This window comes from Eumetopias jubatus, unplaced genomic scaffold (assembly GCF_037043125.1).
Source record: "Eumetopias jubatus isolate StellerSeaLion01/CBP00866 unplaced genomic scaffold, mEumJub1_p1.0 scaffold_4, whole genome shotgun sequence".
Classification (NCBI taxonomy): domain Eukaryota; kingdom Metazoa; phylum Chordata; class Mammalia; order Carnivora; family Otariidae; genus Eumetopias; species Eumetopias jubatus.
Window position 1 is genome coordinate 15118791 of NW_028274810.1, and position 140828 is coordinate 15259618.

The 140828-nt window shown below is 48.3% G+C and overlaps 6 protein-coding genes across 13 annotated transcripts; 2 read left to right on the plus strand and 4 right to left on the minus strand.

The window, feature by feature from the left end:
- Positions 1-3350: 3350 nt before the first annotated feature.
- On the minus strand, positions 3351-14745 carry AMPD2 (adenosine monophosphate deaminase 2). 5 transcript variants are annotated; one of them, XM_028101988.2, is made up of 18 exons: positions 14661-14745; positions 9575-9705; positions 9238-9368; positions 8701-8769; positions 8496-8607; positions 8050-8236; positions 7672-7813; positions 7470-7559; positions 7118-7247; positions 6828-7022; positions 6617-6748; positions 6307-6470; positions 5923-6049; positions 5669-5832; positions 5326-5446; positions 4864-5037; positions 4542-4652; positions 3351-4388 (listed from the first exon to the last, which is right to left on the minus strand). In XM_028101988.2, the coding sequence occupies exons 1-18, from the start codon at positions 14668-14670 to the stop codon at positions 4179-4181; spliced, it is 2400 nt and encodes a 799-aa protein (XP_027957789.1). In that variant the 5' UTR covers positions 14671-14745; the 3' UTR covers positions 3351-4178. The 5 variants fall into 5 exon arrangements, with proteins under 5 accessions (XP_027957789.1, XP_027957790.1, XP_087878462.1 ...); XM_028101989.2 differs by lacking the exon at positions 14661-14745 and adding an exon at positions 13655-13933; XM_088022336.1 differs by lacking the exon at positions 14661-14745 and adding an exon at positions 10987-12435 and having other exon boundaries at positions 9575-9713.
- A 6804-nt stretch (positions 14746-21549) lies between these two features.
- On the plus strand, positions 21550-29626 carry GNAT2 (G protein subunit alpha transducin 2). Its single transcript, XM_028102119.2, has 8 exons — positions 21550-21667; positions 23356-23398; positions 23688-23829; positions 24540-24697; positions 26626-26754; positions 26965-27094; positions 28740-28893; positions 29436-29626. The coding sequence occupies exons 1-8, from the start codon at positions 21550-21552 to the stop codon at positions 29624-29626; spliced, it is 1065 nt and encodes a 354-aa protein (XP_027957920.1).
- Positions 29627-30523: 897 nt separating this feature from the next.
- GNAI3 (G protein subunit alpha i3) lies at positions 30524-77668 on the minus strand. Its single transcript, XM_028101949.2, has 9 exons — positions 77413-77668; positions 55438-55480; positions 55184-55325; positions 50509-50666; positions 48453-48581; positions 45198-45327; positions 44629-44782; positions 38959-39172; positions 30524-38868 (listed from the first exon to the last, which is right to left on the minus strand). The coding sequence occupies exons 1-8, from the start codon at positions 77528-77530 to the stop codon at positions 38982-38984; spliced, it is 1065 nt and encodes a 354-aa protein (XP_027957750.1). The 5' UTR covers positions 77531-77668; the 3' UTR covers positions 30524-38868; positions 38959-38981.
- Positions 77669-81855: 4187 nt separating this feature from the next.
- On the minus strand, positions 81856-83622 carry GPR61 (G protein-coupled receptor 61). Its single transcript, XM_028102189.2, has 2 exons — positions 83418-83622; positions 81856-83358 (listed from the first exon to the last, which is right to left on the minus strand). Exon 2 carries the CDS (start codon positions 83209-83211, stop codon positions 81856-81858), a length of 1356 nt encoding a protein of 451 aa, XP_027957990.2. The 5' UTR covers positions 83212-83358; positions 83418-83622.
- A 30112-nt stretch (positions 83623-113734) lies between these two features.
- On the plus strand, positions 113735-116030 carry AMIGO1 (adhesion molecule with Ig like domain 1). Its single transcript, XM_028101974.2, has one exon. The coding sequence runs from the start codon at positions 113816-113818 to the stop codon at positions 115295-115297; it is 1482 nt and encodes a 493-aa protein (XP_027957775.1). The 5' UTR covers positions 113735-113815; the 3' UTR covers positions 115298-116030.
- Positions 116031-125365: 9335 nt separating this feature from the next.
- Positions 125366-137701, minus strand: ATXN7L2 (ataxin 7 like 2). 4 transcript variants are annotated; one of them, XM_088022337.1, is made up of 11 exons: positions 137556-137701; positions 135580-135645; positions 135116-135220; positions 134500-134710; positions 133912-134198; positions 133214-133296; positions 132613-132863; positions 131605-131803; positions 131358-131479; positions 130074-130869; positions 125366-126200 (listed from the first exon to the last, which is right to left on the minus strand). In XM_088022337.1, exons 1-11 carry the CDS (start codon positions 137680-137682, stop codon positions 125697-125699), a joined length of 2751 nt encoding a protein of 916 aa, XP_087878463.1. In that variant the 5' UTR covers positions 137683-137701; the 3' UTR covers positions 125366-125696. The 4 variants fall into 4 exon arrangements, with proteins under 4 accessions (XP_087878463.1, XP_027957779.1, XP_027957778.1 ...); XM_028102174.2 differs by lacking the exon at positions 125366-126200 and adding an exon at positions 128950-129097; XM_028101978.2 differs by lacking the exons at positions 130074-130869; positions 131358-131479; positions 131605-131803; ... (5 more) ...; positions 135580-135645; positions 137556-137701 and adding exons at positions 126834-126871; positions 127401-127586.
- Positions 137702-140828: the final 3127 nt, after the last annotated feature.

A 140828-nucleotide genomic window follows, 5' to 3' on the forward strand; every position in this document is an offset into this window, starting at 1 on the left:
CCTGCTGCTCAGAAAAAAAAAAAAAAATTCCTTTCATAATATGACTGCTCACCGGCAATGCACCTGCTCACCCAGGAGCTCTGACGGAGATGTGCAATGAGATTCATGTGGTCTTCGTGCCTGTTGACACAGCATCTATTCGGCAGCCCGTGGACCAAGCAGTCATTTCCACATTGCCAAATCGTATTATTTAAGAATTGCATCTTGTAGGGCTGTAGCTGCTGTAGCTAGTAATTCCTCTGATGGACCTGAGCAAAGTACACAGAAAAGCTTCTGGAAAGGATTCACTCTTCTAGATGCCATTAAGACTATTTGTGATTCACGGGAAGAGGTCACAGTAGCAACATGAACAGGAGTTTGGAAGAAGTTGAATCCAGCCCTCACGGAGGACTCTGGGGGGTTCCAGACTTCAGTGGAGGAAGGAACTGCAGATACGGTGGAGACAGCAAGACAGATGGAATGAGAAGTGGAGCCTGAAGATGAGAATGGATTGCTGCAATCTCATGATCAAACAGGAATAGATGAGGAACTGCTTCTTATGAATGAGTAAAGAAAGTGGTTTCCTGAGATGGAATCTATGCCTGGTGAAGATTATGTGAAGATTGTTGAACTGACAACAAAGGATTTAGAATAGCACAAAAACTTAGTTGATAGAGCAGCAGCAGGGGAGGGGTGCCTGGGTGGCTCAGTTAGGCGACTTTTGATCTCGGCTCAGGTCATGATCTCAGGGTCGTGAGATCAAGCCCTGCATCGGGCATGGGACTCCACCATATGGGGTCTGCTTGAGATTCCCTCCCTGTCTGCCCCTCCCCCTGCTTGCACTCTCTCTCTCTCTCTCAATAAATAAATAAAATCTTTAGGAAAAAAAAAAGCAGGTTTTGAGAGGATTGACTCCCAATTTTGAAAGAAGTTCAACTGTGGGTAAAATGCTATCAAACAGCACTGCTTGCTACAGAAAAATGGGAGAAACTGTTTGTGAAAGGAAGAGTCAATTGATGTGGCAAACTTCACTGTTGTCTTAGTTGAAGAAGTTGCCACAGCCACCCGAGCCTTCAGCAGCTACCACCCTCATCAGTCAGCAGCCATCAATATCCAGGCAAGACCCTCCACCAGCAAAAAGATTACAACTTGCTGAGAAGTTCAGGTGATGGTAAGCATTTTTTAGCAATAGTTTTTTTTTTAATTAAGGTATGTGTTTATATATATATGCCGTTTTATTTTTTACATACTTTATACATATGCTAGATCTTAGAATGCTATTGCACACTTAATAGACGGTAGTAGAGTGTAATCATAAGTTTTCTACACACTGGGAAACCAAAAATTAATTCAACTCACTTTATTGTGATATTCGCTTCCTTGAGGTGGTCTGGAACCCAACCTGCAATCTCCCTGAGGTATGCCTGTATTTATAAAGGATATTTTAATGAAATGTGGAAGGACTTACGTTCAAGTATCTTAGGAACACAAAATGATACATATATGATCTCAACTCAAAAATGCCTTCTTAGAAAAGAGCTGAAAGGAATATATACGTATGTATTTAAGATCTATAAAGGGGTGCCTGGATGGCCCAGTTAGGCGTCTGGCTCTTGATTTCAGTTCAGGTCATGATCTTGGGGCCATGGGATCGAGCCCGTCAGGCTCCGCACCAGGTGTGGAGCCTGCTTAAGATTTTCTCCCTCTCCTTCTGCCCCTACCTACGGTCTTTCTCTAAAATATATATATATATAAATAAAAATAAAATAAAATACATAAACATATCTGACATGCAGATGATCAGCAAATACTTGTTGAAACTGGTGGACTGTGAGTGGGCTTTTTTCTTCTTCCCATTTTTCTAGTTTCCAAATTTCTCTAAATGAAAATTATTTTCTTTTCAGACAAGAAAAACTATTATGGCCTTACCATTGTCAAATTATTTGCTCTCAGTAAATGCTTAAAAGAGAAATTTCTGAGAAACTAAAAAACCAGAAGCAAGTTGTTTTTTTGAAAGAGGGAGAGGTTGCTAAGAAACTCTTTAAATTGGTCATCTCCTGAGGGCTAGGCCTCAGCACACACTGAGAACATTACAAAGGATGAGAACATGGAATGAATCCTGTTGTATGGAAAAGCCGAGTTCCTTGGGCAGACTAGGCTCGGGGTAGGGGTGGGGAGCCCTGCGTCGTGAGCCCCCGGCCTTCCAATCCCCACCTGCTCCTCCTGGGGCTGTTTCCCGAGCCAGAAACCGGCCAGCATGGTACAATCTCTTGCTCAGCATTCTGCTCTCACATGTGGTTTTAGCATCTGTAAATGGCTAGAATGTATTTGTGAGTGATGCCTTTTGGAGAAGGATGGAGCCCTGGTCTTGGCCAGGCACGAGCCTGGTGGCTAGCGGCCCTCAGGAGGGCTTCCGCCCAGGGGTGCCTGGTGAGGTGCCCATGTGCGGTCTGCCAGGGAGAGGCGGGGCTGGGGCAGAGCAGGCTGACAGGAGGGGAGGAAGCCAGCCTCCGGGTCCCTCACCAGGCCCTCAATTACTCACGCTCCTGCTGTCCCAGGGCTAATTGTTTCTGAAGCGCCAGCCCATCCATCGCCCTACTCAGCAGCTGCAGGCTTCTCTGTCACCAACCCAAGACCCTGCACAGCATAGGTCACATTCCACTTTTGTCCTTTACTCAGGCAGCACACTCCAGCAACCTCTTTGTCCAAGGAGGTGGTCCAGAGATTATGCATGAAACATGGACCAGAGCCAAGTCACTTAGGCGCCTGGGGGGCTCAGTCCTTAAGTGTCTGCCTTCAGCTCAGGTCATGACCCCAGGGTCCTGGGATCAAGCCCGACATCATCGGGCTCCCTGCTCAGCGGGAAGCCTGCTTCTCCCTCTCCCACTCCCCCCGCTTGTGCTCTCTTTCTCTCTCGCTCTCTCTCTCTCTCGCATGTGTGCGCAAAAATAAATAAAATCTCAAAACCCTGATGTCCCAAGTTTGAGAACCACTGGACTCAGGTCAGCTTGCTTGTAAGTGCGGATTCCCACATTTACCCAGCTGTCCCGAGAGGCTGGAAGTGAGGCAGTAGGAGACGCAAGGGATGCTAGTCCTCAAACTGGTATGACAGGAATGTGCCCCAGACCTGGGGCCAAGTGCCCACTTCAGCGGGGGCAGACTGGACAAGGGCCTGGGGCAGCAGATGCATCCCTGGTGGGCCTCTCCTCTCACCCAGCTTCCACAGTCCATTTCTGCATTCACAAACACCCATCAGCCAAGCCCAGTCACTCCCCTTAGGATCTGCTGCACCTCTAGCCACGGTGCTTCTGGATCCACCCTCCGCTACCACCCCCATGGCTCGCCCCCTCCGAACAGAGATCCCACCTGCCTCATTACTTAAATAATCTTTATTTCTCATGCACTAGGAAAGATGGGATTGTATGAAACACTGCATTTCACAGCAAAGGCCTCAGTCCAAAACACAACACAGGGGACCAGGTGGATTCAGGTCTGGCCAAAACTCTGGGGACCATCGTGGGGCTGCCACCCGCAGGGCTAGTGACAGATTCAGGACCCTCCAACTGTAGTGGCCCCAGACACAACACAGGGTAGCTACCCCCTCCCACAGAGGCCCAGGAAGCTGACACCAGAAGAGCATGTGGACCAGAGAAAGGACGGAGGAGGCTGCTAGGCAGTGACATGGTGGATGCAGTGGTCCAGCGCCGCCGAGGCCTGAGTCCAGGCCGCCAGGGCTCTGACTGAGCTCTCCGCCCAACTGTGCTCACTGGAACTGCTGGAGTGCCACAGACCCCCGGCAGATACACACGGGCCCCACCTGCCTGCTCCTCAGCCGCACACACAAGACGACATCTGCCCAGATGGGACCCCAAAGGCTAGAGGGGCCAGCCCCCTTCAACCATCCCTAGCCCCTGTGGACACTTAAGATGCCCACCGGACAGCCAGGCTTCAGAGGTCCCTGGGACAGGGCCGTGGGCAGGGCAGCCAGCAAACCTGGGCCACCAGGTACCATCCGAGCCAAGACAAGAGCAAAGCAGATTCTGGGCACCACTTTCCGGGAGGTGGCACCGGGACAGATACAGGTTGGAGACATGCAGGACAAAACAAAGAACGGACACATGCAGACGTGACAGGGCAGGAGGGGTCTGAGGATAAAACGTGGTCAAGGTGCTGAGCTGTGGGGGCAAGGTGGGCCGGGCTCACTGAGGCCCCGGGCTTGTCATGACCCCGCTCTCCTCAGGGATGGTCTCCAGCATCTCACTCTGGACAGCCTGTGTGATGAGAGCCAGCTCCTGGCACAGAGTCTCATAGCGGTAGCCCACACGGATGTCCGGCACGTTCGTACGGCGGATATCATTGCCCTCAGGGCCCTCCTTTGTATAGTTGGGTCCCAGCCAGTGGCTCTTCACCTACAGTGGGCAGGGGTATCAGACAGGGCCGCAGCTAGCTTTGAGGGGCCACTCCCCAGGCCTGAACCATCCCAGGGCCAGCACCCCTGGCACCTCCCCAAACGCAGAGGAGGAGAGGGTGGATACCAGGCTGCAGGCGGGTGGGGGTGGTACCTTGTGGGAGAAGCCGCTCATGAGCACGCTGTTGCGGGCCAGCTCACACATGTCGCAGGAGCTGAGCTTCCACACCTGCGTGGCGATGCTGTACTCCTCCATTAGTGGCTCCTGCACAGGCCAGGTGCCCTCAGACGGGAGCACGCGGGCCTGCCACCCAGTCCCCGTGCCCCTGTCCTTGCGCCACCCCCCCGCACCCCTCCCCCTTCTCGGCAGGATGGCAGGAATTGCCCCAGGATGTGCTGCACTCCACCAGCAGGGGGCAGCACCAGCGCCGAGCCCCAGGGTCCTGTCCCAGGACCACCTGCGGCCCGGTTCTGACCTTGGTGAAGTGGAACTGCAGGGGATCATCAGTGGACAGCGAGACCATGAGCCCACGGGACAGGTACTCGGGGAGCGGGTTCCGGTGGTAGCTGAGGAACAGGCTGTTGTTGCTGAGCGGAGACATGGCGATGCCAATCTGGGCCAGGTAATACAGGTACTGCAGGACTGGGGCCTGCGTGGGCAGCGGGGAGGGGCCTGTCAGGCGGCCTCAAGGCTGGGGAGGACACCTGGCTCTGGGGTTGCAGGCCACAGTGGAGGGGGCGGGAAGCCCAGCCTCGGCCTCACGTACATAGGGTCATTTACAGCCAAGATCCAAGCAAGGGCCGCAGTGTGGGGGCTGGGCCATGCAGGGGTCCAAACTGGGGGTTTGGTGAGGAGAGAGATCAGTTGCTGAAGAGGCTCGAAGGGTTGAAAGGGAGGTGAGCGATCGGGAGGGGAGGCTGGGGGTGCAGGCCCTGACCTTGCGCAGAAGCAGCCCGTGAGAAATGTTCTCGGCCAGCATGAAGGCCGACACCAGGTGGTGGATGGGCCCCGCTTCCCCACAGTGTGGCCTCAGCACAAACGTGTGGAAGCCCCTCTGCCTGGGGGCAGAAAGACAGTGTCAGCTCCCCAGCCCGGGCTCCCGAGCCCCCCACCCGGTGACCGCCTAGACCTGGGACAAAGTGCCAGGGGCAGATTCTTGGCTGTGAGGGCTGAGCCCAGAAAGAACTCCCTGGGTCCAGGAGTGGGAGCAAGGGGTGGGTCGGGGCTCCGGTGGCCCCAGGGCAGGGGGAGCAGAGACACCACACTGGAGGAACAGGCACCTGCGCAGGTGGTTCAGCATGGCCATGTTGGCAAAGGTGTAATACAGGTAGTAGGCATAGGGTGGGTTGTCCTCCTCCACCCAAGCCTTGGGGAGAGGGCTCTCCAGGTTGAAGACGTGGTTCTCGGGCTTAGACTCATCATCCACGCTGTCGAAGCCATCCACCTGGCCCAGAATCCTGGGGTCAGGCCTGGAGCTGCAGCGAACCCTGAGGCAGGCCACCCTCCCCCTCCCCTGCCCCATGCAGCCCCTCACGTGCTCCAAGAAGAGGTGCAGCTCCGGGTGGCTGGCAGGGTGCACAGTGGCTTCAAACAGTGGCAGGAAGATGTTCTCCAGCATCTCCTGGAAGTTGGCTAGCTGGCCCTTTGTACGGTACACGTCGCTGCAGGCAAGACACGCACACACACAGGACGTGCGGTCACCAAGCATCAGAGCCCGGCCCGCACGCACCAGAGCACTTCTGCACGACCCTGGATGGGCCAGGCTGGGCAGACCACAAGCGGAACCAGGGGGTAGCCCTCCCACTCAGAGGGCTCAGCTGGGGCGGGGGAGGACCCGCCACCCCGGGCAGGCAGGAGGCAAGTGCTGTCCCCTTGAACCCTGCCACCCACGTTCCCTCCCGCTCTGAGGGACACTCACAAGAGGCGGGGCACTTGCACGAGCCAGCGCACATTGGGAGAGTGTACTCGGTGCTTCACGGCCCAGAACGCCAGCTTGTCCCACTCATCCCTCGAGCGCCCATAGATGGAGAGCCGCAGCTCTGCGTTCTGGTATTTGCTCTCCTCCAGGTCAGACATCACTTCCTGAAAGACACGCAGGGGTGGGGGCGGAGGGGGGCAACCGTCACACCCACCTACCCATGACACCCGGCTCCCATGCGGTCGGGGGTAGGGCTGCTCAAGGCTCTTGCTACCCCTGCCCATGGGCCTGGGCAGTCCCTTCTCCTCACCTTGATAATGTGGGCAAAGTACTTTCCAGAAACCCTATTGTCGGTCTTGATGAAGATCTCTCGGAGGACAGACTCCCCAATGGGGTTGTACTTGGCATTGAACTTGTCAAAGCGATGGAAGGTGTTCCTGTCCTGGGGAAGATGGGCAGGCCCAGGTCACCCCTGTCTCTGGGCCACACACTGACCCAGCCCCTCAGCCAGTGGGACAGACCGCGTGCATGTCCAGCGTGTCCACACTCAGGTCGTAAGCAGTGAGATTCATGCTCTCAAAGACCTCCCGCAGCGTCTGCTCGCGGCCCTGCTCCACGTGCACGATCTCCTCCAGATGTCGCTTCATCGCGCGTTTGATGAAGCGCAGCAGATGCTTCTGGTTCATGCAGGACGAGGCATGGATGTGTGTGTCCACCTGGGGTGCAATGGGGGGCCGCTGGGTTCCCTGGAGGCCAGTCCACAAGGGAGGCCAGGCAGGGGCGCAGGGCCGGACATGTGGGGAGGGCCCACCTTCCGGATGTTGTAGAAATCTCGGTGTGGCACCTTCTTCTGGGCGGCCAGCTCCTTCATCTCGTTGAGCAGCACGTGCATCTGGAACTTGGAGCTCAGGTACTGTAGGCGGCGGTAGCAGAAAGACTTTCTGGACAGGGAGAGAACAAGGCAGGGGCACTGAGCCACAAGCAGAGAGGGGAGGGGACAGGACTGAGGCTGCGGGGGGGGGGAGGGGAGACAGATGGAGGGAAAGGCTAGGTCTCGGTGACTGTGAAGGGGTGAGAGGTGGTGGCAGGTGTTTGCGGCAGGGCTGCAGCTGGGCAGTCTGGGCTGGAAGGAAGCCAAGTGTCTGGGCCAGGCAGGGACTCACATGGGGCCGTTGATTATCAGGGCCATCAGCACATTGACATCCGCCACAAATTCCTGCAGGTCAGGGTAAGGCAGCTCCACTTCTGGACAACTGGCAGATAAGGGGAGCTCAGGTGAGGGAAGCAAATCATGCCCCGTGGGCCCTCCCAAGCTGGGGCAGCCCCCACACAGCTCTCCCCCCAGCACTGCCCACACCCGCTTACTGCTCATCGGGTTCCCTGCGGGTGTAGACATGCACCACGCCCTGCACCATGCGCAGACCCAAGCCCAGGTCCCCAGGCATGGTGCTTGGCTCACAGTACTCATAGGGGTGCTGCTCCAGCGCAGGGGGGTGCACCGGGGCATCTGCAGGGTGGGGAGGGTGGAGTCAGGGCTAGGGCTCTTCCAGGCCACCTGCTGCCCAGCCCAGAGGCCCCACAGAGAGGGAGAGCTCCTGCCCCTACCTCCACCCACCATGGGCCAAGGGGCTGGCATGAGCCTGGGTGGGGGAAAGCAGGCAGGGTGGAGGTTCCCGGGCACCAAAGCTCAGGGAGTCGGGGACACCAGGGCTCTTGGAGCAGGGCAGGGATGGGGAGTCCCACCAGCGGACACGGGGGTGTCGGGGCCCTGCTCGTAGGTCCGTGTCTCCAGAGGCTTCTCAGCCAGCTGCTGCAGGTACCGGCGGGTGGTGGGGCAGAAACTCTGCAGCGACAGGGCCATGTACTTTTCCCGGATGAAGAGTGCCCGCACCACGCTCTTGGCTGCATCCAGCAGGTCTGTAAATGGCACCTGGAGCCAAGACATGGGGTCACTCTCCTTGCTCTCAGACCCAGACCAGGCTCACCCGCATCCCTTCCCCGAAGCCTTGACCCCGGAAACAGCGCATCAACTAGCTCCCAGCCACAGACCCTTTGCCCGCCCCTCCCCCCCACAGGTTTTGGAAAGAGAAATGCCCTCTCTAGGCCGCACCCAGCTCCCAAGCAGGGGGAGCCCACGGGGACTCCTGGAGTCAAGAGGGGTAGAGACCCAAGGCCCTGCCCACACTGACCCCACACTTCTCCTCGCCGGTGATGGTGACCCGCTGAAATTCCCGCTCTAGCACCACGTCTCGCTCCCGCAGGCCCCGGTCACCTTGCCCCTCGCCCTGCTCTTTGTAGAGCCTACGAGTGGAGAGCACAAGGGAGGGGGCTAGAGCCAGCAGCAGGACAGGCCCCACAGCCCCACAGCCCTCCGCGCCCCTCTGCCCTCCTCACTGGAGGTCCGAGGCACTGTCTGTCTTCAGGAAATCTTGCTTGGCCCGAAGCAGGATGTCCGGCTCCAGCCTAGAAGGGAGAGGGGCAAGAGGTCAGGCCGATGACAAGGGATGGCCCTGGTGGTCAGGTCCCTGCCCCGTGCCGGCTGCTGTGCCCCTGTTGTTCCTCATGGCCCCGTGGGGCCGTGGAACCCTGCACTGTGGCTGCTGTCTGGCCCCCACGTTACAGATGAGAAAGCCCACCCAGAAGCTGAGCGACACATTCTAGGCCACACGGGTGGGTGCAAGACAGAGCCAGAACCCAAGAGCCTGCCTCCAAAGCCTGCACTTCATATCACTGGTCTACGCTCCCTCCCCAGCCGGTCCAAGGGAGCACAGGATGGGAGAGGGACAGGGACAGGACTCTGAGAGTGTCCCAGTAGAGAGAGAGGGACACTGGGCAGACCACCCCCGTGTCCCCTTGCCCCGACCCCACAGCAGCCTGGCCGTGCCCCCTCCACCCATGGCTGCCTGCTGGACTCTGGGCCTGGGGCCTTACTTGACATCCTGGCTGATCTGCCTCTCCAGGCGCTGCCTCCGCTCCTCCAGCTGCTCGATGGGGCTCTCCTCAGGGAACTCGTATGGAGCGCTGCGGAGCTCGCTCTCAGCCAGGGAGCGGCTGAACAGCTCCTGGTGGGAGGGAAGGCAGTGTCAGTGCGCCAGGCCCTCCCTTGCAGAGTCTCAGGATGGGGAGCTGCAGGTACCTGGGAGAGGCTAGGGATTGGGGCACAGCCAAGCGTGGAGTAAGGGGACGGCTGAGATGGAGGGGTGTGGGGAGCAGAGACAGGGCACGGGGACAGCAGTGGAGGGACACAGGGTGCGGTGCCAGGCGATACCTCGGCGATCTCCTTGCATTTGCCATCCATGGACGTGCGTAGGTCGAGTGGGAAGTGCTTGAGGCAGGGGGCAGGGCCTGGCAGGGATCGGGCAGACTGCAGCGGAGGGGCCCCCAGCCCACCCCGAGCCTCTGTGGAGACAGCGATGCCAGGGTCAAAGGGTGGAGGGCAGGGCCTGTGTGCACTAGAAGCCCTGGGCCCCTGCACACCCCAGGCCTGTCCCAAAGAGAGGCCAGGGTCCTGGAAAGTGGGCAGTCTCTCCTCAGAGGCTGAGGATCAGGCCTGCATGTGGCTCCCAAAGGACCTCACCCTCACAGTCTAGCACGGTGCCCCTCAGCCATTCCAGGCTCAGGAGTGGGGGGCTCCCGAGGCTGCCTCTAGAGTGACCCGCTGCCTCAGGGAGCAGGAGACCTCCTACAGGCAGGCACACATGTACACACACATGTACACACACACGTACACACACACACACACACCTCCCGGGTGCTCATTAAGGACCTGGTGGCCAGGCCCACATCTTCCAGGGCACACATGTACACACACATGTACACACACACACACACCTCCCGGGTGCTCATTAAGGACCTGGTGGCCAGGCCCACATCTTCCAGGGCAGGCAGGCCAGCCCGGATCAGACCTGCTTCTGGACCCAGCAAGCCTCCTCTCGGAACCCCAGGGCCTGCACCCGACATCCCAGACCTACACAGCACGAGCGAGTCGCATCTGCCACTCAGCTCTGACCTGGGGACCAGACCCCAAGGGAAGAGGAGGAGGGGAAGTGGAGGGCCTAGTTGGCAGCAGGAACCCTACCTCCTCCCCAGTGGCGTGCCCTCTCCCCCGGACCCCAGGGCGGCCAAAATGTGGCCCGGCCCCCGGCTGCCCCTCCCACTGCTGGCTGCCCCTCCAAAGGGGACTGCCACAAACAGTCTGCGCCACTCAGAGGCCCCAGGATCTGTGCCGGAGGCCCCAGGGAGGGCCTGGGGAAGGGATTAGCAGAAGCCAGGGCCTCTCCACATGGAGGGCAGAACTCCTCAGCCGCACCACCAGGAGGCTGGCACTAAAGGCCTCGAAGCTGCTAGTCTAGAGGGGCTGCCTGAGCTCCCAGCCAAGTGAGACCCTCCCTGGGCTACCAGCCCCACCCTCCCCACCAGGAAGCTCTCCACACCAAACTGGGCTCTCCCAGCCTGCTCTGAATGGTGCTCCCTTCCAGCACGCTCCTTTCCCCTCAGCGCCGGGTCTTAGGGATGGATTGGAGGCTCTGCCCAGGTAGCGTGCCTTAAAGTCTGTGGGCTCACTTCACGATCCCCCAGAGTTGGGTCCCAAGGCTGGACAAAGGGAAGAGGAGGTGCCTGCCCTAGATCCAGGACCCAGCCCCCGCTCTCCCTGGTGCCGGCCTGGATCCTACCTAGAGTTCAGGCAGCTCCAGCCAGCAGCCCTGTGCCCCTCGCCCGCCGGTTTGCTGAGTGGGGCTGTAGCCAGTCCCCCAGGACAGCTCAGGGGCCGGCACGGGCTGTACCAAGTGCAGCTGCATGCAGGGGAGACCCTAGGATGACAGCAAGCAGGGGGCTAGGGAGGCCCAGGGGAACCAGAAATCAAGGGAAGGAGCATCAGAGTTGGGAGATCAGAGAAACCTCAGAAGGGAACAGTTTTAACCTCTACAGTACCAGCGCCCAACCTAAAGTGGAGCCCCCAAGGGGGTGGAGCAGGGTAGGCTGACCCGGGCAGGGCAGTCTGGCTGGGAGGGGCCGGGCCTCCTTAAAACGCACTACTCTGGGGAATAGTGAGTGGGTAGGGCCAGGGTGGCCAAAGGGGTGGGGGGAGAAGAGGGGACAAGCAGCCTGAGCAGCCCTCCCTTCCGTACACAACAGCCCCAGGCCAGCTTCCCCTGCCCTGTGGCCTTGTTTTGCTCACCACTGTCCCCTGGGTCCCTGGGGACAGACAAAGCCTCTTCCAGGGACAGAAGTTGGCTGGCAGTGAGGGAAGTGACTCAGTCCCGGTAGGGACCAGGTACTGAGCTTCTCTGCTGCCCATGGGGCCTGATTCATGGCTCCCCAGACCTCCAGCCTCCTCTTGAAGCCTATCGTCGGGAACAAACCGTCCAGGAGAAGTGTGGGAGATAAGGGACTAGAATTTGGAGGACTTGAGTCTGACTCTATTCCCACTTACTAGCATGTCTCTGCCTCCCACAGGCTTCAAGTCCTGTCTATAATGGGGTGATAAGCGGGTCCTGCCCTGTCTACCCACCCACTGCCGTACGGCTCATAGAGACAGAGCTCTGCAACTGTTGTGTTAAACACCATTCTCTACGATTATGAACTCCCGGGACGCTCCAAGCACTTACCACGCACAGTCCAACCTTCTAGAGAGGGTGGGAGGTTCTCGGGCCCAGGGCAGGCCGGCACAACCAAGTAGTGAAGGGTAGCAAAGAGACCGGAATTTGACAGGGGTAGAGATGGGGGTTGACACTATCTCATACTCGCAAGAGGGCAGAGCAGGAAGAGAAAAGAAAGATGGGCACCTGCTCCACACCCAGGGTGTAAGATGGAGCCCGCTGTCCTTTCCTGCCCAAGAGCCCCGGTCTTACACAACTCCTGCCTTCCAGACCCCGGCAGGGGAGGCCGCCCACAGACCTCCAGGGCTGGTCTCTATCAGGTCAGCAGGAGCTGAACTGAAGGTCCTAATCTCAACCTCCCGCCTTAGCAGGGTGGCCCAGGACCTCCACAGAAGCACTGTGGTGACCAGGACAGGCTCCAGCAGCCAGAGCCATTCCTCCAGGCCTGCAGGCCCCTGCCCGGGGTTCCAGGGCTTCATTAGAGGTGACAGGCAGTAGCCTCCACACTCCCTGAGGCCAGGCCTAGAAGACCCAAGCTTCCTGCCTGCTGGTCCCTTCCCCAGAGTCTGTGCACTGCACCACACACACGAGTAGTCCACCAAAAGCCAGAGGGGCCTGCTCCCACCAACAAACCTCATCTACCCTCTGACCAGGCGCCCCCTCACTCACTGCCAGGACTGCCTCAGTCGAGAGGCAGAGACGTGCCCAAGACTTCGACCCCTAAGTCTCAGATGTTCCCACCGAGTGACCACCCAAAGATGTACAGATCTAGCCCCAGGGGACACACTCTCTGGAGGGCCCAGACCTGAGCACAGAAAACACAGACCCTCAGGCCAGCACTGACCTCTGGGCAGTATTTTCAATGGCATAAGAAAATACTGGAGATGGAATGGTCAGGCTACAGGTACAGATAGCTGCTGAGGGAAGGGGGAGAAGACACTGGCTTGACCCGGTCACCAAAATAGGGGGCGGGGGTCCTTCCTTAGCCACAAGGCCTGGGGCAGCAGACAGCAGGTAGATATCCCTCAGCAAGCAGACTCAGGCAGCCTAGCCCTCAGGAACACAGCCACACCATGCTGCCTGCTCCAAATGGTGCAGAGATGCCTACCAGAGTGGGAGGCAAACCAAAGGGTGCAGGCGCACACAAGTAGGCAGCAGCCCCAGCCCGAGCCCCAAAAACAGGCCTGGCCCAAGGACACCCCACACTTCCAAGGAAGCCCACAAGAAAAACCAGGAATGGACAAACAGCAAATGATGGCCACCGTTGAGCCCCCAGCCCCTGGGATGCCTGGTGGCAACGAGTGTGCCCTAACGTCAGACCCCACCCCGCCCCCCAGGAAAGGGATTCGAGATCTGGGGTCCTAGAAATAAGAACTAAGCACAGGAGGACGCCTGAGCCTGCCCGGTAAAGACACAGCCACCAGCAAGTGTGGCCAGCCCACAAACCAGCCAGTCCCACACATCTCCCTCTCCATTCACACACACGCTCCGCATGCACACAGTCTTAGCACATCCGCACGCTGACACGTGTGCAAACACACCTCTTGCTGCACCCACACCTGCTCCCACTCCTCGTCACAGAGGGCAGCACCCCCAACACAGAACCTGTCACCTTCCACCCCACCTCCCAAGCCAGCTGTCCCTGGGACCGAGGACAAGGAGGGGCATCACCCCAGAGGAGGTGCAGTGGCCTGGGCCAGCGGTGGTGGGGCAGAGCCAGCGCCTGAGGCCAGGAAGCACACACTCACCTGGTACTGCAGAGGAGGCCTGCAAGCTGACCCGCTTCTTAAAGGGATATTTGGCCTTGGGGTTGCTGGGGCCAGATGGGTTGGATGCCATGGCTCGAGCGGCGGAGATGGCGGGGGGAGTCTGAGCCGCACCAGCTGGGCCTCGCTCTGCCACATCCAACCCCTTCCTCCGCCCCGCCCCCAGCGGGAGTGACTGATGCAGGAAGCAGAAGCCCCGCAGGCGGAAGAGGCCCTGGCCACGATTTCTGATGTTGTCTAGGCAACCTCGGGCAGGGGGGCCTCCATCCCCGCCTCTTATTCCCTCCCTTCCCTCTTCAGACCCTGGAGTGACGCGACTGCTGCTAGCTGGGACTAGGGGGCGGGGGGCGGGGGTGGGGGGTGGAGGGGGAGGTGAGCAGACAAGATGGGGAAGGGCCAGCTCCCAGCACTCCACTGACCCCTTCAGGAGCCCTTGCCCCTTGCCAAGGCTCTGGGGCACAGGAGTCAAAGTCCGGGCTAGCTGGTCCAGCCAGCATGGGGGAAAAAATAATAATAAACAGGAATCCAGCGCGAGGTCCCCCAAGCTCAGAACACATTGTCTCAGAGCAGGCGTACTGCGTGAAAACCCAGACCCTATGGGGCACAGTCCCCTTTTCTCTTCTCTGTCAGGCTCCCAGCCCCAGGCGTAGTCCAGCTCTGTGAGGATGGGGGTAGAACTGAGAATCCCGGCCCAGTAGGGAGGAGCCTGTCTTGGGAAAATTCCACTGGCCGGCAGAAGCTACCTTCTGGGAAGGCAGGAGGCAGGGGCTTCTCTGGGGGGCTAGGAAAGAGCCCCCAGCAACTTCTGACTTTTCTGTCTTTTCGCACTCAGGCTCTGCTCTCCCAGGCCCGCCCCAGGAGGAGACGGCCAACTTCCCTAGGTCTGCAGGCTGTGCTGAGACCCCCACCCTTTTGTCACCCTGCCCATGCACTTCTCTGTCCCAGAGACCCCACCCCCCACCCCCAACAGGCGCGCACATACACTCACCTGAGGCCATGCTGCCCGAGCCCGCAGGGGTATCAGGGAGGCTGCCCGCCAGGGTCTGCCCAGCCAGGAAGCGGGGGTGGCAAAGGAGGGGAGGAGGGCCGGGACCCCGACCCTGGCCCAGTCGCTCCGAGGACCCCTGCCCTGGCACTGCGATGGAAGAAGTAAGGCAGTCTTTCAAAATTGCCCGGAGGCGGGAGGTGGACCCCGGCAGACCTCGGCTGCTGCACTGGCCTCGAAGACCCCGAGTCCCGACCCCCAGCTCTCTGCCCAAGAGGCGAGCAGGCCACGTGCTTCCCAGAGAGCAGGACCCGGAACTCGTCTGATCTTCTCTCCACACTCTCTGGGTGTTCGGGATCGGACTACCGTAGCCGGACTGTGGGGCAGTCACGCAACAGGTGCGACCCCATCAAAGCCTCGCCAGCTCCACCGAGCTTCTCGGCCGCCCAAGGCCCCGCCAGATCCGAGGCCCCGCCCCCGCCGGGCAGGCCCCGCCCCCGCCGTGTTCCGCTTCCCCGCGCCACGTGGGCAGCCGCCACTCCGCAGTTGGCCGGCCGGGTCTTGGGCAAGTTCTGTGCGTCAGCTTCCTCATCCATGAAATGGGTGGTGTAATCGCACTCAAGAGAGTTACTGTGAGCATTAAATCTTAAGCACTTTTTCACGGTGCTGGCACTAAGTCCGTGGCCAATAAAAGATAACTAGTAGTGTCTCAAGATTAATTCACTTTTATAAGTCCTACCTCGGCATTCTCACTCTGGGTCGTCCGTTTTCTTCTGGCAGGCGTAGATAAACAGGGTGTGCCCTGCAATTCTGGCTCCCCTTCCCGCATTTACTTCTATATTTATTGGTTAAAAGCTTAGGCCCTATAGCCAGAATGCGTGGGTTCAATTCCATACTCCTCCATCTACTTAGTGATTGACGTTGTTGGGAAAGTTACTGGACTCAGTGCTCTATTTCGTTAAGAGACCCTGCTTTGTGTGGTGGTTAAGATAATTGAGTTAATATAAGTCAAGTGTAGACTAATGTAAAACACTGCCTGGCATGTAGTTACTACTCAGTGTCTGTCTTATCCTTCCTATGTCCTTGGCCTTGGTTCCCTGTTGACAACCTCACACGGTAATGATTCTCCTCACAGCCTATAAGGAGTGGAGTTGGGCTCTTTGGGGGGACAGCAGACACCCCACCCAACCGGCACCCCCACTGCCAAGTGACAGAATCCTACCTAAAGGGAACTTGGGAGGTGGGGTGCCTAAGAACTGAACATACATAAGTGTATTAGCAGCAAATAATCTTTTTCCTATTTCTCCACCTTGTGGGGCCCTTTGTGCCCTACACCCAGTTGTACTAATGCTGTTTGTCCAGCTCCTCCTAGTTCTCACCACCCCCACAGCCAGATTCCTTCCCAAACCCTGCCTCCCCCACCTCTCCCCAAGCTGGATTCTGGACCCTGAACCCTATTATCCCTGTGTATCTGGTGTCACCTCTATCGATCTCTTCCTGCTGCTCCTCACCGTGGGCAAACTCAAAAAAACATGGCCTCCATTGACATGGTAAAACAAGGGAAATGCCATGTTTACCCACCAAATTAGCCAAGATTAAGGGAAAAAAAATCCTAGTGCAGGCAAGGGGGTAATGAGATGGGACACACACATATACTACTGGTGGACACCAACAGCGACATAATCTGTCTGAAGGCCATTTGGTAATACATAAAGTGTCTTTAAAAAGTTATTACTTGACCCTGTAATTCCGCTTTCAGGAAATTGTTCTGCTGGAAAGAGCTTCCAGAAAAATATGCACGAATTTGTTCACCACTGCAATGTTTATCACATAGAAAGGCTGAAACATTAAGGTCCAACAATAGGGGGATGTTTAAATTTTGTCAGATGCATGCAATGAAATACAACCATTAAAAATTGTTCTTGGAGAACTTCTTAATGAGGTGGAAATGTTTACAGTGTAAAGTCTGGTTTAAAAAAAAATGAATGTAAAATCTACATACAGTATGGCCCTAAATATTTGACATATATACATAGAAAACAAACACACCAAAAAGTTTACAAATGGTTATCCGTGGGCAGAAGAATTGGAAATTATATTTCCTTCTTTATACTCATCTGCATTTAAAAAATTGTCTACAATGCATAGCCATTACTTTTATAATCAAGGGAATAGAAAACAACAAATCTGTAATAGCCTCCACACCCCACCCCCAACAGACTCTCCTGGGTCTTAACCCCAGACTAAATTGCTCTTGGGATCTTTAGGAATTTTGAAGCCGTTGGGCTCTCAACGAGTAACAAAATAAATCTTGAAATTAAAAATCAACCAGCAGGTAACCATGTAGAATGTCATCTAAATTCTGACAAAATGCAAATTTTGACAGAGTTTTAAGGGGTGGTATCTTGCATTGGGCTAGGTCTCATTAGGACTTCCCCCTTGATTCAGACCTACCTACCTATTACCTACCTAATCAGCCCATAGGTGGCAATCCCTGCCCTCCACCTTACCCAGGCAAACCAGTTCACTAGTCCCTTCATGCTCCTCCCTAGTCCCATCAGCAACACACCCTTCACCTGGTAACCCTCCCCTATTTCCAGACCATTTGGTACGCCATCCCTGCTAGGAAGTGCGTACTGATTGCAGCTAAGCATAGATCTCCCCACCTACACAACACCAGCAAAAATCTCAGCGGGGTTCACTGTCTACATAGAATAGAGTTTGGGAAATGAAGGAGTGAGTCATCCCCCTTGGCCTCCAGCTTCTTAATGTTGTCTTTGAGCCTCTGGGATCTTCCCTAACTCTAAACACAGCTTCCTCCCCTCCTACCCTATTCACCAGATGGCTCCTTAAATGGCCCTCCCTGAACCCTAGGCCCCCACTCAAGTGTGCTCCTTAATTCTCTGAAGAACGCTTCTCTTAGCCTCTGGCCCGTAGCCCACTGTGAGGTCAGCCTCCCCCCGAGATCAGACCACTCTCTGCCGACACTGGACTTGGGAGGGAACGCCTGCAGCTTCACACAGATCCTTGGCCAGAACAGTTTCCCAAAGCATCACCTATGCTTAGATCCTTCTCGAACCAAGCTGCTCACAGCTCTTGTTTCTCAGCTTGTCCAGCCAGCCCTGTCACCCCTGACCCCACTGCCCCAACACTGTTTACAGCACCATGCAGCTGTACCCAGCTGTACTTAGGTCTTCAAATGGTTTTAGCCACGCCCTGCCCTGTCACTCAAGGCCCTCGCTGGCTAGCCCCAATGCCCCCACTTTGCTGTCCTCAACTGGCTGGAAATATCCCATTTCCCAGTCTTCCCTGAGCAGTTTGCACCTCAGGCCTCCACACCTTCTCTCATGCTTTCCTCTCCCCAAAAGACTTACTCCCCTTTCTATTGTTGTTCTGCTTCTCTGATCAAAGTCTGTTCATTTAGTCGCTCCCTCCTTTCTTCTACAGAATTTTTCAGTTAAATATGCTTAGAATTGTTTTTCCTACCAGGGGTGGAGGTTAGGTTTTAAACAGCCCTGAATTCTCCAGCAGTGTTCCTTTAATTAAACTATTTCTCTGTGAATTTACCCCTCCTCTTCCTTTGGACTGGAAGGTCCTGAAGGCAATTCCTCATTATGTGCCCCCAACTCCAGCCGGGACAAGGCTTTACCCACAGTCCCCGCCACTGAGGGTAAGACAGATCTTGAGATCTCCCCTTAGCTCAGGAAACAGGACCAAACTTGTTGGGAAAGGGTGAGTCTTTTTTCACTCAAAATGATTTGGTTATCAGGCTGTGAACTAGGACTCCTGAGCTCTGCTGATTCTGATACTAGTTTATTAAGGTAAGGATCATCTTTCTGTGCTTCTAAATGGGAATTGCACCTACGTGCTTTACCTGCTCCACCAGGACACTGAATTCAAACGTGGTAATAAAGTAGAACAGCCACAGGAAAGGCACAGGAGCTGACGACGGGAGGCAGAAGGTCATTGGCGCCAGAATGGGTCAGCATAATTAGAGGCCAGGCGAGGGTCAGGAGCTTCCTTACTCAGCTTAGTAGTGGGAATGGGAACCCAGCAAACTAGGAAACAAGTAGAAGCAGCACAGAAGTTTGCAGAGGTGGTAGCTGAAAAAGGAACGCTCGAACATTTTCCCCGTGCGTGAAACAAGTTCGTGGTTCCTTTCACAATACAAGCGCTACTGTTAGCAAGCTCATGCATTTGCCTTTTTTGTCCAAGTTTTCTTTCACTGGCTGCTTATGTGGGGGTAGTAGAAAGATCCCCTGATTTATGTTTATTAAGCTTACATGACCTTAAACAAGTTACTTAACCCTCAAGCCTCAGTTATCTGGTCTATAAACTGGGGACAGAACACTTACCTTGAAGTTAGTGTGAGAATGAATTGATAGGAGCCCCATAACTTGTCTAGCACAGTTCCTGGTAGTCCCCTGCTCTGAACAGAGAAGGTTTCGGTACAGCTCTGGCCTGGGTGTAGGTTACCAATATTGTGAGTAGGCTAGGGCAGCGCTAGGGAGGTATAATTACTGAAACTTTATAGCCAAGATTCCAAGACAGTCACAATTTCAAAGACACTCTCCTGTTCTCTTAAGTCAAGAAGCATTTGCCAAGTTTTGACTGGGAAAACATGATCACTATGGAAGGCACCTTGGCGGCTACCTATTTCTCCATCAGCCCTGAGAGTCTGGGCTCCAGGCCCAAAGCTTCTCAGCCAGACACTCAAATATGCAGCTGAAAGGCGGAAGGAGGAAGATGCTCAGCAGTGGCTCAGGGCACCTAGTAGGTAGGAGACCCAGGTGCTACCTCCCACCTTCTCCGGCCCAGTGGACTGCAGCACATTTCCACACTACAAGGAAAGAGCATGTTAAACCCTTCGAACTCAAGTTAAATCCTCAGGTCCTTGGCTGCACATTAGAATCACCTGGGGAAATTTGGAAATCTTCATGCTTGGACTGTATTCCAGACCAATTAGATCAGGTATTTTCAAACTTGCCACAGGATGATAATCACCTATATTAGCTTAAAATAGTTTCTCAGGTTCTGGAATTAGCACCATTACCGGAACGTAATGATTCTAAAACACACCCCTTTAAAAACATAGAGGATATAAAAAAACAAAACAAAAAACATACAGGATATGTTAACATCTTTGAAATCTGAGTGATCTTCCAATCGGTGGTATCTAAGATTTTTTTTTTTAAGATTTTATTTATTTATTTGAGAGACAGCGAGAGAGGGAACACAAGCAGGGGGAGTAGGAGAGGGGGAAGCAGGCTTCCTGCTGAGCAGGGAGCCCAATGCAGGGCTCATGACCTGAGCCCGAAGGCAGACGCTTAACAACTGAGCCACCCAGGCGCCCTGGTGATATCTTAAGATTTGATGACACACAGAAACCAGCATCTCAGGTGATCCTCATAATTAGGCAGGTCTGAGGAAAAAACAGTTCCCTAATACTTTCTAGGGAAGCACTTCCCAAATTCTAACATCCTTAGAGTCATCTGCAATTCTGTTACAACGTAGGTTCTGGATCAGAAGGTCTAGGTTAGGGCCTGAGATCCTACATTTCTAAGAAGCTCCCAGGTGAACGGTGCTAGGCCTTGTGCCACATTTTGGGTCGCAAAATGCTGAAGTATCTCCTCCTGGGGAGGCTCCACCAGCAACTCATTTAATTAAACTGAAATAACTGGCATAAGGAAATATGACCAATGGAGAGAGTCTTTGATAGGTCTGAGAGGCAACTACTGGACTGCACCCCAGCATTTCTCCCCAGGAAGGGGCAGCAGGGATGAAGGCCAGAGGGAGGGCCATCCCAACCTTTGCAAAGCTGGAGGCTAGAGTCCAATAATTTCCCAAGGAAGCAGTTTGCTATATGAAGCAGCAGACCCCCACTCTAAATACCAGCAGAAGTTCACTCACCAAGTGAAGTTGGGCCTCAGGTGGCTTTAGTGGGTTGAGGGGAAGCAGCCCCCTTCTGTCTACACATACCCTTTCTCCTTCCTTCATTTAGTCACCAAACCTTTACTGAGGGTCCACTGATAAACCACAAGGTCTGAAGGATTCAAAGATGAATCACATTTGGTCCCTGAGCTCCAGGGGAAGGAATTCAGCCTGGGGGAAACCACATGTAACGTGAAGTACAATATGAAGTGATAAGTGCTATTAACAGAAGCACACACATGACGAGATGAGCCAACATAAAGGAATGACGCTGAGAGCTTCCCGGTGCAGCAGCCACTGGAGGAGCTGAAGGAAACATTTCTAATCTTTCCAGGAAGGGCACCACCCTAAACAAAAACTCCTTGCCAGGAGCAGCCTGCTATGATGGAGAGGGTGCTTTGATGCCTTGAAGCCCTTAAAACCAAAACTGTACAATCTGGAGCCTCAGGATGGGCAGAGCTTCCTGCATTTATGCCTCTAATCTCTAGCACTAAGATGCAAGTGAATCCAGGGAAGGAAGAGACTTTTAGGGGATCAGCCCCTCAAAAGGATGGGGGCAGCCATGATCTCATTCCAGAGAGCTTCAGTACCTGCATCCTATCCTCCTGTGTCAGAATCCCGCAGAGCATTTTCCTAGTTACAGAAACACAAGTCTTTGCCCTTTGTCATATTGAGCTCTTAATTGGCTTTGACCCAACACATTGCTGGATATAAAGGCTACAATCCCTAGACTAAGTAGATCTCCAGCTGGGTAGGGAGTCTCAGCCAAGACAGGCAGGGTACAAGAATCTAGAACTTGCTCCCTCACCGAGCCCCCTATAGACCAGCTTTTGAGGAGGACTACAACGAAACGGATCCTCAATCCCAATTTACTTTTTCCTTATTTTCCATCTCACATAGGAAACTCTGGAGAAGAAGCTTAAGGGCCGGAAGAAGCAGCTGAGGAGGAGACAGCAGAAAGATGGGGAGTGGAGCCAGTGCTGAGGACAAAGAACTGGCCAAGAGGTCCAAGGAGCTAGAAAAGAAGCTGCAGGAGGATGCTGACAAGGAAGCCAAGACAGTCAAGCTGCTATTGCTGGGTGAGCAAGATGGGAAGATGAGCCAGAGAAGGTACTGCTCCTTCCTGCTAATCCTGGATGGTAGGTGGGTTCTAGCCCACCCCACGGGAAAGAGGGACGGCAGGTCATTTTTCTTCTCCCCAGCCGGTCTCAGGCTAGGGGATCAGGGCTCTAGGGCTGAGCGCAGCCACCCCAAGGAGATGCAGAATGCCAAAGCTACCCTAGAATTGTTCTGCTCTTCCTTGAACCAGGATTGTGCAAGGGCCGGGACGGAGCCATCCATCTCCCAATCTAACCAAACCTAATACCTCACAGCTTGGCAAACAGGGTGAACCCCGGACTTGCAGACAGTTACCCAATCTGCAGTCAGAGAGCTCTGAGTCAAGGACTCGGGAGAGGACAGTGGACTCCAAAGTCCTACCATATAATCAGTGCCATGTAGTCCTGGGGACAGACCCACTGGTGCTTGCCAAGTAAACCGGTTCCTTCTCCTTGCTTCCAGTACACAATTTGTACACATTTTAGAACTAGGGAGCCCTGAGGGAGGAGGAATAGAGTCTTTATCTATGGCAGTCCTTTCCTGGCTTTCTGTTCAGTAGCTGCCTTGACAGCCCCTGCCAGATGGGAGGTTTATCACCTTGATGAGCTCCTAAGCAGATCACAGGTCTGTGCTGAAAAAAGAAAAGCACTTCTGTTGGTCAGTCAGAGAAACTGGTCACAGCTGGAAACAGGACCAAGACAATAAAGAGTTTGGGACACCTGGCTGAGGGGAAAAACCTCCAAAAGTACGGAGGTAAGCTAGTTGAGGTAGGCGGCGTCCATGCAGCAGCACGTTGGCTGGCTGAGTTGTTTTGAAGCCCAGGCAAAGCCTGGGACCTGCAGCCCCAGGCGATAGCACCTCCTCTTCCCCAGCTGATCTGTGAGCATACTGCAGGAAGCAAGGAGCCCAAGAAGCTACAGAAGGGGGAAAGAGATGGCAAGGCCACTGAGAGCTCTTTTAAGCCTAAGAGGCTTTCTTCCACATTCAGGATAAGCAGCTTAGAGGGAACAGGCCCAGCTTTAAGTGGGAGGGGGGTTAATATATAAGGGCCATGCAGACTGGGGGGGAGGGTTGAAGGGGATATGGAGGGGGAACTGAGTGCCAATGAGAGGATAGTAGGACATTTTAGCCAATAAAGGAAAAAGCAAGATGATGAAAAAACAGTATTTCAGTGAAGTTATCCAGCTCTCTGCAATCCTGCCCCTAGAGCACTCTCCTGAGTAAAAACAGGCAGAGGAGAAATGTATTAAAGGAATTCCCCTGAATCTACCAGTGGTGCTCAATGAGATTTTGCCACCACTCCCTCCACCTTCCCCGGACACTGGGAAATGTCTAGAGACATTTTTAGTTGTCACAGTGCAAGAGAAGAGTGCTATTGGCCTCCAGTGGGTAGAGGCCAGGAATGCTGCTAAACACCTTACCATTGACAGGACAGCCCCCCCACAAAAAAAGAATCCTCCAGCCCAAAACGTCAGCAGTGCAGAGGATGAAAAATTCTGCTCTAAATCCAGACTGAATGGCTGGCAGAAATTGAGGGCAGCAATCATCCCTATGTGTTCCCCCCAACAAGGCTCCCAAGCAAGTCCTAGCTTGGACTTCTCACAGGCCATCTACCGGAGGGTTGGGGAAAACTGGTGGAAATCTGAAGCATAAGCATTTCTCCCTGCAGGTGCTGGAGAGTCAGGAAAGAGCACTATCGTCAAACAGATGAAGTGAGTAGGAATAAAACCCCAGACGACTGAGGTAGGGTGAAGAAGTCAGCAGAGCCAATAGAGGCATGGAGGATGAAGGGCTCCTTGGGCCCAAGGAACCCAGATGTAAAGGATATAAAGAACCTGATTCCCACCCAATGCCCCTCATTTGCATGCCCTTTCCCCCTTACTCTCCACTTTGGGACAGCAACAGGCATAGAGACTGAGTTCTTTAAATCCTTCCAGATTCCCAATCCCTTAGGTCTGGTTACTCAGGTCCAACTGAGGACTGGATGTCTACTCCTCGCAGGATCATCCATCAGGATGGCTATACACCAGAGGAATGCCTGGAGTATAAGTCCATCATCTATGGGAATGTGCTGCAGTCCATCCTGGCTATCATCCGGGCCATGTCCACACTAGGTATTGACTATGCCGAACCAAGCTGTGTGGTAAGTGGTTAACAGTATGTGGTTATGGGTGGGAGGAAAGGCTAATGGGAAGAAACAGCAGCCAACAAGCTATGAAGAAACACGAGTCAAGAGTTTCGTGTAACTATAATCCCACCTACTGAGCTTCCAGTTTTTTTACTTCAGTCCTGGAGAAGTATGCAATCCCTACCTTTAAAATAAATTACAAAAATCTGCTCCCAGCTTCCTCTGCCTTTTTGTCTTATTTTACCATTTAAATTGTTCTCCTTGGGGTCCTTGCCCTGACCATGGACCTTTTATAAGCTAAACCCCTCATTCCAGTATTGGCCTTTTCCAAGATTTGAATCACTGAAAGAACAAAGGTGATGGTTTACTGTCTTCCGTGTTGTCAACTTCATGGTCAGTCTGGTCTTTAAACTTCCAACTTCCCTGTGGCAGACGACCCACATTTTGTGGCAGTACCCTCTTGGATGAAGGCTGGAAGATAGAACCACCACAGAGGATGCCCCCTAGAACCTGTTTTCCCCTAGGCACCCCAGGAAGTGGATAAATTGCCACCCTCCGAAGCACACTCAAAATTAATTGGTGTTTTCTTAGCATCTTCACTGGACGCTGTCTCCATCTTGGGCTTTAGTAGCAATGCAAAATGGTTTCCTTCCAGCAGTATTCCCAGGAGCCTCCTGGAAAGCCATTACTCCTGTGCAGTTCTCAGCCAGGTCTCTGCCTTACAGGATACTGGGCGACAGCTCAACAACTTGGCTGATTCCACTGAGGAGGGCACCATGCCTCCCGAGCTGGTGGAGGTCATCAGGAAGTTGTGGAAGGATGGTGGGGTGCAAGCCTGCTTCGACCGAGCTGCAGAGTACCAGCTCAATGATTCGGCATCTTAGTAAGACTCTGACTGGGGAAGGGATGGGATGAGGCGTAAGCAACCAGGATTTCCAGGAGAAATCACACCTAGCCTAAAATTTCAAGCACTGAAAGCCAGAGTCCCAAGGACTGAATTCAGCATGGATACTTGTTTCATTCAGGCTTGAGCAGTGCTCATACTATGCTTTGGATGTGATGCCCTTAGATACAGTGCTGCCGTAGTGGTCACCACTCTCTCTTGCTTTACACCTGCTCACTGCAGCCTAGAGAGCTGAAGACCCCCCAAATTCAAAACAAAGGTGCTCTGTTTAGTAGCCCTCAGACCGCTGTCCTCTTCATCAATTCATACACATAGCCTCTCCTTTCAGAACCATGAACATAAAGACACACCTGCAGTTCTGCCACATGCTCTCCCAGGTGGAACTTTATTCACGATGGCCTTTCTAGGGTGGAATTTTCTAGTGGGTAACATTAATGTCACCTAGGCTCTACTTAGGCCACTAACCTGAAGTGAACACCTCCTTCACCCATAAATAGCATCTTATGTCGGAGTGCCAGGCATGGGACACAGAAACTTCCAGGGCAAACCAAAGGAAGTTGGTCAGGGATTAAAAAGAACCAACTTTCAAAGCTGGTTCCAAAATGATAAGGTACACATCAATTATACCTCTAATGGCATGCAATCTATCATGGATGGGCATGAACTTTGCAGTCAGACACAGCTGGATTTAATCCCTGTTCTGTCACCTAGTTCTGTAACATAGTTCTCATTTACCCTCCGCGAGCACTGACTCACCAAGGCCCAGGCACTGCCGGGTGCATGACGTATACCGTCACATTTGATCTGCACAGTAAGCCTTTGGGTACAGAGTACTTTGTATTAGTCCCATATATAGATGAAAAACTGAGGTTCAGAGAAGTTAATTAACTTACCCAAAGTCATATAGATAAATGGCAAAGGCTGGATTTGAATCCAGGTCTATTTGACCACAAAGTTGAAGGCTTTTTTACAGTATACCACAATGTCTCTTGACCTTGGACCCAGTCATTTAACTCTTCTCAATTTTTCCTTCATCTGTAAAATGGGATATGAAACTTGGAAGGTGTATGAGGTTAAATGAGAATTTCAATGTGCAAATGCCCGGTAGACAGTAAGCACTTGTTAATTTTCCTTCCCTTCTTCTGTCATCTCACTTCATATCTGCCTTCCTCCTGTCTTTTTAAATTTTTTTATAATAACTGTCAAACATATACAAAAGCAGAATAATACCTCGCTTCAACTGTTAACTCACGGCCACTCTTGTTTCATTGTACCTCCATCTCCTACTGGATTATTTTAAAGGGAGTTCCACATAGTCTATCATTACAGCTCAAAAAAAAAAAAAAAGAAAAAGAAAAAGGCTTTTTTTAAAAAAGGAATAATCTAATTGTCACACCTAAATATTTAATAATTCCTTAATGTCATCAAATTTCCAAGCCAGTGCTCATTTAAGTTTCCCCAGTTATCTCAAATGTTTGCTCCCCAACTTGATTCAGAATATAAATAAGGTCCCATGCAATGCACCGATTCACATCTCTGAATGTCTCTTTAGTCTCTTATAGTCTACTCCTGCATCTTGATGGAACTTTTGGCACCCATTTAAACCACCAAATCTCACTGAAAGGTCTAGAAAACCTTGCAGTCAGGCAAACCTTAAAGAAAAGTTATCTGACTTGATTTAAACGGCACGGAACCCCTGCCTCAACTGGGCATGCCTCTCAACCCATCCCACACTCCCTTTTGTAGGGGCACATGAGGGTTTGAAGGAAAGAACCCTAGGTTTAACAATATGGATTCTAGTCCTGGTTCTATCACTAAGTTAGTTGTAGAACTTTGGGTAAGACCCTTTACCTTTCTTGGCCTTGGCTATGGAAAGTTTAATGTCAATTCCAAGCTTTTTTCTCTAGCTACCTGAACCAATTAGACCGGATTACAGCCCCTGACTACCTCCCTAATGAGCAAGATGTGCTTCGATCCAGAGTCAAAACCACAGGCATCATTGAGACCAAGTTTTCAGTCAAAGACTTGAACTTCAGGTGAGTATACAGTTCCCTGGGGCACCACAGATACACACATGGTTCCGAGTACACCTCAGATACCAAAAAAGGGCAAGGGCATGCTTGACTAAAGTCCCATCTGAATGACTACCCTTCTTCTCCCCCTTACCCATCTCCCTGCCAACTGGGCCCAAAGTAGCCACCTCTCTGAGGTAAACACCAAGTGCATGTGCTGTTTTTTTCCCTCAGGATGTTTGATGTGGGAGGGCAAAGATCGGAGAGAAAGAAGTGGATCCACTGCTTTGAGGGAGTCACCTGCATCATTTTCTGTGCGGCCCTCAGTGCCTATGACATGGTGCTAGTGGAGGATGACGAAGTGGTAAGTGGCCTTTGCACCAAGAGCTTTGATAGTTGCCCTGTGACCCTTCCTCTAAGCTGTGTCACCAATTCTTCAATTTGGGTGATTTCAAGACAGCCTAGCAGTCCTCTAACAGCCAAATCAATGTCTCTGGCAAATAATTCTAGAAAAACCTCCTCTTTTACAAGCTCCAGGTTAGCACTTTAGAGCTCCAGATTTACTGGGAGTGAGCTTGGTCTCAGATCAGAAATCCAAGAAGCACTTGGACATCACATAGCTCACAAGAGGAATTGAGTATTAAAGAGACAAGGGATCACAATTGGGTTTGTAAAGCACAGGAGTTACACTTTGGACTTTTCCAGGCTGCCTATGGAAATAAAGGATAGGAGGTAAAAATGATAGAGCAGAAAAACAACGTATGATGTGTATCTTTGTGCAACATGATAGAGGGGTTGGACTACTAACCTCACTTGGAAGCCTAAATATGTACCGTCAACAGGACTAAGGAGAGACTGGCAAACGAGGTTTCTCAAATGCCACTGAAATTGGCAGGTGGAAGACTACCTGAGGGTGAATCTCTTGAGCCTGCAGAGTTTAACAGGAGCTCTGCAGGCCCAGGGTTGGCCCAGCCAGTTACCTTTGGAGTTTGAGACACAGGATATCACCGCATGGAAAATGCTAATGGAGGCCCAAAGCTTACTGGTATCAGACAAAGCTCCTACATTCCCATCCCTTGCTCCAGTTCTTCTCCCTTCTCCTTAGTAGTTTAAGTTCACATGAGAGCTCTGTATCTTCTATGCAAATTCATTTTCAAGATCTCTTCCATCTTTAACCCTGAAGTCTATGAGGTTTTAAGGGGTTCTGCAGGAGTATTAGCAATGACAAAGGGCCACAAAAAGTAGATTTGTTTTCTTTCTTCATTAGATGAAGATTCAGCCCAAGTCAGCTAACAGCATACTTCAAATCCTAAAGGCCCACTCCCTGAAAACAGGCTGGTCTGGGGAATTGGTGACATCTAGATTCCGCAGATACATAGCACCACTTCTCACTCAAAGTGGCCATCAGAGGAGGAAATAAAGCAGAAGTGCTTGTGGTGTGGCACTGAGAAATTCTCTAGCCCTCACCATTTGACACCAAGGCAATAATCCCTATTATGTTCCCACCCAAACTGAGATCCAGGACTCTGTAACAGAAACCTAGCAAAATCATCCTGGGGAAAAAAAAAACCATCATCCTGGAGACACAAAGGGGCACATGATAACTCAGGCTTAGTTTCAACCGTGTATCAGCAGCACTTACAGGCATCGAAGTCCCTCGCAGTGCCCTGGCAGCCCAAGATCGGCATAACATTTATTGTACACCTATACGCCAGCCACTCTCATGGACCCTACATACATGATCCCATCGAACTTCCATAATGACCCTATGAGATAGGGAAAAGGAAACTCAGAAAACCTCAGTAATCTGCCCCAAGTCACACAGCTATGGCAGAACGAAGATTAGAAGGGCAGCTGTATCTCTTGGGCTCTATCCCACCACACCAAGTGGAGATATGCTGTTCCTCTTACATTCGGAGCACTAGTCTCTCCAAGGGGAACAAGAACAGGAAGTAGACAATACCCCATCAGCTCAATCTGAAATCTCTGATGGTGTTTCCTCCTCCTAGAATCGTATGCATGAGTCATTGCACCTCTTCAACAGCATATGTAACCACAAGTTCTTTGCGGCTACTTCCATTGTCCTCTTTCTCAACAAGAAGGACCTCTTTGAGGAAAAAATCAAGAAAGTCCATCTCAGCATTTGTTTTCCAGAGTATGATGGTAAGTGTCAAGGGCTGGAGACAATGGTAATGATTTCTTGGTAATGACTGGTGATTGCCTCATTTCCTATACCAAGGAGACATGAAGGAACCTGTCTTTAAGGAGTACTAAGTGTAACGCCTTTGCTTTGCTGGGTTTGATGATCCCTTACCCCTTTAATACTCAGTTACTCTTATGAGCTTTGTGATGTCCAACTGATACTTGGATGTCTAATCTGAGAAACTTGGGTATTCAGTCATAGGTTTAAATTCAGATGTCCCTGGAACAGAACAGATGTTAGATGCAGGAGAGCCACAGAATGTTCAAATTATACCTACCAGAAATCAAGGGTGGAGACACAGAGATCCCTCTCCTCACTTTCCTTGTTCAACTAAAGTGATAAACACTGGAGTACAATAGAGAGGACCCTCCCTCTAAAAACAGGCCCCCAACTGCAGCTGTCCAACACATTTTGAGGACCAAATTGGTCACGTAAAAAGTAAGTGAGCAGCTAAGAAGGGTTCATTTATGCCACTTCTTCACTATTTTTTCTGGGAAACCAGGAAACAACTCTTATGAAGATGCAGGGAATTACATCAAGAGTCAATTCCTTGACCTCAACATGCGAAAAGATGTCAAAGAAATCTACAGTCACATGACCTGTGCTACAGACACGCAGAATGTCAAATTTGTATTTGATGCAGTTACAGATATTATCATCAAAGAAAATCTCAAGGACTGTGGGCTCTTTTAATTCTCATCACTCTTCATGTACACATCCCATAACCAGGCTTGGAATCCGGCTAATTTCAAGCAGAAAAGCATAGATCAATATACCATGGCATGAAGAGTGAATCCATTCTCTTTAGAGATGGACTTATACATGATTGCAACTGTGTCCCGTATGTTCTTTTCAAAGTGGGATAGCTAGTGCAGTTTAAAGAGCATAAGGCCAGGAGTCAGAAGACCTAGGTGCCAGCACTGGTTCTTTAACTTACTACAAGGTGTTAAGTATTTCATTCCTCTGAGCCTTGAGTCACTCATCTATAAAGTAAAGATAACTTCCCTACTACTTCACAGGGTTATTCTAATGATCACAAACATAAACTGAAGGGAAGGAGCATAAAAGCTGTGTGGTTAGAGTCACAGAAAGAAATCCTATATAAAAGCAGCCACTAAGGAAATTCAAGACAAAATATTTAGACGAACTATCCGAGGAAAGCAGCAAACCTTCCCTACGTTCTGCAAAATAAACAATTAAAAACAAGACCTCAATAAACCTACCACCATTTTTTACAAACAGACTCTCTGTACCTTAGCTCAGAGATCTGAATCACTGGATTGGAGATGTAAGTTTCTAAGGTACATGTCCAAAACCGATCATCTTTATTAAACAGACTATCCCTCTGCAAGCTGCCCAACTGCCATCTCTCTGTAAGTAACTGTCTCAGGTATAAAAGACACTTTTTTTTTTTTAAGTAGGCTCCATGCCCAGCGTGGAGCCCAATGTGGGGCTTGAACTCACAACTCTGAGATCGAAACCTGAGCTGAGATCAAGAGTCAGACGCTTAACCGACTGAGCCTCCCAGGTGCCGCTCAGGTATACAAGACACTTTCTGAATAAACTTGGAAGAATTCAACACACTCCCACTTAGAGTATTAATGATTTTATTGCTACCACTTCTTAATCACAGAATTTTTTTTTTTGTAAGTGTATTTATTTAAGCAATCTCTACACCCAACGTGGGGCTCGAACTCACAGCCCCGAGATCAAGAGCTGCACGCTCTGTCGACTGAGCCAGCCAGGCGTCCCTCAATCACAGAATTTAGAGTAGGTAAGCAAGGCTAAAATTCCCATTTCAACTGCTACGTTTCAGAGCAAAAAAAGGCAGCTGATCTTGCTTTAGGCACTGAAAATCTCTGCAGTTGAATCCATGTGATGCCTGGCTGAAAACAGTATCTCCCCATACAGGACAACAAGTAAATTATTTCTTTGAACTCCTCTGAGGGGAAACGAAGCTTGCATTTATCTTGACAGGAGGTGGTGAAGTCAAGTACAGATTTAGCATTTACAACTACCAGTGAGGAAAGCTCTTGGCATCCAAGATTTAGTATATAAAAGAAAGTGTCAATTAAAATGAAAATCTGCTCCTTGCCAGAAACACATATTCACACTTAGGCTGCTACTAGCAATATTGATACTAGAGAGCCATATGAGCTTGAAATACATTGAAGAATAAATTTGCAGCTGTTAAAATTGGATTCATTTAATAGTCTTTCTGATTCCATGAAAAGAAATCAACTTGAGACAATTACCAGAGAAATAAGGGAAAGTACTCTATTGCTGATTAAAAAACTTCACCAAAGGAAAAACCTGGGCAAGACTTCATGCATGCAAGAGCTGTTCAGGGACTACATTCTAAATGGCATATTCCAACTATCACTAACCTATTTGTTTTAACTCAATATACAGGGATTATGATTTTTTTTTTGGTATCACGGATCCCTCCAACAGTTTGATGAAACCTCTGGACCTCTTCTCAGAATATTTAAAAATGCATAAAATAAAATTCAGAGAATTACAAGGGAAACCAACATACTAGGAATACAGTTCTATCTTTGGAGCCCTGAAGCCCCAGGTTAAGAATCCTCACTTTGCCTAAGATCTTGTCTATTCAGGTCCCAAATCTAATGTATCTCACTTATTCGATCTTCAATTAGGGTAGCCCAACCTCCCCACAAATTGTACCAGATTGTTTGCTTCTATTATTATCTTTTCCTTGATCTTTGACTCCAGGCAGGACTTGGTTATAGGCCAAACTATAAGAGCCCACCCCAGGCTTCTTGGTTATAGATGTTCATATAGAACCAGCCCTCTAGTCCTAGCATGAAAACAGAGCCAGTGGGTCTTACCTTCTGGTATTCTACTCACTCTGCTATCTTTATCTTTTGTTTTTGCTTTATTTTAAATTTACACCATAGTGCTAAATCTTATGCATCATCAGAAATTCTTTTTTGTAATGAGGTAGGTCAGAACCAGTTCAACCCTATTTTCATGAACTGCGATCTTAATTCTTAAAATGATAAAACTAGAAGGAATTTTAAAATAGTCCAGGCACTGGACTGTTCACTAGCAACTTATAGATAAGAAACTGAGGCCCAGAGACGTGGAATGTCTTCATCAAGATCAAACTGCTAGGATGTCGGAGAACTAGAACTCCAAAACAGGTCTTCTGAATCCCAAGCCAGTGTTCTATCATGCTGCTGAAAGCCCACCATATACTATAAAGTCAAAGTCAATTTTCTCATTTCCCTAAGCTCTTCCCATTCCCAACCAAATTTTGGTTATTTTTAAATTATGCCATCCTAAATCATAGATATTTAACAGTATCCTCTCCAAACTGAATACAAATCAGCCTCAAATTTGACTGTGAATTTAGCATAAAACAAAAATATAAATAGCTTTAAGTTTGTTTGTTGAAGGTGTAATTAATTTTCTGTTCATACCCTTAGAGGGCAGAGATCTGAATGCAATTCCCTTACAGTGCACTGGACACTGATGACAATAAGCCAAATGTGAATTAGGTTTCACTTCTTGAGAATCTGATGACAGCTGCTTTTCTTTTTCTACAAAAATACAGTTATGATTAACACAAAAGGACAAATATTGTATGATTTTTCACTTATATCAAGTATCATGGTAGTCAAATTTATAAAGACAAAGTAGAGTGATGGTTACCGGGGCTGGGAGGAGGGGGAATGGGGAGTTAGTGTTTAATGGGTACAGAGCTGCAGTCTGGGAAGGTGAAAAAAGTTCTGGAGATGGATGGTGGTGATAGCTGTGCCACACTGTGAATGTACTTCAGACCACTGAACTATGTACTTAAAAATGAGTAAGATGGTAAAGTTTATGTTACGTATGGCTTACCACAATAAAAAAATAGTGGGAAAAAATACAATGTAATTGGAAATGTGCTTTTATGTTCTGTGGGTAAAAGCAGTACAAAAACTCAGTCTTAAAAGCAATGTAAGAGACACATTTACTTTTAACAGTTCCTACTGTGATAAAAAGTTCACTTACATATACCCCATATAGTCCAAATCCGGGTAGCCCCATCCCCAAGGTAAGAAATAACAGCATTCAAAACCCACTCTATCATTGGAGATGTGCCGTAGACCAAAGTGTGCTGGCCATGCTGGGTGGAGAAGGTGGTGAAGGGTGAAGAGCTCTTACCTCCCACTGCCCTCTCTACCCGGCACAGCCCCCGGAGCACAGATTCCAGATGGACTTCAGTGTCGGCCCAGGGACTACAAGTGTGCCTCAGCCTCTGGTGTTCCTGCTAGGTAAAAGCATGAAGACATTCCTGTGAGGTCCAAAAGACACAGTGCAGAGTTTCTGCCTTTTGGCCACGAAAAAGCAAGCACTAGTATTAACAGAAATAAAGAACTGGATTTAAACACAAAACAAAGCAAAGACCCTTCTTTTCACCCGGCTTGACAAATTGCAGAGCCATTTATAGTTGAACTTCATCTCAGGCGTTCAAAATGAGTATGGCACAGTGATGCTGAGAAGACAGCCGGCTACAATGAATACATCCGTTGGTACGGTCTTAAAAGATGACTTGTTTTGCCGTACAGTATCATCTGGAGTATTGTAAAGAGTATTTACAAAGCACTTTTAAATACGTTATTTCAATTGGATCACAACCATAGTACATCATAGCTGGAAGGAATAACTTAGTCTACCTTTAGGTAACAGATGAGGATTTAAGAGAAAGATTTCATAGGTGGTTGGAGGCGGGAAAAAACCAGAACTGGGTGTGACAAACAGCCCTCTCAATAAGATTCTGAGAGGTCTCAGGAACTTTATCCTCCGTGAGCAAAAATGAAGAGTTAAAAAGAACAGTTAATTTCTTGTGATTTGTTAGGACTGCTGGGAAACTTACATTTAAATAAGGCTCTAGGTAAAAATGTTTGGATGATAAGGAATATGGGGGCAGGAGTGGGGGGCGGTAGTAGAGGATAGGAGAAAGATAAACCACACTTTACAGAATTTAATATTCCACCTGTCAAAGTTATCTTACATCTGGATGCTAATACATTGAGATGGTGTATCCCAGCAGCGTATTTACTAATACTGGATTATTTCTGCTACCTTGTTGATTCCCACTAGATTTCAGGGAAACATTAGCAGCAAGCATACAAAGACTTTTCTATTTGACTCCTCAATCATTCCCCTTCTCTACCCCTTCCCCAGCCTTGTCTCAAAAAGACTTTCCAGTCTATAATTTAGAGCTAGGTAGCTTTGCTCTTTATCCACCAACGGTAAATGAATATTCATGTTATTACATATATATAGCTAGACCTCTATCATGGGATTTTATCTTTGATGTTTCTTTCAATTTTCACTGAATAAATGCAGTAACACAAATGAAACAAATGTCTGGAAACTCCAAGTTTCTTGTTTTGTCTTAATTTTGTATAAAAACTAAATACTCTGTATCAAAAGTGTAGGAATGTTCTTTGACTAAACAGTTCTCTTACTAATTTTTTTGGTGAAAGGCACTCTAAGTCATGTACAAAAGGTGCTTATTTATTGGCAAATAAAAAATACCTCAATCGTTTACTAGTAACTTTTAAGGTTCTATGTCTACTATTTATGTTGATCTTTTTAAAAAAAGATTTATTTGTTTGTTTTTGGGGGGGAGAGAGGGAGGGAGAGAGGGAAGGAGGGAAGGAGGGAAGGAAGGGAGAGAAAATCTCGAGCAGACTCTGAGCCGGGCTTGATCTCTCAACCCTGAGGCCATAACCTGAGCTGAAACCAAGAGTCTGATGCTTAAGTGACTGAGCCACCCAGGGACCTCATTTCTGTTGATCTTTAACATAAGGTCCTATTCAGTTGTCCACAAATGTTGGCCCATGTTAGCTTCATGAGAACCACACAGGAGTTTATTTAAAAATACATGTTCTCAGGATCTGTCTCCAACATCTCAATTTAGTAGAGTTTAGCCAGGGAATCTGCATGTTAATCATGCACCTCAGGTATCTACTGCTATTATAACCTTCTCTATTATCTTTCATTCCTAAGAAGACTTGAGTCAAGCCAGGTATGTAAGCCTGACATAGTATCAGAAAAAAAAACTGTCCTGTCCTTGATGTAATATATGGTGATTAACATAACAATAAAAAAATTAAAAAAAAAAATGTCCTGTCCTGACTTGTTCTGGAGTCCTAGCAGAAGTAATTCATACAAGTTATGAGAAAATGGGGGCGGGGAGGGGGGGAGTTAAAAACTAAACAAAGGTAAAGGAACAAAGATCCTGACCATCCAGAAAGTTTGTTCCCCAGTGCCTCACCTCACCTAAATCTTTTACTTCCGGAGGGTTGATAGCAAGACCAACTTTCAATTTCAGGCCTCGAAGCAGCCTGGTGTGCTCTTGTGGTTAGACAGCCATAAAGCTATGTGGAGAGCTGTGGCTGGTCTAGGTCAGATCTCTGACTTGTACTATGAAGCCTGAAGAACACAAAAATGACCTGGCGGTACTGGGAAACTGAAATAACTTTGTTCTTAAAGCCAGTATAAGATATGAAGGATTTCACAAGCAGTAAGAGTGAAGAAAATTAGTGCTGTTTTAGGTATGTTTAAATACGTAGAGGACTGTGGTTTTCTGAACATCTGGAAGGGGAAAAAGATCAACCAAAGGTAGGTTTTTAAATGGAGGGAAAGACTAACTTTACCTTTTATGTAACTGCCAATACAGCAACCAGTTCTGCAACAGGACGCTCCAGAAGGCTAAACAAATGTACACATACATGAAGTAACTAGTCAGGCTAGGTAAGCAATGTCCAAAGAAAGTTACAGCTACAAATCAGAGAACAGTGGCCAAAATATAAGAATATAAGGTGGGCAAATGAATTAGAAGAACCAGCAGTTATTTTTAAATACTCTAATGTGCATGTAATAAAACACAATAGAACACGTAAGAGAATAAGAAACAAAGCAAGAAGATAGTTTTTAAAATTTGGTCCATCTATTCTTAGAATGCAGCACCTTTTAAAAAAATAACAATTCATCACTGGAAATAATAAAATGATACACTGAACTAGAGATAGAGATTTAGAATTCAAACCGTCCTAGATGAAATGTCATCCCAAGATCCATTTGAATAACTGTAAAACTTCTTGGAATTTTCATGCCAGGAGGTGAAATCTTTCGCAAGTCTGAATTATATGATTGGGGAAGAATGGCCATCAAGAATACCTCCTCTTTACATAGAGCCTAATGAATGGCATTTTTTTACAGCCCAAGGTTTTAATCAGGTGAAGATGTGACTGTCATCAAAATAAAGCTATTGTTGTAGTCCTTCCTACTAGGGTCTATTTACTGTTCTTTATTCATTAAAGTTAATTTTCTTATATGTGCTGGTTTCTTAGATGGTCCAAGGCCTGGCCACATGAATACTGAAATGTGGTCCATCACAAACCTCCAGCATTCTCTGCAGAAAAGATACAAGGCAACTTTTAGTTTCTTTGATTACAAATATCAATCCTTTTTCTCCAGGCTAATACACATGATGTTTCACCCCCGCACTCTGGCTCTGCTATGAAAAAAGATCTTTTATTTCAAAATACAACAGGGATTCGCAAAGCTGATGATCAGAATCACCTTTTATAAAATTACAGATCACTAGCCCACCGGCCAAGAGTTAATTGCTGAGATGGATCCTGGTGATTTTGACTTAAGGCATACTTGAAAACCTCTGACTTGAATTGTGTCCCTGTGTCCTCAAGGAATGTGCATTTAAATAAGTTACATGGAATGGTGGGGTAGGGGGTGAGATCTTCATGTAAATATAGAACAAAGGTATATGGTATAAAGGCAGAAAAGTGGAGAACTACTATTTTTCATTAACAGAAAAGCTAAAAAATGAACCTAACAGACAGACGTATTCAAATGAAAATACAAAGTGCATTTCCAAGTATAATTAACTTAGATTATTTGTTATTTTGGATTATCAACAATACCATCCCATTAGCCCTGACTATAGAAAGACTACAGTTAAAACAATATTCCACCAGTTCTCATTTCCAGATGATCCTATATCACAGAATACAGTAAGGAAAAGATATATTCAAAAGGAACAAGAACTATCAACTTATGTGGGCATTGAGTTAATCACCAATTGAAGTTGATCATTTTCTTTTAGATCCAGTTTTCCCAACCCTAAAAAAAAACAACTGTTTAGACAATAACAGTTATACCATCTGCATAGTTATACTTTTCCAAAAAGAATAAGAAAAAAAAATTCCAATAAAGGCACTGAACTGCTGTGGCTTGCTTTCTGAACCAGCTTTGATGACCACCAACCTTTTTGTTTTGTTTTAAACTAGAAAAAGGTTACATCAAAAGATGACACAGAATCCAATCCAAAAAGACTGGACCCCAAAAGGCACTGCTCAAACTGCTGATTTGGAATGCTCAAAATGCATTCTCTTCATCTGCCTTCCCCCAAAGGCCCATTATTTAAGGACATTTGCTGTACATTATACAAAAGGACTGCAGGCTGAGGTGAATAAAGCTCTCCACAAAACCAAAATGTAAACCTGGAAAATGGATTATGACTGCATGTCACTTACACAGATAGGACATAAGACCCTCAGTCAGGCCAAGATTCAACAATACCATTACACCAAAAGACTAGCCCTTCAGGGAACCCTCTACCTGAACCCATTCTCAGACAAAGGCCAAAGCACATTCAGCAGGGACAAAAAGAAACAGAACAAAATATTTCCAGAAAGGTCTAGTTACAAACAGGAACAAACCTGGACTCTTTACTCACCATTTTAATACTGCTGCCAACTATAACAGATTAAAATCTGTACACACAACAAAGTGGAAAAAGTCCCAAAATGCAATAGTTTCGGCAAAAGAAGGTACTGACTAAGGATTACTACAATTAACATTGCTACAATAAAAACAATGGCAAACAGGGATTTGGCACCACATTTACAAAGTAAAAGCATGCATTGTTAATACACTTTAGATGTTTCCCAACAGAAAAGGCCATGGAGATGGAAAACAAGGGGCATCTTTTACAGAACTCCCTATGACTGAGACAAACAAGCAAGAACCAAAGGGGTCAATTTAGAAGATCTGTAGCAGCAAAGTCACTGTTTCTGTTTGGAATTTAGCAATTTGCATTTCTAATCGACAGCTGCCCTGGGTGTGTCTGTATCCAAGAAGCTAACTTTACATACTACATCAGCATTTACCTAGTAATTTGGTAATCAGCACAAACCAGATTAACCTAAACCGTAAGCTTAAACAAAAGTTAGAGAGCTAGAATCTTATTACAGAACTCTCCAATGTCATTACCATTTAGAAACCATAATGGTACTTTGGACAGGAGAGTAACATAAATTTCATCCAAAAAAGCTATAATCATAGCGCCAATAACCATAAAGAATTAAGTAATTATGGAAGTATTATGTTCTGACCATACCAAAAGTTAAAAACAAAGAGTTCCTACTAAGAGGAAAATTTTCAAGATGATCTGGCCACATCATGTGCATAGTTAAGACTGTGTTTTAATAAAGATTCTTTTGCAAACAAAGAAATAAAATTTAGTCATGTTATTCTCTTGACGAAAAAAAAAAGTTTAAAAATGAACTACTGGTGGTTTGTTAAGAAGGAAAAAAAGTAAGCTACATATTAAAGTTCTGGAATGCAGCACCTCAACTTCACATCGGCCCTAAACGTTTGAGATTATGAAATCCAAGTGATGTCTTGATGATCGAATCATACTTTACAGCTGTTCCAATTCCAATGTCTGACTTTAGCATCTCGTGTCAATTAAGAGTTCCCTAATACAGAAGATTGTGCTAAAGAGTGCTAAGATTCTGCATGCTGCTGCCATTCCCTGGTCCCGTTCATGCTTGGGGCTGCCCAATGAGACAGCAAAAGAAGTCTGGTCTCAACACTCCACACTGTAATAACTAGAAAAGAAGAACATTCTTAATTAGAAAAGTTTACAAAGTCAAGAGATATCACTACAGCACTAGAACTAAATTGTCTGAAGTTTTTACCTTTTATTAACATCCAACCCTCTTCAGTAAAGTCCACATTCCTTTAAGTTGTTTTTAATGATGACATCTGTAACAGCATCAAAAACAAACTGCACATTCTTGGTGTCTGTGGCACAGGTGAAGTGGGTATAGATCTCCTTGGTATCTTTTCTTCTGTTCAGATCTTCAAACTGGCACTGAATATAAGCAGCTGCTTCTTCATATGTATTGGAACCTGAAGCAGACACCCAATATTCTCAGTTCGAATCATAAAAGCTGCCTGAATTCAACTAAGTCAGGCCATCACCATTTACTTATGAAGACAGGGAATATAACCCAAAGGAATATAAGACAGACTTATTTCTATAATCATTAAGTTTTTCTAAAATCATTAGATTTTTCTTGAGAGCAGACTCTAAATAAAACAAAATCATCACAGAAAAAGGTCTAGGGAAACAAAGCTTTTTCTTTTTCTCCTTTCATTTTGGTTTTTCAGCTGAAAAACCTAGAATGTATAAAAGGAAACTAGAGAAGTAGGAAGATGCATTGCTAGAACACAACTGTTTAAAAGGTCAGAGAGCCTGTGCTCCTTGGAGTGATCTTGAAATAAACAATTCAAGAGTTTATCATGCTTCTTTTCAAAAGCGTATCAATTTTAAGGGGGCTTACTTCAGAGCCTTATAATTAAAAGGTAAACAAGTACATGTAAAAGGGAAAGGGGCCTGAATTATACACTTTAAAATGTGTTTTTATAAAAATAAATAAAATGTGTTTTTGTGACATATAAATTACATCTCAATAAAGCTATTTTTTTTTAAAGATTTTATTTATTTATTTGACAGAGAGAGAGCAAGCACAAGTAGGCAGAACAGCAGGCAGAAGAAGAGGGAGAAGCAGACTACCCACAGAGCAGGTACCCTGACATGGGGCTCAATCCCAGGACCCTGGGATCATAACCTGAGCCGAAGGCAGCCAATTAACCGACTGAGCCACCCATGTGCCCCAAAGCTATTATTTTTTAAAAGTGGGGTGTCTCAAAAGTAAACCTTATTTTCAACATTTGTAATTAACACTCTAAACCACAAGCTTCCTACACCTTCTCCTCTACCTGTGAGCCTTCAGAATAGCCCTAGAAATTGACTACAGAACCAGGAAACCTCAACAAAGAAAACTCAAGACTTTATTCCTGTAAACTAGAGGCTGTTTTCACCAAGTAACATCTGTAAATTAAGTGACATTAAGCATGACAACAAATACCAATTGTTTAAAAAAAGACTAAACAAAGAAAAGCTTAAGAAAGAAAGGAATGTGATTTAAACAGACTACTAAGAGAAATCAAGGAAGAGAGCTTGGTAGGTGCTTGAAATAGGTTTTTTGAGATCGGCAGAACTTCTGTAAATTCAAGGAGAGAGAGCACTGAGAAGAGAATTGTGCCTGGTAGGAACAAATACTGACACTTGTGCAATGAAGACTGTGAGACTTTTTTTTTTTTTAAGATTTTATTTATTTGACACAGAGAGACACAGCGAGAGAGGGAACACAAGCAGGGGGAGTGGGAGAGGGAGAAGCAGGCTTCCTGCCAAACACAAAGCCCAATGCGGGGCTTGATTCCAGGACCCGGGGATCATGACCTGAGCCAAAGGCAGATGCTTAAGGACTGAGCCACCCAGGCGCCCCAGATGTGAGACTTCTTAAAAGAAGAATGAAGTCAATGGCTTGGAAGGTCGTCCCCCACCCCCCAAAAAGAGATACGACATTGAGAGCTCTTTGCTATGTGGAAGATTCCCAGTGAGAACACTGTCAATCCTTTTACCTAAGTAAGCTTTCTCTCCACTTTAAAACCTGGCTACTTTCTATGAACTCACCATTCCCAATCCTGGCCACCTTTCCAACTTCCCTGGAAAACAAAGACCAGGGTGCTTACTACATCTCAACTCCTGAGCCTACCACCTTTTGTACCACATATTTGTACCTTTGGTCTTAGAGAAGTCTTCCTTCCAGTTTAAAAATTTAACTCCTCTACCAAGAGGAGTTTAAGTTGAGGTGAAATTTATATAACATACAATAAGACATTTTAATGTGTACAATACAGTGGCATTTAGTATATTCACAATGTTATGCAAACACCACTTCTCTCTAGTTTCAAAATTTTTCACCAACCCAGAAGAACACCCCATTCCCATTAAGTAATCATTCCTCATTCCCCCCATTCTGACCACCCCCCTCCCGCCACCTCTCCTGGTTGGTAACCACCGACCAGCCTGCTCTCTGTCTCTATGGATTTGCCTATTTTGGGTATATAATATAAAAGCAATCACACACACGTGACCTTTTGTGTTTGGCTTCTTTCACTTGGCATGACATTTATGAGGTTCATACAGTAGGAGCACGTGTCAGTACTTCGTTCCTTTTTATGGCTAAATAATATTCCACTGTATGCAATTCCATCTGCTTACAAATCTTGCTCCATCAATTATATCCACTTTTTACAACTTCTCTTTTGCTATAAAATCTTACCACTAAGCCAGTGAATATTCTTAAATCTCTTCCCTGTAATCCAAGCTGCTCAAGAATAGGCTACACCTGTCTTGATTTCTCTACTTCCCACTCAGTAACTCACTGCCCTGGCTCTGCTCTCACTGACAATGCTCTCAATAACACTCATGATCTCCTGGACTGCTAACTCCAGAGGCCATTTTTCAATGTGTAGCTTACTTTGTCTGCACACAACATCACTGACCACCCCTCACTTCCAAATTTCTTAGTTTTTTGATACTTTGGCTCTCCTGGTTATTCTTTTCGTATCCAATATAAACCTTTCTTTCTCTCCTGCCAATAGAGTCTGGTATTCTCTCTCTCATTCTATCCATGGTCTTTTCTGTCCTCATTCTATAACATCACCCCATATCATCTCATCCATTTCCATATTGTATTTATACATGATCTCAAATCAATACATCTAACCCCCAATCTCTCACAAAGCTCCAAGGCCACATATATATCTTCCTTTTAGATACCTCCATCTGGATGTTTCACAGATGCTTCAAAAATCAACATTTCTTTCTTTCTTTCTTTTAATTAACATATAGTGTTTATTTGTTTCAGGGGTACAGGTCTGTGATTCATCGGTCTTACACAATTCACAGCGCTCACCATAGCACATACCCTCCCCAATGTCCATCACCAGCCACCCCATCCCTCCCACCCCCCTCCACTCCAGCAACCCTGGAGTCTCCTGCCCCGGGGGAGCTGCAGTGCCTGCGGCCCCTGAACTCCCATGCCGAGCCTGATGGAAGGGAAGTGAGCTGGGGTCAGTGGTCACAGTGAGAGGCCTGCCCGAGTCCCAGACACCTCTCCCTGCATCTCAGGCCACATCCAAGAGGCTTCAGGCCCTTTTTTTTGGTTTATTACTTTAATAGCAAAGAGGTGAAAAATGTCAGGTCCCACAAAGGAGTAGAACCTGACCCAAGGCCCGCAGGCATCTCCACCCCACAGGGGTACGGGCTGGGCCAGGTAGGGCTGAAGGCAGCAGGAATGGGAGTAAGAGACCAGGCCGGCCGGAGAGGCCCTACTAGGGTGGGCAGACCAGCACGAGAGATGATGACTCTTAATCTCAGAGACTCCTGAGATTAAGAGTCTCTTATGGTTTGTCTCCCTCTCTGGTTTTGTCTTGCTTCATTTTTCCCTCCCTTCCCCTATGAGCCTGTCTTGTTTCTCAAATTCCTCATATCAGTGAGATCCTATGATAATTGTCTTTCTCTGAAACCAACATTTCTAGATAGCACTTCAGATCGCAGCGCCAGCAGCCAATCAAGGCAGAACTCTGGTAGTACTCTTCCCACCCCCTTACCCTACCTATACTCTTTCACCTTATTACAGAAAGCTTGCCAGTGTCTGCCAAGCTAACAGGAGTTCTCCTTCCCTGAAAATACCCAACTCTGATCTAAAGGTTATAGTGGTGCAGCCCTGGCATTCACGTTTGTGTCCCTGACCTTCACTGACTGACTGACCAACTAGGCTAAGGATTTTTGCCTGCCTTAACCTTGGCCAGAATCTCTCTCCTAGTAATTAGAACCTGGAGCCAACCAGTATCAGTGTAGCCTGGTCTTTATTTTATTTTTTAAGATTTTTTTTTTTAAATATTTTATTTGACAGAGAGAGACAGCGAAAGACAGAACACAGAGGGAGTGGGAGAGGAAGAAGCAGGCTTCCCGCTGAGCATGGAGCCCAATGTGTGGCTCGATCCAGGACACCCTGGGATCATGACCTGAGCCGAAGGCAGACGCTTAACCAAGTGAGCCACCCAGACGCCTGATTTTTTTAAGAGTTTATTTCTAAGTAATCTCTATACCCATTGTGGGGCTCAAACTTACAACAGAGATCAAGAGTCACATGCTCTACTGACTAAGCCAGCCAGGTGCCCCTAACCTGGTCTTTTAAATGCAGGAGAGATACTGTGGCAGGGCCATCTTGTATCACATAAACTGAGTAGCACAGAAAGTTGTTAAGCAGAGAGAATAAAAAAGACACACACAGGAGAGAAAAGAGACGGGGAAAGAAGTGCTTCTAGGGTCCTTGACAGCTTTCTATTTCCTAGTTCTAAGTACATTCATGTTTTGTTTTGTTTTTTAAGATTTTATTTATTGACAGAGAGAGACACAGCGAGAGAGGGAACACAAACAGGGGGAGTGGGAGAGGGAGAAGCAGGCTTCCCGCAGAACACAGAGCCCGATGCGGGCCTCGATCCCAGGACCCTGGGATCATGACCTGAGCCGAAGACAGATGCTTAATGACTGAGCCACCCAGGCCACCCAGGCGCCCCTACTGTCTATCTTTCTAAAGTACAGTTTCTACTACATCATGTACCCCAATCAAAATCCTTCAATAGCTCCCCACTATCTCAGCATCAGATACAAGGCCCTCCATGAACATCCCTGCCCATCACTCCAATGACTCCTTCCTACCACGTATAAGCTCTGGCAATACCAAATTCCTTCTAGGCTCCAAAACCTAATATGTCATTTTTTTTTTTTTACAATTTTTTTTTTTTTTTTAAATAAATGCAGGGCCTGAACTCATGACCCTGAGATCAAGAACTGAGCTGAAATCAAGAGTTGGACACTCAACTGACTGAGCCACCCAGGCATCCTCATGTCATTTTCATATACGCTATTCCTTCCTCCTAAAATGCTTTTAATCCTCTTTTTGCCTGGTGATTTCTAATTCATCCTCTCATTATCTCACTCCAAGTGTCATTTCCTCTAGAAAAAAGAGGACACTGAACCCACAGCAGTATCCCCTTCTTCTGTTAGTGAACATTTCCTACTATAATGAAATTCTTTATGTGTGTGTCCCTCTCTCTACAACCACTGTGTCTTAAGTGCAGTGACTGCACCTTATCCTTGTATTTTTTTGAACATACATACACCAAATTTTGATTTTATCTTTCTCTATTTTCCTCAAAAAATGAGGATAGAAATACAAAATAAACACAGTAAACTCGATTATGTCTGGAATAGCACTTTAGGCTTAAGGGGTCTTAATCACATGCTTAATGTTAATACCACTACCAGTGAACACTCTCCATAAGGATATACACGCATCGTTCAAAATAAAAGGCAGGTGTAGGAATGTCACCGAAGTGTTGATCTCCGATGTGTACCTCAAACAAAATCGTTCATGATTCCTTACCCGTGTATTCTGGATAACAGATAGTTAATGGACTCCTCTTTATTTTTTCCTCAAAAAGGTCTTTCTTGTTGAGGAAGAGAATGATTGAAGTGTCTGTAAACCATTTGTTGTTACAAATGCTGTCAAACAGTTTCATGCTTTCATGCATTCGGTTCTGAGGGGGAAAAAAGGGGTGTCAATAGTAAAAAGTAAAAGTGGATGAACTGTTAAAGAAAAAAACAGACCAACAAGTTTTAGAAGCACTGAATGGCACGCATGGAAATAAGCTAGACACTGATAGCACAAAAGCTAAGTCAGTCCTCATTTTCATAATTCTTGGAGGTTGGGAGGTGGGAAGAAGACTGGCTAACAAGAGGACTTAATCCTGCCCACATACTCAATGCACTGTCCTATCTCTTAAGAATTAGTAGGGCACAGATCAATATTTTAAAAGTCTAATCTCACAGGGGAAAAAATTAAGGAATCAAGATTTGGTTCAATGAGCCAATGGATACACAAAATCTTCCTAAAAGTTATTTTCCACTTCCCAGCTGCATTAAACAGGCTTTTTACCAGAAGATCCAACATACCATCTCCTCATCCTCAGCCAGAACAAGGTCATAATCACTGAGGGCCACACAGAAGATAATTGCTGTCACTCCCTCAAAACAGTGAATCCACTTTTTTCGTTCTGATCTTTGGCCACCTACATCAAACATCCTGAGTAAAGGGAAAGAATGCACAAATTCAGCAAGGTCACAAATACAGCTCTCCCTAAACTGAAATGGTTAGGGAACCTCCCACTACTGTGTATTCAAAACCCCATTTACAACAGAAAAGACAAACAAGGAGCAGATAAAATGTAGTCAAACTAATACTCCATGGTTAAAAGTAAAAGAGAACATGAGAAAAAATCTGGGAATAATCAAAATTCTCATTTTAGATAACTAGTTCCGCCTCCTCTCTATCAAAGCTTGTATCAGGCGTGCCAAAAGTCAGCAGAATAAGCACTGAAATGGATTAAAGGAAGGAGGGGGGAAGAAAGACAGGAAAAACGAAGAGCTGAATAATATAACATAAGGTAACAACAAGAATACTGACTAATACTTATTGTTTACCATGGTGCCAGACATGATCCTAAACACCTTCAGTACACTAAACTCATTTGACCCTCACAACAATCCTGTTAAGTACTATTATCTCCAGTGCACAGATGAAGAAACTGAGGCACAGGTATGTTAAGTACCTAAAGGCACACTACTAACAAATGGGGACTGGGGTTCTAAACCCAGGCACTCTAACTCCAGCACCCAGGCTCTTAGCCACTCTACCCCTCAAAATGCTTTACCTCTTTAGTTAAAGAGAACAATGGAAAAAATAGAAATCTCCAACTTATATTCTGCTTCCAAAAAGCTTGTTTTCCTTACTTTTTAACTTTCTTTTTTTTTAATTGAGGTATGGTTGAGATATGTTTCCCTTAGTTTAAGGAAAAAATATTTTAGAGATTAATTATGAGGAAAAAGTAAATTATATTTCAGGGTAGGACTCTAAGAACCCAGTATCTAAAAACAAAACGTAACCAGTATTTCCCAACTCTACGTATTATTTGAACCTAATTAATAACAACAAAGCCTTGGCTGTTCACAAACTTTATGTTCCACTCCAGATTAGTTTTAGTTCACCACTCCCTTCTGGGGGGCTTACTTGATATCCTGGCTCAACTGCTGTACTTCTGTCAACAGTGTCCTCATCTACCTCCTACAGTAAGAGGAACACCGGCAGTGCTTTGTCTTTTAGCTGGTACAAGTGTCTGAGGAGGTATGCATACAAATGAGTGAAGACAGATGTCTGATGACGAGGACAAAATTTTAAAAGGTCAACTTTGCCAAGCTGATTTAGCATGTCAGATCTAAAGTGACTCGAGGTCTATTTCTTCCAAAGAATTTTCCCCTGGGGATTGAGAGAAATAAGACATACTGAGTAATTTCTCAATGTATGTTTGAAAGAGAATAGTCATATTATCTCTTTATGACCCAGCCTTTTCTTTTGGTTGATCTAGCAGGTCCTTATTCAGCCTTTGGTCATGTCACCTGGAATGATGCAGTCACAAGCTGGCTTTAATACAGGGTCATATCTCAGGCTTTAGGAAAGCGAACATGATATATACCACTATAGACGTCTTTCAAGGGGAAACACACGCTGGTACACGAATAATTTCAGTTTACCCCTCCGTTTTCTTCTACAAAGTCCATAAAACTAATAGAATACTGTGACGTCCCCAAGGTGGGCTTTTAGCACATATTAACATTTACAATATAATTCACTAACAGATCAACATTTTATAAACATTACCTCATAACTGAGAGGCAAGTAAGCAATTACACAATGCCTTGCATGTATTAGATGCTCAATAAATGTCTGAATAAATGGATAGTGGTTTTGCCTAGAGAGAAGAGGAAAAGGAAGAAGTGATAGTACTTCATAACAAGATATCTACATACCAACAATAAAGTGGGTACAACACTTTAACTAGATCTGGCTATCGATCCTGACATAAGAAGACCAATAGGATTCACCCAACTAAAGATCAATCTATGACAACATCAACAAGAATGTTTCCCACACTAAATAAAGTTCACCACATTTAATTATAAATGGATTACTAATCTTATAGTACACAAAAAGACATCTCATTCTTGTGGTTGCACGGGTGACAGAAATCCATATGGCCTTTGCTACTCCAGTTAAATAAATTCATCAGTGCTAGAGATAAGCAGCTCTTCTATTCTACAAATATTCAGCTGAACTGCTATTTTCCTACACCATGTTTCTGACCTGTTTCGGTTTATTAAGATTTCAAGACCTCAAGTGGTATCTAGTTAATACCTAAACTCTGTATGGATTTCCCAAATCCTGTGAAGCAACTGTTCTCAGAGAAAAGAACACAGAGAAGCTCTGAGCTAGAAGTTACATTTGTGTGCGACAGTGCTGAGTATCACAGACCACATATGAGCGTAATGAGGCAGCTGGAACAAATATATATTGAAGGGGAAAAGTTTACCCCTAATCTCAAAGGTCACAAAAGCAGGAAGTGGGAACCAAAAAGACAGTTCTAATATTTACAAAAGACCATTAACGCAAAGACAAGCCAAAGCCTATTTCAGAATGACTAATGCTAATGAGAAAGTCCTCTGTATTCATGTACTAGAATTTTCTCTCTCTATAACAACCACTTTTTATATCATACTTAGCCAAAATACTTTTATCGCCGTATCAATTTTCCATTCTATACTACAGCAAGAACTTAGTTTACATGATACTGTGCACAAATCAGTCCAAGAACCATGACGATATTAGCTCCATTCCATTAAACCTAAATGCGCTTCGGTAAGGATCAACACGGGTGAGTAAAGCATTTCTATTTTATTATCAAAATGGCAGAACAAAACCACATCACTAAGTATCTATCCTTAGTATTGTTGTTACCCTTCTAAACAACAAACATTCAATACCTGTTTTGACGATTCCAACAAAAAAGCAGCTGAAAAGAATAAAATTAAAAATAAAATAAAATGATAACCATATGATTACTTTTATTGCTATTTATAATTTAATTGTGAATTTAAATTCCTCCAAATGGACAAAAGTATTTGATGCTATTTGGAGAAAGAAGAAAGGCCTGGGCCCCCATTCAGTTAAAACATTCAAATACCAACTGATGAATATGATGGCAGGTTTTTAAACCAAAGATTATTGCCTAGAGAAATTCTGCCCTGATTAAGAGATACGAACTAAAGGAAAGATATTTGTCTTTCACACATCTAATAAAAAGGTTAATGCCTTACTTGAAGTATAGGTCTTTGAAGGTGAAATGCGTTTCCACAATGCCTGTGGTCTTCACTCTTGTCCGCAGGACATCTTGCTGAGTTGGAATGTAGTTGGTTTGGGATATTCTATCCAAATCATTTAGGTAACTAAATAAAACACATTTATTTTTACCTGGTGAAGCCAACCATGTACATAGCAAATGAACAGACTAAACTAGTTCCTTCCCAAAAGATTCTGAACCTGTCATATAAAGTGGCAGAACAAAATCAGAGCTTCAGTGTCACAGAAATGATGAGAAAAAGTGTGAACCTAGAATAGGACAACTGAAGTAGGCTCTATATATGTTACACAAAAGTGGTTTTAATTCTACCTAAATTAAGCTGTGAAGGCCAATTAAAAGCAAACAAATATGGAAATGTTACTCTTATTATAAAAAGATTTCTGGGGCACCTGGCTGGCTTAGTCAGCAGACCATGTGACTCTTAATCTTGGGGCTGTGAGTTCAAGCCCCATGTTGGATGTAAAGATTACTTTAAAAATCTTGAAAAAAAAAATCTTGGAGAAAGAAAAAGATTGCTGAAACTTAATGCTAAATACTGAATCAACTGTGTGTTGCACAGTACAAAACCAAACCAAAAGCCCTCAGACATTTAAAGTCAATGGGTCATTTGTATGTTCCTACATTTGATAGGACATTCGAGAACGGTGTTTGAATTACTAAAATTAAAATAAGAACTATGTTCAATAAGAATGAGTATTTCTTGCTTTCACTCATGAAACAGAAAAGTTGCCGTTTTTTTTTAATCTAAGTCAAAAACAAATTGTAAATACTTCCAAAGAAATGTAATTTATTCAGTGAAATAATTAAAAGACTGCTACAAAGCTAAATTAATTTTTTTTTTAAGCTAAACTAAATTTTTGGTAATGTCAGGATTCCTAAAGATTTTTTGGCTAGAAAACTGAAGAACAGGTGGCACTATTATAAGTGAATCATTAACAAGCTTTTATGAAAGTACTACCATTAATGTTAAGGAATCAGTCAAGCCTAGATCAAATATTATGGAAAAAAAAAAACCTCTATAAATCACATGTTCTCTGGTGTAGTTAAAGGATTCAGAGCTTAATGAATGTATGACAGAAAAAATAGTAATATAGCTTTCATGACTACCGGGAGAATTATTGAAACTACCAACATAAGCAACTAAAAAATATTTAAAAATGGGAAGAATCCTGAAATGTCTCTAGTAAAGTTTTCATTTCAAGAATAAGTTTTTCAAATATAATTTAACTCCTTCCTATCATAACTTAAACAAGAATGAAGGATAGGAAAATAGAATATTGGAGAAAATACCTTAATGCTTAAAAGTGTCCCCAATTAGTACAGAGATAGAGTTACCAAGAACTCTCCAAGTCCCCAAAAGGCACATTAAAAAGTACATTCTGAATATAGGTGTTTATAAATAAACATGTTGTAAAAGAAGGAAAATAGGGTAGCATAATAGCCTTGCTCAAGTATTAATTACAAATTCTCTCAAACTATGTAACTCTTAAGAGAATTTCCTTGACAAACAGATGCTTTGACTTCCTTCCAAGACTCAACATTCTCTTTCTATACAAAGTCTACTATTGTGATCTGGCAAAAGATTTATCAGTGGTGACTGGTACCAGAGAAATCCACAGTGCAGCCCGGCCACAGAGTTGGGTGCATAAAAAGGGGTATCACAATTCTAATTTCCCTCACTAGCTGGCACTTAATGCAAAGTCCTTAGCAGAGGGAACTGGAAGAGATCCAGGATCCAGCTGCAAAAGATTTCTCTCCTCTTTAACTTCCTTATTATAAACTACCATGGAGCTACTTTTCATGGTGCCAATTCTCTCATTTACCTTCCAAGAGGCAACGTTTTTCTCCAAGTCATACAAAATGACCAAGGGCTATATAACCCTAAACTGAAACCACCTTCACAAGGGATGCTATAGACTTCTAAGACCGTCTGTTACTCAAATGTTTTAAAGACAGACCCTAAACTTTCTTAGGGTCACCAAATTATTTTCTGTTATGGAAAAATTACTTACTATGAAGCAGAATCATTGAGCTGATACTCCCTGGATCTGCTGAAGCAAGCTTGCACCCCACCGTCTCGCCATAACCGTTTAATCACTCCTGCTAGTTCTGGAGTCATGACTCCTTCTTCAGCACTACCCGCCAAAACAAATAATTGCCGGGCATCATCCTGAAGAAAGCAGTTAAGAAAGAGAGACAAATGATCCTCCACTTCTTAAAGACTTGACACAAGAGTCTCTCTAAATAAAACACAAGCACATTATATGTTTCACTATTTTAAGACAAGTATTAGAGACCTTTCCAGGCAGGGCAGTCTGAGAGAATTTACAATGAAGTCACTCCCCCTACTCACTCCACTGTAGTTAGAAGTGCAGAGCCGAACTGAGGAATGATTTCAGTCCCCCTACCACATACCACCATCTCCTAAAAAGACCTCTTCTGACTGGCCTACAAATCTCCACCCTGCTTACTCATGATTTTTTTTTAAAGATTTTATTTATTTATTTGACAGAGAGAGAGAGAAGGGGGGAGCAGGCAGAGGAAGAGGGAGAAATAGGCTCCCCGCCAAGCAGGGAGCCCAACACGGGCCGATCCCAGGATCCTAGGATCATGACCTGAGCCGAAGGCAGATGCTTAACTGACTGAGTCACCCAAGCGCCCCAATCATGATTTTTTGACAGAAAAACTGGTCTATGAGATAGGCATATGTAACACATTCCCATTCTGTTAAAGGAAGTCTACAATAAAAATAGAAATGAAAAAACTACCATGTAAGAGGTAAAGTCTAAACACGTCAGAGGGAGTAAAATATTAATCGAGTTTAAGGAAAAAGTGTTTTCTTCTTCCCCCTTCAGCTCAGACAGAAGAACAGGAAGAAGAGGAGACTGAGTTATTTAAGAAGTCTGGAAGCCTAGTGAGGGAAATAAATCCCTCAGGGAAAAATTCAGTTTCTAGATTCCCCAAAGAATAATAATCCTCTAAGGCAGGGGAGCGGGGGAAACAGTAAGAGGAAAAGAAAGTTACAAAGAGATTTGATCAAAACTCATGAGTCAAGGGATGCCTGGGTGGCTCAGTTGGTTAAATCTCTGCCTTCAGCTCAGGTCATGATCCCAGGATCCTGGGATCGAGTCCTGCTTCAGGCTCCCTGCTCAGTGGGGAGCCTGCTTCTCCCTCTGCCTGCCGCTCCCCCTGCTCGTGCTCTCTCTCTCTCTGACAAATAAATAAAATCTTTAAACAACAACAACAAAAAACTCATGAGTCAAAAAGCTTTGTAAGTGGCTAACAGTTTTTAAACCTAAAACGTGAGCTGTAAAGAGGACAGAAAAGGGCTATGAGAACTCTGATAATTTTGCTTTAGTCTACCCACCCTTACTTGTCAGATAGTTTAAAAATAAACCCAGGTCTCAAGGAAGGAAAGGAAAAGAGGAGAGGAAAAAAGAAAGGAAAAAGGGAAGGGAAGGGAAGAAAGGGAAGAAAAAAAGAAAGAACAAACGAACGAACTTGGTGCCTGTCTGGCTCTATCAGTAGAGCGTGTGATTCCTGATCTTGGAGTTGTGAGTTCGAGCCCCACTTTGGGTGCAGAGATTACTTAAAAAAATAAATAAAATCTTTAAAAAACTGAATAAACCCAAGTCTCATGGGATGCTTTCCCCACCTCAAATCTCATATTTGTCTGCCTCAAGGAGAGTTCCAAATAACTAGTAAAAGGCACATACTAAAAAAATACCTATACCGGGTAAAGAAAAAGTAAAGGGGGAAGAGGAGCAATCAGTTGTATCCTAAGTAGTCATTAGGACAATAAACTAGCAAGCAAAAAGCATTTCCGACCACACATGAAATCACAACCCAAAACTCCTAAGACTTGTGTGTTCCCAAAACTCATGCACCCACCTAAGTAAAACAAAACAAAACTAACCATTGTGCACTCCAGTTAATGCTGCCAAACTCAGGGTCTTCAGCCAAGTAACAGCCCTCCTTTATAAGGTGCTTTCCTGCATTCTTTCTAGTAATACTTTATGTCCATCCCTCTCTAAGAAACTGCATCTAACATCTATATTCCCCTCTTCTTTCAGAGATAAAAATTTTAAATAAGGGAACAACAAATGACTGAGAGAAGTTGAAAAATTACACCAACTGGCAAACATACTCAATATTAAGCATGTCCTTCTATGTATATAGTGCTTTATTTAACACGTAAAAACTTATAGCCCCTTCTGAAATTTGAACTACACTCATACAGCTATTCAAAAGCCTCAATAATTACTTTTTTTAATAGCACAATTTAATTTTAGAAACTTTAAAATAGAGTTATTGCTACATATTTCTGCTGTCCTGACTTTGTAAACACAGTTTTAAGGGGAAGCACTTTTCCCTTACCACTTAATCTCTTCCACTGACCTTCTCTTGCTTTTCCACAATTAGCCCTCTTATAGACCTTTAAGGAGGCCCCTCTTTACAATGAACTTCATACCTCTACCCTTAAGCAGATATGAAAAAGCAACCTACCCCTCATCTGGCTCTATTCTTGTCCATTCACTCTCTAATCAACCATAAGAAACCAGACCAGGATAAGTGAGGAACTAGAAATAGAAACCCTTACATATGGAGGGAAAAAAAGGAAACTTCAAAAAATTACATAGGGTTGTAGATTAGGATGGGTGGATGCCGGAAAACTAGGTGATTCAGGAGGCCTAACAGGAATTAAGGAGATGTTGGCTGCATCTGGGGATATAGGAGTGTTAACACCCAAAGATAAATGACACTTATTTGATAAAGGGAAGCAATAAAAGGATGAGGGATGCTATGGTCTGAATGTTTGTGTCCCTCCAAAATTTGTATGTTGAAATCTCAATGCCCAATGTCACAGTATTTGAAGATGGGGTCTTGGGGAGGTACTACAGTCATGAGGGTGGAGGCCCCATGAATGGGATTAGTGCCCTTATAAAAGGGACTCGAGAGAGCTCCCTTCGCCTTCTGCCATGTGAAGACACAGTGAGAAGCCGACAACTGAAGAGGGCCCTCATCCGACCATGCTAGCACTCTGATCTCAGACTTCCAGCCCCGAGAAGTGTGCACAATAAATGTCTGTTGTTTACAATCTACTACATCTGTGGTATTTTGTTACAGCAGCGCAACTGGACAAAGACAGAAAATGTCAACTGTATTGGTGACAAAGTGGTGTGAGGACCCAAACATTAATAACAACCAATTTGACAATGGAAAGAAATGAAAGGAGGGATGATCAAGAGATCTAAAGGAGGACAGACGGTGAGAAATAAAAAAGGAAGAAACAAAGAGAAGGTGTAAATAACTGAGACGGAGAAAAAGTCAGCAAAGAAAGGAAAAGAACTAAATACAGTAGCATCAACCAGTTATCAGATCGGGCGAACATGACAGAGACACAGAGTTAGGTGACAGGGAGGGATGAGAAAATAAGAACACTGGAGAGAGCTGGGGGCGGGGGGCAGAGGGAAGAAAGGAAAAGAAGGGAAGAAAAGCAGGAGGCAGAGAAAGGATAGAAAGATGTAAGACAGAAATGCCTTGTTTATTCTTGCATTCGCTATCCTATTTCCCCCTCTCAGAGGCTTAGAAAAATAAAGTTTCTACTTGTGATATTGCACCTTTTTTAAACAAAAACATAAAAGTTGTGCCTCACATATTTCCTTGTCCCCTCTTCTGCTGCTCTTCTCTTCAATCATTTTATAATCCTTACCCCAGCTCCTCTTCCCTTATTCCACTTCTAGGATTCCTAGTTGAATACCATCCAATTATAACCAACCTTTTGTGATTTTTCCCATCAACAATTTCACCACTTGTTTACTGAATATTAACTTGCATTAATAATAGCTTGTTAATTGATAAATTGAGAGCAGCTCAGAGTTCCTAAGCTACTTCAGAGACACATAGGCTTTGCCTTTCCAGGCAGCCTTCCCAAGTCACCTCTTTTTACTGTCCACAGCACCTAAGAACAACACTCTGAACACGGCTCATGACTCCCTTAGTTCTAGGAAATCATTCTCTACATTCCCAGCCTTCTCTTAGGAGTACAGCTGGAGATGTGAAAGATCTCCTGCCTTCATTTTGGCCCTCTCCTCACTGCATCAAACATCCTAATTTACAAACAAGAACTTCATGGTGCACTAAGTATTATAATTAATCAACCCAACTTTTGAATATCTCCCGTGCAAGAACTATCCTAGGACATGGTATAATCCAACTGTATAGGTTATAGTCCAACGGAGTACAGGGACATGGAATTTTTGAATGCCTAAAAATTGTCCCTATAATTGTGACTAAATGTTCATGTCCTTCTCAAGTATGTTTCAGGAGACTGATATTTGCCTTTTATCTTTACACCACAGAAAAGCAGAGCTACCTCTTTTAGATTATTTCAATTAACTAGCATTTACTACTATAAAATAAGACAGTGCTATAAAAGAAGTGAATAAAAAACAGCTGTCACAGAAACCTACAGGATATCCACAAAATCCCATTTCCTTGACTCTTCTCTGTGGTGGTAATCTTACATCTCCTAAACCAGATTGCTAATACTTCTCAAATGAGCACACAGTACTTGCTACATCTTATCTTGTTGTTTGAATTCATTTCCCTAAAACACGAAGCAAAATTTTGCTTCACTGCATCTACTAAAAGAAAGCAAGTGAAGAAGAAATGAGAAACACTTACTGCTCTGGCAGCTTCCCCAAAGTCAATCTTTAGCCGTCCCATGGCTCTTATGATTGCAATGATGGACTGTATAGTATTGCTGTAGACAACTACTTTATATTGTTTACATTCTTCCTCTGAATAGCCATCCTCATGAATGATTCTTTAAAAAGAAAACCACAAATCATTACCACAGACCTAAAAAAAAAAGATACTATGGACTTTCATGCATTATGAGGAAATGTAGTTTTATAAAAGGCCATGTTCCAACTTACTTCATCTGTTTCACGATGGTGCTTTTACCAGATTCTCCAGCACCTGAAAGAAAGAAAACTAGACTTTGAATTCACTTGTAATCAAACACAAAGTATGAAATCAACATGAGTGATAATCCTAGATTAATGGAAACCACAGGTCCCATGGAAAACTTAGGTGAGGCTATCTAACCATTAAGCTTTCCTATTAGAGTTTTTTACTTTAACGTAACTCAGCAACCATATAAAAGTAAAAGTAGCCCAGAACCTACTTGGTATCATTTGTGTAAAGGAGGCATGCTCAAGGAGATATGGCAACATAAACACCTCTAGGAACTCATCCTCTACAAGAAATAACATGATACAGAAACTGAACATAGGCAAAAATGAAATGATTCGGTTTTGGCCTATTTGCTTTTATTAACTTCTCTGTCAATATCCATGGATCTGAGGAATGTTCCAAGAGCAATCCTCTCAGCCATGTGACTAGAGTTCAAAATAGAAACAGAGGGGCGTCATCCCCACTGTTTTTTCACTGCATATGCTCTCAAGACCACATTTCCCTCATCTGTCTCCCAGAATCACTTTAATGATAACCAATGTCAGATCAGCTCCTGGAACTCCTTGACATCTCACCTGCATTTCCTTAGTCAATTCATTATCCCACCTTCCAAGATGCCTATTTCATTTCCTCTCTCTTTCAAATCTTACAAACTCCTTCCCACTTTTGACTCTCACCTGATAATCTTGCCTTTTATTGGAAAAATTAAAGCACTCAAAAAACCAAATCCACCAATCTATCTGTAATCCCCACTAATATTCTCTACCTTCATCAATGGATGAAGGGTCCCTGCCCGTATCTAAGACTAATCCCTCCATTTGTGCCCTAAACCACCTGATTTTACCTACTCTAGGTCTTGGCTACTGTAACTATCCCATGTCACTAATATGTGAAGTTTTCTCTTCCCACTGGGGAACTCTAATCAGTATACAAACTTGCTGCATTATCTTCCATTTTAAATCAACACACACCCCACTCCAACCTTTCCTTGACTCCACATATTGGTGGACTACCACTCTATTTTCTCTCTTCCTCTTTATAGAAAAACGCCTCTGAGTTGTCTATACTCATGTTCTCCAATTCTGTACTTCCAATTCTCTCCTTAACCCACTCCAATCAGATATTCATATCCAACACCAACTGAAACCACCTTCCATGGTGTCCAACAACTTCCATTTTAACAAACCTATTGATCAATTCCAGGTCCTCATCTTACTCAACCTCTTGAGCAGAATTTATCCAATGATGACTTCTCCCCTTGAAATGTTTTCTTCACTAGGCAGGCTTCCAGACCCCACATCCTCCTGGTTGGACCCCTACCCCACTCCTCAGTCTCCTCCTTCCTATCTCTGAATCTTAAAGGTTGTATTATTTGAGCACTCCTTCCTTGGGCCCTTTTCTCTACCTACATTCATTCCCTAGGTCATCTCATCTCATCTCCTGGTCTTAAACACCATTCATAAACTGACAGTGACAGTTACTATCTAGTGTGTACTGCATGCCAGATGCAGTTTTAAGCACTTTGCTTTTATTAATTCATTTAATTCTCACAATAACCCGGTGAGGCAAACACTTATTATCTCCATTTTATAGGTGAGGTAAATGAAGCAAGAGAGATGCCAAGTTAACTTGCCCACAATTCAAGTCAGTAAGTGGCAAAGCTGAAATCTGTATTCACACAGTTCGGCTCCAAAGTTGTTGTATACTGCCTCTATGCTGATGATTTCCAAACTTGTATCTCTAACCTTGGCTCCAGAGTCATACATCTAAACCACCTATCTGATAAATCTCATTAGACTTCTAAGAGGCATCTCAAACTTAAAATGACCCAAATTGTGTTACTGTTTCCCCATCCTTACCCCCAAACAAACCCTGCTCCGCCCTCTTTTCCATCTCAGTAAATACCAGCACTCACCCAGTTGCTCAGGCCAAAAATGTAACTAATGTTACATGTAACATGTAACTAATACACAAATGGAATGTGGGTGCCAGTACCAATATGTACATCAAATATTAATAAAGCTTAATTTTTTAAAAATAAGTATAAATACAGTTGTAACAGTTTTTTTATGCACCACATGGATCATCATGAATACACTGGAAACCACAAGCCTGGATCACTGTTAATCTTCCTAAATGGTCCACTGCTTGAGACCTTGCCCTTCCTATGGCTAGTTTTCCACTCAGTTAGCTGCACTGAACTTTGTAAAAAAAATCAAATCAGGGCGCCTGGGTGGCTCAGTTGGTTAAGCAACTGCCTTCGGCTCAGGTCATGATCCTGGAGTCCCGGGATTGAGTCCCACGTCGGGCTCCCTGCTCAGCAGGGGGTCTGCTTCTCCCTCTGACCCTCTTCCCTCTCGTGCTCTCTGTCTCTCATTCTCTCTCTCAAATAAATAAATTCTTTAAAAAAAAAAATCAAATCGTGTCACAACTCTGTCCCCAGATTTGGACTACACAGGTCCACTTATACACTTTTTTTTTCCCGGTTAAGTACAGTACAGTATTGTAATATTTTCTTCATAAGTTTCTTTTCTCTAACTTTATTGTAAGAATGCAATATATGACACATATAACATACAAAATATATGCTAACTGACTATATTATCAATAAGACCACCAATCAACAGTAGGCTATTAGTTAAATTTTGGGGGGGAGTCAGAAAGTTATACGAAGATTTTCCAGTATGTGGGGGGGGGTGCTGACACCCCTAACTCCATGTCGTATATCAACTGTACACTCAAAATAAAATCCATGGGCCATAAGGTCAAACATGCTCTGCCCCTGCCGATCACTTTACCCTCAATTCCTATCATTCTCCACTTCATTCTCTCTGCTCTTGTCAGACCAGTTTTCTTGCCTTTCTTCCAACATACCAAACTGGTTCTCAATGAGCTAGATCCTGACTCATGCTCTTCGCCATTTACTATTCCATCTGCCCGGAGTAACTTTTTACAAGATTTTCTTCTTCCCTCAAAACAGCCTTCCCTGACTAATCTATCTAAATAGTCCCCACCCGATCATACTCTCTCTCCTCACTCTAGGTTGTATTTTTTCAAAAGCTCTTATCACTTCATGGTACAATTTGTTCATTTCCTATCCCACTAAAATATAAACCCCATAATGGTTTATTCATCCTCGTATTCCCAGGGCCTAGAACTGGGCGTGACATAAATCGGCTAGGCAAGTAAGTACTGTTGACCAGATACATTACCAATGCTTAATAAGCATGATCCTTTATAATATTTCTCAACTCTATCAACCAAACTGTTAAAATAAAATTCAAATAATTTAAAAATTCCAAGCATCTACATTTTTACAGACTCAAAAAGGACATCTCGATTTGACTTTACCTCTGCTCTTATCATCTAATAATAATTAGGGGTAGCACTAAATGTTTATGTAACACACAAAGAACTTTTTTTTTTTTAAGATTCTGTTTATTTGTCAGAGAGAGAGCACAAGCAGGGGGAGCGGCAGAGGGAGAAGCAGGCTCCCTGCTGAGCAAGGAGCCCGATGCCGGACTCATCCCAGGACCCTGGGACCATGACCTCAGCCGAAGGCAGTCACTTAAGTGACTGAGCCACCCAGGTGCCCTCACAAAGAACTTTTTATTTATTTTTTAATTTTTTTGTTATGTTAATCACCATTCATTACATCATTAGTTTTTGATGTAGTGTTCCATGATTCATTGCTTGCGTATAACACCCAGTGCTCCATCCATGCAGAACGTGCCCTCTTTAATACCCATCACCAGGCTAACCCATCCCCCACCCCCTCCCCTCTAGAACCCTCAGTTTGTTTTTCAGAGTCCACAGTCTCTCATGGTTCGACTCCCCCTCCGATTACCCCCCCTTCATTCTTCCCCTGCTATCTTCTTTTTCTTTTTAACATATAATGTATTATTTGCTTCAGAGGTACAGATCTGTGATTCAACAGTCTTGCACAATTCACAGCGCCCACCATAGCACATACCCTCCCCAATGTCTATCACCCAGCCACCCCATCCCTCCCACCCCCCCACCACTCCAGCAACCCTCAGTTTGTTTCCTGAGATTAAGAATTCCTCCTATCAGTGAGGTCATATGATACATGTCTTTCTCTGATTGACTTATTTCGCTCAGCATAATACCCTCCAGTTCCATCCACGTCGTTGCAAATGGCAAGATTTCATTCTTTTTGATGGCTGCATAATATTCCATTGTATATATATACCACATCTTCTTTATCCATTCATCTGTCGATGGACATCTTGGCTCTTTCCACAGTTTGGGTATTGTGTACATTGCTGCTATAAACATCGGGGTGCACGCACAAAGAACTTTTTAAATGATACTGTTAGAAAGAAGTGCTTTCTCCAGGGGCGCCTGGGTGGCTCAGTCAGTTGAGTAGCCAACTCTTAATTTTGGCTCAGGTCATGATCTCAGGGTCCTGGGACTGAGCCCTGCATCCCCTCAGGCTCTGTGCTCAGTAAGCAATCTGCTTGAGGATTCTCTCCCTCCCCCTCTGCCCAACCCCTCTCCCCACTTCAGCTCGCCTGCCTGCGTGCATGCTCTCTCTCCCTCTGAAATAAATCTTTTAAAAAAGTGCTTTCTCCCACGCATATCTACCAAAAAAAAAAATTGATTCAATTCTGAAGAAGAGAATACAAAAGCATACTAGCTATATTTTAAATACTAGTTTAAAACACAGAATTCCCAGATGATCCCATGTGAGCACCAGCTACTAACTTTACTAGGTAGAGATTAATGAAGTAATGTTCACCATTCTTTTACATATTGAAAACAGGATTTTACTTTTTTTTTTTAAGGTTTTATTTATTTATTTGACAGAGAGAGTCATAGCGAGAGAGGAAACACAAGCAGGGGGAGTGGGAGAGGGTGAAGCAGGCTTCCTGCCGAGCAGGGAGTCCAATGCGGGGCTCGATCCCAGGACCCCGGGATCATGACCTGAGCCAAAGGCAGACACTTAACGACTGAGCCACCTAGGGGCCCGGGAAAACAGGATTTCTACCATTTATGTTGGACTAAATGAAATAATCAACGTCTATTATCCTCAGAATCAATTTCTACCCATCTCATTTAGTTCTATCCTATGAAGGTGCTGATTTCAAAGAAGTATGTTGCCCTGCCTCTCTCATCCCTGATAAAATGTCACTTTGTCTTTCTCTTTACTATCACACTACATATATTCACTCAAGCTTTTACTAGGCATCCAGTTACACCTCTTGAAGGCACCTCTTACTGACCACAGAACTAAATGTAAGATTTATCTTATTGAGCGTTCCAGGGCATTTTATAGAAAAAAAGAATGAATTGCAAAAAAAAAAAAAATTGCTTTATACCGAAAGTCTTTGACCCATTCTGCTTCCAGATCAGCAAGAAGAGTGCCACCAATCTTACCTTTCTTCCAAGTACGAAATCTAAGAACCATCTTCTCTCCTTACATCAAGCTGTAATGAAACCTGTCTTCTTATGCATTTCTCAAATTAATCCTTTCTACTCTTCACATGGCCAAGCTGACACTGGTGCCTACTGTATTGTTACTGCTGTAATCTCAAACTTCCAGCTCAAAGCCCCTCTTCTTTCTTATCATTTCCAAATGGCACTAATAATTCTCTAACATTTTCTATAGCCCTTTCTTATTAGGTCTGAACTCTTCATTTTTACTTCAATTCTCTGTGCTCCAACGCTTTGGTAGTAAGTTCCCTCTCTAATAACATCTCACGCTTAGGTTTTAAACTGCTTCCCACATCTCATCTCCCACCCCCAATACATATTATGTGATGTTTGGAACTTCCTAATTTTTTTTTTACATCTTTTAATCTATCTTTCTTTAAACTTCATCACAAATTTAAGGAGAGACTCATTTGTCCATCTTCAATCTACCAGGGTAGTAGCATTATGGAAACAAAGAATGGAATGGATACAAAGGAACTGCAAAGAACCAACCTATGGCTCTGAGAGGGAGGAACTGATGATGACTTCAGGCAGGAGGGAAGGAAATGGGCAGGTGATAGGATTTACAGAGGAAAAAAAGTCTGAAAGGTCCTAGCAAAAGGAGGGAATGGGATCAGTTCGACTTAGAAGACTCATCCTTATATAAAGAGGAAGGATGAAGGGGGAAGCTACAGAGATTTTTGAGAGAAAAAGGAGAGAAAGAGCCAAGTTAGACGGTCTTCTCAATAAAAGGCAGGCAATCTGCAGAGGATGAAGGGGTAGAATTAATTCAGAAAACCTTATTAACAATCAAATAGGGGCACCTGGGTGGCTCAGTTAGTTGAGTGTCTGCCTTCAGCTCAAGTCATGATCTCGGGGTCCTGGGATCCAGCCCTGCACCGGGCTCCCTGCTCAGCGGGGAGCCTGCTTCTCCCTCTCCCTCTGCCACTCCCCCTGCTGTGCTTGCTCTCTCTGTCAAATAAATAAATAAAATCTTTAAAAAAAAAATAGAATAAGAAGTATGTGTGCAGGTAAGTATGATCACCAAGAAGGTCAGAAGAAAAATAATTCACCAGTACACACACTACTGTAAAAACACTAATTTACCTAAAAAGTCCTAAATTTTATTTTTAAGGAGCTCCTGGAGAGCAGGCACCATCACGTGTTCTCCCTACTTCTTCCCATAACATACACATTATGGGTATGAAAAACAAGAGATAGTGATAATGTCTTTGCAAAATTCTTATAGGCCAGTGAATTACTAATATAAGTAAATCATTACCATGTGTAAACACATTCAACTTAAATACACACTGATTTTATTTATTCATTTTTGAGAGAGAGAGAGAGCATGAACCAGGGGGAGGGGCAGAGGGAGAAGCAGACTCCCCGCTGAGAGGGGAGCCCAAATCAGGAGTCTGATCCCAGGACCCCGAAATCATGACCTGAGCTGAAGGCAGATGCTTAGCCGACTGAGCCACCCAGGTGCCCGATACACACTGATCTTAAAAATTAACGCTAGGGGCGCCTGGGTGGCTCAGTCGGTTAAGCATCTGCCTTTGGCTCAGGTCCTGATCCTGGAGTCCTGGGATCGAGCCCAGTGGGGATCCCTGCTCAGTGGGGAGTCTGCTTCTCCCTCTCCTTCTGCACCCCCCCACCCCAGCTCTTGTTCTCTCCTCTCTCTCTCAAATAAAATCTTTAATAAATAAAAATTAACCCTAAAAGATGGCTGATACTCAAAAACATTGTGTCACCTGATGCCTTCTCTTTTTCCTCTTTCACTTTGATTAAAAGAAAACTTAAAGCCAGTCTAAGGAAGTACATTATGCTTTTATCTTCCTGTGCCTTCAGGCACAATGAATTTCCTTATCTGTAAAACAAGGGTCAACTGGAGATGCTTGGAGCAGTACCTGGCCCACAGTAGGATTCAATAAATGTTATCCAACTATTATTCGTGAATGCTGTTTTCACTGTTTGGAATACCACCAAGTAATGTTAAGTTCCCAAAAGTTTAATTTAATAGAAACTCTTGAGATATTGATGTTGGTTCAAAATCCCAGCAGAAATGATACAACTACTTATCAGCTAGTTCACAAAACCCTAGATGGAGTCTGGATTCACACACTAAAACAGCAACTTAGAACCTACATGCCACAGCAAACTATGTCAAAGCATTAATCATTTTCTCCACCCCACCGTGAGGAACAAAAACACTCTCTTCCTTAAATATATTTTCAACCCCTAGATACTCCTGTCTAACTACCTCCTCTCCCACACTTGCCACCCATCTGTACTTCTTATAGCTTTTCCTTGAACACTCCTCAAAGGTTTCTGTACCACTATCATGTGTACTAGTGGGTATTCCAGGAGCAACTGAAACATCTCCTTTCCTTTTAAATACTCGTTTCTGTGGAGAAGTCCTGAAATATCTAAAAGCACCCATTATAACTAGGACATAGCCCTCTTTCTGGAGGTCTGCACAGCTAAGTCCCAATATGGCACTATTTTTAAATAACACTCTAGTAAGCACTAGACCAAGGCACTCTTCTTGGTCTCTTATAGCCCACCCATGCCCCCCACCCCTTACGAGACACATGGGAACATATGACAAGAACAGGCATAGACAGTCTTCCTCCCACAGCAGGTTGAAAGCTTGATCAGCACATATATTTGATTTTTCTAACTTCACTTAAAAAGATTTTTTTAGTCAATAATACCATGTAGTAATAAATTCAATGGAAGAGTAGATTTTAGTCCTAAGTCTACCATGACTAGCTGTATGATCTTGAGCAAGCCACCTAACTTCACAATGCCTATCTCCTTATATATGTAACATATGAAGGGTTTTGGCCTAGATGTGCCCTATGGTTGCTCTCTCACATTCTATGACTACAATTATTATAATGCTAAAAGCAGATGAAATCTCTACTTCTGACACACAGAGGCTTCAAATCAAACCACGGATCCACATCTTCCTATTAACCCAACCATTCAAAACAGCTGCCATAATACAGTGATCAGCATGCTCTCCAATCATGCACTCCTGATCAAGAGGGCACAAAGAATACAAAGAATTAAAGAGTGCAGCAATGTAAGGAAGAGTCATCTGGCAGCCAACCTTCTATATTCATGCTTGATGGTATTCTACAATCACACAGTCTCAAACTAACAGAATATTCAAGTTAGGTTGCTATTCCTAAGAAAAAAATGTATCTCTAACAAAAGACACAGCAGCAAAGTCCATGCTATTTCCAATAATATGCTTATCTGTTGCTCCCAATGATTTCTTTTTATTGACAGGCATAAGTAACAGAGTAAAAATTCAGATTAAAGTTAAAAATGACATTTCATTCAAAATGCTTTTCAATGTACCGTACTTAATACAAAAACCAGTTGCCCCCTAATTCAATAAAAAAAAAAAAAAAGGTTAGCAGAATTACAGATGGGAAAAAAATTATGGAGCAAATTAAAATTTTTTTTTTTTTTAAACAAACATGTCTCTCATATGTGCCTGGAACTGCTGGACACAAATACAAATAAGGAATGTGTGGTCTCATGGCGAAGTTAGATCTATTTTTCGTGTGAAATTACCAAGTTTCCATAGTCTAAAATATCAGAATAATCTCTTTACCCAGCCCACTGTCCCTCTAAGCATGCCAAGCCTCTACTATGAACATCCTTGAAAACCTTATTCACCTCAAACTTCAACTCTTTCCTGAAACCTTCTCCATTCCCTCTCAACAGAGGTACCACTCCCATTCTGAGGGCTGACACATCTTCTTCCCTTTCAGCATGAGTCCTAGAGATTAATTTCTAAAACTAAGTCCCAAACTGTCCTTCCCAGCCTCTTTTTATCTCTAGCCAGGTCTGGCTACTCTAAAAAAAAATTATTTGACAATCTTTCCAGATCCTAATCCTGCTTTTCATAAACTGCTAATTGGTTTTCTTGATTTTGACGAAAATGGTAATGAAACTCTAGTATGACCTGAAAACCCTTTCACATCTGTGTACTTCTTCCTCAAGGGCACCCTGACAAGGCTCAACCTGGCCCTACAGCTTAGTGTCAAACACCATAATAATACCTGGCCAAATTATTGTAATTACTTGGGTTTGTACCAGTTTAAGGACTCCCTTAGTCCTAAACTCAAAAAAGCACACTCCTCGAAAGCACAAAACAATACCTTCTTTTTGTTTCTACTACCGCCCCCCCCTCCATGTCTAGGACAGAGTAGGCACATAATAACTGTGGGATGAATGGCTTGAGTTTCTATGAGATTCAGTAGTTGCCTAATCACATTTTATAAATGCCAGCTGCAATGAATGGAATTTTCAATGTGGGCAGTTAACAGAAACAGATTTCCATTCCTCTGCTATCTTTATTCAGCCCCACGCCCATTCCTGGCAAGGCTTTCAACTCTCACCCCACGACTACACCTGACAATAAATTTGGACTCACTCACAAGCCTCCCATTCTCCTTAATCCCCTCTAAACCTCTCAAACCCTGCCCCAGCTCCCTTGCACCCACCATCCACTTCAGTGAAATAAACTGCTACAGATCTGTCCTGAACATCCTGTATCCCAACACCTAAAAGAGTGCATGAAACACAGTACTCAAATACTTGCTCAGTGAATGAATAAACGCATGACTATATTAAAGGTAAAAGATGGCAGTACATTGTGATTGGGACAGAGATAATAGATCGCTTCTGTGAAAAAGATTTTCTTTTCCTCTGGAGAGGGAGAGAGAATCTCAAGCAGGCTCCAGGACCAGCATGGAGCCAGACCTGGGGCTGGATCTCACAACCTTGAGATCATGACCTGAGCCAAAATCAAGAGCTGGATGTTTAACAGACTGAGCCATCCAGGCACCCTGAAAAAGATTTTTCTGGGAAGCAATCACATACCAACAACCAAAAAGGCTTAAAGCACATATAAGAAGTTTTTGATAAAACTTAACTGACAAAGGGGTGCCTGGGTGGCTCAGTCGGTTAAGCGTCTTACTTCAGCTCAGGTCGTGATCGTGGGTTCCTGGGATAGAGCTCTGTGTGGGCTCTGTGGTTAGCCAGCAATCTGCTTCTCCCTCTGCCCTCCCCCAGCTAGTGCTCTGGTTCTCTCTCTCTAATAAACAAAATCTTTAAAAAAAAAAAAAAAACCCTTAACTGATATATTAAACATAGTTTCAGAATATATGCCTGCCTATAACCCCTAGAGAAATCCCAATTTAGCTTCCTCAGTGGGCAATCGCCTACATGACTGAGTCACGCCCCTCTCTGTGACTGGATCAGGGGTAAATACCTGACCCAGGAATCACCCAGTCATAGGCTTACAGAGGGCCTACACCCTGTGTGAACGAGCTCCAAAAGATGAATAAAACCAATCAGATTATCTGAGGAATCTGCACTAAAAAATACAGAAAAGGTCATCCTAAACTGCAAGATCACAATGTGTGAAATCCTCGATTAAAGGCGGGGTGGGGGGGGAAGAGCAGCTCACTTAGCCACATAGCTCTCCTCAAAATGTTATCACTTGAGAATATGAAAAAGGTAATGTTGGTGTTGCTAAGGATCATGTGTTCTCTTTGGGCAACTGGCCAATTAAGGAGAGTGGGGTTTCTTTTTCACTTTTGTGGAATATAAAAAGAATGCTTAAGGGAGCCAGTTATTTGTGAGCAAGGAGAGGGATTATCCTCTGGCTGCCTCAAAGTTCTAATTTTGGGCCCTGGTGAGTAAGTTTCCTTTTATTTCTTTAAAAGCAGGGCAACAAATAGCCATTTTGGTGCTAACGCTAAATTATATGGTATGTACATCGGACATGACTGAAAACTATTTTTGCAAAGGTGTATTTCTTTCTAGCTCTGCCTCAAAATTTTCTTGTGAATAGAACTGTAAAAGGGGCACCTGGGTGGCTCAGTCGTTAAGCATCTGCCTTCGGCTCAGGTCATGATCCCATGATCCCAGGGTCCTGGGATTGAGCACCGCATGGGGCTCCCTGCTCAGGGGGAAGCCTGTTTCTCCCTCTCCCACTCCCCCTGCTTGTGTTGCCTCTCACACTCTCTCTGTCAAATAAATCCTAAAAAAAAAAAAAAGTCACTCAGTTTTAACCCATATAAATAAATTTTTATATGTAATGGAGATGTCCTCCAAAGTTAATTATGTTACATCCATTCACCAAAACTTATATATCCCAAAATTTTACTTAAAAATGTTAGAATCATATCCCTACCTAAGTCTCCCAAACACTGATGGCAGCATACAGCACTTTTCTACACATCTATTTATCAAATGCAAATACCACATTTAAAAAAAAATCCACAAATAGCAAAACATTATAAACTCAGTTGCCAGATCATAAGGATTCCTACAATTTCAATTTCCCTTACCATATAAATGTTCATCAATGCTGTAAGTCAAAACTCAAAAGTTTGGGGTTCATATATGTATTTACTTTTACTAACCTTTTGTGACAGCATAAATTAGTAGTGGAATGAGGGAGGAGAATGCAAAGTCCCTAAATGTTTTCCCCCAAATTACATCTATATTTCTATCTATAAAATAAAATATGACTTAAAAAACAGCTACTAAAAATTCAAATCAATACTCTCCAGGGGCGCCTGGGTGGCTCAGTTGTTAAGCACTTGCCTTCGGCTCAGGTCAGGACCCCAGGGTCCTGGGATCAAGCCCCACATCAGGCTCCCCGCTCGGTGGGAAGCCTGCTTCTCCCTTTCCCACTCCCCTTGCTTGTGTTCCTGCTCTCGTTATCTCTCTCTGTCAAATACATAAAAATAAAATCTTAAAAAAAAAAAAAAAAAACTCTCTCCAAACCCCCTGCACACCTTTCCAGCCTCATCTCCCATGCTGCTCCTATACCAACTCTTTATCCCAGGCAAATCTAACTATCTATTCACTCATATTTCTGAGCCTTTGTACATATTACTCCCTCTGTCTGGATGCACTTCCCTCTGGTCTTTGTCTTCAGAGTTCCTATTTATCCCTCAAGGTCCATCTCAGATGTCGCCTCCTCTGGGAGGACTTCCCTGACATGTTTCTTTTTCCTCCTCCCCATATCAGCTACTCTTGTAACCACATTCCACCCATGTTAACCACCTTTTACTCCTATATCTCCACAACTTTAACTGCTTAAGAGTTTTGTCTATCTCTCACTTATCTCCAGGCTAAGAAAGTACCTGTGCACATAAAAGGTGATCAGAGATACCAAATCATAAATAAGTTAATAAATGAGCCTCCTTGGGAATACTGCAACACTGAAAACCAAAAAGCTCAATAAAACGTAGCCTTGACTAAATGCAATGCAGTGTCCTAAATTGGATCCTGAAGCAGAAAAAGAACATTAGTGGAAAAACTGTTGAAATCCAAGCAAGTTAGTTTAGTTAACATTAGTTTAATTAACATTAATGCACCAATATTGTGCAGTGTTGGCAAATGTACCATAGCTATGTAAGATGTCAACATTAAGGGAAACCAGGTGAAGAGTATATAGGTACGCTATGTTCATACATCTCTGCAACTTTCCTATAAATGTGAAATTATTGCAAAATAAAAAGTTTATTTAAAAAAACTTGTAAGGGTGCCTGGCTGGCTCAGTTGGTTAAGAGTCTGCCTTCGGCTCAGGTCATGATCCAGGTGTCTTGGGATCAAGCCCCATGCTGAGCAGGGAGCCTGCTTCTCCCTCTCCCTCTGCTGTTCCTCCTGCTTGTGCTGTCAAATAAATAAATAAAATCTTTAAAAACAAAACACACACACACACACAATCCTTGCAAGTAGTCTAGAAAAACAAAAAACTACAAATATTGATGAGGACGTGAATGTGGATTTTAGTTATTACCATAATAACAAAAATAAAAGGGTAAGAAATATATTTCTCTTCCTAAAAGCAGAGAAGAGGGCGCCTGGGTGGCTCAGTCGTTAAGCGTCTGCCTTTGGCTCCGGTCACGATCCAGGGTCCTGGCATCGAGCCCTGCATCAGGCTCCCTGCTCCGCAGGAAGCCTGCTTCTCCCTCTCCCCTGCTTGTGTTCCTTCTCTCGCTGTGTCTCTCTCTGTCAAATAAATAAAATCTTTAAAAAAAAAAAAAAAGAGAAGAGAGGTGGCTGGGTGGCCCAGTCAGTTAAGCTTCTGCCAGCTCAGGTCACAGTCCTGAGATAGAGTCCTGAGCCTCAGGCTTCCCTGCTCAGTGGGGAATCTGCCTTTCCCTCTGCAACCCCCCCCCCCCCCCCCGTGATCTCTCATGCCTGTTCTCTCCCAAATAAATAAATAAAATCTTAAAAAAAAAGGCAGAGGATGGAAGGAAGGAAATTAGTTTTTAACAACCTGAAATGAACCAAAATATGTGAGGATTTATTAATGCTGAAAAATGGTGAAAGAGATTTACATCATTAAACTGAAGTAATTCAATGTTTATTTTCAAAAATACATAACTCAACATTAAAATAACTTCCATGGAAAGTTTAAGACTGCATTATCCTAACACATACATCAGAACTACATTATCTGTGTAAATCATGGTAGTGATTTTATCATTACATCATAACTGTTTTGAAGTTATCACTTCTGATGTTCTAAATTCAGGAAACAGAGGGGAAAATGTTCTATCAAAAGTATGTCACTCTAAAACAATCCTGTAATTTACAGTAATTTGTAAAATATAATTTCCAAGGTCCTGGGCAAAATTTCCATACAACATTCTCCATTTAATAAAAAAGTATAAAAACTAGGGATATCAATACATGACTAAAATAGAAATCCAAATACACTGTACCATTTCCATAAGCTCTTAGAGTTCAATGGAATACTATTTTAATTTTAAAATCCAGCTACTACAGGAAATTACAAGATGACAAGAATCAAGCTACCTTGCTAATTAACTTTAAAGAAGTCTGATTTAAATGGTCCCCATATCACCAGAGTAATAACTATTAACAGCAGGCCACATAAATAAAAGCAGGAGAGGGGCGCCTGGATGGCTCAGTTGGTTAAGTGGCTGTCTTTGGCTGGGGTCGTGATCCTGGGATCTCTGAGCTCCCTGCTCAGTGGGGAGTCCGTTTCTCCCTCTCCCTCTGCCCCTCCCCCTGCTTGCGTGCGCTCTCTGCCCAATAAATGAATAAATAAATAAAATCTTTTAAAAAAGCAGGAGATACAAGCACAACTTAAATACAAGAGTGTACGGATGCCTTGGTGGCTCAGTCGTTAAGCTTCTGTCTTCGGCTCAGGTCATGATCCCAGGGTCCTGGGATGAAGTCCCACATCGGACTCCTTGCTCAGGGGGGGAGCCTGCTTTTCCCTTTGCGTGCCACTCCCCCTGCTTGTTCTCTCACAAATAAATGAATAAAATCTTTAAAAATAAATAAATAAATAAGTGTACGTTTTAATCATGGTGAGACATCCCTAACTATACAGCTGTAGATTTACATGAGCAACTAGAAAAAATTTAGAAAACCATCTATTTCAAAGTTAAGCAACAAAAAATTTTTCAAGATATAAAACACTAACAAGCATCCAAAAAATGCAGTCTTTTTGTATCAATATTAAAAACATTTACCCATTTGTGAATTAGACTTGGTGACAAAAAGAGGCCTATAACAGCAAAACAGTAATGGAACAATGAACACACTAATGTCTCCACTAGCCTTTAACAAATCTATTAAACTTTTAAGTATCTTCCAAGTCTAACTTGAAAATCAAAGGAAATCCACTAAAGACTATACCTTCCTGAAACTCGTTTCTAAGATTACCAGGCCATTATTCAGGTACAAGCCAAACAAATTTGGTCTTTCTGGTTCTTCTTTGTTTGGTTTGTATCTGATATATTCATTTCTGTTACAACTTACTAATATCAAGACCTGAAAAATAAGTTACTTCATTTACATAGAGCACTGTATCAAAACTGGGACAATTAAACAGTGCTCCAAAGACAGTGTTATTCAGCTCAAGCAGCTTCAACTACAGCTATGGTAACAGATGACTGCTAAGCAGGTAACAGCCTGGAGAGATAAAGGCTTAAAGATAACTCTAATTTGCTAAACACTGAAAAAGAATTTTACCAAAACAAGACAGTTAAAACTGGAGGGAAAATCAAACACTACAACAGTTTCTTCTCTTTATATTCTCTTAAACATTTACATTATGGGCACTTCAGAAATTTGTCTTTCAGGTTTTTAACCATCCTCCTAAACAGCTTTATTACATTAATTTCAGTCAAACTCAGGAGTAAGAGAAATAACAACACAAAAAGAGCCCTCTTTATAACCCTGCTAAAATATTTAATCTGGTAATTAATATTAACATCACAGACAAGAGACCCCTGAGATCAGACCCCATTGTACAGAAAAAGGAAAATGAAGCTCTGAGATTAGGATAAATCCCCCAATTTTCAGCATCTTTGCTCTTTAACCCTACACTACATGAGATCTTCTATTTATGAATTAAGTTACCAGTTCAAAGAACTTTTATTACTGCTAGTTCTACTATATTCTGTTGACTAGAAAACAAGTTTTAAAACAAACTTCAGTTACCTGAACAAATTTAGTATCCACTGCTCTAAACACTTCTTATGAGACCCATATCTTTATTTTTTGGTCTTTACTGCTAATATTCTAGTTCCTGAGTACTTAAAGCATCTTTTCCTCCCCACCTTCCCCGACAAGCCCCATTCCCAATAAAACTAAATTAAACTAACTAAACATAGAAAGACAAAGCATGGACAGTTGTAAGAATGACTAAAAGGTTACATGCTTGTCAATTCTTTTTTTTTTTTTTTCAGATTTTATTTATTTGAGAGAGTGAGAGAGCACAAGAGAGCTCAAGCAGGGGGAGTGGCAGAGAGAGAGGGAGAAGCAGGCTGCCAGTTGAGCGGGGAGCCTAACACAAGGCTTGATCCCAGGACGCTGGGATCATGATATGCGCTGAAGGCAGACGTTTAACTGACTGAACCACCGGGGCACCCCTTGTCAAATCTATTAAGTACTAAGACCCTATTCTACAGTCATCTCTGTACTTACTTCAGAATTAGCATACTTAGGGAATATTACAGTATTGTAATTCCTGAAAAGGTCCATATTTCCAGACTGAACAAGTGATGATAAATACATTTAAATAAAAGACACAGGGGCGCCTGGGTGGCTCAGTCGTTAAGCGTCTGCCTTCAGCTCAGGTCATGATCCCAAGGTCCTGGGACTGAGCCCCGCATCGGGCTCCCTGCTCTGCGGGACGCCTGCTTCACCCCTCCCCCTGCTTGTGTTCCCTCTCTGGCTGTGTCTCTGTCAAATAAATAAATAAAATTTTTTAAAAAATAAATAAATAAAATAAGACACAAAGAACAGTTAAGTGCATATAAAAAACAAACCCCTCTTTGAAATTTAAATTTCTATTTTTTATGCCAGTTTCTTTTTTTTTTTTGCCAGACACAAGATACATCCTCATAAGAAATGTCCTGTTTATGAATCTTATGCCAAGTAATGGCAAACCTTATAAAGAATATCATTCTATGAGAATTTAATGAATCAATATAGTAACAGTATTATTATTATTAAAGCAAAATGAATGCGATAGATTATAGGTAGTATAAAAATTCAAATTAAGCTAGTGTGGGCTAAATTAAAGGAAAAGTTCAGTATTACAACTCTCTATCAAAAATACTAACTTTCAATAATAAGCATATTTAGCTGGTAAATACAGATATTTAAATGTGAGTAAAATTGTATAAGGTTTAAGTGAACTAGAGGATTCCAATTCTCTCCATGCAATTTAATTTTTGCCATACCACCACCACAAAAATCCTAGAGAACAAAGCATTAATCGCATTTTGTATAATAATGTTCTCTCAAGATCTGCCAAGGGGAATTATCAAGAAATAAAAACCTAAAATAGCACAGGAGTAAATCATTCAATAACTTATAAGACTAAATTATAATATTTAATTCCTTTTAATAAGTATCACAAGAATGGTATTTATTAAAATTCCTTGAAGACCTCCGAAAAAAAATATTATTTTTTCAAATTATTTGTCTGAAACACCCTTGAAAAAAGTAGCTAAAATGATAAGCTTTCACAGACATTATCATAATAACATAAGTTACCAATACTGAATACTTGTTTGCTAAGCATTTTACATATATTATTTTATTGCATATTATAAAATAGACATCATCATCCCCATCTTATATATGTGAAAAATAAGATTCATTGGCTACATTATATGCTCTGGGTCTCACAGCTAGTAAATGAAGGTGGGAACTGAATTCATTTCTATGTGACTCTGAAAGTAATACTTATCCATTCATTATACCAGTGCTTCCCAACTTTTGTCACATGATGGCACACACTGATGATAATATTTGTGAGCCTATTAAAGTAAGTAAAAATAATGTATATTTTCTTTATATCATAAAATTATGACACGAAAAATAAAATACAAAGTACTACAGATATTAAATACAAATTGGCATAAACCTTCCTAATAAAATATTTGCAATTGCCATGTTCCCAAACTTTAAAGAAGAAATCATACTAAAAATGTTCAAATATCATTTCAACCGTTGCAAAATTTCAAAAAGTTATGAAATGATTTAAAATTTTAAAACTATAAGGGCGCTTGGGTGCCTCAGTAAGTTAAGTGTTTGCCTTCAGCTCAGGTCATGATCCCAGGATCCTGGGATTGAGGGCCCCAAACGGGCTCCCTGCTCAGCAGGAAGCCTGCTTCTCCCTCTCCCACTCTCTGTCAAATAAATAAATAAAAATCTTTAAAAAAAATTAAAATAGGGGCGCCTGGGTGGCTCAGTCGTTAAGCGTCTGCCTTCGGCTCAGGTCATGATCCCAGGGTCCTGGGATTGAGCCCCGCATCAGGCTCCCTGCTCGGCGGGAAGCCTGCTTCTCCCTCTCCCACTCCCCCTGCTTGTGTTCCCTCTCTCACTGTGTCTCTCTCTGTCAAAAAAAAAAAATAAAATAAAATAAAATAAATCTCTAAAAAAATTAAAATAAAAAAATGAAATTTCAAAACTAAAGAAAAATTTACAAACAGCAACTTGTATGCCATCCTGTGTACTGCACTCCAGTTGGGAAGCTCGCATAATATAATTTTGTCTTTCTACATAATATTGTGATTAAACATTAACGTGACATTTCAAGATCTTCCCAATAACACACCTAAAGGAAATTCAAATCAAAGGTGATTAAAAAAAATTCTAACACTTAAGTATTCCTTAACTAATTCTGCCCACCCTGGCTGCTGCTTCTTTTTTCTTAAGATTTTTATTTATTTATTTGACAAAGAGAGACACAGCGAGAGAGGGAACACAAGCAGGGGGAGTGGGAGAGGGAGAAGCAGGCTTCCCGCCGAGCAAGGAGCCTGAGGCGGAGCTCGATCCCAGGACCCTGGGATCATGACCTGAGCTGAAAGCAGGCGCTTAACAACTGAGCCACCCAGGTGCCCCTGTCCACCCTGGCTTCTTAATTTTAATTTCTATAGTACCTATAATCTGTAACATTCTTTTTGATTTAATAATAACAATAACAGTTAATATTCACCGAGCTAATCCTATGTCCCAGGCTGTATTCCACTTTACATTATTATCATTAATGCTCATAGCACTCCTATAGTGCCTCTATTTTCTCCATTTTAAAGATGAGGAAACGGAGCAGAGCAAAACTGAGTAAGTAACTTTCCCAAGGTTACAGCTGGTAAATGGGAATTAGAATTTGAAATAGCCTGACTTCATAGCTCATGTTGTTACTCATTATACTAAACTACATCGCTCCAAAAAAGAAAATACAGTAATATCTACTGAACACCTATTATGTGCCAGGAGAGACACAGATAACCAAATATATCTCAACTTAGACTAAGTTTGACAGTTTCACAGTGATGAAGTAAAAATTACTTGCATGTGCATCAAAGGAGGTATTCTACAGGAAAAAAAAAGTTATCCATATACTGTGATGAGTGTGTTCTGCTTACAGAAAATACTTCAACTTCTGTGCATTATGATATGGTTCAAGCAAGAGCATCCGTGTCTGCAACTATTTATATTTGTTGACTTAACTTGCTCAAGAATATTAAAAAAATCTTACTTAAAACAATGAAATTGATAAAAATTAAAAGCACATGTTTTAGTACTTTGATTTTTACTTACTGCTTTTGAAGTTCGCTAAGTCTTCATGTGTTTAATTTTGTTTTTAATTAAATGCACTATTTATAAAGTCCCGAATAAAGATTTTTCCAGACATTTGCTTGCCTAAATTCTGCCTGCCAAATCCTGCCATTTGGAAGAAAGCCTCACGGTTTACAACTGTATTACAATAGGCTAATGTCCTGAGGGGAACTCTGATGGGCTAATGTTAATCAAAACATTTACAAAAGATGAAAATACACCTTTAATTTCATAACCAATCAATCAACACAGACCTTAATGCCTTGAGTATTATGGTTTAAGTTAAACATCTGAAAGAGCCCAAGGAGCAATGTCCAACATTAGGTGGTTCATGCCAGTAAATATTTAAGAAGCATCTACTATGTGCCACAGACCATGCTCATCCACAAATGATACCTGTTAAACAGAGAGTGGCAGTCTAGAATTACAATCTGAATTCATGTGTCATGAAAGGTCAGCTATTCAAACCAAAAACTCAAGCTCCAATGCATAACTTTCCCCCTATATCCAAAGAGCTGTTCCTAGCTAGCATGGGCACCTAGCACACCCTGGAGTACAAAATAAGCCTTGGGTTATGGTGGTGCATTCTGTCCTCCAGAGCTTTACACCATGAAAACTTGGCACTTCTCCTAAAGCAACTTTTCTCAAAAATTAATTATTTTAAAAAGTTCTACTGAAGGCGCCTGGGTGGCTCGGGCGTTTAGCGTCTGCCTTCGGCTCAGGTCATGATCCCAGGGTCTTGAGATCGAGTCCCACATCGGGCTCCCTGCTCCGTGGGAAGCCTGCTTCTCCCTCCCCCACTCCCCCTGCTTGTGTTCCCTCTCTCTCTGTTGAAAAATAAATAAAATCTTTAAAAAAAAAAAAAAGTAAAAAGATCTATTGCAAAAAAAAAAAGGTTCTTTTGCTTACAGAAACCATTACTCCTACTTATTCTTCTCTAACAGAACCATAGAAAATACTAACAGTAAAAAAACTGTGACTTAACTAATTGGTAAGCTGATGCCGGGGTACTTTATATTATTTACTGAGCCTCTAGAAACCAGTCTCGGGGTGCCTGGGTGGCTCAGTCCGCTGAGTGTCTGCCTTGGGCTTAGGTCATGATCCTGAAGTCCTGGGATGGAGACCTGGGATGAAGTCCCGCATGTGGCTCCCTGGTCAGTGGGGAGTCTGCTTCTCCCTCTGCCCTTCACCCTGCTCATGCGCTCTCTCACTCTTGCCCTCTCTCAAATAAATAAATAAAATCTAAAAAAAAAAAAAAAACAAGTCTCAAAAATCTTTAAACTAATCACGCTGAGTAAAATGCATCTGACCATACCTAAAAGCTGCTCAAAACGAATGTCGGGTAAAATAAACAGTAACTTTCTTAAGTCAACGTTTTTAGTTTGGAGAGACAGCTCACCAGCAGTCTGTCACAGCTTTTATAGTGTACCCAATTTTATAATTTATCCTAAGGTAACTCCATTCCCACTGCACATGATCCCTAGCAACTATTCAGAAACTCCCAATATGTAATCTATTGTCCACTACATCTTTTGTCACAAACCTCAAACCAGCCAGTCCTTAAATTTCCTCAGCTCACACGACCTCCCCTTTTACAAAAATAAGGGAAGGAGTTATAAAACCTTAAGAGAGTAAAAATGATAGAAGGAGGTGGAAAAGCACAGACAGGCCCTGCACCCAAGCTCTTTTCCTTTGTATCCGAGAACTGTTGTCATTTATCTCAACCACACACCTTCAGGTTCCTGGGTAATAATCTAGGGTTCCTCCACCTTACCGACAGGTCAAAATGCCCATTTGCTAATAAATGACAGGGTCCTTACGTGATCACTCTGTCCCAGCCCCTCTATTTATATTAATCATTCAAGCATTCCCAACTTCATCCTAGTCAAAGTATCACCACGCTCCAAACTCATAAGCCATTATACAAGCCCCTCACACTCTATCCCGTCCTCTTTGGTATCAACATACTCCAACCCCTTTGTAAAATCTTCGCTGATATCAGCTCTTCCTTTATGAGCTTTTCGCGTATTCCTAACACAGTCTCAATGTCCTCCTGCCCCACACTTCCAAGCTCTCTTCACTAAACGCCAATTCCAGCACGGAGTCACATCTTCCCTCCAGCCCAATTCCTACAACCCCAAACCCCACCCCCTCAGCACGCCCTCCGGGGCCTAAGCCACCAACCCAACACCCCGCCCCACGGCCGTCACGCCCTCCAGATCCCTCCAGGGTCCTTTCAGCCCGCCGGGCCAGACTCCCCCCCACCCCCCAGGGCTCCAAGTGCCTAGGCCCTCCCGTTCACCCCGCCAGTCTCGGCAGCCCCGCCCCCAGCCCCTCACCGAGTAACAGAAGCTTCACTTCTTTGGCCGCTTTCTCTCCGTCCTCCCGCAAGTTCCGGTCGATCATCTTGCTCCGCTCCACCGCCGCCTTGTCCTCGGCGCTCAACGTGCAGCCCATGGCGGCGGCGGGAGAGGGGACCGAGCCCGGGCTCACTCACACACCGCGGAGACTGCGGCTCGGCTGGCTGAGACAGCGTCTACTGCTGGGCGGCGGCCCTCTCCGTCAGCTCCTTGAGCGCCCGAAGGAACCGGATATCCGGCGTCACGACACTTCCGGCAACGCCCCACGGCGGTTACTGCTCAGAACTCTCCAGCTGGGGTAGAGGAGGAGCAACGGAAAGCGGAAGTACGGAGAGAGGACCTGTGAGTCCGAGCGGTGGTTCCCGGATCCAAGCGATGTCTTGTCGAGCACCCGGTGCGCGGCTCGACCTTAGTGCCTCCTCTTCTTTTCGTCTGCCTTATTTGGATAAATGTAGAAAAACTAGGGACTGGCTTCCCCAGTTGGTGGCGCCCTCCTGAGGTCAAGCCGGCTTTGGATGGGGGCTGGGGATTCCCAAATAAGAGTCCCCAGCCGGCACAGGAATTTCTGCTGGTTAGAAAGCCCCTTTGATCTCTGGCTGTGGAGACCCGAAGCCCCTTCCCAAGTGTATGACACTCTGCCGGGGTTCTCTCAGCCCGATCTACGGGATGGGAACAAAGAGCAGAGCCTGGGGCCGGCAACGCTTCACATCTTGAGATCTGCAAGGCCGACCACGCCTGGCACCTTAGCATCCCCTTCTGCCCTCCCCTCTGTCCCACCGCTTCGTCCTCTCAGGATGTATCCCGGTCCTTGTGCCGTAACCTCCGAGTTGCCCAGCGACTATGCTGACAAAGGGCCACCTGAACTCGCCTAATAGTCTATTACCTAAAAGGTAAGAGTGTAGTTATCCACAAGATTTCCGTGCTACCTTTCTCCAGTATAAGCCAGTTTTAGCGCGGATAAATGATCCTGCTTTAGGGGCTTCGGACTCCTACCAAGATCAGTTAACCTCAGGCCCGCACCCCAAAACAAACCAGTGCATCCTGTGAATCTCCCTACTGAAATTTCCTGTTGTAGTACCACCCAAAAAGGGAAGTTCTAGTAGATTTGTCTCTCAGCTCTAGCATCACCTGAAAATAAACCTCTATGAACGCCTCAGACTCCTAGTTTTTTCATAATTCTGGGTACTACCCGTGAAAGTGACCCTGAATTACCTTTACTGCCAAATAGCTGCACAAATACTCTCACCATATATTCTAGAGAGAACTCTTGTGGTCCCCCAAACCGTTCCCTGGGATTGAAAATTATTTCCCTAATAGAATTTAAACCTTAGCATTGGGACCTTATGGTCCCAACAGAAAGGTCTATATGATGATGTTTCATTGATTAGAGGGATTTCTTGAGAGCCACCTTAAACAACTTCATCCACTATAACTTAGTAATGCCAGTTCTTGAAAGTTTGAAAAGCCTCCTACTCATTCCCAAATGACTGTTAGAATAAAAAGGATGGCTTTCCCATAATCAATACTTATGGGGGGATAGGGCAAGAGGAAAGGGAAGAAAAACCAGTATTTATTGAGTACCTATTTGCCAGGTATGGCTAGGTGCTTCCATATGGTCATCTCTTTTAATCCTCACAACAACCCTGTGAGGTAGGTAATGTTACCCCCATTCTTACAGATGAAGAAATAGGCTCAGAGAAATTAAGCATCTTTCCCAAGTTCACACAGTGAGTAAGTAGATGTCTGCCTCCAAACTCACCCCTTTCCTACCATGTCACTATAAGATGTTACCTGGGGAGACCTGACAACAGAAAGTTTTCATCTAGGCTGGAGAGTTACCCCAACACCACCCAGGTGCAGGAAAAGTAACTGACGGATCGGTTGTCTCAGCCTGTTGATTCTTGAGCCCACTAGAGAGGTCAAATTTTGTCCAGGAACAGCCTTCATAGCCAAGATAGCAAATTTTAGCAAGCGATCCTGGCGACTAGAAAACAACTGGAAGGTGGTCATGGCAGAAACTGTTGGGAGAATTCTCAGCATAATAGAAGAGAAATTTTTTATTTCCTTCATGATTCACTCAGACAGGGAAAAATAAATGCAAATGAACCAGCCTATGTCAAATTCTGTAATAAACACCAGTGAGATCACAGTGTCAGGAAATATCAGCCTGAATTAGAGATATCCTTGCACCTAAAATTTTCTTCTTTGATGCATGTGAAGGAAGGGTTGGAGGGCAAAGTCACAGGAAAAGGCAAAATAAATTAACAAAATGGCTGCCAGGCAATGTTTCCTGCCCTCCCCTCTCCTCACTCCTTCTCACCATCCCCACCTCCCCCCTGCACGCACCTTTCCTGTTTCCACTGGACTCACACTGCCACCTGCTGGCAATACTTAGGGCCTACTAGCCGATCCGTGATGTTTGAAGAAGAGTTTTTTTTCCCCTTATCTATGAATGAGATGCCTCCCTTATGAGTTTATTTTAAAAGGGAGGAGAGCGAGAATTACATGTTTTTCAATCACGAAAGATTCTCCTTGGTAGATATACTGTCTAGGGGATTTCCTCAGTGTAATAGGTTCTAGACTAAAGTAAGTCTGGTGGTAGGAAGACAAACCTGTAAATTTTCCTACATCTAAAGGGGAAAGCTGTTTGCCCAGTTTCAGCTAATAAATTCTTTTCCTCAACTAGAGTTTCATTTACAACCCTCACACTTTCCACAATCCACAGGAAGCTTCCATGTAGGTACCTTTACTGCAGTGGACTGAGCTCCAGTATATTCTCCAATATATTTCTCAGACATTCTTTAGTGCTTTACCAGATATAAATGCTCTGTAAAAATGCAAGGTACTTGATAAAATTAGACTATGAACTCCTCAAAGGCAGTGACTCTGTGAGCCCATAGAATACTAGGTATTCAACTATTATGCACTGAATTGAACTGAAATAGTAAATGTTGATATCAGTATAACTTTTTATAATAAGTATTTATTGGCCGTTCAAAGGGGAAACTACCCCACTCCCACCAGCCCATCTTACCCTTGAATGTTCAATGCGCCAGGAATTTGTCCAAATACAGATCAAAGCACCCTCTGTTCCTGCCTGAACCCTTGAATGTCACTTGATTCAACTGAGGGAGGTGGATGGACAGGTAATCCCAGGTGGGCATCCTGTCCAGTTTGCAACTATTCCCCTCCCTTGCAAATACCACCACCGATACCAGCCAACAAGTTCCTACAGTCTCAATCAGTGAGCAGCTGAACCCAACTCCTGTGCCCTCTCTCCAGCCCAGGACTGCAGATAGGAGAGAGATTTAAGTCTTTGTCACTGAAGCTAATTTTGAGAGCGATGAATGGGAGTAGGGAGGCATTTAATGGACCATAGAAACCCCACCCTTCCCATTCCCAACCTTAGTCTCTTGTACCCGATTGTCCAGGGGGCTGGAGGTGGGTCACTGCCATGAGGAGAGAGATCAGGGAGGCCACTCCTAGGAAGAAAAAAAAGATTTACAGTATTATTGGTCAAGGTGATTATTTGGCCTCTCTGTAACCACCCACCTTAGCAATTCAAATGCTAACCCCCACCTTCAGCCACCCAACCCCCAATATTTCCACTTCTTCATTCTAAAAAATAAGGAGAAAGAGCCATCCTGTTGTATCCTTGCCTTTGCTGAGATCAAGCCGGAAGCTTGATCTCCCATGTGCAGGAGAAAGACAGCAAAACAGAGCAGAAGGGCTGTTTTCCCACAGAGGGTGGGAGAGAGCCGCAGTCAGCTCTCCTGCCTTCTCCTCTTCGGACTCTGCTTTTCCCCTTGCTTCTGGCCAAACTTGGGAAAGGAACATACCCAGCTGGTTTATACCCTCTCAGTTTAAGGAAACCTCAGGTCTAAAACTAGAAAAAGATCCATTAATTCAAATGAAAACCCTTAGCTGTACTTTATTTAGGTCTTTTCAAACCTAGCAAGGAAAGGAGAAGACACAGGTCACTTTCTTACCTTGCTTGGGTACAGTTACTGCCCTGGACAATTACACTGAAAAATGAACTATCCTAAAGAATCCCCAGGATAACTCCAAACCTGGCTTGCCGCTCTATATCCTCCAACTCCTACCCTTGGGGAGTTTCTCTGCTTCCTGAGGCATGGAAAGTTCGCTGGTTGAAAGGAATCATCTCACCTTCGTGACCCTTTGTTCTCATTACCATCTCACCATGTTCCCTCCCCCAGTAGTCAAGGATCATAGCTATGTCCAAGGCTTTTGCCACACGTTCATCCTGTTGGCATTGTTCCTGACCCAGAAAACACTAAGCAAAAGCTGTGTGCAGAGACCCCAGCCCCAGCCCCTGCTAGCCGGGAATAGGTGATCTCACAGGGTGTTCCTTCAGTCATAAGTGGCCCCAGCCCCATCTCCCTCCAAGTGGCCAGAAGCCTGTCATGATTCCAGTCGAGGTGAAGGGGCGGGACGGAGGTAGCTGTCCGACATGATGATGTCGCTGGTGAGTTGTTGCTCCAGGAACTCAGAGGTCTCTTCAGCTATCTGGCCTGGAATTCGAAAGTCCACAGCAGGTGTCTCCTGCTTGGGGCTGGGGAGGGGTCGGGATACCCAGGACTCTGTGGGACAGCCTGTACCCTGAAGGAACTGCAGAAAGTTCTCCTCAATGGAGCCCTCCCGGCTAGGTAGCCTCAGCTCCTCCTCTGGAGCCGGCTTGAAGAAGCAGACAAACTGCTTGCTGAGCTCCCCCCGGATCTGCCGGTTGAGACATCCATAAAAGAACGGGTTGGAAGTGAAGCAGAAGTAGCCGATCCAGGTCACCACGTTCTCCACCTGCCCAGTCGAAATGGGCTGAGCACTCAGGGCAACATAGAGGTGGAAAGAAAAGTAGGGCAACCAACAGAGCAGGAACTGTCCCCCCACGGCCAGGAGGACCACTGCAGCCTTCCCTCCCCCGAACGTCCGGTGCGGGGTGGTCTGGGGGGCCCCCGAGCTGGTGACCATAGTGGAGCGGCTGCTGAGAGACTCAGAGCGTTGCCGGGGTGTCTCCATCCAGGTGGGCAGCGGTCCGTGCTGCATGGCAGCCACTCGGGCTACTCGGAACATGCTGCAGTAGACCACAAGGATGAGGAGTAGAGGCAGCAAGAAGTAAAGGACAGCAAAGACCACCACAAAAAGCTGACAGTAGGCACTGCGGCTCCATTGGAGTGAGCAGCCTGGGGGGATGCTGGGAGCTCCCTCCTCCCGGGAGACCCTTCCCAACACTGGCACAGAAGCCATGGCCAAGGCTTTCACCCACACGCCCACCAACACAGAGGCCACCAGCCCCAGCGTCATGCGCACCTCGTAGCGCATGGGGTGGACAACGTAATAGTAGCGCTCCACATTGATGGCCGACACCGAGAGAATGGCCAGGCTAACAAAGCATATGCTCAGGAACAAGTAGAGGCGGCAGGCGACCTCCCCAAAGAGGTCATGGTCAAAGAGGGCAGAGCTGGAGAGCATGGCCAGGGGCATGAGGGTCAGGGCGGCCAGCAGGTCCACCAGGCAGAGGTGGAAGACGAAGACAAATTTTCGGAGGGCGGGTGTCTTGGCGATAACAGCCATCACAGCGGCATTGCCAGCCACAGCGATCAAGTCCAGCAGGAGCATGAAGAAGAGAGCCACAGATTCCGAGGCCACGTCCCGCAGCCCCACCTCTGGGACCCCACTGGCCGTAGAGGGACCTGGGGTTTGAGGGACCCTCCCCAGAGTGGAAGAGTTCCCTGATGACTGGGGGATGGGAGAGGACTCCATGGGGCCGAAAGAGGACACCCAGGGCACCTCCTGTCACAGGCCCATCCCCCATCCTAGTCCAGTGACCCTGGGATGGCCAGCCCAGGCCCAGGCTTGCCAATTTTGTGGGGGTGGGGGAGACGGGGGCGGGGGAGAGGGCGCCTCCTGCTGGAGCCTCCCGGATGGGCTCTAATCACCAGCCTTCCTGGCTGGGCTGTGTGTACAACCGAACTGAGCGCTCAGAAGCTCATCTCTCCTTTCTGGCAAGAGGTGGCTCCGGTCGGCCTTGGTGACCTCGGAGAAGCAGGAGACGTGAGAGATGCCAGAGCCTCACTCACTCAACATTCCACCTTCTGAGTGGTCTCCGGCTCCTTTTAGTTTTCCTTGCTTCTGTTCTCCATACCCTTCTCCTCTCTCAGGGACTGTTATCCAGAGGTTCTAAATCTTCTCTCTCCCTCTCCCAGGGTCCCACTGAGCTCCGGGATAGTGCCCCCGTTTTCAAGTTGCTTATGTAAATTTCCTGATTTCTTGTCTCTCAGAATGGCAGGAGCTGTTGGGGAGTAGAACGGACACGAGATCTGGTTTCCAGGCCCAGGTCTGGGAATTACTGACTCTGTGACTCTTCTGGACTTCAGTTTCCTCGTGAAGGCATCTGTAAAATGAAGGGAATAACAGCTACTTCACGACGGTGTTTGGAGGATCCTGTGAGACTTCATAACAATACCACCCATAAGTGCTAACATTTATAAAGGTGGTTTCCAAATACCAAACCCTGTTCTAAGCACTGTACGTAAATAAGCTCATTCTAATCCTCACACAACCTGTGAGGTAGGTATTACTCTCATCCCCATTTTGCAGTTGGTGAAACTGAGGCCCAGAGAGGTCAAGTAACTTACCAAAGGCGGCAAGGTCTGGGTCCGTACCCAGGTGCTCCGGCTCCAGGGCCAGTACTCCAGCCCACCTGACCGCGCCCTCCACAGCAGCTGGAACGCAATAGGCATTCAGTGAATAGTTGCTGAACCTGAGCCATCTCTAAAAATGGCCGTCAGTGCTCTGGGGTTACCACTGGGAAGAGATCACCTGAAAGGGGGAAGGACTGTGCTTTCGTCTCCTGTGACATCACCATCCTCAAGACAAAGAGCTGCCATTTGGGGGCTGTTGAGAAGGAACAGTGAACTCAAAATGTCCCAGCTGGAAGGAAACTGGGATGTCAGCCCATCCAGCCTCCACTGCCCCCAAAGGAGAAGGGCATAGGTCACTTGAAAGCTGCCTTTCTTCACCCACTCATCAGCTTCTCAAGGCCACTGTGCCCCTGAAGGTGGGAGAGGAAATGCTCCTAACCCCCCACTCCCTGGGTCCCCAGATCTCTGATCATTGGAGCAGATCCCTGGCCCAGAGTCCTCTTGGGCCTGGACTGTTAGCACATTCCAGAGCAAGGAGGGAGAAGTAGGTGTCTGAGAGTGGGTAGGTCACTGTGACTGTGGAAATGGTTGAGTATAAAGCAAAGAAGACAACTGGAAGGAATGGGGAGGGGAAGAAGTCTGGGGTTTCCGCATCTCTCATTTCTCCTGACCAAATGGCAGATCAGACGTTTTATGTGTCTCATTATCCATGTTAAGTTTGCATATAATTGAAATAATAATGCAATTAAAAAGTATTTTTATTTCCATATCCGATCTTGCAGTCCACTTTCTCCCAGTATACTGTGGGAAGATATGCAGATTTGAGGCAAACTATGGACATGCCAAGTCTGATGGGCCGTCTGTAGACAAGTCCCAAGTTCCCTGGATCACGGTTTCCTCATCTGTAAAATGGGAAGGTTGAACTGGACAACCTCCAAGAGTCCCATATCTGACAACATTTGATGACTCTGTGAGTTCCTGGGCTGCTCAGTCTAAAAACCCATCACTTCTCTGACTGCGATAAAGTGGACCACGAGGGGCAGACCATCCCCATTCCCTCCCCATAGTTACAGCCTTACAACCACCCTTGGGTTTGGGCATTACCACCAACCATGCACTAATTTAACTTCAAGCATGTCATGCATGCAATAGGTGCTCGATAAAATGTTGTGAATCAAATTCAAACTGGTCTGTTGAGTCCCTGCCCCTTAGTACCTGCTCCAAGCACACTCAGTAGGTCAACTGTGTGCCAGCCAGGGGACTCTGCTCTGGAAAGGGTAAGCTGGTCTCCTGGACTCGGCACAGCCCTAACTCTGGACAGTTGCCTAGGGATGTGCCTCTCCCCAGGGATAAGAGGAAGCTCATTTCACAGTTAAAATAGCCACATAGACTCAGGGTCTACAGAGAAGGTGAAGAGAGGGCTCAAAAGTAGAGACATCAGCTGTTCGTAAGACAGTCTGCCAGGAAAAAATGCAGAAAGCAATGCTAAGAGAGGCATCCTTGCCCCTTACTCTCCATACCGTGGCTTCCTCGTCCCTTCCACCTGGGAGTGGGGCCCAGAAGACGCGGCTCTGAGGCCCTGGGAGCTAAGGGAGTAAAGGCCCTCCGTGTCCGCATGGACATCAAGAGTCTGCCAGCAAGGCCCACCCAGGGTCCCAGACTGAGGGAAGCAGACATGGTTTCCACGTGGAGATGGAGGGGATATACCGTGCAGCCGTGATGAAGCCCTAGGCAAGAAGACATTGGACAATTCTCATTTCCAGAACCCCCTCGGCCCAGCCAGGATCTCCACACTGACTTCTAAATTCCAGGATTCCCATTTCCGTCATAACAGATGGGCCCCATTCCTGCTCCCCAGCATTCCCTCACTGATGGATGGGGGTTGAGGAGGGGAGGGTTGTGCATCACAGTGTCAGGGGGGAAGCCCGGAGAGCCTCACTCCACTCCTAGCTCACATCATCATGCCTTCTCACACGCTCTTGTCTTCCCACTGTTTCCTGCCAGCAAGCCCTCCCTCACCTCCAGGACCTCTCAGTACCTGGCAGGCTTTGCCACCACAGGGGCTCAGGTCTGGCCCCCTAGACGGGGCATGGTCAAGTTACAAATATCCTTGTGTCAGGACGCAAGATGTGCATAAGTGTCCAGCCTAAGGCCACAGAGGTGTCGTTGGGATTCGCATGCACCTGTTCCCCAAATACAGAGCTTCCCTCCCAAGGATCCGAGCACGGCCTTCCTTCAGACAAGAGCATGGCCCTCCTAAGCCAGGGGAGATCTCCAGGGGGCAACCACACTTCTCCACAGCAGAGTTGCCCACGCCCAGGACGCAGAGTTGCCCATCAGCCTACCTACCAAGGGACCCATTCCTAGGAGGCGGGGGACCCATCTCTATGACATGGAGTAAGACAGATGGGGAACCCTGTCTGCCTTAGGATATGGGTACTCCCTCTGTCAGGAGATCAACCCCCATCTCTGGGCTTCAGAGATGCCCACACCCCAGTACTGCCTTTGAGAGACCTGGGAGCCCATCCCTTGATGAAACTGCCCAGCATAAGGTAGGGTTGACTGGTCCTTGGGACACAGAGCTAGGCTCCTGCAGAGTACCTCAGCACTCACCATCAGGCCCTGGGACTGGCCCCCATTCCTGGCCTAGTCAGCAACTCCTACCTTGGCTGAGCAGCTCCCGGCTCCCATGTGATTGCTCCTCTCAGCTGATGCTTCTCCAAGGCTGCTGAAGCCTGAACCACTGCAGTGAGCGGTGAGAGGCAGCCGGCAGAGCAGGATGCTCCAAGAGCTTCTGGGTCCTAATGGCCTCCTGCTTCCCACCCAGCCACTTGGAGCCACTTCTGAAGCGAGGAGCCAGGCACCAGTGCCCCCAGGGAGGATACTCAGGGGTGGTTCCAACCCCCCTCACTTTTCTCGGGGTGCTGGAGTGGCATCTCAAAACCCTCATGGGGCCAGGTGACTGGGGGCAGGAGAGACCCTCCTGGCCAGGCTGATGAAGTATAAAGGGTACTCGGAGTCAGAAAATCCAGGTTTAAGGATTTTCTTAAATCCTCAAGCGGTTCCGGCACTTACTAGCTGTATGACCTTGGGCAAGTCACTTCCCATTTCTGGCCTTGGTTTGTTCAGAGAGAATATAGGATAGACGATCCTGAGGCTCCTGACAGGCCTGCCATTGTATGCTTCTGTGTGACATCAGAACGAAGACGCTCTTGCAGCAGGCTCGTCAGTGGAGACACAGAGTACCGGGGTTAGGCCGGGCAGGGGCCAAGGTTCCAGGGTCCGGCTCCTTTGACAGCTGCCAAATATGTACAGCCGATAGGTTCAAGAGTAGCATTCAGGTTTGAAGGGGAGCTAAAGGCCTTGTCCTAACCCTGCATTTGTCCCTCAGAAAGCACATTACTATCATTTTCTTAGATTGTATACGTTGATTTGGTGTGGGCTGTGAGAACCAAGGGAAACGGGGGGCTCTAACATCCCCATGAGCCCCCACATGTGGTGCCACCACAACACTGTTCCCCGAAGACAGAGCAGGCACCAGGACCTCAGGAAGGCTCAGATTGCTCTGAATCTGTAGGACTGGACTGAGCTGCACGGAACACCATCCGTAGAGGGTCCAAGGCAATGTGATGAGCGTTTTGGGAGTGAGATGGAGGCGCATGGCTTCCCACCATGAAGAAACCCTCAGTTCCCCTAGCTACGTGACTGACACCCAAGGATAGGATCCTAACATTGCAGAGCTGTAAGACACCCTACAGGCCAAAGCATCCATGTTTCTGAGGCCAAGAGAGGTGAAGGGGTTGTCCAAAGCCACGCATAGCAGGGCCGTGAGCCTAGGCCAGGAATTCAGGGGTGATACCTACTCCAGAGCCCTCTGCCCTGAGACTTGCCCCTCCAGAAACTCTTTCTGCCTCCAAAAGAGAAGAAAGACCAGACTCAACCGAAAGAGCCATGAGAACAATGACTTACTCAGAAAACCCAGAGAGGGCAAGGTGGCTGCCCTGGGCCCCAGGTCAACCACAAAGAGACCATTGACCAGCCCAGAGCTGAAGCAGTGATCGCCAGTATCCCCAAAAACCCTTTCTTGAACTCTTACAAGTGCCAAATTCTTCACATACAGTACCTTCAATCCTCACACAAGTTCTATGAGGCAGCCTTTATGCACCTTATTTTATGGATGAAGAGATGGCAGGCAGAGGTTAAGTGACTTTCTCCAGATCACACAGATAGGAAGTGCCAGAGCCAATATTTGAACCCAAGTCTGTTTGAAGCCAAAGCATTTACCCCTTCCTCCATGCCCCCAGGACCTCTCTGGAGACCTGACATGAGACTCTGGGCTGAAGCCCTAAAGTCTATTCCATAGAAGTGGCCATTGCCTTCCAGGAAACAGCCAAAAACAAAACACGCACCTTAGTACAGGGAAATCAAATTAAAATACCAAATGTAAACCTGTAGACAGCAAAATGGTTTCTATTAAACCCTGTGCCACCATGTTGGCAAGAACATCTTGAGATTAGTCAAACCCTCGGGGATCAGGTAAAACCTGATCAGCACCCATATGCTTCCTGCAGGGGCCCAGCTAATGGCCCCCTTCCAAGGACTGGAGAAAGAACCAGAGCAGACACAGGCTCACCAGCACAGGATTATAGAAAGAGCACTGGATGGGGAGGAAAACCTTGGTTCTAGTTGGGCTCTACTCGATTGGTTGGTGTTAAGACCTTGGCCGGTGACTTGGCCATCTGTGCCTTAGTTTTTCTATCTTCCTTCGTTTTTCTATCTCTAAAATGGGCAACAATTCTTCACCCCCCCCCCCCAGGTTATTGAATAGGGATAGGAAGCCTGCAATACAAACATATCCTTCTTTTCAGGCTTGGGGGAGCTGCTACAGTTTACCCTGGCTGGCCAGACAACTGGCATGTAGCCAGTGGGCCAAGTCTCCAGGTCTGGAGGCCCCTCCCATAGAGCTGTTAGGAAAGGTGGTTCCAACGATCCTGGAGCATCATCTCAGTTGCTGGAAGCCATTTTGGCTTGGGAGTGGGGAGGGAGGGGAGACTGCCTTTCCTGGCCTTGGGGCAGCTGATGATAATAATACAAACTGTAGGGGCATCTGGGTGGCTCACTCAGTTAAGCGTCCAACTCTTGCTTTCCGCTCAGGTCATGATCTCAGGATCCTGGGATCGAGCCCCTCATGGGGCTCTGTACTCAGTGGAGAGTCTGCTGAGGATTCTCTCCCTCCTTCTCCCTCTGCACCTCCCTCTGCTCATTCTCTCTCTCTCTCTCTCTCAAATAAATAAATAAATCTTTTAAGAAAAATAATAGTAAAAACAGTAATGTTGATGATGGTGATGATACTAGTTTTTGGGCGCCCAATCGGGGAGGCACTTCTTACGCTGTATCTTATTAAATGCTCTCAATCAGGGTTTGGAGTAGCTGTTGACATTACAGTCCCCCACCTCACCTTACCAATCCCTCCTTTCAAAGGTTAGTGCAATGGCGGATGTGGGAAGATGGAGGTGGAGAAACTGGGGTGGCCCCACAAACCACATCAGAGATGCATGGCCCAGCTTGCTGCGCACATGCCCAGGAGTGGACTCCTGTCACACTGAGGGCAGTGGTACCTCTCCTCAGTATTGTGGTGGGGTGCCCGGTGCTGAGGTCTGATTTCTCCATCCCAACCTTGCTCCTCGGGGTGGCCCTGTCCTGCCCTTGGCCACCAGCACCTCTCGACAGGGTCACATCCACCCCCAGCCACCCTTGCCTGCGCCTGAAGAGAAGATCAGGAAGCTAACCAAGTTTCTCTTTCATCCATCCATCCATCCACTTTTTCAGTAAATATCCATCGAATGCCTTTTATGCACCTACAGCCCCCTCCCAGGAGCCCCTCACCTGCTTAGTGGCACCCACTGCCCTTCTCTGTTGTCTCTGCCTCTGTCGAAACCTGCTCGCAGGAAAGAGGCTGATAAATCCACTCACACTGAGAGCAGCTAATGTGTTCTCTCTCCCAGGGATATTAACAATTTAACAGGGAACAAAGGGAAGAAGCTGAATGCTGGGATTCCAGCATCGACCAGGGGTGTCCCTGAGATCCCACAACACAGGCTGTCGGTTCAACTGCCTGCTCCCCCCAGCCTGGGCTTGCCCCCCAGGACACCAGCATCACATTCTCTCTGCACCCCCTACATCCACATGGACACCCATCTCTCCGCACGCAACAGCAGGCTCACAGCTGGGCCCGCCCCACCGCAGCTCCCAGCTGTCCAGAGCCCCTGTGCCAACACCAGCCATGTCTGCTCCCCAGGCCCCCACCCCCACCCCCCGTGCCCACCATCTGGGGGCCAGGCTGAGGGGGCTGCAGAGGAAAGCAGAGGTGAGAGCCTTTCCATTCCCTTTATTCCCCCACAGTCTGGCCTACACCCCCTGCCAGGAGCCAAGATCCAACAGTATATTCAGCCTGCAGCTGCCACTGGTCATGTGAGCCCATTGCTAGGTTACAGGGACCCAAAAATAAATCCTTCCCAACCAGATTAGAAACTGGGGGCCTTGGATGAACCAGGCTCAAAAAAGTGGCAGGAACACCCACAGTGCATGTGCAGGCCAGGCCTGCTATGAGACTGGGGAGCCTTCCCCGTACAGCCCCCCCTTCATCCATCAGCTTGGTCTCAATGTTGGACCCCCACAGAAAAAGTACAGAAAGCTCCTGGGTCCTTGCCGATCACACAATAAATCGGTCTACAGGGGGAGTGGGCCTTCCTCACTAGCAGTCAGGGACTGCTTGGGCAATACCCCTCTCCCTCTTCCTCCCTGCCAACCTCCCCACCATCTGCCTACCCCTTGCCATGGCCCACCCCACCCCAGTGCGCTTGCAAAACACCGTGAACCATTGGCCTTGTGGCCTGTGAAGGTGTCTGTATCAGTTGTCCTTTTCCAGACTCAGGGAGGGGAGATCCAGCAGGACACACAGTCCTGGACAATTTCACAGAGTTTCACAATAATCTTCTGAGTTACTTTGAGTCACTCCATTCATAACTGTGGGGAGTGAGGCTCAGAGAGGTTAAATGACTTTCTCAGAGCCACACAGTTGAGCAGCTGGGCTTCAAATCCCAGCTCTGTATTTAGTGAGTCTGGGGATGTGGGAAGGTCGAGGACAGGGAAGCAGAGCAGAGGAAGGCGAGTCCCTGAAAACCCCGCCCTGTGCTCTGATTGCTGGGCGCTTTACTCACTCTGAATCGGGCACACTGTCTTCTGCTGCCTCCAGCGTCTACATCCTCTGAGTCAGCCTGCAGCTTTGGGCTCTGTCACCTTCTCTGGGGCTGTCCAGGACCTAGTTAGGGTCATTCTCGGTGCTTGGTCCTGGGTGGGGGCGGCGGGGGGCATGTGCAACTCACCATTCATCAGCACCCCTCTACTTCAGAACCTTGACATGGAATCAGAATAGCAGAACTCAAAGGGTCATAGGAGGTCAGGTACCTATTTTATAGATGAAGAGGCCCAGAGAGGAGAAGGAACTTGCCCAGGGCCACCCAGCTGACCAGTGAAGGAGACCAGAATTCAAGCCTCTGGATTCCTACTCCCTTTTCTGCCTGTCATTAAGGTTGCAGACAGTTGGGGTCCGTCAGGCCTGATGCTGGGGTCCAACCTGTGGTCCCCTAACACCTGGTGCCCTTCTTTTTTTTTTTTTAAACAGGTAAGAACATTCTTTTTTTTCTTAAGATTTTATTTATTTATTTATTTGAGAGAGTGAGAATGAGAGAGAGAGAGAGCACATGAGAGGGGGGAGGGTCAGAGGGAGAAGCAGGCTCCCCGCTGAGCAGGGAGCCCGATGCGGGACTCGATCCCGGGACTCCAGGATCATGACCTGAGCCGAAGGCAGTTGCTTAACCAACCGAGCCACCCAGGTGCCCCCCTGGTGCCCTTCTTTAACCCACCACATCTTCAAGGCCGGCCCAGCTCCCTCTTCTCTTCAGCGAAGTGCCCCTCTTCCCCAGCAACTTCTGAGCCAGACCCCCCACTTACTTCCCTATACAGGTCCTTGCCTTCCCATTCTGAGCCCACTCTGATAGTTTCCTAAAGCTCTGCAGCACCCTATTCCCACCTCTTTCAGCTCCCAGCAGCCCAAACCGCAAACTCCATTTCACCCAATACAAGAAGTGTTTATTGAGCACCTACTATACGCAAAGCTCTGTGTAGGGGTGAGAGGGAGGGGTACAAAGATGAAAGAAATACAAACCCTGCCTTCTTGGTGCTTACAATCTAGGATGGGGATGAAGCAGGTTATACGCTTCCAGGAAGAGTCCAAGTGCTGTGGAGATTTAAAGGGAAAAAAGAGAACCCACTCCCTCAGGAAATCTGGGCAGGCTCTGTGAAGGAAGAGGCATGGGTCTTAAGGGAGGACAGGATTTTAACTAGCAGTAAATGAAAGGGGTTGAAGAAGAGGAGAATCAAGGAGAAAGGAGCTGGTCTGGAAAAAACATGGAGACAGGCAAGTTTAGGGAATATCAGGGCATTGTGACTTGTCCAGCTTGACCAAAAAATAATCCACGTGTTGGGAAGAAAGGAGAGTAGACAGGTAGGTTGGCCAGGCTGTGGGTAAGCTAGTCTGAAAAGCCAACACAGCAAAATGTTTTGAGCAGGGAAATGAAGGGCCTCCGATGTGCCATCTTCTGTCTTTTCAGTGAGTCAGGCAGTAAGTATTTACTGAACTCACAAGGTCCAGAGTGAGGGGTTGAACTCCAGGCTGGGAATTTTCCTTGTCCCTCAGGCCTGATGGGAGGAGGGAAAACAAACAGGTCACCAAGGACATTGTGTCCGTGAACATACAACACAGTCAACTGGGAGGAGAGGGGAGGTCAGAGATGAAGCAGTGAGATCATATGACACTCATGCCCCCAGGTGGGGCTCTCAGAGCGACCTGCACGTCCATTCTGTGTGGAGGAGGTGAAGGGTGGAGTGGTAATGTCATTTGAGTGCCTGGAAATTCTCCCCTCTAGATTCATGATGTCATAAGAAGCTGCCCAGCCTGATCTGCAGGGACACAGCACCCTGGGCCACCCAGCTGCTCATTCCTGTGCAGGAATGAGGTCCTTTGCTCTGGCCTAAGAACAAAGAGCTGGGCTGGGTTTCCCAACCTGGGCTCCACAGAGCACGCCAGCAGGGCCTGGTCTCTGACTTGGGGGCTGGGGGCACCCCTGATCTACATTTCTGGGGCAGTCCCATCTAAGCGAGGGGCCCTCACCCCATCAACCCAATTGAACCCTCAGGCAGCCTGAGCCTTCCTTCTGCAGGCTGGATGCTGCTGGGCACAGAGATACAGGCCCTGTGGCCTCTTTCCCAGACATTCTCTTTTTCTACAAAGCCCTCCCCATGAATTCCTGATCCACCTAAACACAGGACCCTCCCCACATTCGACTCTTAGGCCCTTCAATCCAAGGAAGGGCCAGGGCTCCTCAGGGATTTGGAGAGATGGCTTCTAAGTGGCCCCTCAGGGGGCGGGTGATGGTCAGCCTGAGGACCCTATTAGAGAATGGTGTGTGAAATCTCGGTCTCTCGATGGCCTGGCCTGGAAGGGTAGCCCTGCAGGGTCTAAATCCGCCCTGCACTAGGGCAGGGGTCCTTGGAGAGTGAGGGCCTGGGCCGGGAAGAGGAACCGTCACCCAGGCTGCCCTGACGGCCAGCAGCCACAAGGGGGCAGTGTTGGCCACAGAGACCGAACTCTCCGGGGGACAGGCTTCCACCTTGGAAAGCCCACCGGTTTTGTCTTTCCTGGGGGACTTGCTGTCCTGTGGACCCCGACCTTTCCACCTCTTTGACTTCCCACAATGTCTGCTGGGAGGTCCAAGAAAGAGGGCCAAGGCCCCAAGAGAAAATCCCTCTTAAGGAGGAAGAGATGGACAGACTGGCATCCTGGCAGGAGGACTGAACTTGGAGTCCAGAGGCAGCATCCGCACAAGTGAGCAGTGCACTTGGGGCTGCTCTCCTAACTTCTCTGAGCCTCAGTTTCAATGGACGGCTCGGGATAGGCTTGAAGATTTCCCTAAGGTCCCTTGCAACTCTAGACTTTGAGTCTGAGTCAGCAGCTGTCCCTGAGAGGCTTCTCTGGCCAGGGCCCTGACAGCTTGAAAGATTCAGGGCCCTGGGGGCAGGGGGCAGGTGCAAGAAATAGCAGGTGGGCACTTCTACTTTCCACAAACCAGGTCATTCCTCTGGGAATCACAGTCAGGAAGAAATGCAGTGCTAGGACTGGGAAGGGGTCCCAGAAAGACACCCACCCCCAAGCAGCTCCAGCGGACTGATTTGTATATGACTATGTGAATAGTAGGAAGGCTGGAGGCTGCCTGAAGAATGTCACCAGCTAGGCCGAGGCTGCCCAAAAGGCCCTGGGGCCAGATTGGGCTGCCTAAAGTGGAGATGGCAGAAGGCCTAGGTCCCTCCCTCCCAGGCCTTTGCACTCTGGACTCCCCAACAGTCACCTCCTCTCCTCCCCCCTACATTGCTCTGACCTCTGCTTCTAGCTCCCTGCCCACACCCTCACCCCCATAAAGCAGCACCCACAGCCTGGATTCTAGGGGAAGGTCCTTGCCCAACTCCAGACAAGCCCTGTTCCCTGTGCCTCCTTAACCCCAGCCATCCTCATGACGCCTGTCATTTCACACCAGGCCCCTGGACACACGGGCCAGCACCTACCCGGATGGGGCATCTGGTCCAGTCCCTGGGGCCCGACTCCCACCGCACCCCCCCCAGCACAGGGTGCGTCCCGCTTCTTGGGTCCTGTCCCCCCTTCTTCCCCATGGCCCCATTTCTCCCTTTTCTGTCTCTTCTTTGGCTTCGCTCCTCTGATCTCTCTCGAGAATTCGCTCTCGGTTCTTAGGACTCTCCACGTCCCAGGGCCTCTTCACCTTGGGCCTCTGCTGCCTACCTCTCTCTTTCTTTGCCTCAGTGAACACCTTTCCCTTTCCATCTCTCTCTCCACCCTCACTTCCTCCTCTGCAGCGAGCACATTGAGAATCTGATCCACCCTTCCCTGGACTGAGGGTATAAATAGCAGAGGGAAGCCGGGCCAGGAGCCAGACTTGCTCACAGCCTCTTCCTTAGAGTCCCAGGGCTGGGCATGCAGGACCAGGGGTGGGGAGGGTCCCGGGCAGGGTCTCAGGGGCAGGGGGTTGGACGGTTGGGATTGAAGGCCACTGTACAGAGTGACAGACCCAGATGGAGGGAGGGGTGTGACAGCATGCTGGGACTCCGGAGTTTCCCCTGCAGGCCAGGCTCTCCCCACCAGCCTATCCACCCCCACCTGACATGGTGATAAAGTCCCTGCTTCTGCTGCTAGAGAAGGAGCTCTGGGTTAGGAGACTCCCCAGGGCCACAGGAGGGCCCTGCCCCCTCCTCCAGGGCGCAGATGCGTGGGCCCAGGTGGCTGCCAGCAGACAGCAGCTGGGGACCGGGGTGGAAGTGGTGCCCTCAGGAAACAGGCCGCACTCTCACCCCAGCCAGCTCCCCAGCCTAATTAGACACCGGAACGGGCATTGATCGTCCCTGAGCTCATTATGTCACAGCTGGGGAACAGCTGGCCAGTTTTTTCCAGGCCATTAGCTGCACCATGAAGTGAAGAGAGGGAGGGGGCGCGCAGGCAGGATCAATACCCCGTCTGTCTGTGGGGGAAGCAGCCCCAGGGCCCCTCCTTTGGCACTCGCTGGCCTGTGTGTCTCTCTGGGCTCGGGCTGCCAGGAGCTGAGCCCCTTGGAATGCTTATACAAAAGCTCAGCTCCTTCCAGCCTGGCGTGACAAACCCGTGGCTCCCGAGCGGACCATAACCTGGCCCACGGGTACCCTCCGAGTCTCCTCTCTCAGGGCATTAGTGGGGCAGGAAAGAGGTTTGGGTTACCCACGTCAGTCTCAGAGGAGACCTTCGAAGTCCATCTTCTCTCCACCCCCACAGCAAGATGACACCTCCTGCAGCTGCTTCTGCTGGCTCCAGGCCCGCCTCCCGATGCCCCTGGGCTCAGCCGGGCCTGGTTTCCTGTGGGGTGGGGAGATGGCAGGGGGGATGCTCTGATCCTTAGGGGATTGGGAGGGGAGTGGAGGGAGGAAAGAGGTGATAGGTCTCGTTCTCTTTCTCTCTCCTCCTGGCCTCGAGAAGCAGGTCAGCTGGGCGGCACCCAAGCAGGAGGAAAACTATCCCCACAGCCTGACCCCAGGAGACCCACTGTCAGAGGCGAGTTCAGGTGAAGTGAACGAGCTTCTTATTTATGGAGTCATAAAGTGTCAAGGCTGGAAGAGACCTCCAAAATATCCCGAGCTACCCTCCAGAGGGAGGAAGCAAGTTCTAATACGCCTTGAGCTCTATTCTGCCCGGCCAAGTGCGGTCAGGTGGTGCTAGTTCCCTCTGCTCCTCTCCTGTTTGTTCTGTACTGAGTTCTGACCTACCCCCGGGTCTCTCGGGCACACGTCCTCAGGCCAGGGGTAGAGGCGTGGCTCACCAGGAGAGTCGAGAAGACTGCTGGACTCCAGACGCCCCTCCCCGCTGCCTCTACCTGGCCCCCAGCCCCACCGAGGGGAAACAGCCCCAATTGTGGGAAGTCTCGTCGGATCCAGATGCTGACTCCCTGGGCAGTTTCCCTGCCCTGCTGAACAGAGGCCGGGCAGTGCACTCTGCTCCCCAAATGTACCACGGTAGTCTTGGTTTCCAGAATCAGCAATGAATAGAGCACGAGAGCCAGAAGGTCTGATTTCCAGCCCTGAAGAGCCTGCGGACTGATAGTAACGAGAAGTACAGAAAGGGGGAAAAGCCCCTTAAAATGTATTCCTCACGTTACAGACGAGGAAGCTGCGTCCCAGTGAGAAGAGACACCTCGCTGGTTAAGGCAGACCTGAGACGGGTTTGCCAGCTACAGGGTGGTTGGTGTTGGTTCCATTCAAGGTCTAGTGACCTATCCAGCATGTCCCAACAAACCCAACAAATCTGCCTCTAACAGACCCAGAGTGTACCCTCTTTCACAGGGCTCTCAGAACACAGAGGGGACCTGGGGCCCATCAGAATGCTCCTTGGTCACACCACTACCACCAGAAGTAGCCCCTTCTCCCGTGAGCCTCCTTCGGGTCAGGAGCAGCTGCTACTCAAGGGATCAAGCCAAGACCAGCTGGGCTCTGCTGTGTCTCATGTTCATCTGTCCGTCTGTCCGGGTCCAAACGGCACTTAGGGCAGAGGGAGCCTAGTGATAACGGGGCACTGCTGGAACTTGTTCCAGCCTGACTCACTGGGATGGAGTGAACTAGAAGAAATCAAGCATTGCTCCTTCTGCTGGCATGGTGAGGAAGGAAATGTCTACATGGACTAGAAGATGACACAGCAGCTGGCCTGGGTATCAGAGAGGACACTAGATGAGCTCCTGGGGACAGCTTCCCCAAGCCACTGGCAGGATAGCTTCACCCTCACTCTTCTCTCTTGGCTCCAGACAGGGAGTGAGAACCTTTTTTTTTTTTTTAAGATTTTATTTATTTATTTGACAGAGAGAGACACAGCGAGAGAGAGAACACAAGCAGGGGGAGGGGGAGAGGGAGAAGCAGGCTCCCCGCCGAGCAGGGAGCCCGATGCGAGGGGGCGCGATCCCAGGACCCTGGGACCATGACCTGAGCCGAAGGCAGACGCCTAACGACTGAGCCACCCAGGCGCCCCAGGGAGTGACATCCTTAAGCAGCAGGTGCAAAGACCCTGAAGCCTTGTGTTTCTCGCAAGACCATGTGGGCGAAGGGGGTGGCCAGACGGCCTGGAGAGGAACTCTAGCAGAGGATGCTTCGCAGCGGACCATTGTGGCAGCGAGCAAGCTCAGAGCAGAGCCAGAGGGAAGCAGTGCCCCGAGGCCAGTAAGGGGTCATGGACAGGGAGTGAGAGAGGTACCAGTGACAGGCCATCTCCAGTCAGAGTGTCGCAGTAAGGAGGGCCACAGCTGAAGTCCTGGCTTAAGGTCCCATCGGTGCCATTAGCTCTGTGGACTGGGGCCAGTCCTGGTCTCTCTTGGACCGTCAGCTTTTCCTCATCTGTGAAAAGATACAGGGAGCAAGGAGCTGCACAGGTTACTGTGGCCCTGAGGCCCACATGAGGGAAGGTCAGTGAGAGGCTTTGGAAAGCGTACAGACAGGAATGGTGATTTTTTACGACCGCACGCTGCTGTCAGCTCATCTGCATGGCAGGAGGACTCTGAATCCTAAGCTGCCAGAGAATGGTTTTTACCATAACATTGTGTACACAAGCATTGTTGTCAGGAGTGACAGAAGCAAAGCGTCTTTCCTTCTAGAAGGGACTTCCCAGGCCCCACTAGCAGATGTTTATGAATCTATAACAGCGTTCAACGGTCCCCACGGGGTCTCTCTGCTCGCAGAGAAGGCGCCTAAAATTGAGGCTTGCACACGACACAGAAGCGTGCATCGTGGCCATGTCAGGTGGCCTTGCCGCCGACTGTCCCCCTTCCTAGGTGCCAGGCCTCCTCAGTACTCAGTTCATTAACAGAGTGATCTTTTTGAGAATAATAACATCGTGATGGGAACCAGATGAAGAACTGAAAGAGATGTCAGGACCCAAGGGGTAGTTCTGCATTCGTTAGTTGTAGTTTGCTGAGAGAAAGCAGATACCACTTATGATTATATTTGGTATCATGTTTTGTGACTTTCAAAGGACTGTTATATGTACTATTATTTAAGCCACATGGTGTTCTTGGGAGACACTATCAGCTGAGGCTTGGAGAAGTGAAGTGCCTTTTCCCAGGTCACCCAACTACTAGGTGACAACCTAGGTCATTTATCACAAATCCTGTTTGCTTTCCATGACACTTGACTGCTTCTCACCTCCCGTGAACTTCCACCCCTCCCCAAGTGTCTCTCCTGCCTCAGACCAAAGGCACACACGTCCTGAGCGCTATACTCCTTCCATATGCCACCTACTGCTATAGTCTATGCTGTTTTTAACTTTCGATTTTGAAATCGTTTCAAACTTAGAGAAAGTGGCAAGAAGGATACAAAGCACTCCTCTATGCCTTTCACTGAGTTCCTCGATTTGTGTTTCGTTTTCACCACACTTGCTTCCTTGCAAATATGTCCCGTGCACTTCCCTTCCCTCCTCTCCCCTCCTCCTCTTTCATATAACATAAATATATAATTTCTGAGCCACTCAAGAGTGAGTTGCAGGTATGGTGCCCCCTTAGCTCTTAACTCTTCAGTGTATATTTCCTAAAAACAAAGACATTCTCCCACAGAACCACAGTACAACAATTACAATCGGGAAACTAACGTGGACACTAAACTACCATCTATTCCAGAGGACCCCATTCAAATTTGTCATTTGGCATTCTAATGTAAGATAGTGCCTTCCCTTCTCCCCATCTATTTACTATGTCTATATTAACTCATCTGTTACAACCGAATAATAAAATTATTTATTTTGATGCCTCAGTTGTCCTAGTCTTGGCCTGTGGGTAACTCTTCAAGCTGGATTCTGTATGTTTTGGACATGTTCCCATCATTCTTTGAGCACATCCTTACTTTATAGCACAAACAGATGCTCCAGGATCATCTAGTCCTTTCCAGGCTGATCAGCCCAGGTTCTTTTTAGTGGAAAATGATATCTAGAAGTCAAGATCTGGGTGCTTGGTGTGCTCGCTGCTATTGGGTTAACACTGCTTCTAAGACCTCATAGCAGACAGAGCTAGAAATATATGTGTAAACACACACATGCACACATACACACACACACCTACCGCTATTTATATTAAAAACATGAGTTCAAACTAGGCACCCCTATTCTGATCTACTACCATGGGGTTTATTCCCTTTCCATAAGTGTAACTCCTTTCACTAGCCTTGAAAACTATGGCTCCCTTTATCCTCAATATTTTAAGAATTTTCTTAATTGCTCTACTTGCAATCAATTTCCTGACTGCATAGATCATCTTCTCTGCTCCAGATTCACCAAATATGCCAGTGGGCCCAGCCCAATCCTGCCCCCGATTCTCCCGACCACACCAACTGCACTGGCTAAATCCTCCATCCAGACCAAAGGGAACGAGGGCAGGAAGGACACACTCCATAATTTTTTTAAAGGGTTAGATTTATTGAAGAGTTTGTCTTCATCACACATTAAAATCAACTCCACAGTCATTCAGGTAACCTAAACATATCTGTTCCAATAAAACAGAGCACTTTTAATGTGTCTAAATGAGTTATAGGGCCGATTTTATGAAGTTATTTCTGGATTAATCTGAAAAACAGATTATAACGTGTGTGTATTCATTCATTCTGCCTCTCTAAAGCTTTCTCATAATCTATTTTATATTCATGCTAACTTGTGGAGATGACAATGCAGAAGCCCCTTGCCCTTACTGATAAGTTTGGAAACAAAACTTCAAAGAAGGCATGTTTACCAAACCATTTTCTTTTACCTCCTGCATGCCTAGCTTGACTACATTTCCCAGCCTCCCCTGCAGCCAGATGTGGTCACATGACTGGGTTCTGGCAAGTGGAATGTGGGCAAAATTGATGAACACCACTTCCAGACCTGGCCCGTAAAACCTTCCACACAATTCTGCATGCTCCCTGTTTCTTCCCCCATCTGCTGATTGAATACAGGGCATCCAGTAGAGGGTTCCAAAGCCTGTAGCAGTTAGCAGAACCACAAGATGGACAGTGCCGAGGACCTGAACCGCCACATCAACTGAAGGCCATTAACTGAACATCAGTATTAAACTGTCACGTGAGGGGCGCCTGGGTGGCTCAGTCGGTTAAGCGTCTGCCTTCAGCTCAGGTCATGATCTCAGGGTCCTGGGATCGAGCCCCACATCGGGCTCCCTGCTCAGCGGGGAGTCTGCTTCTCCCTCTCCCTCTGCTGTTTCCCCCACTTGTCCCTCTAGCTCACACGCTTTCTCTCTCTCTATGTCAAATAAATAAATAAAATCTTTAAAAAAAATAAAATAAAAAAACAGTCACATGAGTGAGAATGACAACTTCTACTGTGATAAGCCACCGAGACTTGGGAGTTATAAGTTGCATCAGTTAGGTCACCCCAACCAATACAGAAAGTAAACGAATCGTCCAAATTTACCCTTTAGAAGCAATGAAGCATTGGGATGCGTGGCTGATTCAGTCATAGAATGATCTCAGGGTTGTAAGTTCGAGCCCCACATTGGGTGTAGAGTATACTTAAAAATAAAATCTTTGGGATAAAAAAAAACAATGAAGCATAATGTTGAATGAAACCTGATCCCTACCTGAGGGTTCTTCCCATTGGATAAGACCAAGCATGCACTTGATACCTCAGGAGGCTGTATTCTTTCTTTCAGAATCTCTCACTGTTCGAAAAGTGACATTTTCCTCCATTGCCCAAGTATATACTAGTCCTCCCCACCCCGCTCCACCCCACTTCTCCCTTTTCTTTTCCCGAGGGGACTGTGACCCAGAGTTTGCTCTGTCATGGGTTTATCTTTTTCAGGTGGAAACATCTGGTTTAACACCGGATCTCTGGCAGAGAGCGGCTTACCCACCCCATGGAGGTGGGTATCCACAGTGAAAGGGGACAGCCCTTTAAGTTCCTACAAGTAGACTCTGAGGTTGGTGTGGAGGTAGTGATAACGCCTGTGGTCTCGGGATGAACCAGGTTGGGGTGCAAGTTGATTTCTTCTTCTGAACACAGTAGGCCAGGAGCACGTAAGGGTCACCTCCGCATCCTGGCTTCTCATAGGCTGATAATTACTGGTTCAGCAAGTTAGCACACCCAGGCTGCTAGAAACTTAAAGCTTCCCAGAAAGGCTGTTCTTCACCCCTTTCCCTCTACGCAAGACACGTTTTCAAGTTTTGAGAGAGCGAGAGAAGTCGGGTAAAGTGGGAGGGGAAGGTGGGGAACAATGCAATTATACAGGGGAAAGGAAAACTCAGACTGGAAATGTGGACACAAGAGACATCGGGAACTTTCCTAATATCACCGTCCAAATTAGAGAGTCAGCGTCACCCGGTCCTATTTCTAGAGTTAGCCAAAGCCCCAAGGGTCGCCTCACCTTTGTTTCATAGAGAGGGAATCAAGGACCAGAGTGATTAAGGAGCACGTCCAAGGTCACAGAGGTAGTCGGGGGTAGGACTAGAACTCAGACCTCTCCAGTCCCAGATCAGCGCTCTTTGCACTTTCCTTCTCTGCTTGCGGGTCTGATGGGAGCCTCTCAGTTCTAACGGTTGGAGCAGCAGATATAATTAGGATACTAAGTGCTGGAGAGTGTGCTCCCGGAGGACCTATGTCTCCGTGACCTTGGCCAACCCCAAGCCTCCCCGAAAAACTTTCCCTGCTTCTACCAGAAGCCAGCTCCCCTCACCCTCCAGGGGCTGACACAAACAGTCTGTCTGGGGTGAGTCTCTCAATTCCAAGGTGAAGCCGGAGTGGGAACATCTCCACTTAGAACTCCAGAATATCTGGGAAGGGAAAGTCTCCAGACTGGAAAGGCATGGAAATTTCCCTGAACCCAGAAGCATGCTTGGAATAGTATCAACTGCCGCATCACCACTCCAGGCCGGCCTTGTTAGCGAGGCAAGCCACAATCAGGAGATAATTAGCTTGCTGTTATTTATTCCCCACACTAATCAGCAGCCCACTGCTTGCACAGTGGAGAGGGCTCCCGCCCCCAGAGCTGTGGGGGTTCTCGGGGACCTTTAGTTACCAGCCAGGAAACAAGTAGCAGACAAAGGGCTGGGGAGAGGGAGGAGGAGCCCCGACCATAGGACCCCCCGGGATGGGGGGGGGAAGGGGCGCTGTAGGCTTCCGCAGGGTGCACAGCTCCCTGGGAAGAGGCAGCCCTGGGACGTCCCCCAGGAGCCCCAGACGGTGCAATACCCCTCTTCATTTTGTTCTTGGGGTTGGGCTCTGGTCGATAAAGGGCGGCTGGCCTTCAGCTCCCTGTTCTGCCTCGCTGCAGTCAAATTGCCTTTTTCCAAGGCGACTTTCAAAAAAAAGATGACATTTATCAAAGCCTGCTGAGTGGTGACCTTGGTGGGAGGGAGAGAGGGCGGGTGTACTGTCTGTGGGAGCAGGCAAAGAAAATAAGAAAAACCTGGAGGGAAGGAAATGCTTTCAAACCTCAAAGTTCTTTGGAACAATCACGGGAGAGATGGCTGTAGGTTTGAGAACAGGCGCTCCAGGCTCACCTGCACCCCCTCCGGCCTCCTTCCTCATCCTCACCAGCATGTTCTCACCTCTCACCGGCAGTCCTTATCTTTCCAGCCCAAATAGGAGACCAAAGGTGCTCCATTCAAATAACAATCCCTGGGAAGGGCTCAGCCCTGTGACTTGATAACTTCGAGAGGAACTGAACCTTAGATCAGTAGCAGTTCCAAAATGTCTCTATAGAACAGGCTACGAGGCTGCCATTTTGGTTGTAAGGTGGGGAATAAGGGGAGGTGAAGGGCTTGTCCTGAAGCTATGTTTGCATAGCAGCACACTGGGGTTGTTTCCATATATTGTACATCTGTTTGGAATGGCATAGATAAAGCCCTTCCATGCCTCTTTTTGTCCCCATTGCCACACAGAGGACTAAGGGGACATCTGGTCAACCTCTGCCCCTATACAGCAATCCCCACAAGTTCATTTAATTCTCTCCTCTGGCCTCCTAAGCCCTTTCTATACATGGGCTCATATATTACCTGTCACTATGTATTGTGACTACCTGTGTCTCAGTTTCCTTCACCAAACCGTGACACTTGAGGACAGAGACAGTTTCTTATGTGTCTACCTTCGTATTGCATTTTTCTACTCCTAAACATTCACAGGAGTTCTTGCTATATGTGAATGAGGTGTGTGTTGATAGAATGGATGAACAAACACATGAAAGGACATCTGTGCCAAGTAGTCACCTGGCCTCTGCTTGAATGCTTCCTGTGATGGGGAGATCATTACCTCAAGATGGAAACAATCCATTACTGGACATTTGAAATGTCAGAAGATGTTTCTGTCCATGGGATGGAAATCTGCTTTTCTGACACTTCTACCCAGTAGTACAGTTCTTCCTTTAGAGGCCCAGAAGAACAGAGGTCCTCCACCTAGGATTCTACAGATGAACTTTATGAGATCCCTGCCCTGAAGAAATGTGTGTAAAATTGTGTGTGTGTGCCCTTCTGCTTAGGGGGAGGGAATCCTCCCTTTTGGTTTCACAAAGGAGTCTGTATCACCAAATTTTACAGCCACTCTGCACTTGTTTACTCCCTCTTCCTCATGAAAATGTACACTAGACAAACCAAGGGGCCTCAAAATGCTTGCTTTTGTAGATTTTTCCCTCCTAACTTTTCTAAAGAAAGAAGATACCCAAGTTGTTATGTGTCATGAGCAAAATTAACTCTGCTACTCTAACCACAGATGATTGGATGGGGATCAGTTCACATACTCAAGTTGACCACATATGGGTGGGGCACACAGGAGGCCAAAGGAAAGGGCTTGATAGAAATTCTGCTCAAAAGGGTTCTCCATATTGGATGGCGGCAATCTGACTCATTCAAAGCCTTTTACAGGGGAAGTACACGTCCTAGTGTACCCGCAGAAGGTGGGTACATCTGGGGCTATAAGCCTCTTTCTGCCATTTTAAACCACTGTTTCATTTCCGAGTCTTGGAAGCACTGGGTCCACAGTGACGACAACTAATAAAACAACTCCCTAGCTAAAATAAACCTCTCTGTGGGGTCCTGCAAGCAACCTGTCTTCTGAAAACTATGAGGCATGACTCTTCTTTGTGGTTCCAAAGATTCTAACTGATACATAACCCTTCAACTTTCTGAAGTGGTTATAATGACTTCCTACCAAAATGGAAGGTCTCATTGCTAAGTCATCCCTCATGTATGAGCTACCAAAGGATTCACATGCATTTGCATTTAATCCTCATGAAACTCCTTTAATAGTGGTTCTCAAATTTGGGGGTACCAAGAATCACCAGGCTTCACTTTACATACAGATTCCCAAGCCCCCATCCCCAGAGGTTCCAAGCAAGTCTAAGGTGGGCCTTGAAATCCTCTTTCTCATCAAGTTCCTTGGAGACTCTGAGGCAAGCAGTCCGGGGCCCACCCAAGGAGAACACTGCCCTAAAGGGTAATGTTTCCCAACTGCCCTGATGATCAAAATGCTTCCCAGACTCTTTCCATGAGATTTCCTGTTCCATGGATCAAAGGCTCTGGAATTTGTACTTGCAATAGAGCAGGTATTACAACTTCCATTCTACATATAAGAAAACCGAGGCCCAGAGTAATTTATCCACAGCCATACAGTTAGTTGATGACAGGGGTGAGGCTAGAACCCAGCTCTCTTGACACTCAGTCCAGTGCTCTTTCTACTGGGCCACAAAGGCCACACCACCTACCTAGAGTCCTGAACGTAACAGGCAGTTGATAGATGTTTGCTAAATTGAATAGAATCCACGTACATACTTTCTAGGTCCTGGAGGGAAGAAACAATTTCTAAAGCCTATTTTCATCCCACTTCACCCAGTCTCATCCCAAGGCATACAAGACAGTGGTCTGCCCTAGGGGTTCAACAGATGTTTGCGAGAGAATGCATGATGATATGATTACTGGGCTGTTGACCATGCCATCAGCTACCACGGCTGTGTTCCAGACTGTAAAGGAACTGTCCAGAACTGAACTTGATACTCCAGCTATGGTCTGACCTGAACTGAGTGCAGCCGGATCCTCTTTGCCCATGGTTTTAAAGGAACTGCTGCCTGCTCAGGGAATCTGGACCTTGCCCTTCCTGCTGGTCTGGTGTGTGCCCTCGCAGAACTAATAGGAACTGACTGTTCTATTGCTGACCCTGGACCCTCCACCAACTCCCTCAGCTTCCACCGTGGCTTCCCACTCATTAACACATGGAATTCTGCTAGGCCTTTGGGATGCCTGGGTGGCTCAGTCGGTTAAGCGTCCACCTTCGGCTCAGGTCATGATCCCAGAGTCCTGGGATTGAGTCCTGTGTCGGGCTCCTTGCTCAGTGGGGAGCCTGCTTCTCCCTCTGCTTGCTGCTCCCCCTGCTTATGCTCGCTCGCTGTCTCTCTCTGATAAATAAATAAATAAAATCTTTTTTAAAAAAAGAAAGAATCCTGAACAAGGACAAAGGATGCAGCCCACTTCTACCCCCTCACACTTATAGAGCGCCTACTACATGTTAGAGACACTGTTAGGTACATGAACTCAATGAATCCCCACAATAACCCCATTAGGTAGGTCTTCTTATTGTGCCCATTTTGTAGGTTAAGTAATAGCTCAAGTCACCCAGTGAGTGGCAGAGCTAAAATACAATCCCAAGAAGCCTGGATCCAGAGACTATGCTCTTAACCACAAAGCCACATGCCCTCTCCAGGTTAACTCAGCCCTGCTGTGAACCAGCTTGTGAACTTGACTGCTAAGGTATCTTCTAGGCCTGGTAGTCTAAATTTCTGTCATTATGGGTAAGGGGCTGGACAGGCTAACATTATGATTATTAGCCTTAGAATCAGCTAAAAACAGTTTATGTGGTTGAAGAGTAGAAACTTCAAGCATAAACAAATAGCTAAGGCTCAAAAAGCATGATTAGAGGAAAAAGATTAATTCAGAGTTAGTCAAATGGCCTTAGAAAAGAGAAAAGTTCTTAACAGTAAATTTAACATTTAGTTTAACTATAATCCTTCCCCAAATTACAAAACGCTGACTTCCTAAACTAGAATATTAACTTCCCAAATATAATACAAACTAATCAAGGATTCATATAAGAATTTGCTGATAAGTCTCAGATTAGTTAGAATTTAATTTTAGATATAAAGCCTTTAGAAATCCAAAGAGAGGGTTGCAGCTACAGGAAAACAAAATATTTCCAGACTGATGATGAAACTTGCTTTTAAAAAAAAAGTTTATTTGAGAGTGAGAGAGAGAGAGAGAGGGAAAGAGAGCGTGCTTGAGGATGAGCAGGCAGAAGGAGAGAGAGAAGCAGGCTCCCTGTTGAGCAGGGACAAAGATTTGGGGCTTGATCCCAGGACCCCAAGATCATGACCTGAGCTGAAGGCAGACACTGACTGAGCCACCCAGGTGCCCCTGATGACAAAACGTGTTAATGAAAAAAATCCTAAACTCCTTTCGGAGGACCTCTTGGTTATCCAGGTTCACACGGCAGGAGCTCCGAGAAGTCTTCTTTGTAACAATGCCTTGGAATGAAGCCTTCCATCCCTGGGATGTCTGGTCAGCTGCAGGGTGAAGGTAGTGGTGGAACCCCACCCCTAAAGGCTGAGATAACATTTTGTACCATGAATTTCTTTGTCAGCCATATTTCAAAGACACAGTTATCTGATGACTCAGTGCTGGGCTATTTTGAGACGTCCATATGTGAGGGTCAAAAATCAAGAAAGTGTTTGTGATTTAGCCATCAGGAATGATCACTTGCCTACGGAAGGAGAATAACCCTGGCCAAGAACATGAGCTGTAAATTGAACAAGGTGCCCTCAGATTTATTTGACAAGCCTGAAAAGCCCAGAACACTGAAAGGTGTCTGTGGCACCCCTCCACCCGTGCCAATCACTCCTCTTCTGCCCAGAGTTAACATCCGTATCCTTGGGGTTTCTCCAGATCAAGTGGAGCTTCCGGGCTCGTGGGCAGGGTTGAGGTGGAAAAGGGTAAGGAGTAAAAAAAAAAAGGGGGGAGTCAGATGTCAACTTTCCAAAAAGAGGAAATGCTTACCTCCTGGGCAGTGAATGATGGGTGGGCATGCTAACGGGCACGCTAAAAGGTTAAAAGGATCAGTGAAATGAGTGATAGCTTATGGAGGTGGGGTGGGGGGATGGCAACAGGAATCCTCCAAACTGAGCATCTTCAGGGACAAACCAAAAATGGTAACATGGGTGAACTGCTAGATATATAGAAAGAGCTCAACGCAATGCTAAGGGCTTACATTTTAGCCCTTTAAGCAATACTTCACAAATGACTAATCTTTATTGCTACCCCTCCCAGAAATAGCTTCATTTTAGAGCCCCCTCTTTTTAGAGATACTCCAAGAACCACAAAAATGGTACTGATGTTAATAACACCGCTGTGGTTCTCCACAAAATATAAGAATGTTTAAGAATTTTTTTTAAGATTTTTTATTTATTCATTTGAGAGAGAGAGAGAGAAAGTGAGCGAAAGCATGGGCGCGGGGAGGGTCAGAGGGAGAGGGAGAAGCAGACTCCCTGCTTAGCAAGGAGCCCAATGTGGGACTCCAACCCCAGGACCCTGGGATCATGACCTGAGCCGAAGCCAGACACTTAACCGACTGAGCCACCCAGGTGCCCCAAGTATGTTTAAAATAAAAAAAAAAAAAATTAAGTTTAAATTTTTGTTTAAAATTTGTAAATATTTTTAAATTGTAAAAGATAAACCAGTGAAGGAGATCTTGTAAATCTGAATGTATGCTCCAAATAGGCAATACCCTAGAATGTGGGAATAAGGCAGATAATTGGGTAAGGTAGTTTATATGCATGTTGACAGCAAGACCAAGGGATCTCCTGACTCTTATGGAGAAAACTAGGATTTTTTTTTTAAAGGTAATGCTTAAAAATGAGCATTTTTTTCCACAAACATTAGCTCATTTGATCCCCCAAAATAACCCTATGAAGTGAGCTCAAGTGCTGTTATTGTTCCCATTTTACAGATAATGGAATGAGATTTAGTAGAACAAAGTGAAATACCCAAAGTCACACAGCCCGTGTACAGCTGTGATTTGTCCAAGCCCAAATCCTATGCTTATCCTTACTTCTACATCAGGCACTGAGACTAACATATAATAAATGTACTAATTTGGGGCTCCTGGGTGGCTCAGTTGTTAAGCATCTGCCTTCGGCTCAGATCATGATCCCAGGGTCCTGGGATGGAGCCCCGCATCGGGCTCCCTGCTCCGTGGGAAGCCTGCTTCTCCCTCCCCCACTCCCCCTGCTCGTGTTCCCTCTCTCGCTCTGTCTCTCTCTGTCAAATAAATAAATAAAATCTTTAAAAAAAATAAATGTACTAATTTAATGCAATTGTTAATTAATGTTAATTCAACAAACATATTTTGAGTGCCTACTACTAGCCAGACCCGGGGCAAATCCCTCCTCTCAAGGAGCTTACAATCTAATGGGGATTGTTTACATCCCCATGTTTACATGGGGATGTAAACAGACAAGAGGTGAGAAGCGCTGTAAGAACACACACACAATGTGAAATGGGTCACACAGAAAGGAACACCTAAGTGCACCCAGCACCCTTCTTGAGACTACATTGTCCTAAAGAAGGGTGGCCAGCCTCATGGGAGTCTTTTTTGTTTTTTTAAGATTTTATTTATTTGACAGAGAGAGAGAGTGCATGCACAAGCAGGGGGAGCTGCAGGCAGAGGGAGAGGGAGAAGTAGCCTCCCTGCTGAGCAGGGAGCCCGACATGGGGCTGGATCCCAGGACTCTGGGATCATGACCTAAGCTGAAGGCAGATGCTTAACCGACTGGGCCACCCAGGTGCCCCCTCATGGAGTCTTTAAAACGGAGTCAAAGGTAGCTTCTTAATAGGGTGCCTTCCTCCAGCATTCACCACTTCTGATTCTGTTGGCCAGTACTAGTAATTGAGAAAAGAAAAAACTACTTCTAGTATAGAAAAAAGTAATCATCGAGTCTCATAACCTATATAGTAGACTTACCCAACCTCTTTTGCTCAAATGCTGAGCTGCCCAAACAATCTTCCGAATTGTATTTAGGAACACTGGGTTGAACCATTCCAGCAAGAGGAAATAAATACCCACTATAAATAACCTGTTTATCCTACCAAGGTCTTCTTTTTGTTGTGAATTAATAGGTAGTTATTCTGGTCTAGAAAGCAGCTGTGGGAGAGTTAGCATCAGTCAATTCTCAGTGCCAGTGCCATCCAATGGAACTTTCCGTGATTCTGTTCAATAGGGTAGCTAGCCACATGTGGCTATTGAACATTTGAAATGAGTCAAGGGAAACTGCAGAGGCGATTTACAATGTTATTTAGTTTTAATTAATTAATTTAATTAATTTAAATGGTAATTTAATTGGTAGCCAGTGCCTACCAATTTGGACAGCACAGCTCTAGATCTTGCTACTCAAAGTGTGGTCTGCATCACCTTATTAGTTTGTTAGAAATACAGACTCTCGGGTCCCACCGCAGGCCTCTTGATTCAGAAACTGTATGTTAACAAGATCCCCAGGTGATCTGTATGCACGTTAAAATTTGAAAATGGCATGGTCACTTCTGGATGAGCTGAAAAAAAAAAGAAAAGGATTGACTGAGGACCCTATTTGCGGTAAACTCTCCGAATTGCAGACACCCACACTTGAAACTGGTGTCCAGCGTAAGGGGCTTGATTGCTTGCTTGCTTCTTGCTTTCTTTCCTTTTTAAAGATTTTATTTATTTATTTATTTTTATTTTATTATTTATTTCAAACAGAGAGAGTGAGCACTAGCGGTGAGGAGGGGCAGAAGGAGAGGGAGAGAAGCAGACTCCACTGCTGAGCAGGGAGCCCCACATGGCTGGATCCCAGGACTCTGGGATCATGACCTGAGCCAAAGGTAGCTGCTTAACTGACTGAGCCACCCAGGTGCCCCAAGGTCTCTTCTTTCTTTATATCTGCCTCTCCTTTGTCCCTTAAACAGAAAGGGGTCTAAGGACTAGTCTAAATGGTCTAAGTATAGGATAGGGGGTAAGGAATGGGATGGGAAAAACGTGTTTCTCAGGGATACTTATACAAAATAAATGATGGAATTCCCTTGATAATTACTGAATATGAATGATGGGTATATGAGAGTTTATTGTACTATTTTCTCTACCTCTGCATATGTGTGAAATTTTTCAAAATTAAAAACTAGGTGTGATTTCAAAGATGTGTGTGATAACCTCCAATATGGCCCCCAATGATCCTCTCCTTCTAGTATTCATGCCTTTGTGTAGTCTTCTTTCATATTGAATCAGGGCTGGTCCATGTGACCAAGGTGGAGATAGCAGACATGACCTTGGAGAGCTAGGTCATTGTGACTCCTGCCTTGCTCTCTCTTGGATCTCTTGCTCTAAGGGAAGTCAGCTACCATGCTGGGAGGACACTCAAGCAGGCTTGTGGAGAGGCCTTTACGGAGGCCTTTACGGCCTCCTGCCAACAGCCAGCTGCAAGAGCGAGTCCCATAAGCAAGCCTCTGTGGAGTTGATTTTCTAGCCCCAGTCGAGCCTTCCAACGACTGTAGCTCCATCTGACATATGACTGCAACTGCTTGAGAGACCTCCAAGCCAGAACTGCCTGCCAAGCCACACCTGAATCTCTGAACAACAGAAACCGTGAAAGGCACTAAATGTATGTGGTTGTATTAAGCCACTGAGTTTTGGGGTAATTTGTTATACAGTAATAGAGTACTGATGCAACGTCATCTCAGTATTTCCTACTCCCTGAATACTCTCCCCACCTTATCACCAATGCCTCAAATGAACAGGAAAAGACCTTTCACACTACGCATAAGGTTAACATGCTAATACCCCTTGAAGAGATAATACATTCACTTAAATTCAATGTAAAACATAAGTGACAGATATAAATTCTTTCTTTTTAAAACTTAGCAGGCTAATGTATTGAGACATTAATTTCAGTCTCGCTCCTGCTGTTGTAAGAGACTGGGAAGAATAAAAAGGTAATTTCTCCCCCAGGGCCTACCATCCCAAGAACAGCTATAGTCTTGAGTTATAAGGTCTAAGCTCTTCTTACAACTCCCTCATTCCATGCCCAACCCCCACCACCACACACTGGGTAACAGCTTCTTTGTGGTAAGGGGCGCCTGGGTGGCTCAGCCAGTTAAACGTCTGCCTTCAGCTGAGGTCATGATCTTAGTGTCCTAGGATCGACCTTGGGCTCCGGGCTCAGTGAAGCCTCTGCTTCTCCCTCTCCCCCTGCCCCTCCTCTCCACTCATGTGCTCTCCCCCCATCCTCTCTCAAATAAATTAAAAAATCTTAAAAAAAACCCAAAACCCCAGCTTCTTAAAGAAGACCACGACGCCGACCTCCCACTCACCACCCCGCCATCCCAGCTTTACCTTGAGGATTAGGTAATAGAGAAGGTATGTTGGAATTGCTCCATATGGAAAAGGTTTTGGAGTTTCCAGAAGTGGAAGCCCGTCCCTGTCTTATACGAAGTAAGAGTGTGTGTGTGTGTGTGTAGTCTGGGCAGGTGGGATCCTGGGGCCTGGAAGAGGTGTGTGTGTGTGTGTCTCGTCTGGGCGGGTGGGACCCTGGGGCCTGGCCATGCACCACAGACAGCAACCCGTTACCTGCACTCTTGCCCATCTGGCTTGCAGGCTGTGGAAATTACCCTTCGGTGGTACCCCAACGATGGTGGAATAATAACAAGACTGAAACACACACAAAAACAAGGCTCTTCCCCCAATCTTTCCCCACATTTTTGAGACTTCACAGTCCTAGAGAGAGAAGTGGGGGAACCTCAGAACGTGACTAATGAATTTCCCGCCAACACTGACAGGCGGGAGCTGAGCCAGGTGGCTTTAATTTGTAGGATGAGAAGACATGTGACGCTTCTTGTCCCGGAGTCAGTTGCAGCGCATTCATTCCAGCTAGACCTAGTTTCCCTGGGAGCGGTTTCGGTAGGTAGAAGGGTGGCGGATAGTGACAAGAATTCAAGAAGGTGGAGGAAGCAATGGGGGAGCTAGGGGCCAGAATCCCCTGGTGACGGTTTCGGTCCCCAGGCCCCGGGCCCCACTCCCTTGGAGAGAAGAGGACCTGGCGCGCGGCCGCCCGTCCTGCTCCGACACAAACACACGCACGTGCGCCCCGCCCCCGCCGCGCGCACGCGCCCCGAGGCTCCGGCGGCGGCGACGGGCGCGCGCGCCGTGCTCGCTGCCCCCACGCCGCTCCCTCCGCTCGGATCGCTGCGCCTCCCGCTCCCCGCACCGCTCCTCGCCGAACCCGCGGAACCGGAGGCGGCGGCCGTGGTCGGTGGGCTCCTGCGGGTGCAGCGGTCGAGGCGGCGGCGCGGGGGAGCGGAGCGGAACCCGGCAAGTCCCCGGGAGGCGATGTGGCCGGGCGCGGGCCCCTGCGTGAGGCGAGCGCCGCGACAGGCCGGCCGGTGAGGCGCCGCTTGGGGGAGGCCGCGACGGAGCTCCCGGACCCGCCATGGGCTGAGACACGTCCTTGCCGAGCAGGTGCAGTGACCAGCGGTCCCGGGGGTGCCCGCCCCGACAAGCCCCCGGGAACCCTCAACCCTGTCAGTAGGCGCCCTACCCAGCAGGTGTGCCCTGTTGACCTTCCCTCGGCTCTTCCCCAGAGGCCCTGCTGACCCCAATGTCAAACCCGGCCCGTGCAGCCCCTGTGAAACCAGCAGCCCCTAACTAGCATCCGGGGCATACCCCCATCCTACAGTCGGTGACCCGAGCCCGGTAGGCCCCTGTGCTCACCTCCTCTGCCCAGTGTTTTGAGCCCACTGCCGGCACAGCGCTTGGGAACTACCCAGCATCTCTTCGTTTCTCTTCTAGCCCAACATAGGGGTGGAGTGGGGGGACGGAGTGTGGCAGGGAGGAGGAAGGGTCCAGTCCTTCCCTGCAGAGGCCCTGGTGACCCCAATCCCCTCCTCTCTCTCTCTTAAGCCTGGAGTGAAAGTGACCCTTCCTTATCCCACCAGAACATGCCCGGGTGACTCTCTCCCCAATCTTCCTGGTGGCCTTCCTCGCCCTTCCCAGTGACACTATGCAACCCCAGCGAGACCCGCGAGGCCTCTGGCTCCTGCTGCTGTCCTTGTTCCTGCTCCTCTTTGAGGCGGCCAGGGCTGGCCGTCCTGTGGTTAGCTGTCCTGCTGCCTGCCTGTGTGCCAGCAACATCCTCAGTTGCTCCAAGCAGCAGCTGCCCAACGTGCCGCACTCCTTACCCAGCTACACCGCATTGCTAGACCTCAGCCACAACAACCTGAGCCGCCTGCGGGCCGAGTGGACCCCCACGCGCCTGATCCACCTGCAGTCCCTGCTGCTGAGCCACAACCACCTGAACTTCATCTCCTCCGAGGCCTTTTCCCCCGTACCCAACCTGCGCTACCTGGACCTCTCCTCCAACCAGCTGCGCACACTGGACGAGTTCCTGTTCAGTGAACTGCAGGCCCTGGAGGTGCTACTGCTCTACAATAACCACATCGTGGCAGTGGACCGCTGCGCCTTCGACGACATGGCCCAGCTGCAGAAACTCTACCTGAGCCAGAACCAGATTTCCCGCTTCCCTTTGGAACTGGTCAAGGAAGGAGCCAAGCTCCCCAAACTCACCCTCCTGGATCTCTCGTCCAACAAGCTCAAGAACTTACCGTTGCCCGACCTGCAGAAGCTGCCCGCGTGGATCAAGAATGGGCTGTACCTACATAACAACCCCCTGCACTGCGACTGTGAGCTCTACCAGCTCTTTTCACACTGGCACTACCGGCAGCTGAGCTCCGTGATGGACTTCCAGGAGGACCTGTACTGCATGAGCTCCAAGAAGCTGCACAACGTCTTCAACCTGAGCTTCCTCAACTGCAGCGAGTACAAGGAGCATGCCTGGGAAGCCCACCTGGGGGACACCTTGACCATCAAGTGTGACACCAAACAGCAGGGGATGACCAAGGTGTGGGTGACCCCAAGCAATGAACGGGTGCTAGATGAGGTGGCCAACGGCACGGTGACGGTGTCCAAGGATGGCAGTCTTCATTTCCAGCAGGTGCGGGTTGAGGATGGGGGTGTGTATACCTGCTACGCCACAGGGGAGGCTTTCAACGAGACACTGTCTGTGGAGTTGAAAGTGTATAATTTCACCTTGCATGGCCACCATGACACCCTCAACACGGCCTATACCACCCTAGTGGGCTGCATCCTCAGTGTGGTCCTGGTCCTCATATACCTGTACCTTACCCCTTGCCGATGCTGGTGCCGGGGTGTCGAGAAACCATCCAGCCATCAAGGAGACAGCCTCAGCTCTTCCATGCTTAGCACCACCCCCAACCACGATCCTATGGCTGGTGGGGACAAGGACGATGGTTTTGACCGGCGGGTGGCCTTCCTGGAACCTGCTGGTCCTGGGCAGGGTCAAAATGGCAAGCTCAAGCCAGGCAACACCCTGCCAGTGCCCGAGGCAACCGGCAAGGGCCAGCGGAGGATGTCGGATCCGGAATCGGTCAGCTCGGTCTTCTCTGATACACCCATTGTGGTGTGAGCAGGATGGGTTGGTGGGGAGATTCTGCCCCAGGAGAGGTAATGCACCCCTGAAGGATATGAGGGGATGGAAGAGCGGGCTGGCTGCCCAAGGGAGTGGGTTCCCCCTGACCTCAAGGGAATTGGTCACGGGTACAATAGCTGGCTCGACCTCAACCAGGGTGTGGCTGCCACGATTTTCAAATAGGGATATATTAATCCTCAGGCAAGTGCTACACCCTTACCCAAAGCCCTGGGAATTCTCCATGTGGTAGAGGAAAAGGAGCATGTCTGAATTGGGTGGGAATGAGGAAGGGGTGGGGGGAAGAGCAGATTCCCTAAACTTTTTCGAGGTCATCCTTAGCTCCTTAAGAGAAAATCATTTGGGGAAAAAAAAAATTTTTTTTTCTATCTCTGCCCACCCACATCTGTGACGTTGTGTGTGTTGGGGGGCGGGTCTTCCACAGGAGCCACACTGGGGAAGAGCTGTAGTATCATCTTTGGCCAGGAGGTCACACTTCACAGCTGGGGAAATTGGAAACCTTGGGAAAAATGAGTTAGGAAAAGGCTGAGACCTTATTAATGCTCCCTAAAGCTGTTGTGATTTCCCACTAAGGCCTCTCTTTCGCGATGAGTCCTGGATGGACAGATCTTTGCAGGAGTCTGGCCTGTTGCCTGTCAGATATGGCAACAATGAGAGATGCGGTATCTGTGCCAGGGCCTGGAATCAGTGGCACAGAGGGATACAGCATGAACCGAGGGGGTGGGGGGGGGGTCTGTGTCACGGCACAGGTGTCGGCACAAAACTCGTAGTTGGAGGATAAACTCCAGATTTGCAAATTCTCTGGTTGGTGAAACCCTTGGTTAGCACTTGGTTCCCAGTACCTGTGTGTCAGACCAGGGTGGGGGCTGCTGAAAGCAGAGCTTTTATGCATGCCTGCCCCAACCTGGGATGGGGGCCTCTTCAACACGAGGAGGAGGAGGAAGAGGAGGGGCAAATCAGCCTCTGTTATGTAGCATCCATCTGGACCTACCTGATTTCCTGATGCCATCTCTTCTCTCAGGCTTCTTAGCAAGCTCAGGTGGGATTGAGTTTTCCCTAATATGCTGCTCTGCAAATGGAGGAATCCTGGAGAGTCTGGCCCCAGCTGCGTTACACTGGCCTTGGGGATGGAGGGGACCGGTTATGTATCTTCTCTATGTTGACACCCTGCTGCGAAGCCAAAGCATGGGATTTCATCATCCAAGGGGTTGGAATTGGGTGGTCTCTGCCCCAGAATGGCAAGTTGGAGTGCGGCTTAGAGCCCTGCCCCTCTCCACAAGGTTCCAGGCAGTCCTGTTAACAGAGACGGGGGCACTAAACTTTCAGAAGGAAAGTTCTGCCGCCGCCATCCCTCTCAGCCAGAGGTCGGTGCAGTTGTGACGGTCAGGCCAGAGGAACTTAAGAGCGGGCCCAACATTCCATTCCATCCAGGGTTGCAGAATATTTTGGGTATGGAGTTGACTGCACCCCTTGACTATCCTGCAGGCCCCGGGAGATGAGTGCTCCTAGCTTTGGCAAGGGGATGAGCAGGGCAAAGGTGAAAATGTTCTCTGACGTTGGTCTTTTTCAGTGTCTCCCCTTCTCCCAGCCAAGCTCCCTGTCCACTGGACATTCTCCAGAGCTTCTAGTTTTCTGACCTGCTCTTTAGGTTCCAAGGGCTATGTCCTCTACCTGCGGGTGAGGGCTGCTTGCTAGGAGGGCCTGACTCCCGCTGCCTGTTAAGACTGGGAAAGGGGACTGGAACTCAACATCTTCCCTTGTCTGTTCCTGGGATGTCAAGACTGCTGTCCATCCTTTCTTAGTAACCTAGTTTGTCAAGAGAGGTGCAGCATTTCCCTCAAGTACTTGCATGCTCCTAGGTATGCATGCTTCCAAGTGTGCATGCACACTAGCGCCTTGACTTCCCTCAGGACAGTGATTCTGTAGTCCCCACTAATGTCCCCGGTTCACAGTGGGTTCCACCTATGTGCCCAACTTCATGCACACAGCTCCTTTGCCCCATGGGAGAGACAGTGACCACGCCAGGCTCCCCAGATACAAACACTTGTACTTTTCATTTCTGAACTCCCTGACGCTTTCCCCGCATCTCTGTGGCACTGAGTAACTTCTCTGCAAAGGCTGGAGTTAGGAGAACTGCAGGTTGGCCACCTGGGAGAAGGGATGATGAGGAGCTGGCTGGTTCTTCAGACCCCTCAGAAACTTTCTTGAATTAAAGACAATATATATGAGAAATGTAGAATTAGGTCAATGATGGACCTAGAAGGAAACGGGCAGGGGAACAAGCAGCTGTAAGTTGTTCTTCCTGTGTTAACTGCCCTGGAAAGACAGGGGCATGAAGGAAATCTTGTCTTGTTGTTATATTCCAGAGACGTCTGAGGATTTTGTTACTGGAGCTATAGTGACCAGGCCACCCTCCTCAGACTTAAGGAACCAGGGGAAATCTCATCTCCACGCTGCAGTTTCCCACTGGGCACCACCTAGGGCTCTGAAAATCTTTAGGATAAATGTCAAATGAAGTTGGCCTTCTGGAGCATTCTGAGCTCCTGAGGACTAGGAGGGCCATTTTCTTCAGAAGTCCTACCCCGTTTAAGGAATAAGAAAAGACCCTGAGGCCCTATGTCTCCCTACTCTATCCACTAGGTAGGCCCCTCGTTTGAAAGACTGGTAGATGTGTCTGGCTGCTCCACCAGGAGAGTGAACTGATTAGCTTCTTCCCGTCGTTTCAGTTGATAGAACCCAAAGGTAGCTTTCTACTTGGGTGATTAGGTACTCAGCATATATAAGCTCACTAGAACCTCATGTTGGAAACTGCCAGGTCTGATAATAGGAAAAAGCTGAGAAATCCCTCCCTCCCTTCCCCCCACCCTGAACCCATAAACCAGACGTATCTCCCAGGAAGCAGGTGTCCCTGGAGACAGAATATGACAGGGCTGTACAATCTATGTGATTGTGATCTTTTTTTCTTTGCCTGTATTTATGGGGCTCCTAGGAAGGGGCCAGGAGAGGGGACAGCCCAGCTGGGGACAGTAAAGCTGACTGATTCCCATTTTCTGTGTGTTCTTACCTCTGTACTTCCTTGTCGCCCTGCTGGCGAAGCAAGCAGGCCTCCCTGTGTCCAGGACCCCATCCCTCCCACTTATGTACACCCAGGCTGGCAAACCTTGGAGCCTCCGGGCTCTGAAAACTAGACTATGATCATTAAACCTGGCTTGAGTCTCTGTTCTGGCAATCTGTGACTGGTTCATTTATCTTTTCAGCCTGTGGGTAGGGCTCACTGTGCCTCAGAAGTGTGTGGCCTAAAGAGAGAATATTTAAGTGCCGTTATAAAGGCAAGGGCAGAGTCCACATCCAGGCATGAAAATAGACCAGGGTCAATGAACTTTTTTCTGTGAAGAGCCAGACAGTAAATACGTTAGGCTTTGCAGGCCGGGCGCTCTCTGTTACAGCGACTTAGTTGGGCCACTGTAGCAGGACGGTCACCACAGACAGTACATAAGCTGCAGAGTGTGGTTCCAGTACAACTTTATTTACAGACATTAAAGTTTGAATTTCATATCATTTTCACACGGCTTTTGAGTTTTTTCAACCATTTAAAAATATAAAAACTCTTATTAGCTCACACACCATACAAAACCCAGCAGTGGGGCTGGTTTGGGCCAGATGACCAGTTTCCCGACCTGATAGATTCTCATAAGAAACATCACTGATGCTATAGCAGGAGAGTTTAGAAATTCTTTAACTTGGGGCTACATCCTGTGGATAATGAAGTCTTCCTGGATCCCTGGGGAGGAGGGCCGCCTCCCTACAGAGTTCTCTTAAAAGTCTGGATGAAGCCTACTAACTGTGATATGGAAAAACGCTTGCACTGGATTAAAAGAATTGGTGGAAAGCAGCTCAGTTTCAGTATTTTGGTTATTACCTGTATTTTTTTCATACTGTAAATGGTAACTATCTTAGTTTGGCTCAAAGCATATTCATTGAATGGGCAGGTTAATATTCATTGACAGTTTAATGCGTCCTAGGCATTGCGTAGACTGAGAAATGCAACCCTCACATTCTTGGTACAGACACAGCCTACCAGAAATTGGACCCGGTTCTACTAAACGCTGAACATGCAAATTCTTTGGCTACTCTCTTGGTACTTCTGGAAGAAGATCGTCATGGTAGAGTCCAAGAGGGGAGAGGAAATGGTCTAAGGAAAACAGAAATTAAAAGCCGGAATTTGAATCATTACCTAATTCCCTACATTGATAAAATCTTGACCAAAGGGCAGCCCTCCTCTGTCTGGAGAGTTGTCTTGCTCTCTTCCTGAGGAACCACCGAAGGAGACACCTCACCAGCCACATCAGACAAATCAACCTTGGCAGGCAAGTGAAATGGCAGATGATGCCAGAGTGCCCCCATAGTCTACATTTACATGGCACTTTTTCATCTTTTCAAAGCAGTTTTTGCTGCAGCTGACGTTGGCCACGAGGACGCCGGTAAAGAGAACGGGTCTGGGAAGACTGCTGGGTGTTCTCGCATCATGGCCTGTGCCAAGCCCTGACTCTGAGCCTGAAAAGTTTTGGTGCTCTTCTCCCCCATCATGCCAAAGAAGTCCATGGCTGCATCTCAGGCCCCCCACCCCCAAGTCACAAGAAACTCCCTAAGTTCTGGTCAAGACGTGCAATTTTGTCTGCCATGTCTTGCGGCACTCTCCTTAGCTCCTCTTAGTGGCATTTCAGGGGAGTGGGGGAGGCTGATAGGACAGGTGCCTTGGAGAACAGAAGTTGAGAGTTCAGTTGCACTGGCCAGCCTCGTCTCCCTTCCTCTTGAGCTCTCACCTCCTTCCCTTCTGCAGCTGTAGTTCTTGTACCGCTTTACCTTGTCTCCCAGGAAAATACTGTGAAGCTGCTTTCCCCATCCACACTGTAGAAAAGGCTCAGACCTGTGCAGTAGGAAGGTTGGCTTTTCTGGTCAGGCTGCAGCAAGCCTTTCCTTCCTCTCGTGGGGCTTGAGAAAGGAAAGCTAAAGTAGCTGCCACATCAAGCCTCTTCATCAGGCTTATATGCTATTGGACAGGAAATCCCAAGTGGTAAAGATACACAGACCTGCCCTGAGGCCTTCCAGTCTACGTCAGCGTGGTTACTGTCCCAGAAACATAGAGGGCATGGAACTGTGGCCTGAGAGGACCATCCTTCTGTGAGCCAGGACATGGAGCCCGGCAGGGAGACTTCCAGGCACCCTATGGCACTGGCATACATAAGGTGAGAGTCATTGGCCCCAAAGTTAGGGGTGTGTGTATGCACATGTGTGTCTGTGCACAAACATGCACACAGGGTGAAGGAGCACTGTAGCTGGACATAACTTGGTGCTGAATTCCCCTCACCTCCACTGCTCCCTTGCTTGGCCATACTTTGCTTTTGGTGGGGTCTAGCCAGAAAGGCCCAGCTCAGTCCTGGGCATCCTCAGCACAGTGGGATAACTCACAGTCCGCTTTAAAGAGAGGGTGCTGGGGGCCCCTCATGCATACAGTGAGACAAAGAGTTGAATCCTCTGGTACCACAGAATGGCCTGAAGTAGCTATTTAATCTGCTTTTAGCGGAGGTTAAAAAAAATCATCTGGGAAATTCTGACAATAACGGGTAGATTAAAAACTGGGGCTCTTATTCCCTGTACACTGGGGACTAGCCAAGCCTTCTGGGCGGATGGGTGGGGGAAGGCTGTCTTACTGGAGGTATTTTGGGTCTGCTTTAAGCTTAGCCCCATGCTAAGAACTGTCTCCTTCAAACCACCCTCAAGTCTGGGGCCTGTGGTTCTGCATTGTCACCCATGTCTTCTCCATGCCTGCGCTGGTGAGACATGCCGGGGCTATGCCCACAACACCTGACCAGTGTCTTACTGCTGGATCCCAGGCTGGGAAAAAACAAGATAAAAACCTGAATACACAATACACAGCCTTGCACTGCTGTGGTTCCTGCCTGTGTGTGTGCACCCCAGGCCGACTGCTGGCAGTTCTCAAGACACATGGAACAGAAAGTATCCTTCCCCTAATTTAACATGGAAGTAGAACTGCTTTCCTGTAGGGGGGGGGGGTGTAAGTGTGTTTTAATTCCTATAAAATCCTATAAGGAGGAGGGGACTCTGATCCTCCTCCAGGAGCCTGTGACCAAGCTACACGTGTCACAGCTCTGCATCTCCAGCACCTGTTATGAGGGCCTGAGGCAGGCCTTGCTCAGCCTGGGGCTACAGGGGAAACCGGCGTGGGGGGAGGGGGGCAGTGTCGTGTCCATTACTGTTGCTCCTGCCTTCCTGCCTTGTCTGCTGCACTTGTCCTTCAGAAGCGCAGAATTAAGGTAGGAGAGATGTAGACAGACTTGTGACCTGGTCCAGGAACTTCAGGCTGGACAAGGGGACAAGTGCACTGATTTCCAGACTTACAATCAGCCCCATGCCCTGAAACCACCAGGCAGGCAGCACTTAGGACGGGCTTCGCTAGGCTCATAACCTTGGTGGCATTCCTGACCAGAGTGCATGACAGCTGATCTTTCATCTAGGAGGAGGAAATGTATGTGTGTGTGTGTGTGTGTGTGTGTGTGTGTGTGTTCCCTTACCATGGCCAACAACACAACCTCTCTGAGACTTGGGTCCCTTTGGCATCATTATCCATAACCGTTGATTGCCTCCCTAAAAGCAGCATCAAACCCAGAGTCATGCCAATTAAGAGAGAGTCAAGGACAAGAGCATACTTGTAAACACACCTGTTTCCATTTGTTTAATGCTTTGGACTTTCCAATGCCTGTTAACATAAATTCTCTGCTCTGACCCAACATCCCTGAGGCAGGTGGAGCAGTGAGCCATTTGCCTCTGGCCACACCGTTGTTAGGAGCCGAACAGACAGACTGCAGCTTTCCTGGGTCCTGGGTCAATGCACTTTTTGCTGCCTGAGACACTGGCTCTTATGTCAACCAGACACAGGGACAACAGAGCACTAACCCAGAAGCCTCCCTGCTCCCTAAGCCTGCAGAGGGCCCCCAGAAATGCTGAGACTGGGGCATCAGGACCAGGGATGTCCTCTGAAAGTCAAGACTGATAACAGAGGGAAGGGCAGCATGCCTAGAGGAGCCTACACTGTGATCCCCACGTCTTGATTTTTGTCAGGTGAAAAGGCCTTAGCAATGTTCTCAGAGGGTGCTCAGGGCCCACGCCCTAGAGCAAAGAAGCCTCAAGCCTCAGCTGGGAAGTGAGCCTCTGACCCCCCTCCTCTCCCCATTCCATTACACTCCAGCAGCCCAGGAGGAGGGGGAAGGTGAGGGCTGGCTGACTCAGCCTGCAAGTGCCTAGAGCTCTGGAGCTGAAAGGCCCCAGCGCTGTGAAGCTAATGATTATTATTAACTCTGAGCAGGCCTTGGTGCTGCAGCCAGCTGGCTCAGGGAGGATGCCTGGATCTCCCACAGTGAGGTTTGAAAAACAAGACCCAGAGCAGCCACGCACGGGGGCGGGGTGGAAGGGTGGGGTGTCAGGGACTGGGAGGGGCAGTCTGCCCTGGGGGCCGGTAAGGAGAGGAGGAACAGGCTGGCAAGGGACAGCAGCTTACCTTCGACGCAGCTCAACAGCCAAGGTGAGGCTGGAAGGCTTCCCCAGACACACAGCTCCTGCCATTCAACACCAACCCCAGCCCGGGTGGGGCTCCAGGGAAGAAGTGGTTACTGGGAAAGATTGGAGGGGGGGAGGGTCTGAACCCAGAACAGTAATCCTGTTACCATTTGGATTTGGTTACAAAAAACATCTACATTTCTAATGTCCTCAAGGTTGAGTCTGAAATATAATCATATTTGGAATCAAGTCTTAGTGAGCCTGATATGCAAATCTGTGCAAATGACATGCATTTTTTTAATTTGAGCACCCCGCTTTTTTTTTTAAGGCAAAACAGGCTGACTACTAGCATCTTTCCCTAGCCAGAGAACAAGGGCAAAAGGGCAGCCATTTGCTTCTTCCCCCCAAGGCCTCTGCCTCACTGCCGAGGTGCCCAGCTAACAACCCAGATGGGGAGATACAGACAGCTGGGGGGGCCAGAGGGCCTGCGGAGGAGGAAATGCACACGAGCAGGAGGTGCATGCAGCAGGCAGCCACCCAGGTCCCAGTGGGAGGAAGAGTGCCCTGGCACTGAGGTCTAATGGTTGTCCAGCTGCTGCCCCAGGACGTGAGGGCAGGTGGCGATGGAGGGAGAGACACAGGAGGGGGGCCGGAAGTACCCACCAACAATCTGGCCGCCGGGGAAGAAGGGCTCCTCCTGGTGACCTACTCCCCATACTGCAGTCAGACAGGCTCCGCAGAAGACCACCTGTGCCCTCCTCTCGGCCCTGTGCCCCTGCCCTACAGGCCTCCTGGTCAGAGAGGTGCCAGCTGGGGCCCCTTCCTCCTGCAGAATATAAATGACTTCCCCCTTCCTCCGAGGGCTGGGAATAGACATCAGCTGGCACAGCCCCCGCAGAATGCCGGCTGTCAGCCCGCCCGGCAGCCTCCGCACCACCTGGGAGCAGGCAACACCTCAGGCAGGCTCAGGCTTTGGGGCCCTGGCTGCTTGGCTCACGGAAGCTGGTGAACCTCACCCCGCCCTGTCACCCTGCTGGAGACAGTGAGACTCCCAGCACTGGCTGTGACGGGGGGAGAGGAGATGGAGTCCCCGAGCAAAGTGACCCTAGATAAGAATGTCCTTCATGCGGCGCCAGGAGCCATCTCTTCCGAGTTCAGACCACACTGGGTAGTCTCAGAGGGGAGAGAAGGCAAGGAGACAGGAATAATCACCCTCTGAAGAGCAGAGACCCCCCAGAGATTCACTCAGAGGACACCCCATGCCTGGATTGTTAAACCATACCAGTCTCCTTGCTTCTGAACCACTCAGAGGGAGGTCTTCAATCTTAGGAAGACCTGGGGCACCTAAATTACTGCCTTCTAGGAATACCTGCCCTGCTCCCGGGACCTGGGGCTCCAGCCCCTACACCCAGGCCTCCCAGAGCTTCCACTGAGCTGTCTACCTGCCTCAACACCAGCTTTCCTGGCGTGGCTGTCTTCAGTCCTTGCCATGATCTATGGAGGTCCCATCCCCACCCCCACCCCCGCCCCCCTACCCTGACCGAGCCAGACCACTATTAACCAGTCTGGCACCCAGCTCACCACTAAGGGCAGTCTGGGGCACTACCTTCAGTTTGGAACAAGGAGGGGGTTTCTGCAGGGAAGAGGGCCCAGCCCTTTTTTTGCCAGCTGGCGCCACACTCAGCCCCATCCTGGGCCGAAGAGCTGGCAAGAGACAGCAACTGAGAAGAGCTTAGCTGAGAAGGGGAACCAGGGAGACTTTGTTTTTCCTAGATCAGAAAAGCCCTACCCCATTTCCTAGCTCTCATTTTGTTCTAAAAGCTTTGGATTCCCTCCACAAAGCTATGTGCTAGGGCAAGTACCTGAGAACAAGGAAGGGCTAGGAGATGCTCAGGACTACTGTACCGCTCAGAATGCCTGGCAGGGAAAGGCGCTCGCTCATGTCCTGCAGCCCTCAAGCCCAGATTCTGAGGTGGGCTGAAGGACGTTCTTAACTGAGCTAAGAAGCCCAGCCAGGAGCCAGAGCCTTGCTGAAGCCAATGCCCTTCTGTTCCTACAAAAGCTTTAAAGTGACTTTAGTGCTTTTAATTGTCTTGGAGTTCAAGAGAGCCTATCTGGGACTCTTCTCTCCACAGTGCCTGACCCCCTGTGCCCTAGTCCAGGAGCCCAATTGGCAGATTCCTGGAAGGCCACGAGAGCAGACCTGTCCCTGCAGAGGGAATGACGTCCTGAGTCGGCTTAGTGGTCCAGCCCATAGTCCAGAGCGGGGAGTGTGTTCTGTGGCATCAACCTGATAGACACTGAATGTTGGAGATTGTTTAGAAACGCATCCATGACACAGATGCAGAAACTGGTCCCGAGACACGTGACTTGCCTAAGGTTGCCCAGTAGATCCTACAGGAACCATAACCCAGGGTCTCTCTCCACACTGCTTTCCTGAAGACCCCAAAAACCACTGCTGTCACTCATAAGTTACCAGAACCCAATTCTCCATCGGGTACACAGGCAAGAAATGACTGCGAACACCATCACCACCACCATCCAACACTTCCGTCTCCCATCAAGAGTGGAGGCTTCAGGATCAAGCACCCCACCCCCATCACCTTCCAATGCACCCAGTATACTTCCCCATTTCAGCCCACTGAGTAGTCATCAGAAATAGCAATTTGGGTTTCTGCAGCCCTTGGCCCAGCTAAGAAGTGCAAAAACCCTACCACTTCTGAAATGGATCCCCTGAAGGTCACCAAAGGGAACATTTAAGTCCGAGGCAAGTGTCCCACCTACATTCAGAGTTCGCAGGAACTCACATTTCCATTTTCTTCTTTGGCAAGTAGGAGCTGGAGATCTGGTGCATGATCACCAGGGCCGGATAGAGGGGCAGTGCCAGGCACAGGTACCAGGCTGTGCCTTTGATCTGGGCCTGGAACCACACCGAGTACATGCCCAGGAGCACCGTTACTGTAGCCATCAGGTAGACCACCAGTCCACAAGTCAGATGGTAGAGCTTGAGGCGAGCCACCCTTGAGACCCTGGCTGCTCGAGGACACAGGAGACAGAACCCACACAGTGCCTGACCACTAGTGGCGAGCAGTGTCAGAGCCCCGACCCAGCTGTGCCAGGACACCAGGTGGGGCAGCTCACTGCGGGTCCTGCTGAAGACGATGAAGCCCAGGCCCAGGGCTGCAGAGAGGATGGCTAGGGTCTGCCCTGCCCAGTGGAGTCGGATCCGGGCCTTTCGGGAGCAGAAGAAGAACAGGGAGTGTTCAGGCGAGAAGAGCAGGATGGCCTCAGCCATGCAGAGGCAGAACTGTGAACACAGGAGAGGGCCAGTGAGCCTCAGGCCCAGCGTGGAGGCCTAAGAAAAAGGAGGTGCTCTCACACATCTAAACAGGGACGACAAAGGGTGGAGGCTAAAGATCTCCCACCAGGACCTCCTGCCTCACAAGTCAGCACTTCCGGGCACAAGTGAGAATCAACACCTGAGTGGAAGTCTTATCATTCAGACTGACCTCCATGCCTACTTCCTCCACAGGCAATGATGACTCCCCATTTCTTGCCCAATGTTAAGCAAATCTTTAGCAAATGTTAAACTGCCTCCTGAACTTTGCCGGGGGGGGGGGGTGGGGGGTGGGGGGGGTGGGGGGTGGGGGGTGGGGGGGAGGGAGCTGGGGGGTGCCTGGACAGCACCACTTCTACTTCCTCCTTTCAGACTCTAGGGGAGAAAGACACATCTTCCATACCCTCCCAACCCCCCTCAACCACCTGACACTAACTACAGCCCAGCCTTCCATGTCTCCCAATTAGGTTGCAGGGGAAGATGGGGCCCTTGCTCTTTCCCCCACCTCTCTGAGCCTTAGAAGGGCTGAGCCTGCGAAGGCTGGATGCTTCCCTAGGGGGCATTTCCAAACAAATCAGCTGCAGAAAAGAAGCCCAAACTCACCGCCAAGGCCATGAATACAGGGTGCCAGGAGAAAAGACCTAAGAATCAAAGAGAACAGACTGACGGCTGGGCACCATGTTTCTGCCCCTGTGGCTGGCTGGAGCCCAAAGAATCCGGCTACAGGGGACAGGCCAGTGTACCATTCCCAGACCGAATCAGGAACTCCGTGCAAAGCGGAGCAGCCAATGGGCCTTAAGGTGAGCAACCAAGGGGACAAACCCGTCTGGCCTGGGTTCCCCATCCGGCAGCTCGCAGCTGTCAGCCCAGTCCTAGAATGGACCTTGGCCTCCTTTACTTGTATCCTCCACGCGGGGCTCCGCTTCTGATGAACTGGTGAGTTCAACTGAGTGTCTGCCTTCCCACTCCCGCGCCCAAAGCCCCACCCTTCCAGGACCCACCTCCCGGGGCCCGCCCCACCTCGCCGTTACTACCCCTCCACAGCTCGCCCCTCCACTGAGGCGGGGGAGGGTCCCCACTCCAGATCTCGGAGCGCTCCCAGCGACGCTCCCCCAGCATATCCCGGCTCCGCCCCCCCTTCCCTGGCCCCGCCCCGCCTTGCACACTCACTGGTTCCTGGCCGGGACAACACAGTCATAAAGATGGTGAAGCCTAAAGCCACCAGGTGCGCCAAGATCCCACTCCCTGTCCGCAGGCAGAGGGTCAGTCTCGGCTCCCTCGCCGGAGCGGGAACCAGACCTACCGCCAGGGGCTGCATGGCCGGGCCGGGCCGGCGCACACTCCCAGCTGCTGGAGCGCGCCTTCCGGGTTTGCGATCGTGGAGGCGGCCGCAGCGGCGGGAGAGGCCCCTCCCCCGGCCGCCGCCGGCAGTACGGCGGCCTTGCCCACAGCGCCCCCTGGGGGCTGGGGGGAAAGCGCGTCGGCCCTGGAGAGCCCCGGGGGCAGAAGCGGAGTAGACAGCGGGGCGGCCAGCCTGGTTTCTTCGGTCAACCTCATTTGTAATCTTTATGGCCACAAGGGCTTACGTCTCAAGTAGCCTGTGGAAATTACACTTATGGCAACGGATTTCCCCCAAACCCCAATCACAAACTCCGTGCACTGAACCAAGAGTGTGAAACCAGCGCTTGGAACCGCCTTCCAGAAACACTGGATTTCTCGGCCTGCCCACACCCTCCTGCCATCCCTTCTTCCGTCTTGTTAAGGGAGTTAAGAGTCCTCCCTGCCTAAAAGCAAGGACACTGGAAGGTAAGGACCAGGCCAAAAACTAGTGCCCGTGCCTGGTGAGTTCAGGTTTGAGGACCCAAGTTGGGAGAGGCAAGTGTCACCCCTATCGGCACAACAGCCTCCAGTGGGATAAATGGAAGAACCAGGGCACTGCTAGCCCTTCCCACCTCCACACCATCTGCTTGGCCCTGGGGGGCCAGGTGACCCTGAGGGACCAGAACCTCCCACACTCCTGCTGCCTCCCACACCAGAAGTTTTCTAAGCGATCCTACCTTTCCCCTTTCTGCCTCCAAAGAGGTGTGGTTCAGCTTAAGGAGGCCTACCTGGAGCAAACCCACAGGCCAGGGACAGGGGCCAAAACAGGCTGTCCCACAGAAATCCCGGACATCCTGAGAGCAGTTACCAACTCAAATCGAGCTCCCCCCATAGTTGAGAAAATAAGGCTGCTAGGGCGAGGCGGCAAGGGCAGGAACAGCTGAAGAGACTGAGTTCAGAGACAGGATGGAGGCCCAGCGTTGCTGGAAGACTGGAAAAGGGCCCGGGCGAACTCCCACAGACCCTCAGGGCAAAGACCTGAGAGGAGAGCCAGAGGAGTGGCTCCCTTGCCCCGGTCAAGTTTCCCTTCCCAACGGGACCGGAGTCATCTCTGGGATAAAGATTCTGGCGAGCCTTGCTCACTCAGAGCCATATGCCTCATCATCCTCTCTGGAGAGAAGACTCCACCATGACACAAACCCCAGCCATTCCCACACCATTTAAAAGGACAAAAATACATGAGCAAGCGCCAGGAGCTGGAGTCTGGCTGCCTATCATCTCTGCCTCCTGGGGTGCGGATGGGGACAGCACGGACACTCATTTTATTCCATCTTTTTCCTTCCTTTTCTATGTTTCTGTTTTTACATTTTCTTAGCAGCAACAGAACAGGGAGACAGTCTTGAGGTATTTTAAAGAGTTTTTTTTCTTAAAAAAAATAATATAAAGTTATAAAAAGCGGCCGCAGCCTGGGGCCCGGATCTGGAGGGGAGGAGGTGCTGACGGCTCCGTCGCAGTGGGCAGGCACTTTCTTGTTAATGGGCTTTAGACTGCAGGAAGACAAGAGGCAAGAGACACGGTCAGGCTAGGGGCACCCAGTGAACTGTGTGCACCATTAGAGCTAAAGCTTGCTTTCCTCCTGGCTGGGCTGGTGACGAACGCTGGACGAGGGGAAAGATGAATGCCAGCCGAGCGGGGGACAGCCTGAGAACACCCGTGCGCGCGCGCGCACGCGCACACGTGAGGGCACTGTCCAACTCACTACTCTCGTATGGGTGCCAGAGGAGTGCGTATGCATCTGGCCCGTGCCTACAGCGGAAAAGCAGCCCCCTTCTCACCGCCGGTAAGTCCCTCCTGGCCGAGATCCTCTGGACAGCCCAGAGTGTGCTACTCCAGGGCTCCTGTCAGAAGAGGCACAGAAACCTGGCCGCTGGCTTTCCCAGAAACCCTGGAGGACTTGCCTGGCACCTGAAATTCTGGAAGTGGGCACCTATGCATACATGGACCTCGCGTGGTGTCCCTGCCCTTCCAGGCCCTGATGCCCAGAGGCAGAACCCATGAACAAGACCAGCCCGCCCACCCCGCCGCCCAGCATATCAGGCCACGGCTCAGCGACCCAAGCTCAACCCCGCTGCCCAAACCTTTCCCCATCAGAGTTCATGAAGTCCAACTTCCTTTCCTTCAGGGGACAGAGGTAGCTCCAGTTCCTGGTGTGAGGGGTCAGAAAGTGGCCCTTTCATTGAAACAGAAGCAAATGTGGGGGCAGGGGAGAGGTAGCATCTCCTCAGCTCAAGGGAGAGCTAGCGGAAGGCCCATCAAGCAAAAGCTGGGTCACCTTTCAAAGAGCTGACCCACCTCTCCCTAGAAAAGACAGCCCAAGAACTCTCTCAACTTCCCCTTTCAGAATCCCTTCCCCGCCCAAACGTTTACTTAGCACCTTCTCTGTGCCAGGTGCCCACTGTGCGTTCTACCCTCGTCCATCCTGATCTCTCCCTGCCCGTGCTCTTCAGGGAGCTGGGCTGGTACCTTCAGTGCAGAACATTTCTCCTCAAAGGCCATGGCAGGCCCCGGCTTCTTGCGGCGCACGGAGCAGGCCGCATCGGCAGGGCCACCGGCCTGGCAGTGCTTGGCCTTCACCGGCCGGCAGTAAGTAGCCAGGTTTTTCCGCTTCTTGGCTACCTCCTCCTCGGAGAGGCAGTTGGTGGACAGGGCCTTGGCTGGGTGTCCAGCTGCTCCCCGGTTGTCCAGCTGAGAAGCCTTGACGGGTGTGGGGGGCTGATGAGGGGAGCCCCGACAGTCCAGAGGCCCTGCCCGCTTCACTCTTGGCCCCACCGTCCCATTAAGCCCCAGGCCCAGGGCTGTTTTAGTCTTGGCCGAGAGGCCCCGGCAGCCAGAGGGTTTGCCTTTTCCAGAGGGCTCCAGGATGCAGGTCCGTTTGAAAGTGGTAGGGCCCGGGGATAACTTTCGCTTTCGAGAAGGGGCCTCCACCTCAACCCCGTCCTTGCCTTTGGACGACTTGCTGGCCTTCGAAGGCGGGAGTCTGCTGAAGGATGGGGATGGCGTGTTGGCAGGCAGGGGTGAGGTGATGGCCTGGCTCCCGCCCATGCACTCCGCCTGGCTGCAGGCCGCTGCCACGCTGGGAGAACCTGCAGGGTAGCTGGGGACAAGGCTGTCCTTGGCGGGGGGCGTGGAGGCTGGGCAGGCGGGTCGGGGGGGTGGGCCTGGAAGGCGCGGGCAGCTGCCCGTAGAGGATGGGCTCAGGGGAGCAGAGAGCGGGGAGCTGACAAGGTGGGATGGAGGCTCAGCCGCCGGTGGGATCTTCCTGCAGTAAAAAGAGAGCGCGGCTGTGACGCTAGGCAAACAGGAGGACCTCCCCACCAACCTCCACCCAGCTCTCTGCCCCACCTAGAAATGGCCCACAGAGCCCTGGCCTTGCTGCCATCTGCTGGGAGACACTGGAACTGACGCTTAGGAAGAGAGCACACGGGTAGGCAGGAATGAACGAGTATCTAGACCCATTCAGAACCTCATTTCAAACTTCAGTTTCGGCATCTCCTACCCCTAGTTACCCAAAAGGTACTGGAAGTGACGGATAAGAGCCGGGCTTCACTCCCACACCACCCACTCTGGCCCTGCCTCGGCCCAGCCTCAGGCTGTCAAGTTCCCCCACGTCCTCTTCATTCTATCTGGGGTCTTGCCAAACAGCCAAACCGCATCTATGGGTAGGTGAGAAGAATGAGAGCTTCTGAAGCCCATGGATGTCCGGGGCCCGGGGTCTAAAAAGGGCAGTTCCAGGCCCAAAAGACTCACTTCCACATGTGTGAGCTGAGGTGCCGTTCCAGCATGGAGCTCAGTGCTGAGCAGAACCGGTCCAGCCGGCGGCTAAACACGTAGCATCCTGGACTCACCAGCCGGCTCCCAAAGGTGCAGAACTAGAGGCAGAAGGAAGGGCCACGGTTAGTGGGGCCTGGGACGCAGGAGGGCTCCTGCGCAAAGGATCTGTGGGCCAGGAGGGCTGGGCCACCCCCCACCCCAGGTCCCTGCCCCAGGTCCTTACCGCCTGTGGCCGCGGGGGCCGGGTTGCATAATGGCAGTCAGGGGGGAGGTGGAGGTCCTCAGATGTCCCTTCCTCCTCACTCTCCTCGCTGGAGGCCTGGGCCCCACCCCGGGGCAGGGGAAAGGGGAACAGGCCTGGGTCCCCATCACCACCACAGGGGCCTTCATCATCCAACTCACTCTCAGAGGAGGCCCGGGACCTGGAAGGGCCAAAGGGGATGTGAGGGCAAGGAGACCAGAGTGGGTCAGGGTGGGGGTGTCCCTGAACCCGCCAAGCTCCAGAAAGCCAGGGCAGACCCCCTGCTGAGCAAGGAGACAAAGAGGAAGGAGGACAGCAAGGGAGGAACAACAGAGCTCACAGAGGTAAGAGCCAGAAAGGTCAGGGGCCACAGCTCCCAAGGGATCCTCTCCCCAGCCCCTTCATTTCCCAGGCCCTGCCTCCTTGGGGGGAAATCTGCTCCAGATTCGCCACCTCCAGAAAATCTTCTGAGTTTAACTGCACCCAGCTCTGGTCAGCCCAGTCAATTCCCTCAACCCCCTTCTTGCATCACATATTCCTGTGAGCCTGCCTGTGAGCTGAGCCTGTTTCGGGTCTGCCCCTTGTGTTACAGGCAGACCTGCGTGTGTGTCTCCTTCAGCAAGGTGGGCTCTCCCCGGGCTCCAGCGCAGCCTCTGCACACGAAGGGCCAGTGAATGAATACACAGTAGGACTGCCTCACGCAGGACCCTGACCCTTTCAGTTCCCCCAGGACAAGTTTTGGCCTGTGAGAAGCAGCTGGGCCAAGGTTTTTATCCCAGGCAGTGGAACCAGCACCCTAGAGAGAGGCTGAGGCACAGCGGTGTTGCGCTGCGGTAGGAGCACGGAGTCACCTACTTCCGCACCACTGCCAGGGGCCCCAGCTATCCCCCCAACTCGGGGCGGAGTGAGACTCCCTGGACCTGTCTCCCGGGGTCCCTGATGGCTTGGAACCAGGTGCCCCCCAGGTGGGGGACTGGACCCTGGACATACCTGGGCAGTGCACAGTACGGGTAGGTCTGCTTGGCGCGAGCAGAGAAGGTGCTGCTGGGGGCGGCCGCTGCCACAACCTGGACTGACGAGGGGGGCTCCTGGGAGGGGCGCTCAAGAGTGGGCTCCTTGCGCCCTGGGCTCTTCTCTTTGGGAGACTCCCCTTTGCGGGAATTGGCCTTCAGCTCTGCCACTAGCACGTCAAAGTCCTTGGCTCGGCCCTGGACCTCCCGGCGCTGGTGCACCGAGTGGATCTAGAATAGAGCAGGGTGAGGGGCGGGGAGGGGGTGTGAGCTGAGCAGGAGTGAGGGGCAGCAGTGTGCGCTAGCCTGGGCAAGCGGAGAGAGGGGGCGTGAGTGTGTTTGTAGGTGTATTTGTGTGTCTTTGTTTCACTCCCCCCACAGGCTCAGAACCTTCCTTTGGAGTGGGGCACTCTGCCTACTGCTCCCAGCTCAGGCCCACTGGGGGCAGCCTCCTCTCGCCTTGCCTCACCTGGGCTTCACCCCCACCCCGAGCTGAATCTTGGATAACACTGCAGTTTCTCTCCTTGCCCAGGCCCCGTGTCTGTGCTGTCCTCCCTCACTGTGCGTGGGACTGAGATTACCTTGCAGGTCAGCAGGCGAGTGCAGATCTTTTTGGTCTCTGGGTTTATTACCCCACACTGCCTGTTGAGGTCGCACTCCTTCCCTGTGGGGAAAATCGTTCACGTGAACCCCAAGGCCATTTCCAGGAGGCCCAAAGGAAGGCCTGGGAAGAGCTGGGCCTACGACAGAAGAACCTCTGGCCTTCAAGTCCGGGGCTGCAGCCTTCCAGAGAAACTCCTCTGGGCATCAGAAACCCACTGCTGCAGAGGCACAAGAACCATCCCCGCCCCCATTCCCAGCCCAGGCACTCCTTTTGGCGATTCCAAGTCCAAAACAGGGCAACACAGATCACAGCACAAAGGTAGCCACAGGCTGGGACGCCAGGGAAACCAGCAGTGGGGGGTCTGGTGCCCTGGATCTAGGTGAGAGGAGAGATAAAGGTCAACAGCCCAGGGTGAGGAAGAATACCTTCACCTGCTTGGGCATAAGCTCCCTTAGCCTTGACCAGGAGACCTGGGCTGGAGAGAAGCTTCCTAGAAAGCAAGGAGTTCAAGTGTATGTCCACGTCAAGCAGTGACCAGGGGCTCTGGTACCCTGGCAACCAGGGACGGCCAGGCCCACTCCTTCCTGACCCCTCTCCTTCAGGCCCAAGGACCAAGCTGTCCAAAGGGGTCCCCCACTCTACCTTCCTGACCCCCAAGACCACATTACTACTCACGGGCCATCTTCCGGTGGGTTTTGGGGGGCAGCCTGGCCCCACCAGGCTCCTTTTCAGGGGGACTGCCTTCAGCCCGGTGACTGGGGCCCTCGCTGGGGGTCATCTCGATGCTCTCTCTCCCTGGAAGTTCTTTAGAAGGGGGTGCCGTGGGGATTTTTCCCGGGGAGTCCTTGGTGAGGCCAGCAGGCTGGCTGAGGAGAGCAGAGGGCGGGGCCAGCCTGATTCCATGTCCGTCGGGCTTCGGGAGACTGGACATCTTCTCCAAATTCACCACAGGTACGAAAAGGCTACACATGGAGAGAGGGTGTGAGCTGGGGGACGGGGGGCTGGGCCTGGGCCCTGGACTCTAGCCCAGAGCCACCTCCTTCCCAGCCCTGGAACTTGGGTGGGCTCCAGCAGGGGTGCAGGACGTGGCGAAAGGGCACCCCATATTCCCTGGATCACACAGAAGGGAGCTGCAGAGAGAGTGGCTGCCTCCTGCTGTGAGCAGGGCCCATTGCCCCACAGCTGTCTCCATTTGTGTTAACGCCTCCCTGGGCTAGGGTCAGGGTCAAGGCTGGTCTCAGGGAGTCTCCAGCCTCTCCTTACCAGAGGTTGTCCTTCTGTGTCTTCTCAGGAGGCGGGTGGCCACGGCTCCGGGACCCCTGGCCCTTCTCCCTGGAGGAGGTTTTGGTGGAACCTGGGGCCCTACAAGCTGGGCCCTGCCCATTCACTACATGGCATTTCTGAGAGCTGGCAGGGGCTGGAGGTGGGGGTGGGGCCCGGGCGTAAAGCTTGCTGAGGGGCCCATGTCTTCTTTCTGTCACCAGGAGGTGGAGAGAGTAATCGAGGTGAGTGGTATCAACTGCCTCCTTCCCCCACCTCCTGACCCTGCTCACAGACTCACGATACCAAAATCTGCAATTTCCCAAGCCTGAGATTCTAAATTTGCCATTTTTCCCACTTGAATCTGAGCCTTCCAGACTCAAAATTAGGACTTGGCTTCCTGAACCTCTTTGCTCTTCCCCTAATTTCACTAGATGCTAGAATTTTGCTCAAACAATCCTTCTGACCCGGCACAGTCCTCTGAAGCCGCCCCCAGGACCTGCCGATCCCCGAGGCCTCCCCCCCACGACCCACATGACCTCCTGACTGACCCTGTCCTCAGAGATCCACGTTCCACCTTCCCCTGTCCCCTCTTTCTCCTCCCTAGGGCTCCCCTCACCGCAGTGCTTCTGGAAAGCTTGAGGCTTCACCACTTGGCTGCAGTGGTTACACACAACCAAATAGAAGTCGTCGTGGGCAGGGCAGTGCCCGAAGATGGACATGTCTGCAATGACAGAAGCCCTTATCACTGGGGCTGGGGATCCCGGGGTTTCCCTGTAAGATCAGGCAGCACCCCGCCCCCCCCAACTCAGAAGACACTTCCCCCTCCCCAGCTGACGTGACAGGCTTTATGCTGCCTGCTCTCAGCTTCTAGAGCTCAACCTAAGAACGCGGGCTGTCAGGTGAGTGAGCCCAATCACCTAAGATTAGGATCTCCCACAACGAGTCACAGGAGGCAGGGGAATGGGCTGACTCAGACCCAGCAAAGCGAGGATCCCCAACATATCCCCTGGGATATGTTGAAAGAGAGGAAGGTGGTCCTGTCTGCCCTAGGCCCCAGCCCTAACACACGCCAACTCGCACCTTCTTTAATGAGGGTCATGGCATCCAACTTCTTCGTGTTTTTGTTACTCTCCTCCACCTCAGCCCCTGGAGGAGAAACACAGTTTAGAAGGACCACCCCCGCCCCAGGAACCCCGTCTCCCACCCAACCAGCGCTAGCAGCCAAGGGGTAGGAAGCCTACACTCTCTAACAAGCTCCCGGTGCTCAGGACCCCTTGGAGAGCCTTTCAGTGGGTCATTCTCAAGTGCCCACTCTTCCTTCAGCTGCTACCTCTGGAATGAGCTGACCCCCTTAGGAAGGATCCTGCCACCTTTCTTATGGACTCTTCACTCCAAGGCACAATTTGGGGTTCCACTGCTGAGTAGCTGGGTGATTGTGAATACATATGATCTCTTTTCTGGGCCCGCTTCCTCATTTAAATGGGAAACAATCCTTAGCATGTTTTACTATAAATCTCCAAGTCCCTTCTTGAGATTTCTCAGATGGGTCCTTCCTGCCACTCTGTGCCACACCAAACAGATATCTCCCAGGTCCCCATCCCCATGAATGCGATTTTCTTCCACCTAGGTTACCGTGGTACTGACAAAGTTACACCCAGCTTCTCAGGTCCTGCATAGACAGGATGGTCACAGAGCAGAGAAACTGCTGTCTCGGGGGTCCTTTGGCATCTTCAAAGTCCCTTTGGTCATCTATGCAAGCGCCTCCCCTCTTTAGGAGGGCTTTGGGCAAGGGTTGCCCTTATACCTCAGTTTCTGGGTTGATGACAAAAACATCTTAGCTGTGCAAAGCAGCTTTCCCCCATCCCCCTACCTTACTCCTCTCCCCTCCCTCCTCTATGCCCCCTCCCTGTCCCTTGGAAAAAAAATCAATTCTGAGTCACCAAACCCGTCTGATTCCATTTCCGGTTCTCAAAGCACCCAGACCCTGACAATGGCCCCATCCTTGCCCACCCAGCATGGGGCAGTCCTAGGGTGGCCTGGGCTTCCACTCAGATGTGCTTCTAACGCCTACTAACAGATTTGCCCCTTTCTAGGATGAGAAGATCGCTGACAGTCTTACATAATCTCCAGATATGAGGGGTAGTGGGTTAGGCATGCAAGAGACAAGGGGCAGCTCCCACTCTTAAGTCCGTTAAAATGCACTGATGGGCAGAACTGAGCTGGGAGTGGGATGTCTGAGGAGAACAAGTGTCATCAGAGACCGCTCCATGCGGTCTCCTCCTCCACCTCTTCACTTGCAAACTTCTTCAGGGCTGTGATGCCTGCTGTCACCCCAAAGGCCACGAGGCCAGGTGCCCCCTGGGGCCCAGGAGACAAAGATCAGCAGAAGGGGCTGTCAGCCCGCTTACCAAAGGCACTCAGGGGCCTAGAGAAGGTGGGGGTCAGGGGAGAGAGCCAAGAGGCAGGGCAAGAGGCCCGGGAAAGGACTGAGGGTTGGAGGCACAGAGGGATGGATGGACGAAAGGAGGGAGGAAGGGAGGATGGATAAATGGATGGACCGACGAACTAATGCGGAGGGGGCGGGGGTCCAGTGGCACTGCAACCCGCAGGCAAACGCCGAAAAGGAGCAGGAGGTGTGGGGCAGAAGGCGAAGGAACAAGGGGGGTTGGGAGGGGGGCACAGAAGTGGGGTGCGTGGGAAACACGTGGAGAGGACTGTTGCGGACGGGGAAAGCCCTAGGCAGGTGCAGGAGGGGCGGAAGCTAGAGGACAGCAGACGAAGAGGAAGGTAAAAGCAAGCAGATGCTGGGGCAGGTACTGGGCACCGGCAGAGGCAGAGGTGGGCAGGGTGGGCTACGGGCGGTGGGCCGGCGCTAGGACCCGGAGGCGCGAAGGTGACGGAGCAGGCGGGCACTAGGACCCGGCGGGTCCTTTGTTTGGGGGGCCGGGGAGCCGGACGGCGGCTCCCGTCGGCGGCTCCCCTCTGCAGGCGGGGGCCCGGAGAGGGGGAGGGGAGACAGTGATGGGGTCCCCGGACTCTAGGGGAGCTTCACTCACCGTCGGCCGCGGGCAGGTCGGCCCGTTCCACCCACGAGCTCCAGCTCTGTCCCGCGAAGTCATCGAGACTCGGCACCCGCCGCTCCAGAGCGGCCATTGCTGCCGCCGCGCGTTCACGCACCGCCATCACCGCCGCGGACGCGCGCCCGCCCCGGCGCCACCGCCGCGCGGCCCCCTCCCCCTAGCCCCGCCGCGGGCACGCCTCCCCTCTCCCTCCCACCTTTCCAGCTCACTCTTTGCGCAAGCGCAGCACAGGTTGTCCTCCCCTCACTCTCCCTGTCGCATAGCCTTCTGGGAAGTGTAGTCTTGGAGGGACTTGCCGGTGCCTACGGAGCTTGCAGCAAGAGCCCTTCCAAAATGCACAATTGCGGAGGGCAAAGAGACCAAAGCCCCAGGACCTCCTCTCCTAACCCTTGTGCACACATTCTTTGTGCTACCAGCACGCTCTCCCAAGCCCACTGCGTACACACCCCAGCCCCAAGCCTCTCTCTGCCCAAGACGCCCCTCTAAGCCGTGCCTTCGCCAGCTGGCTGGCGCCCCTTCCCGGGCTGGCGGTCAAGAAGCGACTTCGCTCCCCTGTAGATCGAATAGGGTAGGTGCAGGGAGGTGGGCGCTGTGAATCCGAAGGGCAAGGGGAGGGAGTCTGTAGGATGTGCTGAAGGACACGAGGGTTGGAGTGGGGGAGGGTCCTCGGCTCTGGTGTTGTGTCTCTTCTGTGGGAAACCCACGGTGCCCTGAAGCAGGGTAGAGGGCTGGAGTGGCGTTGTCTGGGTTTGGGAGGACCTAGATGAGCTGATCAAGATCACCTGTCAGGATGACAGAAGGCTATCTCTGAGCCAGAGCCAGCCCCGGAACTGGGGTGGCCCCGAGGCTGCTGGTGTTTGCAGCATCTCTGCTGATCCTTCTCTCCTCCTGAGAACTACGATCGATACCCTGTACCGCCTCTTCCCAAACCCTGGCTGGACCCTGACTCCATCCATCACTTTGGCTTCTTTTTCTAATGAATATTTTCTCTGCTGGAAAGGCTGCTACCAGAGCCTCAGCATAGGGAGATTTCTCATCAGATCTGTCATTTTCCTTGCTAAGGCCTGGAAAATACCTTAATCATCCTCTTTCTTCTTCTCAGCTGATAACATTTCTTCCCACCCTCCCACAATCAAGAGACAAAAGCCTGCCCCCCCATCACATCAGAAAAGAGAGACTAGTTCTCTTTTCCCTTTTCAACTCTCACAGCTCACCCCATATTCATTCCTTCAGCTAAAGGAAACCAAACTGGAGGCAAATAAATCAAGGTCTGTGACTTCAAGACCTCAGACTTTCTTCTCATTTTCACCCAGGGAAGGTTTAAGTACTGTGAAGATAATCTCTGAGAGCAGAGATTCTTAACCTGAGAACCAAAGATGATGGGATGGGGGGGATGGTCCAGGAACTTGTTGAAATTGAATGTAACGTCATGTGTAAGTGTGTTTTTTCTAGGGAATGTAAGGGTCACTTGTCAGAACGGGGATAGAGGTGCAAGTTTGTTCAGAAAGAACCTTTGTAGTTAAAAGGGCAAGGCACGCGGCCCTCACCTCCTGACAGGAAGCTTAGGAGAGCAAAGGGAAACAGCACTGTGAAAGCCACTATCTCTCGCCTTTTGAGTTTGCTCAAATTTGCTAACCAGTCTCAGTTACTTTGGACTAATTGGTGCCACTAAAAGAGGAAATGCAGACTCTATTGCTTGGGGTGCAGGGTGGAGAGGAGTGGAATGGTGTTTTGGCGGAAATGCAAGAACTTAAAGCAATGGGAAGAAGAGAAAAAAAAAATCCCTGGAAGGGCTCTAGTCTTAGCTCCTTCCTGGCAAATGCTTCGAAGCACTGTTTATTCAAATGTGTAGTAACAAGCATCAGAAAACAACATGCAACATTCTCCCCCCACCCCCCACCCCGATCTTCAATCCCAGAAGGAAGAGACCTATGATCATGGTAGTGGAGGGAACTCAAAATTCCGAAAAGGTCCTTGGTGGGCACCCTGGCAGTGTCAGAGTTTGGTAGGGCAGAGGGCAAGCGTCCTGCCTGTTGGCCTCTGGCAATCTGGAGAGACCAAACACAGTCTCCTACCCTAGTCCCTGCTAGGCAAAGCAGTGGTGCCAGCCCTGGCTGGAGGGGACATGAGTCCTGGGAGGAAGCTCTGCCCTCGGCACTTGGCCTAGCCCAGCCCTCTGGAGGTAATGAGGTGAAGTAGCCTTTCCTCTTAGGGTGGTCATGGAAAGCAAGGCCCTAGCCAAAATCAAGGCCCTTCTGGATGAGAACAAGCCACCTCTTGAGGAGGAGAAAGAGCCTTCTCTGCTCTAGGGAGGGTTCTGGGCTAGGAGTCCTTGGCAGGAGTGCATACCCACCCCACCCCACCCCCCTTCCCCTAGCCCAAGGGCCAGTTGCTAATTTCAGCCCCCAAATGGGAACACTTTATCCATCACATTTCAAATAAATTATACATACATACACAGAATCCAAACAAAGTTCCAGTCGAAGCTGCTCACAGCCCCTCCCAGGGGCCAGCCTAAAGAAAAATGGTCACCGCTTTGTTCTCTGTGTCTCTGGAACTGTAGGCAAAACTGTTCCCCCTCTTGCTTGAGTAACCGTGGGGACAGTTCAGGACAGAGAGAGGTTCAGACTTAGAAACAGTCTGAATATCCCCATATCCTCTCTTCCCTCCTCAAATCCCTTCCCCCAAATCCAAAAACAAAACAAAAAACCTAATTCTTTCACTGGAGGGTTCTGGAGCATTTGAGGAGGCAAATCTCACACTCCCCCTGTCAAGCAGGGAAACTCTGACCCGAAGAAGAAAATCATTGGCCCAAAGTCAAAGATCCTGCCTTCTGTGTACCCCGGTAATGTGCACATTACTATGGATGGTGTTAAGGGAGGTGAGAAGGTTGGAGGGGTTGTCTCAGTCCCGAGGAGAAATTGGCACAGGGCACATGCACCTTTGGGATGATAAGTGGGCTAATTGGCACTGGATTGGAAAATGGCTGGATTCTTCCTTCTCCATCCTTCTCTGAGCAGCCCCTATGGCCCACGTCAGACTAAAGTGCTTTGAACTGGGTAGGAGATGGATGACCCTTTTACAGTCAGCACTGACTCTTAGGCCCTGGGGTCCAGAGAGGGACTGAAGGAGGTGTCAGGAAGAGGAGACATATCAAAGACAAATATGGAACTGGGTCCCGAAGTGAAGAAGCACCAATAGCATTGGCCTGCCCTGGACTGGGTTTCGGGTGGGGAGGGATAGAGCCTG

What these genes read in the sequence shown, in the direction of transcription:
- GPR61 (XM_028102189.2), bottom strand. Translation starts at nt 83,211, where the DNA reads ATGGAGTCCTCTCCCATCCCCCAGTCATCAGGGAACTCTTCCACTCTG.
- AMIGO1 (XM_028101974.2), top strand. Translation starts at nt 113,816, where the DNA reads ATGCAACCCCAGCGAGACCCGCGAGGCCTCTGGCTCCTGCTGCTGTCC.
- GNAT2 (XM_028102119.2), top strand. Translation starts at nt 21,550, where the DNA reads ATGGGGAGTGGAGCCAGTGCTGAGGACAAAGAACTGGCCAAGAGGTCC. An exon ending in TAGTGGAGGATGACGAAGTG is followed by an intron (nt 27,095 to 28,739) that starts GTAAGTGGCCTT and finishes TCCTCCTCCTAG; the next exon opens with AATCGTATGCATGAGTCATT. An exon ending in TTGTTTTCCAGAGTATGATG is followed by an intron (nt 28,894 to 29,435) that starts GTAAGTGTCAAG and finishes CTGGGAAACCAG; the next exon opens with GAAACAACTCTTATGAAGAT.
- ATXN7L2 (XM_088022337.1), bottom strand. Translation starts at nt 137,682, where the DNA reads ATGGCGGTGCGTGAACGCGCGGCGGCAGCAATGGCCGCTCTGGAGCGG. An exon ending in ACACAGAAGGACAACCTCTG is followed by an intron (nt 134,199 to 134,499) that starts GTAAGGAGAGGC and finishes CTCCATGTGTAG; the next exon opens with CCTTTTCGTACCTGTGGTGA. An exon ending in CCGTACTGTGCACTGCCCAG is followed by an intron (nt 131,804 to 132,612) that starts GTATGTCCAGGG and finishes TGGCCCTTCCAG; the next exon opens with GTCCCGGGCCTCCTCTGAGA.
- GNAI3 (XM_028101949.2), bottom strand. Translation starts at nt 77,530, where the DNA reads ATGGGCTGCACGTTGAGCGCCGAGGACAAGGCGGCGGTGGAGCGGAGC. An exon ending in AGTGAAGCTTCTGTTACTCG is followed by an intron (nt 55,481 to 77,412) that starts GTGAGGGGCTGG and finishes TCTTTCTTTCAG; the next exon opens with GTGCTGGAGAATCTGGTAAA. An exon ending in TTGGGGAAGCTGCCAGAGCA is followed by an intron (nt 50,667 to 55,183) that starts GTAAGTGTTTCT and finishes TGCTTTCTTCAG; the next exon opens with GATGATGCCCGGCAATTATT.
- AMPD2 (XM_088022336.1), bottom strand. Translation starts at nt 11,105, where the DNA reads ATGCAGCTGCACTTGGTACAGCCCGTGCCGGCCCCTGAGCTGTCCTGG. An exon ending in ATTTCTACAACATCCGGAAG is followed by an intron (nt 7,023 to 7,117) that starts GTGGGCCCTCCC and finishes ATTGCACCCCAG; the next exon opens with GTGGACACACACATCCATGC. An exon ending in TGAGCGGCTTCTCCCACAAG is followed by an intron (nt 4,389 to 4,541) that starts GTACCACCCCCA and finishes TGCCCACTGTAG; the next exon opens with GTGAAGAGCCACTGGCTGGG.